Source organism: Panthera onca, chromosome C2, assembly GCF_046562875.1.
Source record: "Panthera onca isolate mPanOnc1 chromosome C2, mPanOnc1 haplotype 2, whole genome shotgun sequence".
Lineage (NCBI taxonomy): Eukaryota > Metazoa > Chordata > Mammalia > Carnivora > Felidae > Panthera > Panthera onca.
The window spans coordinates 88,690,151-88,815,165 of record NC_138347.1 but is presented as its reverse complement, the minus strand read 5'-3'; the positions used below and the strand labels follow the sequence as shown (position 1 = coordinate 88,815,165).

Here is a 125,015-nt window from a genome sequence, read left to right as displayed (position 1 = left end):
GAACTGACTTTTATTTAAAATGACATAAACATTCCCTCTTGATGAGTAACTCTTCCTAAATTATTATTGAACCTTTAAATTTTTCTTATTATTGGATTATATAAAGAAATATCATTTTATAGTTTTAAGAAGCATTTGTGTGAGAGATGACTTTAAGACTACTTTTAGGTACAGTAAATTTCCATTTACTTGGACTAATCAGGGAGGAGAAGCTAGTTTGAATTTCATGAAAAGTCTGAAGTTATTTTTATTATTTTCAAAAATAGTGATAAATAAAACAGGCTAACTCCAGCCTTTATTAATGAGACATGGCAAAGAATTTGTAGTTAGCATACTGGTTGCTTTAAAATATAATTAATATCCAAACCAGATCTGAGAAAAAATGTTACAAATACTTAAGAGAACAAACAGGATTCCTACTCCTAAATTTTCAAACCTGTTTTCCAAATAATAAAAAATTGTATTCTAAGAGCCATTTCAAATTATCACAAGTTTCAAGTTTGTAAAGCACAACTAAGGACTTTGAACCACATTTCAAACTTTGTAGGTGGAAAGTTGAAGCAGTTATTGTTTAAATAGTAGCTTCATGTGTTTTATCATCTTTTGAGATTTAATGCCTGCACATTCTTAATTATGATTACAATTACTGGCTCAGTTAAAGTTGAATGCATGATTACATGGGAGTATTTCAGGTAATAAGTTAGATATTTTAACTCAGTAATTGCCAGTGATTAATTCTGTTTTTCCAGATTATTTTTGTTTGAATTTGAAAAGTTGCCTTATTATTTCCTTGAACTGTAATTGCCTCTAAATTATGCACAAGGCTCTAAGTTCTGAGTTAATTATATCCTAGTGAGCTCTCTTAAATCAAACTCAGAAATTTCAAGGTGCACACATCATAAGAACCTATTAAATCCTTTAACATGTATCTAGGAAAAGAACCACCATGCATGATTGATGACAGAGGTTTTTGGACTCCTTTCAATTCTGTGATGCCAATCATTAAAGGCACTGAAATTCATCTCTATTGAAGAATTTATAGGAATTCACAAAATTAAGATTATGCTGCTGAATTTTGGCCAATGCCTTTTATTCCAGCTTCTTTAGGAAATACAAGCTCCTGCTCTGAATTATGAGAAAAACGTAGGCAAAGAAAGTGTCAGGTTACTGGCACAAAAATAGACAAATAGACCAATGGAATAGAATAGAAACCCCAGAACTAGACCCACAAATGTATGGCCAACTAATCTTTGACAAAGCAGGAAAGAATATCCAATGGAAAAAAGACAGTCTCTTTAACAAATGGTGCTGGGAGAACTGGACAGCAACATGCAGAACATTGAAACTAGACCACTTGCTCACACCATTCACAAAAATAAACTCAAAATGGATAAAGGACCTGAATGTGAGACAGGAAACCATCAAAACCCTAGAGGATCAAGCAGGAAAAGAACTCTCTGACCTCAGCCGCAGCAATTTCTTACTTGACACATCCCCAAAGGCAAGGGAATTAAAAGCAAAAATGAACTACTGGGACCTTATGAAGATAAAAAGCTTCTGCACAGCAAAGGAAACAACCAACAAAACTAAAAGGCAACCAACGGAATGGGAAAAGATATTTGCAAATGACATATCAGACAAAGGGCTAGTATCCAAAATCTATAAAGAGCTCACCAAACTCCACACCCGAAAAACAAATAACCCAGTGAAGAAATGGGCAGAAAACATGAATAGACACTTCTCTAAAGAAGACATCCGGATGGCCAACAGGCACATGAAAAGATGCTCAACGTCGCTCCTCATCAGGGAAATACAAATCAAAACCACACTCAGATATCACCTCACGCCAGTCAGAGTGGCCAAAATGAACAAATCAGGAGACTATAGATGCTGGAGAGGATGTGGAGAAACGGCATGTGTTGGTGGATGTTGGAGGGATCCACATCCAACGGGATGTTGGAGGATGTGTTGGTGGGAATGCAAACTGGTGCAGCCACTCTGGAAAACAGTGTGGAGGTTCCTCAAAAAATTAAAAATAAACCTACCCTATGACCCAGCAATAACACTGCTAGGAATTTACCCAAGGGATACAGGAGTGCTGATGCATAGGGGCACTTGTACCCCAATGTTTATAGCAGCACTCTCAACAATAGCCAAATTATGGAAAGAGCCTAAATGTCCATCAACTGATGAATGGATAAAAAAAATTGTGGTTTATATACCACATTGTGACTCCACAATGGAGTACTACGTGGCAATGAGAAAGAATGAAATATGGCCCTTTGTAGCAACATGGATAGAACTGGAGAGTGTTATGCTAAGTGAAATAAGCCATACAGAGAAAGACAGATACCATATGGTTTCACTCTTATGTGGATCCTGAGAAACTTAACAGAAACCCATTGGGGAGGGGAAGGGGAAAAAAAAAAAGAGGTTAGAGTGGAAGACAGCCAAAGCATAGGAGACTCTTAAAAAACTGAGAACAAACTGAGGGTTGATGGGGGGTGGGAGGGAGGGGAGGGTGGGTGATGGGTATTGAGGAGGGCACCTTTTGGGATGAGCACTGGGTGTTATATGGAAACCAATTTGACAATAAACTTCATATATTGAAAAAAAATAAAATAAAATAAAGAAAGTGTCAGGTTACAACCATTTTATTTAACCTGTATTTATTATATACCCAAAAATGAAAAACAAAATAGAAAAATAAACAGTAGAGTGAGAAATCTGGAAGGCAATGTTTGGCTATGTCTTGATGATGTTACAATTGATTCTTAAATAAGTGGCTGTAATGAAATAGTCCTTCAGTTACCTGCTCATTTGTTTATTTTAAAAGTGACATGGAGTTCTGACTCAAGAGAGTAAATGTAGAAACTCATTCATTTTTCATTTCTCTAATACTGTATAGAAATAAAACCTTTTTTTTTTCTTAAGTATATGCCCTAAACAATGAAATGATCCATGAGATAGGGTTAAGGGGCAAAAACGGAGAAAGATAAATACATTTCTGGAAGACTGAAAGCAGTTGGAAACATGTTGATGTGTTGAAAGTTATTCTAAAGTAAAAAGAGCCATATTTCATAATATGTACAACAAAACTTCAGTGTTGTCAGGGGTCTAACTTCCTGTGTAAAGGGAAGAGAGACTAAGGGCTGGAAAACATGGCCCTAATTAATTATATCTTTTTGGACAGCTACGCCAGGTGTCCCCCATGCATATCCTGAATTCATCTATAAATGAAACAGAACAAAGAAACAAACTGATATAATACTTACAGCTAACAGCACTGGAGGTAGAAAAATAAAACCTTTCATGCAGAAAACATTTTTAAAGACTTTTTTTTGAGGTTCAGCTGAATTATTGATCAAGGGTGAGAGCAAGAGTTATTTTTAGGCATGTAAAAATTCATAAACTTTTCATTCACTCTCTCTGAGAAAGGTATTTGAGGATGTACATCAGAAAAATGGGATAAACCAAGTAAAAGAGAAAAGAACTAGCCTTGTAATGGAATGATCATGATGCTAGAAGAGATTTGAAATAGATGTGGAAAAAAAATTGAAAATTAAAAGAAAATGTGATGGAAAGAAATGAAGTGGTGAGGAATTTGGGCAGATTAGCAGAAATTATTTTTAAAAATCAAGGGGAGGGGGCACCTGGGTGGCTCAGTTGATTAAGCATCTGACTCTATATCAGCTCAGGCCATGATCTCATCATGGTCATGGGATCAAGCCCTGAAATTGACTCCACACTGAGCATGGAGCCTCCTTGGGAATCCTCTCTCTCCCACTCTCTCTGCCCATGCTTCACTGTTGTGCTCTCCCTATCTCTGTCTCTCTCAAAATAAATAAATAAACTTTTTTAAAAAAGTCAAGGGGAAATTCTAAATTGGGAAAAATCACTGAAATTAGTAATGAAATGGATGTGTTTAGCAGAATGGAAATAACAAAGGAGAGAATTAGTGATAGAGTTAGTAATCCTGCATATATCCGAAGAAAATGTCCAGACTAAAGCAGAGAAATCAAAGGATAGGGCATAAGACTCTGTATAATTAAAAAAAAAAATAATGTTTACTTTTGAGAGAGAGAGAGAGAAGTCAGAGAGAGAAGAGAGAGAGAGACGGAGTATGAGCTGGGGAGGGGCAGAGAGAGAGGGAGACGGAATCCGAAGCAGGCTCCAGGCTCTAAGCTATCAGCAAAGAGCCCAATGCAGGGCTTGAACCCACAAACTGTGAGTTCAGTTCAGAACTGTCAGTTCAAGACCTGAGCCAAAGTTGGACGCTTAAGTGACTGAGCCACCCAGGCACCCCGTGATTTTTTTTTTTAACCTAACATATGTGTAAATAGGGTCAAAGAAGTAGAAGGGAAAGAAAATAGTGTAAAAACAATATTTGAAAGATAATGGCTGGGAATTTTCCAAAAACTTTTCAAAGATAAATCATAGATTCAAGAAATTCTGTAACACTAAGTAAAATTTCAAAACGAAAAAAAAAAAACAACAAAACATGTAAGCTGATGAAATCATAGTAGTGAAAAACAAATGCATAAAGAAAACTGGAAATTAGCCAGAGGAAAATGACATATTACATTCAAAGAAACAATAAAAATGAGAGGTGACCTTGAGCACAAATGATGAAGTCAAAGGAGAATGGAATGAGACCTTCAATGTATTGGGGGGAAAGAAGGATTAGAATCCCTCTGGCTGGGAATTCTGTAATCATTGAAAATATTGTTCAAAAATGAGAGAAAATAAAGATTTAGATCATAAAAAAAAGGAAATACTGATATCATTCAGCAGCAACAGCAGAACCATATTAAAGAAAATACTAAGGAGAATTCTTCATACGGAGATGAAGAATGAATTCTTCATTACGGAGATTCTGGAAGTAAACAAGAATAATAGGAAAAGTCAATATGTGGGTAAATATATATGGTGATTTATAAAATCAACAATATTTATGGGGATATTTATTATATATGATATGTTATACTATATGTAATATTTGATATGTATAATATCAAAGATTAAAGCATAAAAATTAGGATGTAAAAGCAGTCATAATACTCTAAGATCTTTGAAAATTGTGACAGTACTAATTTTTATGTAGACTTTAATAAGTTAGAGATATATGTGGACATTTCCAGGAACACAATATTAGAATACAAAAGCTACATAATTAGCAATCTAATATGCACAAGGAGATAGGAACAGAAAGAATTTAAAGCTGCTTTTGGGATGTGGAACAGCAGTAGAGGAGAGATGTTATGGGATACTGCTACTTTCACTATATAAGCCCTTTTGACCTATTTAATTTTTAATATATTAATATTTTTATTAAAATTATTTAAAAATTATCTATCTTTGTGGAGCTGAAAGTGGCATGGCTTTGATCAGGTAGCTCTGAGTCCAAATCCTGCTTTACCACTAATTAATTGGTGACATTTGCTGTGTTACTTAAACTTCTGAACAGAATATTGTGTTTAGAAAGGCTATTTATAATAAATATTCAGAATCTGTGAGTATTTCTCACATATATCTCATATTTTTTCACGAACAATATAATTTTTAAGTTTTTTTAATGTTTATTTTTGGGAGAGAGACAGAGGATGAGTGGGGGAGGGGCAGAGAGAGAAGGAGACATAGAATCTGAAGCAGCCTCCAGGCTCTGAGCGGTCAGCACAAGCCCGACACGGGGCTCAAGCCCACGAACCAAACCACGAGATCACGACCTGAGCTGAAGCTGGACACCCAACCAACTGAGCCACCCGAGCTCCCTTCATGAACAATATTTTATATATGACTTATTTGTCAATAAAACCAACTTTGTAATATTGTTTTAAATGTCAAAAGAGGGGTCCCTCTGTGACTCAGTGGGTTAAGCATCTGACTCTTGTTTTCAGCTCAGGTCATCACCTCACAGTTCATGAAATTGAGCCCCTGTCAGGCTCTGCACTGACAGTGTGGAGCCTGTCTGGGATTCTCTCTCTCCCTCTCTCTGATCCTCCCCCATTTGCATTGTCTCTGTCTCTCTCAAAAATAAATAAATAAACTTAAATGTCAAAAGAATATCCCATTATGTACAAGTCACAGTTTGTTCTTTCAATGTCCTAATTTTAGAGACGAATTTAGTTTTCACATTTTTTTGCAATTATAAGCAATGCTATGAGAAGCATTCTGAAAACTAAATTTTGGTGAATCTCAAAAGAATATTACTTTAGGATTAAGTACTAGAGATGGAATCCCAAGGTCACATAACATGTGCATCAGTAAGGAGTTTACTTCATATTGCCAAATTGCCCCCAAGAAATTTTGTAAAACTTTTCCCTTCACTGCTTATGTATAAAACAGAAGTGCCTATATTTCTATAATCTGAACACACTGACTATTATATTTCTTTATACATTTTGCCAATTCACGTGTTGAAAAATATTTTCTCCTATCTTCAGTTTATGTTTGTATATTTGTGCATTTCTGCACTTTGTTACTTTTTAACTTATTTTATATTTTAATACACAGTCTTCATTTATCAATCTTCTCTTTCATATTCATGACTGTTCTCAATAATACACACAAAAATAATATTAAATGTGCCAGGCTTTCATTAATTTATTCACTTACTCTGTTAGCCATGTGGTCTGACAGGAAGATGTAGTTAGTGATGGTGTGGGGTGGTTGTGGTATTTTCTGAAAATGAATTACATTTCTCTAATTATTGCATGAGTGCATAGTGAAAGGTTAAGCAGCCTAAATAATAAAAATCTAATATGAAATATATACTTGGATTATACTTTTCTAGATCTTGTCCATTAGAAAATGTGTTTCTGTTATTTTACACTCGAAAGATTTATTGTGTGTAAAACTCTTGGGATCACAAACATTTTCACTCAGTCCTCATGGTGATGATCCATTGCCTTCTGGCATTTAGTACAGTGTTAGTTTATATCCTATGAAAAGCGGATGATGAGACAGAATGAAGAGAACAAGGGCTTTACTGTGGAACAGGCTCTGAAGATAAAAGGAAAGAAGCAGTGGTAGGCGGGGAATGTATAGACCAGGATATGGGTCAGAAGCCTGTGAAAGGAAAGAAGGAGGGAAACCTAGCTGAGGAGAGAGAGCCTCTCTTGTGAGGCATCTGTTGAAGTCTTGGCCAACTCAGAAGGAAGCTATAGAACAAACAATTCCCCTTATGGAGTCCCAAGCTGAGTAGAAATGGTCTTTTCTTTTCTCATTCTGTGACTTGTCTTCTCATTGTCTTAACAGGGTCTTTGGCACAGCAATACTTTTTATTTTGATAAAGATTTTTATGGTGTTATATCCAAGAACTCTTTGTCTAAGCTAACGGCCTCAAAGATTTTCTATTATGTTTTCTTATAGAACTTCGATTTATTTATCCTTTCTTTCACATTTAGGTCTCTGATCCCTTTTTAGTTAATTTTTACGTGAGGTGTGCAATATGCTGAGGTTCGTTTTTGTTGTTTCTTTTTGGCACATGGACGTTCAGTTGTTCTAGCAATCAGCCAACTTTTCCCCAACTGTCCTATACCAAATTCCTAGAGGCGTAGGTCTGTTTCTAGATGCTTCTCCAATTTCATCATCCTATTTGTCTATCTTTATGCCAGTTAAACACCATCTTAATTATTATAACTTTATAATGTTTTGATATGGTAGGCTGAGACACCTGCCTCATATTTTTTTCTTCAAAAAACAATTTTTTTAAGTTCTTTTAGAACCTTTACTTTTCTCTTTGAATTTTAGAACCATTTTGTTACATTCCATAAAAATGTCCTCTAGAAGTTTTTGTTAGTCTTGACCCAAAGATGTCACTGTTTCTAATTATTTGTCACCACATAATTGGTGTTCATGGGGAAATTTTCCTGAAATGGAACAGAACTGCTTGGATGTCTTTTCCATGTAACTTAAGCATAGCATTATAAAGTAATAGTTGGAAAAAATAGATGAATTATAATTCAATTAGTAGAATTGAATTAATAGATAATGTGAAGAAATTGATATCACTATGATAATGAGTTTGCCCATTCATAAATTTTATGTATTTTCCATTTATTCAGATCTGTTTTATGACCTTCAAAAGTTTAAGAATACTTTCCTAAAAGGTCTTAACACCTTTTGGTAGATTTATTTCTAGATACCTTATAGTTCTATTTGCTTTTATAAGTCAAATCATTTTTTTTTATTATTATTTTAATAATAATAGAAAGAAAGAGAGAGAATGCACACATGAGCAGGGGAGAGGGGCAGAGAAAGAAAGAATCCCAAGTACACCTGTGTGTGGAGCCTGTTGTGGGGCTGGATCCCACATGGCTGGGATCATGACCTGAGCCTAAGTCAAGAGTCGGATGCTCAACTGACTGAGCTATCCAGGCACCCTGAGTCAAATCGTTTTTAAAGTGTTGTTTTCTAAATGATCATTGCTAGTGTATATAAATTTAATTTTTTTATCTTGTATTCAACAATACTGGAAACTATTCTGATTCTAATTATGTACTCCAGGTTTCTTTTGATTTTCTTCGTTGATAATCTTTTTTTCATGAACATCCATACTTTCTCTTCCTCTCCTTTTATCTCTTATTTCTCTTATCTTTCTCCTGTTCCTCCTCCTGTTCTTCCTTCTCCTGTTGTCAGATATTCCAGTGAGATGTTACATAATAGTGACAGTGAGTGCCCCAGTTTTGTCCTTGACATTAGTGGGAAAGTTTTCTAAAGTTTCAAAATAAGGTATTTTCTTTACTCTGTATTTGATTGATGCCCTTTAATAGGTTAAGAAAATTCTTATCTGTTACTTGTTAAGAGTTTGTTGGTTTATTATAAAAAATGTGAAATGTCAAAATGGGATATTTCTAAATCATATGCAAAACATGATTTAATCATATTTAAATTTAAATGCAGCATTTAATCATTTATTGTGATTACTGATAAACTTACTTCTATACTGTGTTTTTCCATTTTCTTTTTTTTTTTTTTTTTTTTTTTAACGTTTATTTATTTTTGAGACAGAGAGAGACAGAGCATGAACGGGGGAGGGGCAGAGAGAGATGGAGACACAGAATCGGAAGCAGGCTCCAGGCTCCGAGCCATCAGCCCAGAGCCCGACGCGGGGCTCGAACTCACGGACCGCGAGATCGTGACCTGAGCTGAAGTCGGACGCTTAACCGACTGAGCCACCCAGGCGCCCCTCCATTTTCTTTTTAACAAGATTTTTTTCTTTGTCAGTGATAATTCCAGACCTCATCCTGGACCTACTGTATTAATAACTGTTTAAAGGGTAAGGGATGGAGCAGGAGTCTGCATTAAGGAAGAAAACCTTTCCAGGTCAAGTTGATGATAAGATAGTTTTCAAAACTACATCTGCAGAATAAAGTGCAAGCTCCTTGCTCCTTAAGAAAGAAAACAATCCCATCATAAAGACTTTTCCTTATTTCTCTAAGCCATATCTCTTGACTTTGCCTCTCATGTTTTGTGTCCCTGTGATGCTGAACTTCCTTGGGTTATGTCGTACTCTTAATCTATATGCTTTTCCTTTTTTGGTGTTCTGCAGATATGGCTGATATCTACTCAATAACTGTCACTCAGTTGTGTTAGCTTGGGTTAGGCTGAAGATACAATTGGTCATGTGTCTCTCTGTCACATCACAGGGCATTAAAAATCTCTGTTCGGGGACTCCGTCAGTTCTTTGAGGTTGGGACTTGTGTCTTACTCACCAGAAAGTTCCCAGTGCCTAGAGCAGTGCAGACACATGGTCACTTCACAACAAAAGCTTCCGAAATGGAACTAATCTTTTAATACAGAATGCTCAAAATTGAAATAATTTTTTCCCCTTGAACCCTCATCTATAATACCTGGGGTATGTTTCAAACTCTGACTATGACATTGGGTCTTTTCCAGTGCTCTTCAATAATGCCCAATATTCTTTGATGTGCCGGCACCAGCACCAGGGCCTACTTCAGAGAGAGTGTAAAGCACATTTCTCAAGTCAGTTAACTATTTCATTACAACAAAGCCCTTTGAGTGGAAACACATTCACAAGTCAACACATAGCTTCTTCACAGATGAGGAAATGCCAGAATGTATGTCTGTGTTTCTATAGAGAGAGCCACTGGACAACTGTGGGGTTTTATTTTTTCCTGTTACATCCTACCAACATCCATTGACAAGCATTTTGAAAATTAGCCATATCTGAAAGAAGTGACTTTTGAAAAGTAGGAAAAGGACAAGTTTGAGGGAAGGATTTTAAAATGTATTAAAAATTATCAATATTTTGTGACAGATACCCAATTTCTATTAGGAAAAAAAATACAACAACGTCCTTATTATTTCCTGGATCTTAGTCTCAGTTACTGAGCCTTCTGGCTCCATTCCTACCATGGTCTGAGGCTCTGATAAGCAAGTCATATAATTCTTTTTGTCCCAGGGAATAAGCTTTTTTTAGACCCTCACCTACAACATTATATGAACATGGTCATGATTAGTCTTGTTTGATTAGTTCATTAAGTCCTAGCAAGTCACTAATATAGCACAGCTGCTCTTTGAAAGGATTCCTATTATCTGGTCAAGCACTTTTAAGAAGCACACAGGTCTAAAGTTAAATAAATAGCTATTCTAAGTGATAAAAAGATTTTCCAGAGCAGAAGAAAGAAAGATTCTCTCATACTCACTGTCAGCCCTGCTCTCTGGAGCAGCTTTGACCTCTGCCTGCTCTTACCCAATGATAAAAATTCCTTGAAGTTATACAGACCTTTGCAATTTACAGATTGTTCTAACATACATTTTCTTGGATAATCCACTGAACAACTCTTTGATGGAGGAGGTTTTCATCATTTCCATTTTGTGCAGGTATAACTAAGGCCCCAAGAAGATAACTTGGCTCACTTTACTGAAAAGCTTTCATGCTAAGATGGAAACTCAGACCAAGTGCCCCAAGTACCACTGAAAATAGCAAGTCATGCTGTGGTAGTGATAGCAAACTCTAAGGAGCGTTTACATTTTAGATACTGAAATACAGTATACTAGAAATCATTGGTGGGGGTGGAATCATGCATCTTGCAAATCTTTCTTGCCTGGCGATTCATTATGGAATTTTCACAGTCTGTCAACGGTGTAACAGTTGGAGGCACACAACACACTTCTATCAAACTTAATTCACAAGAAGGAGAACCATATGATACTAAGGGCCTTTCCCCTTAATGGAGACCCTGTGGCCAGGATAAGAGGCTTCTGTTACTCTGTACCTTAACAGGAAAAATAGATTTACTTGGAGTTTCTGATCTTACCTAAAAACAAAAACAAAAACAAAAACAAAACAAAACAAAACTTGTATTTCCCCTAAAGACAACATTCCCTTCTGTGCACCAGCTCTATCTCACATTTATTTTACTGGCAACGCATGCAACTTCTGATGGGAATATTTATTTCTAGAATTAGTTTGACCAAATTGTAAGTGCCTCCAATGGAACAGCTTGTACTAATAAATAGATCTCTCTCTCACTTCAAAACCTACTACTACAAGATTTTAAAAGAGCATTTATCAGAAACCCCTAGACAATCTTCCGGCTTCAATTGAACCAATTAATTTTATGCAATGAAAAATCTAAAGGAAGTCTCTTGACTGCCTCCCTGACACATTTTATCCTGCGATACTTCATTTTTAGCAAGAAGTGATTGAGAGCAATAGATAGACATGACTGTTTTTTTTTTTTTTAAATGGTATGTGGGACTCCAATCTACATTTTTAAAACAAAAATTTGTTAGCAGTACTCTTCTGCCTAACACCCACTTGCACTTTGAAGCCTTACCTCATTGTGTCATAACAATGAAGTGTTAGTTCTTAATTTGGAAGATCTGATAATGAAATCAGGTTATCTGGAGAGAGGAATTCGAGATATATATTACAAAGCAGTGTCTTTGGACGTTTTATTAACATGCCTTTGCCATAACCATCTTATTTGATTGGGTGGGCAGGTTTTAAAACGTAGGATAAAATGTAGATTCCCTTGTTGTTTGTTTGTTTGCTTGTTTGTTTTGTTCTTACCTTATGATATTGACCCACAAAGCACATAAGACCATTTTTTTCAAGATTTTTTTTTTCTAACTACAAAAATGCGTTTCTTCAAGTGAAACATTTTATTCCTGGTTATGGTAAGTGCCAGATGATGTGAAGGGTACTTACTCATCCCCCTTAGATTTTTGCCCCCTAAGAATGGAGTACCTGTTATTATTTCTATTATTATGTTATTATACAATTGTTACTCAGCAAGTTTTCCATTTTGCTTCCAGCTCTTTCGAACTTATAGTATAAAATCTATAGAACATTTAAAATCAAAACCTTGAGGGCAACAGGATACTGTCTAAATATTCAACCCTATAAAAATATTTAGCCAGACTTGCCAACACAGAAAAGGCAAAAGTGAGAAAAGAAGGAAAAAAGAATCAGTATCAGGAATAAAGAAGGGGACATCACTACATTTCTTATAGGAATTAATAGGATTATAAAGGAATATTATGAATTTTATACCAGTAAATTTGATAGCTAAGATAAAATAGGCAAATTCCTTGAAAAACATAAATTACCAAAAATTTCTCAAGAAGAAACTGTAGCCTAAAGTAGCTCTATATCTATTTAAAAAATTGAATTCAGAGTTAAACCTTTCCAATCAGAAACCTTCAGTCCTAGATGGCTCCAATGGAAAATTCTACCAAACATTTAAGGAAGCAATATCACAAAGAGGCTATATAATTTATATTAAATATATAATTTTATAATATATAATATTTTAATAAACAATGTATAATATATAACTATATTAGATAATTTATTATAGATAGCATACAGTTGGAAAGAAATATTTTTGTATTCAACTTGATAATACCTGCTTTTTCATTGTGGTTTCCAAGATTTTTTTTAAGTTTTTATTTTCATTCCAGTTAGTTAACATACAGTGTTAAATTAGTTTTTAGGTGTATAATATAGTAATTCAACACTTCCATATATCACCCTGTGTTTATCACAAGTGCACTCCTTAATCCCCATCACCTATTGAACCCATCGCCCCACTCGCCACCCCTGTGATAACCATCAATTTGTTCTTATAGATAACAGTCTCTTTATTTCTCTATTTTTTACTCTTTGGTTGTTTTGTTTCATAAATCCCACATATGAGTAAAATCATATGGCATTTGTCTTTCTCTGACTGACGTATTTTGCTTAGCATTATACTCTAGCTCCATCCATGTCATTGCAAATGGCAAGATTTTATTCTTTTTATGGCAGAATAATATTCCATTGTGTATATATGCACAACCTCTTCTTTATCCATTTATCAATTGATGGCCACTTGGGCAGTTTCCATATCTTGGCTATGGTGAATAAACATTGGAGTACATGTATCCCTTTGAATCTGTATTTTTGTATCCTTTGGGTAAATACCCAGTATTGTGATTGTTGCATCCTAAGTTAGTTCTATTTTGAACTTTTTGAGGAACCTCCATACTGTTTTCCACAGTGGTTGCACCAGTTTGCATTCCCCCAGCAGTGCATGAGTGTTCCTTATTCTACACATCCTCTCCAACACCTGTTATTTATTGTGTTATTGATTTTAGCCATTCTGACAGGTGTGAGGTGATATCTAATTGTAGGTCTGATTTGCATTTTCCTGATAATGAGTGATGTTGAGCATCTTTTCATGTGTCTGTTAGCCATCTGATGGCTTCATTGGAGAAGTATCTGTTCACATCTTCTGCCCATTTTTTAATTGGATTTTTTATTTTTGGATGTTGAGTTTTATAAGTTCTTTATATATTTTAGACACTAACCAGAAGTTTTTATTTAATGTAATCATGTGTTATTGGATTTAAATCTACCACCTTGATAATTGTTTTCTGTTGTTTCATCTGTTCTTTGTTTTTTCTCTTTTTCTGTTTTGTTTTGGCTTTAGTTTTTTTTTTAATTCCATTTTGCCTTCACTTATAACAAGGCTGATAAACTATATATACATATATATGTATTATATATAATATATATTATATAAATATATAGATACATATAAATATATAAAATAAATACATTTTATAAAATATATATAATATAATTATATATATTTATATAATTTATATATGATTATATATTTATATAAATATTTATACATAATTATATATATTAAATACATAAATAAATATTATAAATATATATATATATATTTATGATTGCTCCAGGGTTTATAATATACATCTTTATCTTATCATTCTCTACATTTAAATAATATTGTATACTTCATGTAAGTATAAAAACCTTAAAGTAGTATAATTCTATTTTCTTCTATCTTACATGTTATAATTGATATACTTTTACCTCTTAAAATGTTAAAAAAAAACTATAATGTTTCTAATTTTGCTTTAGGCAATCAATGATCTTCTGAAGTGAATAAGGAAAATACTTTATGCTCATTTTAATCATTTTTAATAATCCTCCTTACCTTGTGTAACTCTAGTTTTTCATCTAGCACCAAACCTTCTGCCTGAAGAATTTCCTTTAATACTTCTGGCACAGATCTTCTGCCAAAGAATTCTCTCTGCAATTGTTGGTATGAAAAGAAAAATTATTGTTTTGTCTTCATTTTTGAAAAATATTTTTGTTGGGGATACAATTCTGGGTTGACAATTTCTATGTCTTTAAACACTTTAAAAAGATGGTATTTCGTTGCTTTCCTGCTTGCTGTATCCTTATTCTTGTTTCTTTGCATGTAATGTTTCTCTTTTCTGTTTGCCTTCAAGGTAAAGTCTTTTTTTGTCTTTTTTTTCTTTCTCTCTCTCTCTCTCTCTCTCTTTTTGGTTTTAAGCTGTGTGACTAAGATATATATAGGTGTAGGTGTGTGTGTCCTCTGAGTTTTTTAGACCTGTGGCTGGTTTTCTTCATTTAATTTTGAAAAATTCTCAAAACTTACCTCTTTAAATATGTCTTCTGCCTCATTTTGTTTATATTCTCCTTTTGAGACCCCAATTACATTTATATTAGGCCACTTAACATTGTCCCATGGCTCGTGGATATATTGTTTTCTTCTTTCCTTCTTTTCTATTGTGTTTTATTTTGGATAATTTTTATTTACTCATCTTCTAATTCACTGGTTATTTCTTCAGTAGTATCTCATCTGCTGATAAGCATTAAGTGAAGGCAATCTTCATCTTTGATAGTATTTTCTTTTTTACTAACACATATTTGACTTTTAAAAAATAGTTTCTTTCTCTCTACCATAATTCTCATTTGTTCCTATATGTAATTCACATTTTCCAGTAGCTACTTTAGCATGTTAATCATTGCTATTTTATATTATTTTTTAAATTTAATTTATTTATTTTGAGAGAGAGTGTGTGTCTGTGTGAGAGGGGGATGGGCATAGAGAGAGGGAGAGAGAGAATCTCAAGCAGGCCTTGCACTGTCAGCTCAGAGCTGGATGTGGGGCTCAATCTCACAAAGCATGAAATCATGACCTTAGCTGAAATCAAGAGTCAGAAGCTTAATTGACTGAGCCACCCATGTGCCCCTAATCATTGTTATTAAACAAACAAACAAACAAACAAACAAACAAACTTGATTGTTTTAACATCTGGGGTCATTTCTCTGGTTTTGTTAATCTACTATTGTCAGTGGACCTTCTTCCTCCCCACCCCTGCCCCCCCCCACTTGCTTCGTTATATATCTTGTAGTTTTTAACTCAATGACATTGTGTGGAAAAGAAGTAAAGAATCTGATGTGTGTAGCGTTTATGCTAGTAAGTGGTAAAGCCCCCACCTCTTTATTTACCTCCTCTTCAGTAAAGCCCTTAGTGTGAGGAGTAGATTTTATTATGTCAATAGTTGAGCTGGCGTTGGCTTTTTCTTGGTATGGGTGTTTTTGGTGTAGCACAGGCTTTAGGTCTTCCAGTGTTTGGCTTCCATCTTCTTGTGCTTACTGTGGTGTCTGAAGAGTTGTAGGAATTTTTTTCAGGTCTCAAATTCTACTCTCAGATTTTGGTAGTACCTGCAGAGCTGTGCCACAGCGATTGTTTCCCTCCTAGCTCTTGGCCAGTGGTACATTGTTTGCACTTGTCACTTAGTACCAAATTTGTCATGGGTATAGAGCAGATTTGGGTATAGAGCATGCTTTGTCAGGGGTCAGTTTTAGGCAGAATTTGTGTGCCTGGGCTTCAGGGGTGGGGTTTTTTCTCCATTCTGGATTTTCTTTCCTGTGGCAGCCAAACTCTGGGTGGTCATAGGGAGAGAGATTTCTTGCCTTTTCTCTAAGAATAGCAGATCTCTTTTTGTCAAGAGGGCAGGATAGTAGGTTCAAGTAAAAGGAGTTTTGCTTCTACCTCTAGATCAACAAGAATGGATCTCTGGCTGTGTCCTCAGAATTAGAGACTGCCCTTCCCCTTCCAGACTCAGATGGGTTTTACTTCTACTCGTACACCAGGAGCAAGGCACCTTTACCCATGCTTTGGCGATGAGAGTGTTATTTCCCTTTCCCATGACATTAAGACTTCTGTTTTATAAAAGGGAACAGTTTAGAAAAGTAGCACAGATTTAACTTGGTCCCTAGGAGCTGCCAAATCACCTCCTTTGTGCCTGTGCTGCTGAATGGAGTTCTACCTTGTCACTTGTCCTGTGTCCAGTTTTTCTAGGCACTGATGGAAGTCTGTTGAAAAGATGTGACTGAGTGTGAACTCCTCTTGTGTCTGGCTCCACCAGTTACTCTGAACTAAGATACCACACTTGGTGTTTAAAAATTTGTTAGACTTTAGCTCGTTTCTTTTTATTCTCTTTGTTTTATGTTCTATGCTCTGGCAAAGATGACTAAGTTTGTTTATCCTGGTTCATTTTAGCTGAGGTTTGTCCTTGTTTGGAATTCAGTTTACTTGATTGCATTGTGACCTCAGCTCTCAGATGGGCTTAAGAAAATGATCATTTTGTATATTATATGGCTTTTATCCAAATTAGAGAAGGACCTCTGCTTTGCATCTTTCAACATTTTGAAGAAAGGTAACCTTTTGGCTAACGCCATGACAGTGGGAGGTATGTAACAAGCTTTTGAAACCATGTTTTCACCACTATTTCCCTTGACCCCTCAAGCCCCTCTCTCTCATCAAGCTTGTTTTCCCCTTCTATTTTAATACCTTGCCAGAAGCTATGGTACCACTTCTAGGTGGTGTATGGTAAATGTAGAAGAAGCCTCTGTGCCCTTGCACAGGCTATGTGCCCCAAAAGACACTGGGTTTGTACTCACTTAAATCTTTCTATTAAAAATTTAAAAGTATCATGTTTCTTTCTCTTTTTAACAATATGATAAATAGCCAGAGTACCAATCAAATGATAAATTAGGCAAGTGTGAAAAAAGAACATATGGAAGAAAGTAAGAAAGATTGAGGCTGACTCAGACTCACTTAGATGAGGAAGAAAAATTTGGGAAGTGAAATTTCATCAGATTAGGCAACTTCCTCTTTCTGTCATCACCTTGGCGAGTATCAGAGAAAGGGTTGGTTTGGTAGGATTTGTCTCCAGCCACAAAATATAACATTTTTGAAGAATAGGATGTCTGATATCCAAGTCCACAAACATGGTGATAAATAAGGGTGACATTTAGCCCTCTTAATAACATAAATAATAGTCACAAACATGGAGCCAGATTTTCTGCCACAAAAATATAAGTTTGGGTTTTACATGGACTTGTTAATTCTTTCCAACTAGACACAGAGAACATTTGGCCTTTCCAAGCAATATGTTAAAAATGAGAATCTTATGTCTACCAAACCTGTTTGAATTAGGTACCTGATTTCCCTGCTAGACCATTTGGCATCTCCCCCACAGTTTTTTAATCTTACAGTGAGAGATTTAGGTAAATGTTAAGCTTATCCTGCAAGCAGAAATTTTGAATTGCAGGGGCACCTGGGTGGCTCAGTCAGGTAAGTGTCTGACTCTTCGTTTGGGCTCAGATCATGATCTCATGGTTTGTGGATTCAAACCCTGCATTGGGCTCTGCCAATGTGGAGCCTGCTTGGGATTTCCTCTCTCCCTCTCTCTCTCTTTGCCTCTCTCAATAAGTTAATTAAAACAAATTAAAAAATAATAAAAATATTTTGAATTTCAGCAATAAGCCTAAAGGGGCCATGCAGAGGGGAAAAAGAGCAGTGCTAACATGTACCGTCAAACTTCAGGTCACTCTTCATGCTGGCTGGTGCAACCCCTCAGCTTTTTCTGCTGCCATGCTCTATTACTGCCCCATCAGATGGACTATCCACCTACAACCTCTTCCATTTGAAATATCGAGCCTTTGTTATCATCACATATTCTATATTCTCACTTAATATATGCCTGTGTTATAGCAAAATTACTTGCATACAAGAATCGTCAATCCAAGGTATGAGCAAATTTTTTCTTAGCAAAGTATTTTCTAATCATCAAAATGTTCCAGATAAGTGGTTCCTTTTCTAGGAATCTTCTGACTGTAAGCTTATATGAAGAGTTCTGTGTTTTAAAGTAGGAGGGACTTATTGATCACCTAGTGAATCCACTGGCTGAGCGTCTTTAGGAAGGCTTATTCAAGTTTTATTTTGATATCTCTTGTTATAAACTTACCTAAACCAATTTACATATACAAATATTTAGGCTCCTTTGAGTAGAAATAAATAGACAATAGTTATACATATGAGAGGGTTAGATGCTGCTGTTATAACACCTTCCTAAGTGAAGAAAACAAATTTCCTAGGTAATTAAAAATAAAATTCTTTTGGGGAACCTAGCTGGCTCAGTCAGAAGAGCATGCAACTCTTGATCTTGGGAGCATGAGTTCGAGCCCCACGTTGGGTGTAGAGATTACTCAAAGAAAATAAATAAACTTAAAAAAATAAAATTTATCTGCAAATATAGACATTTATTAGCAAGCATACACAAAATAGTACTATAAGTTCTACCAATTGTTGGCTTTATTTTTCTTAGTATCCTAACACTATATCTGGGGTGCAAGATTGACTGAAGACAAATACAACAAATGTTGTATTATAGAAGTAGTACTCAGATGATGCCCAGTCAGATTTGGATAACCAACACTCCACTAATCTGGCGCCGAGACAGAGGTTTCTGTAGGAATCAAATCTAGGGTGTTATTCTTAAAGGTGAATGTTAGATCCTTAAACTATAGTATTGTGACAGAGTAAATGTTTCTAAAGTATTTTAGCTTCTATTTTAAAAATCATTAATTTCAACAGTAATAATTTCTACTATTATTTTGCTAATATGTAAATGCTATGGTGTTGAGCAGCCAATGAAGACACCCAAAGCACTCCTAGCAGCCATTTCTGGTATGTGCCCCTTTTATTATGCCTTAAACTTAACTCGTCTTCATTTCAAGTTATTTATCCCTCGGTTTCAACAAATGTCTGTCAGTGACAAAACAAAAGGTGATGGATGGTGCATAAAGGGAAGGTTGATGGATATCAGTCTGGGCAAAGGGGGATGAAGGCCAATGTTCAGAGTAAGGATTTCACTGATTTTCTGTGAGAAATTTGCACCTTTAATATTTTCCCCAATGTATTAGTGATTTTCCAAACAGCCCATAGAAATCATAAATACATATTTTCCTTGATATGAGGGAACACTCTATATAAGCATAAAATATGTTAAAATTCTACTTGAAGGTGGAAGGATATAAAGTATTGTTCAATTGTATAATCTTCTACAGACGAAGATCCTTGAATCAATCTCAAAGAAACAAAACAAAACAAAACAAAACAACCAGACCTGGGGATGTTTTGGTTTTATTTTAAAGAAAGAGACCATATAAGATCCTATTATAGAGTTGGTGAAAAGAGCCCCATTTAATTTTTTTCCTGTCCTCCATAAAAATTTAAATCAATTTCCTATATGATCTACATCTGTAAGGATATACAGAAGTTGAATAAAAAGCACTCAAAGAAAGATTTAATTGTGTTCATTACACTAAACTTATATGAACCAGAATGTGGCTCAATCTATTTTGAAAGGATTTTTAGCATTAAAGGTTAAAACAAAAAGAAGCCTCTAGTTAACCTTCAATTAGCCATAGCTGCCTGGCACTTTCTTATTAATCAAGATTTTACTCCTTCTTGCGTTATATTTATGACATTCAATTTTATTTGGTTTCTTCAATATATTTCTCAGAGGTGAAATAGCTCTATTTTATGGATGAAAATCAAATCAAAACGTGGAAGGCTTTCCGTGTGACCTTCATAAAGTCATCTCCCTGAGGTTCTTTTCTTATTTTTAAAGAGACAATAATGAGGTCAACTCTACTGTGTTGCAGAAGAATAGAATGAAATTGTGCAGAGAAGCAGGTAGTGTTGAAAAGACTAACGGTTTTGGAGCTAAGCAGACATAGTGTCTATCAACTATGAGCTGTGTGACATTGGGCAAGGTATTAACATCTCTGAGCCTTTATTTCCCTATCAATAAAATAAAACTGTCAATCCTAATTGGGGCATTGCAATGTTAGATGAGTTAATGTATCTAAAGGACTTGGTATACAAAAGGCAAAAAAAAAATAAAGATAATTCTTATTGACTGAACAGTGCATCCCCCCAAATGCATATGTTCAATCTCAACCCTCATTGTGATAGTATCTGAAGGTGGGAGGCTATTAGGTCATGAGGGCAGGGCCCTCATGAATGAGATCAGTGCCTTTATAATAAATTCTGGAGAGCTCCCTTACCCCTTCCACCATGTGAGATCAGGGAGAAAAGATTTGGTTTTGGGATCTGACTCTCACCAAACACTGGATCCTCCAGCACCATGATTTTGGACTCCCAGTCTCCAGAACTGTGAGAAGTAAATTTCTGTTGTTTACAAACCACCTGGTATTTGGTATTTTGTTATAACAGCCCTAGAAGACTAGATAGTAGCTTTTTTTTTTTTTCCAAATAAGAGAAGACCTGGAATATGACTAAAAGAAGTAGGAAAATCAGTGTTAGACCTTGTTTGTTTTACTTCCATTTTGTGTCTCTTCTGGAAAAGTGTCTTTCTCTGTACTCAATGTCCATATCTATAAATATGTACCCTAAGACTAGTTTTCCATTTGAAAAATTCTTCATCATTTTAATTCTATTAAGGGTAAAGTTTGGCTTCTGCAAGATCTCACCCCATATGGGAGGTGTATTGCTGTGGAGGGTGGTACGTGCTCTATTATCAGGACATTAAATATCTTTTTTAAAGTTCTCAATCAAAATGTGTGAAAGCCACCTGTCCAAAAACAAGAATACAGAATATGACTGCATGATAAGTAAATTAACATGATGTTCTCAACTTGAAATGTGCTGTAGAATTATAGTAGTCATCATTTTGCTTTGAAAATATTTAAGAGAATGAAAAGAAAAATAAAAGATTGAGATTGCCTTCTGTGAATTGATTTGGACCACACACTTTATCATGGAGGGCTGAATATTGCTTATTAATAAATCATTTCATAATACTGCATCAGGAATTATATATGAATTTGGCATCTCACTGACAAACTAAGCTTTTATAGACTCCAAAAGTAGATAAAGAATTGCTAATGACGATAATGAAGAGGTGTGAATTCCACCAGCAATTCAGGATTCTATTTCAGCTAAGGAAACAAACCATCAAAATCAAAATTAATTTTCCCCCTTTGGCATTTTTCTCAACCATATGTGATTTTAAAATTATTATGGTGACTTCTATCACTTGATTGAAAATATACAGGATGTATTTATCTAAGATAAATATGATTTTACTTGTATGTTTTCTGAAATAATAGCACACAATATGCATCAGAAAATAAGGCAATTATATAATAATATAACTGTTTATGAATTGTATTTGGTTCTGCCAGGATTTATGAAAGATATATGTTTAACAGATGTAAATGTTTATATTAGATCATATGTAACATAATTATTCATCTGTCTTTCAAAGAAGCGTGGAACTCCTGTTCATCCTCAGGAGAGTTATTTCCATATTGCCTTAGGTGTTTAGTATAGACTTCACTTTGAATCCTCTGTCAGTCACTGGCATTAATAAAGGCAACGGTATTCCCAAATAACCTAAGTTTGTTTTAATTTACAGGGAAGATGATGGGATGGTTAGGTGGATGGATGGAAAAGGTGATGGATGAATGGATGGATGGATGGATAGATGGATGATAGATAGATAGGTACAGATATATGTGAATATGTAAAAATGGTGTAGTCTAAATATTGAATTAAACTTTTAAAAATTGTAATGAATTGGGATACAACTAGGCTTTAAATACAGAATGATAATTAAGTTCAGAACAACAATACTTACTAGGTTATAAATACACTTTATATGTGTATCTTCACTGATTCTTGGTGCTATGTGAAAAAGACCAAACTATACATTTTACAGAAGGGAAACCACATGCTGACTTTAACAGCCCTGCTGACTCACAAACCATGGAAGTATCAGAATCGGGAATCCATTTCTGTGGAATGGCTTCAAGTCCAGGCAACACCCCACTACACTAGCAGAATTCTTCACTGATGTTTAGTTTGTCCTTAAAATCCCCCAATTCCAGGATGAGATACTTTTGGCCATAGTTAAGCCTTGATTATGAAATGATTGATAATTCCACAAACTTCTAAATAAAAACCACAGAGCAAAAATAATTTTATTCTTTTCCTATTTTACATACACATATACTGTCAGCAAATGTTCCCAAACTTCGGTGGTGTTCAGAGTCAGCTATGGGTATTTGGAAGATAGAGATTTCTGGACAGTACTCAGACCTATGTGTTGCCCAGAAATCTCTATTTTGTTAAAGATCCACGGCTGATGTGATGCTCAGCTAAGTTTGGGAACTGCTTCTTTAGAAAAATGCTTTAGGGTAGTTTTGGTGGAAAACCTATCAGAAAAATCAAATAAGAGACCATACATGTTTTATTAACATGTCATAGTCCACATGTCTGAAAAAAATCTGGGTTTTGTGTAACCAGAGTTAATATAAATTCAGGGACCATTTTTTTTTTCAAGAAAAGAAAGCATATTTATGAAGAAAAAATAAGTTTTAAAAATAATATTTAGGAAAAATTTTAAAAGTAATCACAAAAAAATATACATTTTTAAAAAGCTTTAATCTCTGACAAACTTCATTACTAATTAACTGCCTGACACAATGCCGTGTTTAACAATGTCCTGAAAATTAGCCCACATTAGTTCATAATCATCTCCCTTGCCCTTTTTAAATCAGAATATGTAATATGTGGATGTACCATACTGTGTTCAACAACTATCTTATGAATGGGTATTTAGGTTGTTTCCAATATTTTTCAATGACAATTGACGATCTTGTGTACATTTATTTTCATATTATTGGAGGTCTATCTTCGGGAAAAATTCTGGGCAACAGGTGCACTGGGTCAAAATATAAACACATGTAGTTACCTTAGACATTGCTTTCATCCCGTAATAGTTGTGCCAATATTCTTTCCCACCAGCAATATGTAAAAGTGCCTATGTCTCTGTAGCCTTGCAAAAGAATATTGCTCTTCTTTTTAGTTTTGACCAATTTGACAAGTGAGACATGGTATTTCAGTGTAGTCTTAATTTGCATTCCTCACTTCTCAGGAGTAGAACTGAACATTTATTTAAATGTTCAAAGGGTATTTTTATAGATTTACTGTGAATTGATATCTATTTTTAAGGTTTATTTATTTATTTTGAGAGAGGGAGAGAGAGAGAGAGAGAGAGGCAAAGAAAGAGGGGGAGAGGGAATCCCAAGCAGGTTCCATGCCATCAGCACAGTGTCCCACACGGGGCTCGATCTCACAAACCGTGAGATCATGGCCTGAGCCAAAATCAAGAGCTGGACACTTAACCAACTACGCCACCCAGGCACCCTGGTATCTTCTTAAATAGAGAACTAAAATATTCTGGGTTTTTTTCCCTTCAGGTATGATAAATACACCAAGAAGTCTTACATACTGATTTCTAACTCCATAAAATACATTTTATAGTTACAATAGTGTAATTATGTAATTAAACTATGAATAATGGTTTGTTATTTTCTTACTGAATGATATATCTTAAAGGTATATATCTGAACTTTCATAATTCACAAAGCCAGTCCTAGGAAAGAAAAAAACAATTCCATTAATAGCCATTGTCAATTCTTAATTAAGAGTATTTGCCAAATAGTCAGTCCTAAGTAGTTACATTTATTTCACTATTAAAAAAAATGTTTTACCTGTTTGCCCATTCTAGTATCACCACTTAAAATAACTTATGCAAAATCTAGAAATGTTCCACTGTTTTATGCAATATTGTGATAATAGGGCCACAAAATAAATGTGCCACAAAACATCATTCCAGTGTTCTGTATTATCACTTACTTGTCTTTATTTAAAACTATTTACTATTGATCATTTATTCAAATAGTTTCAGCTCTAATAATTGCATGTTTACTTTTGTGATTGCAAATGTTTTATGTTTACTGGTGTGTGTGTGTGTGTGTGTTTATGTGTGCATGTGCATTAACAAATGTTTCAGTGGCAAACACATTGGTCAAAATTGAAGCTTGGCTGTGAAATACTGTGTCTTTAAAATTAAAATAGGGCAATTTTTATAGTCTCTTTGTCTATTTGAATGAACCATGAAGTCAAACAAACTTTTCTGCAAGACTTATCAACAGAAAATTATAATGAATGATTTGAATCAAATTGTGTTTTTCTAGAAAATGTTACACTATTAGAAGGACACGATGGTAATTTTCTAAGATAATTTTTTAACAAACATAGTAAAGTTTCCAAATTTTATATTTTTATTTAATTTCCTGATTTTATGAATATAATTTTTTTATTGGGCAAGCCAGAGTTGCATTTGTTGCTTCTGAGTTGAGAATTTTATATGAGTAATCCATTTTTTTATTCTATTTTGATCATCAGTTAAAATCTTCATTTATTGAAGAAATTGATCCATTCAAATTTCCTTGCTTATTGTCATTGTTTTTATCCATAATTTTTTAAATAAAAAATAAAGATTTTATGATATCCTGTTCAAATATGTTATGTAGTTCATGTTTATAAGATATACTTTAATTTTTACTGTTTCTATTCTTAAGAAGTTAAACAGATCATTTCTTTAGGATTCTAAATTTTTCCTTTACAGGATTTTTCTTTCCTCAACTCCACGGTATTTTCTATTTCAACCATGATTGGATGTATTATTCAAATTGGCCTGAAGGATTAGAAAGTAATAATACAGTTTCATTTCAAGTGTATAGAATATGAATAAATTTTCTTCAAAATGTAAATTAAAGCAAATGCAAGAAATTTAAAATCTGAAAGGATTTTAATGTACTCAAAATAATTCTTTTCAATAAAATATTTAAAATATCTATTAAAATTAGAGTCAAAATATAAATCATATTTAATATATATTATTAGAATTTTAAGTCAAACCTGTTTTAACACTTGAATTTTAAAATTGAATAAATTATAAAATTTAATATTTTAAAACACTTTTATAAAGTTACAACTATTAGTAATCCTACTTGCCAATGTAAAGAATCAGTATCTCCATTTATATATGCACACATAGACAAATTTAGAATAACAAAGTTTCTAATATTCCCAAATTAGTGGCTTTTAAGCCACTCTGTGCACCTGTTGCAAATATCATGGTGATTTATCAGTAGTTTCAGAAACATGATTTGGAACATAAAGAGGCTGAAAAATTGACATTTGTCACTAACTGGAAATTGACCTCTTCATCACAGGAGAACCTCTTGCATGCATGCCTCTGAGAAGAGGGATGGGTTTGTCTTGCCTTCTACCTGAGTGCTGCCACCAGGGACTCTTCCTGGTGCTCTGGAGTAGGATCTGTCCCCTGCTCCCCTGTGTCTGCAGCACAGTAATTATTCATGGAATTCAGGCCTGATGGCTTTTGGTTTTGACACCATGGGGAAGAGATATAGAGAAGCACTTCCCCGGGGCCTGAGCAGCCTTAGTGCCAGGAGGGGTTAGACGCTGGTATCTGTCTGTTGTGCTTTGTGATCCCAGGGCTCCCTCAGGTGTGGGCTTCAGAGTAGAGCCTCTCTCACCTGGACCTAAGCCCAGTAATGGAGAACAAAGGGAAGAGAACATTAAGAAAACTATTTTGACTCTGTATACTTGTCAACTGCATACACTTGTCACACGAAGTCTGGAATAATCATTCCTCTGTCTCCGTGGAAGCTGCCTTTAAAAGCAGAGTAAGATTGTCCCTTTGTCCACCTTCTCTTACTAAACTATGTTCTTTTGGCAGATACGTGTACCTTTACTTTGAATATATGGGAGGAAGATTCACATCCAATAATCAATGTTTCTTTTTATACATAATTAACATTGTAGTTTGGAAACACTTATTTTATAATATATTTTTTAGTTCCGCCAAGCTCTTTATATAACCTTGATCTAAAAAGTTTATTAATTAGGCAATTTGTTTTACTTAGGGATTAAAAACAAAGAATACAATGATGTCTTATGTCTTTCAAAAGGTTCCCTGGCCCTTTAAATAAAAGCTAAACTACTTTATTATTTTAAAATCCCTAAAAAGAGAAAACCTAAAAAAAATTAAAAACCTTCTCTGCTTAAAGTACATTGAAGTATCAACAACCTGAAAAAGAAAGATTAAAGCCAGTTAATTATTCTGTTAGGTGCTTTGCACAGTGAGTTCATTGGTTTGGGTTCAAAATCCTGGCTGGAGCTCATCTCTTTCAAGTTTTTCTCTCCTTTCTAGAACTTCAAACTCCTCATTAAACGGTTTTCACTTTTGGTTATATTTACAAATGAGTCGGTGCTTAAGAGAATCGACTGATCTTAATTGGGAATCAGATCTCCACGAGATCTGTCATTTTTACATTCTTACATACTGCCGACTCACTGGGTGGCTCAGTCACCAATACATATAATTACTTAAAATTTCTAATAATGTTCCTAATTTGAAAAAGTGAAGAATTACTCAGAATCCATATGCGTGCTGAACATCAGTCTTCACATGCCCAGGCTCCCGCTGACACAGTGAGGGCAGGGGGTTGAGACAGAAACGGAAGCTGAAGTTAATATTGCTGTCAAGCCAGTAGACAGAGATCAGGCAGAAGTAGTTTTCCCAACTGGAGCAGAGGCGGGTCATCACTATTTTCTCTGCCATGGCAGAGGCTAGCAGACTGATCCTAAGTTGCACCGAATCTCTGTGGGATCCTGTGATCCCCAAAGTTCAGGGCAATGCTCTTTATTCTAAGAGACTGAAGGGATCATTTCATGGTATTATGCCTGTCATTGACTTGAGCTGTCACAAAGCTAAGAGTCTGTGACCTATTACTGCTATAGCAATAGTCTGCAGCAAACCCACTGACTTCCCTCCAATGTCAATTCCCAGGAATGCGAGCCAAGGAGGGGCTAAGCAGGTGACCAATGTTCCAGAGTTACTTTTTTAAGAAGCAGCGTGAAAGTGAAGGGTAGCAGAATATGCTCAAATATGCCCCGAAATATGCTATGTTGGGTGTAAGGATTATGATGAGGTGAAGGTAATTGAGAAGAAGCAGATGTAAGAAAAGCTCTTGGCCCTACCCCTTCTATTTGCCTCAAAAGCAGGACACACATTTGTAAAAGTGTCTCCATTTCCCTCTCTACTAGAAAGGACAGAAGTTAATCAGTGAAGACAACTCTGAGGTCCTTATTAGCCCAGAGGAATCTACATAATGAACCTTACTAAAAGTAGCCTTTATCTGCCATTAGTTTTCCAGTCTATTTATTCTGCCACAATTTGCCACCCCTGGAAGCTCCAAGTCCTTTTTCTTGGTCTTCCCACTTCCCTGAAAATGTGTTGCTTTGTTAAGATGCCATATAAGCCCATGTTCTAAACACCCATATAAGCTACTTCTCACTAAGTGCCCCCATGCATATGTGAGATGCACATGTTAGTAAACTTGTTTGTTTTTCTTTTATCAATCTGTCTTTTGTCAGTCTAATCCACAGAGTCATCACTGAAAACCTAACATGATAGAGGAAAAAGATTTTTTTTTTCCCCAAAAGAATCAAAAGGTTAATGCATTTGGATTTAGAAGACTTAAATCCAGGAACGTGGATCCAGTTCCTGGCTCTGCCTTCGTTATGTGGTCATAAGTCAGCCATCATGAGCCTCAGTTTTCCTCGTCTATAAGAAAAAAAGCAATAGCTTTTGACCTACTTGACAGGACTATTATGAAAGGTGAGATCATGCACATAATACTTCATAAACTTGAAGTGATAAGATTAAGTATTTTTGCCCCCTGTCTGGAAGTTCCTTGAGGGCAGAGGTTGTGGTTTATTTGATGTAAAGTTAAGTTTATTGTTATGAGTAACTTTATCTTTGGCAATTCTTAATCATACTCTCTGGGACCATTGCACCTCTTTCCACTCATCTTTGTGCTGGCTCTTCCTATCTTTCAAAACCTGCTTTGAGAAATCTACAACTCCAGCCTCTTGTATCTTGATCAGAATAGAGGCATACTCAGGCTTGAGACAACTGGAGTTTCAATGCACAGGCCACTAGGGAAGGAAAGATATGGCTGACCCCTGTCCAAGGAAAGCTACAGAGTTTTAAATGGTAGACAAGAATTAGAATGAGTGTCCAGTGATTCAAAGGTGCTAACAAATTAGCCTTACTTCAAATTAATATTCATTGGAGAAGGTTCTAGGTAATAGAGTGTCCAAAGGATAGTGTGACGGTAATAACATGTTTCCAGGCAATCCATCAACCAGAAATGGTAACCAGGTAACAAAGAATCAAAAATTTTTCATGAGCCATAAAATTGGGCCAGAGTTTCATTTGTGGTATACAAAGTTAACTGCACTTTGTTTTACTTTATTTTTAACTTAATATGTGGTACAATTGTTTCTTGTCAACATGTTCTTCAGTTTCTAAATTATAAAGGTAGCTATTTTATCTACTTTTAAAGTATTAATGATTATTTCTTTTTATCAATAACTGTTTTCAAATTTAAGGATACTTTTTGCCTTGAATTGTATGTTTTATAAATTAGTATCTCCCTCCATTTTCTTCTTGTCTGTGTTTTGTCGATAAATATCCTTTCTTCGCTTTTTGTCACATTAACTCTTATACGTTGTTTTGTTAAGAGGCAGATATTTTGCTTCTACTTTTGCCCACGATGAAGAGTACTGTCTTTTGGGGGTGGCTCTACCTACTCACAATTACTATTTTGTTTAAATGTTGTCAATTTCCTTTATTGTTTTCTTTTTATATATGAACTATTTATATATGAACATTGTTTGCTTTTACTTTCTACTGTGATTTTGAATATAAGCTCTATGTTTTGTAATTCTGATAGAAGTCACCTCTGGGTATTACAAATATTCCATATATGTTTTTTAAAGTTTAATTATTTTGAGAGAGAGAGAGCGAGAGATAGAGAGAGTCAGCATGAGCAGGGGAGGGGCAGAGAGAGAGGGAGAGAGAGAATCCTAAGCCGGCTCCGTGATGTCAGTGCAGAGCCCATTGTGGGGCTCAATCCCATGAATTGTGAGATCATGACCTGAGCTGAAATCAAGAGTCAGATGCTTGAACAACTGAGCCACCCAGGCATCCCACAAATATTCTATATTTTTATAATAATCAAACTCAAGGATAAAATGGTAGATTAAAATATTATATAATTAAAATGGGGAGTTTATTCCACTTTAATTTCTTCTTACTCTCTCTCATTTCTCTGCCATGATTCCCTTGTTTCACTTTTTCATGTGTATTATACAACTGAACTCAGGTAATTATTGGTAAACCATGAGTCTTACATTAACTATCTTTTATTGTAAGCGATCCCTTGATATGTATCATTATATATTAAAGCTTTAATTAGACTTAGTTCTGTCTTTAACATGTTTGAGTGCTCATCACTATCTTTTTAAACATACTCATACTCTTAGATGTTTATGTTGGTCATCTTTTAGTAAGTTGGAATACACACCATCGAAGGATTTTTCTTTCAACAAAGGTTGGTAAGTGATCTATTTCTGAGTCTTTCTATATTTGAATGTATCTCTTTTGCCTTCATCAATGAAGAAAAACTTAGCTTCATATGAAATTCTTTGCCAAAAGATGTTTTCTCTCTCGAATGTGAGTACACATAATTTTATGTTCTTCTACATTTATTTTGCTGAAGATAAATGCAAAGTTTTCTTCCTTTTTAATGATAAACAGTTTTGAAATGTATTTTTATTTTTCTATCCATTTATTCAACAAAACTTTATTGAGCAACTAGTATGGGTCAGGCTTTTATCTTGTCCCCAGGCTTTTATTTTGACATGGTGGGGAATAAAGTAGACAAGCATTTCTGTCCTCATAGGATTACATTTTTTCTTTTAAATGCTTTTGTGATTTTAAATTTTATGATTATATTTAAGTTTTTGTTCTTAGATGTATTTTGTTTGATCTTTTCATAAATTCTGCCTGACCTGAAGCTAAGGTAGCTTTCTTAAAACAGTAAAAGCAAATGTATTTTCAACTCCAGACTGTTATTTCTACTTATGCCTCAATTTTTCAATATTTTTGCCCCCTGGGGAAACCTATGATTCTCAGCTGCATCTTTATTCTCCATTATGAATGTCATCTTTCCTCTAAAAATTTGTATAAACTTTTAATTTGCTTTTACATTCTGAGAGCTGTGCACAATTAGTTACTTTACACAACTTATTAGCTTTCTGAATGTCAGTTTTGCTATTCAGTATTTCATTTCCAGGTTCGATTTTTGCTGTTATTGGGTTTGGTTCTTTATTCCCACCCTGAGCCTTCTTTCATGTATTCTATTGCCTTTCTTCCCTGCTGATTCATTTAAATGTCCCTTTAAATTCTGTTATTGCACTAAAATATATGTATAGAACAGTAAATGTATCAAAAAATACACCTTGATGGATTTTTACTATGTACAAACAACTGTGTAACCAGCTCCAAGTTCAAGGTTCAGAAATAACATCACCAGCTCCAGAAATAACCTTCATGCTCCTTTCCAGTTACTATTGCCCTCAGAAGTCACTCTATGGTCTTTTCTTTCATATTTCCCCCTTATTTCTTCTTCTTCTTCTTTTTTAAATAGATGTCATGTCTACTTGAATCTCAGGGAGATTGTGAAATATTATTCTAAAATTTTCTCCAGGTTCCTGTAGTAGATTATCTTCAGAGACATGTTCTTTTACTCAATTTTTGTGATGCTTCCTTTTTCCTTTTGTTAGTGTTTTGTCATACCCCCACCACCTTTTTTTCCCCCTCCTAAAATGAGGAAACATCTACTCAAACTCACAGTTGGCTAAAACCACTTATCTGGATTTCCTGTTGGCGCTTCATATTTGTAAGTCGCCTGCCGATTGAATCCATTTCTCAGGTCTTCAGCTGATTATCAACAGAACTTAGATTGTCATCAATTGCTGCCCTATAAGGGTGAGATCTTCCATTATCCCCACTGCCTCATTCTGTGGTGTTTTGAACAAGGTAAGGACTGAAACTAAAATCTCCACTTTCACCCTGCCAAAGTTCAGTTTTCAAAACTCCTACCTGCTGTGGTCTCCTTGTTGGGTCCAAACCCATCAGAGTGTATTCTGCCCCCTCTGCCTTCACTTTCTGTATAACCACGTCTATGTCACCAAACTGCAGTCTTGACATTATATAGAACAGTTTGGGTACTGACATAATAGTACTCTGAACACTTCTAAATGTGACAGCCACAAAGTATTGGGAAGACCAGTGAATTTAGAATCATCCAGGGCCTTCCTTCTCCCAAGGTAGTCTCCTGACCAGGAGCATTAGCATTCACCGGGGATTTCTTTGAACTCAGGTCTCACCCAGACCTACTAATCAGAATCTGCAATTTTACAAGATGCCTTAGATTCCTGTGCACATTAAAGTTTGATTAGCACTGATTTAGAAACTTGAAAAATATTGGTATCTAGTCTTACCCCCCAGATACTAAGTGTTTTTAGAGTGAAGCCATGTACCAGTATTATATTGCTGCTGTAACAGATTACTGCAAACTTACTGGCTTACAACAACATTCATTTATTATTTTATAGTTCTGTAGATCAGAGGTCTAATGAGCTCACCTGGTTACTCCACTTCATGTTCTCAAGGCCCATATGAAGTTACAGGCAGGGTTGTGTTCCTTTCTGGAGGCTGTAGGGGACAGAGCTTCTGAGTTCATTCAGGTTGTTGGCAGAATTCCTTTCTTTGCCACAGAGGAACTGGGATCCCTGTTTCTTTGCCATGGAGGAACTGGGCTCCATGTTTCTTTGCCATGGAGGAACGGGGTCCCTGTTTCTTTGCTGGCTGTGGCTGGGGATCATACCCAACTTGTAGGGGCCTCCTGCATCCCTTGACTCCTGGCTTCTTTGACTTCAAAGTGAGTAGCCATGGGGTTTGAGTTCTTCCAGTGCTTGGGATCTCTGTGATCTCTGCTTCTGCCCCATCTCGCCTGCTTTTCTTTCTGCAGTGTTATCTCTGATTCTTCTGCCTGTCTTATCTGCTTCTAGGGCCCATGCAATTTCACTGGCACACCTAGGTCACACTGGATCATCTTCCTATTTTAAAATTAGTTGACTAGTGTTAGCCTTAATTCCATCTACAGAAACTTTCACAGCCACACTTAGATTAGTGTTTGATCAGATAACCAGGGCCTGGGAATATTGAAGAGGGGTGGGTGGCATCTTTAGAATTCTGCCTACTTCAGGCCATTTCCAGGGCCTTTTAATATGTGGCCAGGGTTGAGAATCACTGATAACAATCCTCTGATCTAGGGAGAGAGCAAAAGGTATTTTCCCACCTTCTTCTAGGTATGCAAGAGTGCTGTGATTTATGAAGTAAAAAAAAAATTATCTATTGTTCAGTTGATTGATAGCTATATCAGCCTACTCATTTTTTCTCTGCAATTGACACTGGCCTTATTTTTGGAAGGAATAACTCTAGTGGTTATCTATAGGTGTCTGCATTTGGACACCGTCATGGACTAACTATGTGTGGGTGTGTGCCTAGAGAGAATTGGAGAGAGGCAGTTACCAGGCTAGCCTGATACCAAAGTAGGCCATAAATCTCCACTAATTGAAACTGAGATTTTACTACTTTAATTTTTATTTTCCATCTTTCAAGCAGGAAAATCAGGACTTAAAGAGACTAAAGGTTTTTGCAAAGGCACATGTCTATCATGAAAGGAGTTACCTGGGCTGCTGAAACATCAACCCTTAACATTCACCTTCTGGGGTATTGAGCTTTACTTTGTGTAATCTACTTTTATTTCTTTTGAATCTCTAGTACATGATTTTAACTTGAAGGGGGAAATATGTGATCGAGAATAAAATATGCGATTTTGACAGAGGTGGTTAAATTTCTGTGAGGAAAAGGGGTGTTTGGGGGTGGTGAAGCCCTATGTGCACTTTATCAAGTAGTTATTAGCAAACAGGGAAAGGTTAGGTTTGAATCTAGTGCAAAAGTTCAGGGTAGATTGAGATTTGAAATTTCATAACCTAGGGTCAATATTGAGCTATTCTAAGTCCTAGAGACAGAACTTTGAGAGAACTATGTGTATTTTTACTTTCAAAGACCCTTGATAGAAAAATTAAGCCATCTTTTATGGTTCCCTTCTCCACAGGTAAGCCCTGTTTAAATAATGGATGTCTTTGTCTTTGTTTTTGCTGAACTATAAACTGGCATATTTAATTAGCACTAATTCTTAATTATCAGGGTAATAGGAAAAGGGGAAAATTAAAGCATTTAGAATCCCTTGATAATCATTTTAGCCACAGGAAAAAAAAAATCAAACTGTTCCCTCCATTCCTGGTTCTTAAAGCTAGACTTATTCACATGCACAGCCTGCTTATAACTTACAAATGCTGGATCTTGACTTTGGAATAACTCAGAAACCTCTGATTCTTTACTTGTGATTTCTTTTCATTCACTCTTGTCTCTATGACCATGAAATTTGACTTGATAATTTACTCTTAGATTCCAACCTCTGGTCTCACAAAGTTAAATGATCTTTCTGACCCTCTCTCTCGCCACCTAGGACCTTGGCACTATTGCACAGTTTTTACTTGTTTCTTTCTAAGCCTTTATTGTATTATTTAATTATTTATATTTTATTTTATCTTAGTTACTTTATTTATTATTTATTATTTCTAAAGATTATTTGTTTCTCAGGCTTTTATTCTCTTGGTGAGGACTTTAGACTCCACTTCTGATTACAACAAACAATCCCAGAATGGTAGCCTGGCTTGGCGAATTTCAGCTACTCTTTAAAAGGAAAAGGTGAGAACGTACTTGGTCATTACTAGGTCACTAAGATCACTAGAATTAAAAAAAGAGATCTAGGTTTTGTCACTTTTCTCTATTGTTGTATACTCCTTCATTATTTCACTCATAATGATCAAAATGAGTTCGGTTTAGAAAACAACAGTATAGATAGTAGCCACATTGTGTAATTGGCTATATTCTTTTTCATATTCATAGAGATATAACCTAGGTTAACATGAGTACCAAAGCCTAAAATCACAATTTTAGGACTAAAATGGATTTTAGTGATTCAGTAATGTAGATTAGTATTTGTTGCGTGAGAGTTTCTTGAGGATTCACCCCCCTGAGAAGCTAACACAGGAAGTTAGGCAGTGGAAAGACAGATGGGTAAATGAGGGCGGTGCTAGCCTCTCCATTTCAATACTAGCATCTCATTTTGCCTAAGTGCCAACCAAGATTTGTGTTTGAACAAAGGCTAATGTGAATTAAAAATATTAACAACTACGGATCTGGTTCATTCATTCTCCATTTAAGGAAATAGAGGCCCAGAGAAGTCAAGGGAATGAAATCATAAAAATGCCAGAGACTCTCAGCTCCTATGCCAGCACTGACCCACAAACTGTATTCTGTTGAGTGGTTTCCCCAAGCAATTAAATGTCAGTCATAATCCTCATGCTTCCTTAGATAGCCTAGTAAATTATATGTGGATTTCATACTTATAAATTGTTAAATAAATTTTCTAATTTTATGTTTATATAGGAAGCCTGGTGTATTTTTTGTTCTCAGAAATTGATAGACCTTTCACTGTTTTTCATTCCATAAAAATTCAGGTGCAGGGTGAAGAGAATACTGAGATAAATAAAATATGTTCCTAGACCTTTAGAAGTTCATTGTTTAATGATAGAACCTATTTTGGGAGGTAAAAATTATGGAACTCTGGCATCATAGACACTCAAGATTGAAGGTAGTTTAATATAATTTGTTTTAATAGAGTTTAATCAATTTAATGTAATGTGAACAACAGATATTGTTGCATGAATGAATGAATAATGTTAACATGCAGTGTTTCCATTTAATTATCTTAGAATTGATGACAATTTTTATGCTTGTCTACGGCAGCCATAGACATGAAATTATAAATATATTAGGAGGTAGATGCCAGGATTTTATCTATTTCCATTATTGGAAACTATGTCATATTTTCTTTTCTCTATTTCCTTCATAGATTTATGAAAAATAGCCTTTGGTTACCTCTAAATTGCATCTGCAACTTCCAAATATATAAAGGCCAAAACTTGAGTTAATTACTATCGTTAATCTACGTAGTTAATTCCTAAGTATAGTGAATTCACTTTGTAAAAATTTTGTATGTGTTCACATATATTCTTGTAGATATTGCTATTTCACAAATTCATTCACTAATTGAACAAAGATTTTTTGCTATTTCCCAGAGACTGTGCTAGGAATTAGTTTCTCTACCCTCAAGGAACTTGCAGCAAGCAGCAGTTTCTTTTGTCTTATGTTTTCTTCTACAGATAGAAACAGTGAATTGTGCATTGGAAAAAGATGGTGTCAACAAATTATAAATGCATAAATACATAATGAAAGGAAACTTTCATTATAAAGCAAACATATCATTCCAGAATAAAATACACAATGGATGTCTTTTGAATTAGAAAAGAAAATATGTTCTTTTGCAGTACAAACATAGGGCTAAACCCTACAAATGAATATGAGAGCCATAAAGATCTATTAAGAAGCAACTGTTTTATAAAATGAAATCATACGTTGGATACACTTATCAGCCACCCAGCTAAAGGTAGGAGCAATAGAATCTCTATAACTCAAAATAAAATCAACACGTTTCCCCTCTAAGTGAAGGTGGCAAAGGGAGCATTATGGACTCGTTTGCAAACTTATACATAGTAATTTCTGGTTTGATATTTGCTCTTTCTTACCTCCCTAATGTAGCATCATCTAGATTGCCTCAAGGTAATCATGCACGGGAGACCACTTTTGGGGGAGTTATTGGGTCTCCAGTGAAGGGAATCAAAACTGATCAAAGGAAAAGAAGGGATGCCTTGAATTGTTTTGTAATGACATTCATTTCTCAGTGAACTTCTACCACATCATCCAATTTTTAAAAAAAGAATAAAATTCAGCACAATGTGCAACTCTCTCAGTGAATGCGGGGGTTGGGGGGGGGTGTAGAAATTAGGTGTTATCAAGCAGGCTTTCAACATTTTGTCGCCCAACCAAAGATTTAGGACATGACAGTTGGAATAACTTTGAGCCTTGGTGCCCTACACAGCTATTAAACACTAGTTAGTGTGTAGATATGTCCTCAGCTGGCAGATGAAAAGGTCTAAAGTTCAGATTGTTTCAAGAAGTCATAATGAAGCCAGGAGAGCCATGTTCTTTGTGAGAGAAATGTCAGCGCTTGAAAAGTCTCTTAAACTGTAAAGGACACTTCATTACATAGAAGAACTGACTTAATATACTTTGCAAATGACTTCATAACATTCAATTTTGAGAATCATTTCCATTCTTTTATTCACAGTACATGGGGAAATTAGCTGAAATATTTATCTTTGCTTCTCTCTAAGTTTTATAGCACTAGTCAAAAACTAATTAGACTCTGGCAATTAGATCCTGCATATATGCTTCCCCCCCCCCCCCGCCCCCACTCCTCCAGGAGTTTTCCTTGTTATGCAGTTATGCAACTTCCTCTGTTGCAGAGAGTGGTCTATTTAGCTTAAAGGGTTTTAGTTTAGATTTTGTTTGTTTTTTTAAACATCAAGCTTATTTATTCTTTTCATGTATATCCGACAGGTGGTTAGGAAAAGAAGAAATGAAGGGAGCCAATCACCAAAAGCAGTAAGCATCTAATGAAACATGATCCATAAAGGAGAAAGAAAGATTTCTCATCATATTTGATCACTAGACAGGCAGGAGTCTCCCAGAGATGTCTCCCAAACAAGGCAAGGACTGTTATAGAACAAGTTCAAGTATAGTATTAATCTTTAAATTCAGGAAAGTGGTTTTCTCCCCCTCCCCTGCAGAGTTTCAAAATGTGTATATCTGCAAGACCTGCTCTCCTAGGAGTTCTCCCTATTGGAATGACTTGCTCTGGTGGTTGGCTTCCTCTTTTGTATGACTGATGGGTTCGAAAATTGGGGGAACTTTCTGGAATAGGAAGCTCAGTAGTGCATGCGTTAGCTGAATATTGCTCCTAGCCCAAGAGAAAGATACTTTCTTTCCTTTGAAGCTTTTTTGCCCCCTGGGATTCCCTCTGGCCATGTGAGAGGCAAGATCATAAGGGTCAAGATTAGGATACGAATCTGTCATAAATCTAACAAAGGGCTGTGTTTTTTTTGTTAGTGGTTTTTCATTTGATTTTGGTTTTCTTTCGGTTTTAGACTGAAGGCCAAATATTTTCGCTGTAGCTTGCAAGTGATTTGGTCCATCTCACCAGAGCTGGGGGTTCCACAGGAGAGTTTGTGGCCACAGCCACAGGAAGACTGATATTTTGCGGAAGTAGGTCTTCTATGCAAATTTTCCTTGAGAATCTGGCAGTAGGAGAATAACTGCTAACCATTGGACATCAGGAATGCCAAACATCTCTAACCTTTTCCTCAGAAACTTGAACAGTACTGATTTTCCCCACCTCAAAATAAATGGAAATAATGAAAAAACGTATTACCATAAACCACAGTAGGCACATGCTTGATTACTCTTAGTCAGTCTATATCAATGAGATAAGGGCACTTGATTTTAAACACATGTAAATGCATGTAAGAATTAGAGCTACAATTTATGATGAAATGTATTAGGGAAGACAGAAAAGACATTGACCCTGTTCTTTACACATTTACAACCTAGTGGCAGACATAACTGAATGTAAGACTAGAGGAAGTCTGAGAAGTCAGAGCTGGAAACATCCTCAAGTTTAGACATTGGCAAATTTTAATTTATGCATTTAATCGTTAATCAAATAATTCAGTGCCTTCTATTTCAAGGCATTGCATTGATCCTATGGATGATGTAAAGATATATCACACCTGATTCAAGGATACTTATCTATGAAGGGAATAAAATATTTATAAAATAAATACAAATAAAATAACTAATAATAGGAATAATAATATGAATAATAAATACGAATAAAATAACATGACTACATAGGGGAAATACAGATCAAAAACTTTGGAAATAAGAAAGCATTTGAAGTAAACCTTGAAAGCAGGGTCAGATAGAAAAAGGGCATTTAGTTAAAAAGAATATGTATAGAACTTATTTGTAAATGAATAACATTAGAGATTGTCAGCAAATTTTGATATTTAGAAAGTTCTGTTTGGTTCTGTGTGGTAGGCAGAATTCTAAGATGACCACCAAAATTCCTGCTCCCTGGGTTCATGTTCTATTTTATCCTTTCCCTTTAGCATGGATGGAGTCTGTAAATATTATAGGTTGTATCCTGTGAATAGGTTATATTAGGTCATTAGGTCATATGAAAAAGATGAATGGATTTTTGCAGCTGTAATTAAGGTCCCTAATTAGTTCACTTTGAGTTAAAAGTCAAAAGGGAGCTTATGCTGGGTGGGTCCAACCTAATCAGAGAGCCCTTTGAAGAAGGTCCAGTAGTCAAAAACTCAAAGCAGTACAGAAGCTTTCCTGCTGACCCTGAAGAAGCACACCATCATGAGCTCTACAACTGCAGGGAAATAAATTCTGTAGCTGCCCAGGGAGCTTGGAGAAGGATCCTGAGACTCAATTGAGCTGCACCTCTGGCTGCTGCCTCAATTGCAATCTGTGAGACCCTGGGGAGAGGACCTAGTGAAGCCCTTCCCAGACTTCTGACCCACAGAAACTGTGAGATCATGAATGATATTGCAATCTGCTAATTTGTATTAAATTGTAACATAGCACAAAAAAACCTCAATACTCTCCAATACAGGTTATATCATGACCTTCAAACTGAAGTACATGTGCTCCTAGGGGAGACAAAAGCTTTCCGGGGGTTCAGAGGCACGGACAGTTTCAATGGAATCAAGCCCCAGACCTCCCCCCTCTCCCTTCCCTACTTTTACATATCTTTCTCCAAACTGATCTGTGTGAAAATGTTCTGGTTTTCCTTTCTCACTCCATCTTTAACAATTACCTTTCTTCTGTTTTGGCAAAGAAAGGTCAGCTCTCACCCATCTTGGATCTTACTCTGGTATATTGCCCCTGGCTGAGAATACTGTGAGGTGGCAAACAGAAAACAAAACAAATGCTTGAAATAGTGGGGTCTGCAAAGCCTCCTGCTGTGACGCCATTGTGGTAGGGCTCCATATCTTTCTCTGTCTTACATTTATTAAGGTTATGGCAGAGCTAGGCATTAGAAATAGGATATTATGGCCTGGAGTCAAGATGATAGGAATTCATAAATATTGTAGGATTGGCTAGAGTTGATGATGGCACATTATGTTTAATGAGCTACCTTCTTCCATCCCCTAAATGTTGTCAAGTACTGCATTTCTCCTGAAGATCAGTCCTGGTGGGTAAGAAGTGCTGAAGATTGTGCCATCTTTTTTCATTCAGGAAACAAACTCATGACAATGCTCAATATATCTGTCTACCTTGGAATTAGAATAATCAAGATTTATAGAAGGCATGCTGGTGAATGTCAATCTCTTCAGAGTGCCCTCAGCATGGTCACCAATCTCAGTCTTGAGAGCTTGGTGAGTAGTTACATGTCCCTCCTTGTCTGCTGCTCCTCAGGGGAATATTTTTGGATGATTTCAAGGAAAGGGAGAAAATGAAATGTCACTTCCAACAGATTATTACACATTTGATAAAAAGGAATGCATATGGCAGGCAAATTAGTATTTCATATTTCATTGAAACATTATTCAGATTCATAGAAGGGTGGTGCCATCTACTTTTGCCAAAAATATTAGATTATTGTAACTTTAATATTTAATGCTTAGTCCCTTATGGTCACAGAAAAAGCTACATATCTAGATAGATGGATAGTTGTTGCAGGGATATATAATGAGATGATCAGTAAAAGACTTTCAAGCATAAAACTACATTAGAATAAAGTTCTGAGGAAGAAGTATGGAAATACAAGTTTAAGCACAAAAGTGAGTGACATAAAAATACTGACTGTTGGGGCACAGAGCCTGCTTTGGATCCTCTGTCTCCCTCTCTCTTTGACCCTCTCTCTTTGACCCGCCCATGCGCACACGCACGCGCTCTCTCTCTTTCTCTCTCTCAAAAATAAATAAAACATTTAAAAAATCTGTTAAAGAAGATCATATTTAAGAGCATTTTAAATAGGTTTTGGTGGTTATCAAGTTACTATATTATTTAGATTTCACTGGATACATATAAAGTAATATAATAATCATACTCTATAATATAATAAATGTTATTATAATGTTTATTAAAGACATAAATACTTAAAATTATGTTTTTATAACTATTTAAACTTATAATAACATTTTTTTCAATACCAACTTAAAAGTCTATGAGAAGATACATGGTTTTACAATATTCTTTTAGATCTGTGAACAAAGAGTTTCAAGACCAAATGTGAGAGGACAATGTCGGAAAGGTATTCTAGTGCTTAATTAAATCCACTGGGATAAAGCAAATAAATTTATTTGGTAAGAAATAGGGAGCCAGTAACATGGGAAACAATGATATTTTTTATTTAGGATGTCCTGGGTCTCTCAGAGGTGCCGTATACTCTGCAAGACTCTGTGATCAGAGCTGTGCTTTAGGATAGTCTGCGTGACATGTAAACCAAACTTCAGATTCTAAGCAAAGGTTTCACCGTTCAATTTTGGGGAGATAATAAATTTCTGAATTATTTTCTATCAAGTATATGTTTGATAAAACCTATGAGTGGATCCAACCCTTCTGAGCACTACTGAAGGCAATTTAAGGTCTAGCACCATTTCAGGCCAACTTACCAAGGAAGCCAGAGGAGGTAGTGAGCACCTGTTTACCCCAGCTGTGAGTTCCTGGACACCTGAGCAGATAGGTAATATAGGCCAGACATGTAGATAAGCAGCTGATATTTCTGCTATACTGCCTTGATCGTAGTCAAAGTAATTTTTTTTAACATTTATTTATTTTTGAGACAGAGAGAGACAGAGCACGAAGGGGGGAGGGTCAGAGAGAGAGGGAGAAACAGAATCTGAAACAGGCTCCAGACTCTGAGCTGTCAGCACAAAGCCTGATGTGGGGCTTGAACTCACAGACTGCGAGATCATGACCTGAGCTGAAGTTGGACGCTTAACCGACTGAGCCACCCAGGCGCCCCGATGATAGTTAAAAAAACAAAAACAATAACACCAAAACCCAAGAGATCAGTAGTACTTAGAACTGAATACTTATATTAACCTTTTTAAACAGACATCAAATTCTGACCCTTCATGATGTCATTCTTTGTGGCACAAACCCCTACTACACTTTTCCCAAGATCTCTCATCAGGAGTTTACTAGGCCAAGTATTTTGCTGTCTTGTATTGCTTGTTTATTCTATTTGCATATGTTTTTTCTCATTATAATATCACAAATATACAGGCATCATAATGGATAAGGACCCCCATGTTATATCTCAGGAGGATAACATGAGCAGGTCACCCTCAGTTGAACTTGCTGCTTCATTAGTAAAATCTGTGTTTAACTCACCCCATGTTGGTTATTACAAACATTCTGTGGGGTAACCTTCCTTATTCTGACCATCTCTCCTATAGGTCTTATTAATTTTCCACGTAACCTAGAATTCACTCTTTACGAAGTCTCTATTGGCTAAAACCCTCCCTCCTCTATCCATCAGTAAATTCATCCTCTGATGTCTGATAAATGATTTATTAGAATGTGATCTACTCATCACTTTAAGGAGAGCTGGTCCAGGAGGCAGAGGGGATTTGGAAAGGCCTGTCAGTGAAGGCAAGTAGAAGAATTTGAGTTTTTTCCATCAAAATGAGATAAATGAGTACAGTTCCCTTAGGTAACATTAGGGTATGTTGCTACTCCCTGAGGACCTAGAACCGAAGCATGCATCTAGAGATTGCAAAAATAACCTGAGATCTTCTGAGGAAAAAAAAATGCTATTTTAATATGCAGTGGTATCCTCCTCCCCAAATTCTATTTATGCTTTCATATTATAAAAGGGTAAAACACGACTTCAAATTTGGGCAAAAGAGCTTTTACTTATGTAGGGCAGGGCTCTTTCCTACATTGGGCACTTTATCATCTGACAGACTGGTTATTCTCTGGCAGGCCCTCATTTGTTTCCTAATTTAACATGAGTCTAATCAAATATTGGTGTGTATCTATAAAAAGATCTCATCAAAGGTTTGTAACTTGGTCACATTCAGCTTAATAAAACAGAATTCTGTTAGCATAATTGGTTTGTTTCCTCACAATTAGATAGTCTTCCAGAAATTTTCAATGTCATTTGTTGTTCATCTTTCTATTTAAAGATGCATTGATTGTCTTGTTTGGAGCTGTTTGCCTAGATATCTAGAAAACAAAGTGAAAGAATCAGGTTATTATCATCACAATCGATGAACCACTATTTATTGTTGTTGGTACTGTTTTCTGACATCAAGATCCTAAAAGGGCCACCACACATAATATAGTTATAAGATATAACTATACTGCATATATATGGGTGCCTTAGAAGAGGTATGCTATTTTTCACACAAAGGCAGTCAAAAATAACACAAGAAGTAAATGTAACTTTTAGCAGAATGATTTTTATATACACCCATATTTATATAACCTTTATTTTTCCTTGATACTAAATAAGAGATTGCATACTATATTTTAATACATCTTTAAGGAGATACATTTTTTTCCCTGTAGCAAGGGAGTTCGATACAAGGACGTTTTATTCTTTTTTTAAATATAATTTATTGTCAAATTGGGTTCCATACAACACCCAGTGGTCATCCCAACAAGTGCCCTCCTCAATGCCCATCACCCACTTTCCCCTCTCCCCTCACCCCCATCCACCCTCAGTTTATTCTCTGTATTTAAGTGTCTCTTATGGTTTGCATTAAGGAGGTAAATTTGAATTATTCTCGTACTAGTTCACTAAAATCTTACAGCATAATCTTTATTAGAAAAGCTAGTTACACTTGATATACTTTGTCACACCAAAATTCTATTTGCTCTCATAAAATGGATTTGTATTCCTGTTTCATATTTAATTTTGTGAATATTGTAAACCAAAGTTCTGCACTTTAATTGACTATTCATAATAGCTGATTGACTAAATAAATTTCCCCCTAAAATCCATCCCACTAATTACTTACTTTCCTGTTCATATAACAAGCGTACACATTTATGCTGCTGTAAGGTGAATACAAAAAGATTTATTTATTTTCTACTCACCTGATAAAAATTTGCTACAAATATAATTGGGTGGAGATTACAGTAAATTATGTTTTATTTTCTAAATTCTAAAATTTAAATTGTCATCTGAAGAAACTTTTGAGTGGAAATGCTTGGAATAGATTTACTTATAGACTTTACTATGGGAAATAGCCCAGGACTTTTTTGAAATGTTGAATAATAAATTAAATCTTTACAATTGATCAGTAACAATTAATTAATTGATAATGACTTAAGAAAAATTTTCTTTAGTCTATACAAGAAATTTTATAAATGGAAGAAAAAATTGTCAAATTCCAAGATAATGTACTATAGAGAAACAAAATATATTAGAATGAAATTTTATTATAGTGCATGTACAGTTGAAATTATCCATAATTCTTGGATATATGAGTTGAAATTGGGTGTATCCAATGCAAAGAAAATCTCGAACTCAAAGACAGTATGATAGGAAACATAATAGTTTTGGTACTGCTGTTATCATTCTTTTCACTAGGTCTTAGAAGTTTCTGCAGGGCTTTATCAGGATGGAAGAGGAAAAGAGTAATTGCTATTTGTCACAGGAAATAAAAGATTACTTAACCCTTTCTTAAAAAAAGAAGAAGAGCATGCTGCTCTTAGAGAAGATCCTCTCTAAGAAGATATAAAACAACACTTTCCCATTGAGGTCAGAAGTATATTTTGTTTATGTGCCTATGTTCACTATGTATTTATTCTCTCAAACTAGTAAATTATAAGAGCACTCAGTCTACATAAGATAAAGTTAGAAGAAGATATGCTTTGTATTTTACCTCCTTCTGTACTATTTGAAAATTTAACAACAAACAAATATTATCTTGAAAACCAGTAGAAACAAATATAGTAACATTTGTAAAAAATAAAAAAAAAGGAGTAATTGCTGCTTGATGGAAAAATGGAAGACCTTTAAGCACAGGCTAGCTGCACTTTCCTCCCTCCTTCTGTGCTACATTGAAATAGGATAGCATTTAGGATTTTCCCTAGAGATAGCAAATGGTTCCTACACAGAGAGCAAACACTCCTTTTGCAGTAGTATTCATTGTAAACAAGGGCAGAAAGTACACACACATATTACAAATCACACATGGGTAGTGTTTTGTTTTACAGAACAACGTAAAGGAATTGATCTTTATTAATTTGTTTTTAAATTAAGCAGAAAATATCACTGATGAATGCTCTGTTTTATAGTGATTAGTACCACTGTGCAGATAAGCACAAACCTAAGTACATTATTTTGATCTTTGTTGGGGGTAAAAAAATATCACCGATGAATACATGTTCTAAATTATAAAATAGCAATCTCCTTCTTTCTCTGTGGATTGACATCTACGAGTTATCATTGTCAACTGAAGATGTAACAGTGATTTTTTTTATTTTCCTCTGCAATTATTTGAATGAATGGTATTTGCAGTTGGGGTAGCTTGTGGAAAGATTAAACATGAATATTGTAAAAGAGCTACTTTTCTTATGTATAGTGTATTTTAATATTTCTTAATCTGTTTTTGTCATGTACCTGTTATGTGAATTGTCAACACTCTTGGTGTATGAATGCTTGATTTTAAGGGCTTATGTTCTGGATATAGATTCTAATTTTTTGGAAATAGGCAGATAATTAAATATGCCATGTCATTTTTATAAAGTTCCTTTTGGGGCACCTGGGTGGCTCAGTTGGTTGAGCATTCTACTTCAGCTCAGGTCATGATCCCACTGCTCCTGAGTTCAAGCCCCGCCTCAGGCTCTGTGCTGATAGCTCCCAGCCTGGAGCCTGCTTCGGATTCTGTGTCTCCCTCTCTCTCTCTGCCCCTCCCTCACTTGTACATTTTCTCTCTCTCTCTCTCTCTCTCTCTGTCTGTCTCAAAAAGAAATATTTAAAAAATTAAAAAATAAATTAAAGTTTCTTTTAAGGAAGATGGATCCTTAAATACAACCCGAAGGTCATAGCTGAGTGAGCTGCTAATAGAGCTCCTTCATGTGAACACTTGGATCATCTTTAGATATTCAGAAGTATTCCTGGGGTTGAGTTCAAAAGATGCAGCCAAAGAAAGAGGAGTATTAGAGTGGGGAGAATTTGGCATTAGAAGCAGTCTGGGAGTGATGGAATGGGCCACAGGGACAAAATGAGGGGGCTAGAGGAGGGGAACAACCACCCCACAGAAGCCCGTGTGCTCCCTGGGCTCAGGGAGCCAATGAAAATGTCCCAGTTATAGGCCAAATGGAAAGGGTTCTGGAGCGGGAAAATCTAGTGTTCGATTTTCAGTTCTTGGCCTTGTATACATTATGAAGTAATGACCAACATCCAGCACCATATTTTTGTTGAAACAGTGAAGAAAAGTATTACACACCGGAGATAGCCATACTCCTCTCAAAGTAATTCTACAAAAGGAAGTGCCAAGGTCAGAGACGTCCATGGAAAACGTGCTCCCTAGAAACATGCAGACACCTTTGGAGGGACATTCATCTTCCCTCAAGGCACCAATAAGAAAAGGGCTCGAGGCAATCATCCTTCCTTCTGAAAAGTCTGGGTAGCTGTAGCTGGCACTGTGTTTCGTAAATATTTAAAATCACAAGAAATTATGACATAGGCCGGTTTATGAAGTTTAAATTCTGCTCTCCATCGTGGCTCCAAAAATCGGTCATATAAGACTTCCAAAACCAATATCTTGGCATCTCATGCTAGCACTTTTATTAGACTATGCCTTTCTTCATCTGTTTGCTAAAGAACTATTATGTACTTTGTGTATACCAGCCTATGCTGCATTAGGCCCTAGAAATGCAAACACAAATAAGATTGTCGCTATCCTCATAAAGTTCATAGCCAATTTGGGAAAAAAAAAAAAAACAAAAAACAAACAAGTGCATAATTACAATGCGATATGAGAGGATAAGAATAAAATTATATAAAAACTGTGGTAGGATTCTAAAGGGAATAGAAGGTAATTATTGCTGGGACCATTGGCAAAATGCTCAGAATAAAGATAAAATTTAATGGAGACTTCAAGTTCAAGGTGAGGGACTGAGCACATACTCTAATCTCTTCTAAATCTCATTGAAGTAACATAAGGAAACATAGTAATCCTGAAGAACTGGGAAGGATGCCATCAATAGGTCAGAAACTGAAAAAAATTAGAAAAGAAAAACAGATCTGTCAGGATTGACACTGGGAAGAGCTATAGTGGTTGAAAGACCACTACAAATTGAATGTCGTTTTCCCTAAAAGAACACTAAGAGACTAAGAATAGAGTAAGAAAAGCCTGATGTTAAGCATAGGAAAACTGGCAAGTAAATCACTGAAAGATTTCCAGTCATCCACTCACATTTTCCGGAATGCCTAGATTAGTTTCTGCCTCCAGATTACAGCTAGCAAATATAGATCTCCAAACAGAGTTTGCAAAAATGGGTTTCCAGCCAGGGCATTAGGGCTGGAGAAATAAACAGGACCAGTAACTCTTGCCTTCTAGAATTCATGTCAAGAAAGCATCACGGGCATGAAAGGAAGCTCGTCTGTCTGTATGTTCCATCTCCCTCCCACCATATGGCTCATGCAATTTTGAGTCACATTTACTGAAAGAAGAGTGGTTTTTCACAAGTGCCGAGGAAACATAAGCTATCAAACTGATTAATTCCAGACGTTCATAAGTAAAATGAAGAGATAACCAAGAATCACTGGAAGGAAAAGAAGGCAGTAATGGGAACAAACAGAAGATCTAATCTCTGAAGCAACAGTTACTTCAGGAAGAAAAATAAATTTTTCAAATAAATCTATTTGATATTCTTAGAGTGTTTTTTATGGAGATACCACATCCATAGAGCAATAGTAGGTTGTTGGAAAAAGAAAGAGGGAATTGAAGAATAAACAAACTTTAGGGAAATTAAAAGCATATTAGCATTTAAAGAAGTCAATGGAAAAGTTGAATTGCAAAACAGACATGACTGACAGCTAAGCCATTAATCTGGAAGCTAATGTATTGAGTACAAACGCAATAACAAAAATGATTAAATTATGAGAAAAGAAGGGACAGATCCAAAATATCTGATACCACTTTAACAGAAGTTTGAGAAGAAAATGCAATTTTAAAAGTTTATTAGAATAAGCTTCTGTTAAACTGAAGAAATTCAGGTCTTTCTTCAGACTAAAGAGCCCTTCAAACATTTTAAGGTAATATTGTGAATGAGGAGAAAAGAGACACAATTTTAATAAATCTTGGTAAACCTTGTGGATTCCCAAATGCAAAAAAAAAAAAAAAAATCTAAGCGAAAGATCCTTACAAGTTATTAGTTGTTAAGCTGGGTTGCTAAATGATTATGGAGCAGTGTATACAAGTTAATAAAAGGATTTGATTATATAATACTATACCAAAACATAACTATACAATTAAACCAATATGCCACTTAGGTGCATGCTAGAAAAAAATTATTTAAGGTAATGCTGAAGCAAAATTAAAAAAAAATGAATTCAAGGGGAAAGACCTTAAACATAGGAAGCCATGGCGAGAGACATATTCAGTAAAACTAATTGAGTGTAGGCAATTGCTGATAATATGGCTATGAAATTTAAAATGATTGTTAAAGAGCTCCTGAAATATGCTAGGGAGAGTAGACAGTAAAATTACAATCAGTGGGGAGTTAGAGTTCTACATGAATTTAACAAAATGTGGGAGAATGGGGAAAAAGAGCTTGTTGGAGCTCCTGTTATAGAAGATGGTAAGAGGCTATGCATATGATTGGTTTTGCGATTAAGTGAAAACATTTTAAATATATTGTTATAAATTTAAGATACAATATATAATTCTACAAAAATAAGGTAGAACTGCCCTATCCCTGAATAAAACCAAAAAGGTAAAAGAAAACTTGATCATAATAGGAAAAGTTCAGAAGGAAAAAGAGTAGCCATACGTTGATAATAAAACAAAGCAGAAAAAATTCAGAGCAACCTTACCTATGATTGTAGAGGGAAAATTTTAAATAAAATGTTAAAAACATATATGAGGAATGAATTTAAATTAATAATACAATATAATAAACCATGCTTTTTATTTCAGGAATACAAAGTCGACTCAACAGTAGGGAAATGTATTAATATAATCTCTCCCCTAATAGAATAAAGGAGTATAGAATCATTTATGTTACCTTCTTGGATCACAAAGACTTTTATGTTTGTACTCCTGCAAAGAAACCACTAGAAATTTACACTAAAAATACCTTTCACAATAGCATCAAAACTATAACTCTAAGCGCAAGAAATATTTATGACCTATAGGAACAAAATTGTAAAACTCTACAAAAAGATGTTACAGAAAGATCTTAATTAAAGCTAAATATGCTATTTCTTAAAAGAAAGATTCAATATTGTAAAGATATTATTTTCCCCAAATTACCATATAAACTCAATGCCATTTCAGTCAAAATTACAATGGGACCTTTTCTGAACTTTACAAATTGATCCTAAAGTTTTTTTTTCTGGAAGTGTAAATATTTATAATGACCAAGACAAACTTGGAATTCATCAATCTGTTTATTTTAAAAATGTATATAATAGCAACCTCCCCCAAAGATTGATGAGCAAATTATGAAATATGTGGGAAAAGAGTATTAATCATTTATTGAGACATGTTTTGAATCCTATAAGATAATGGAAAATGGTGATGATTTTAGTGTCTGTATTTGATAATGACAAACATAAAAGTATGAATACATGAGGACAAAAATTGTCTGATGACATGAAAAATAGCGTGTTAGAGATGAAGAGAACACGTCTTACTCTTAAAATGTCTAATAGAGTTGATTTATCATCTTTCAATAAAACAGCAAGTGGAGCCCTAAATAATGTATAAACTCAGGAAACATTAATCAAGCGTTTATTTTTCTTTTAAAGTCATATAGTCGAGAATGCTTTATTTTCAGTTAGGAGAAATAAAGTGATAAAAACAACCGTGAGCTCATTCTCCCTTGCAGCCATCCCACGTCCTTAGCCATGAATCATGGAGGCCTCCCCTGCTTCCTTGGGGGTAATCTACAGAGCTAAGGCTCTGTCACTCTTCTATTGTGGATGGAAATCAGAAAGGCTGAAGTTCTCAAAGAAATGCTGCAGGTATTTATGATTTAATATTTTACCTAATGCCTCTGCTTGAAGATTTACTTTTAAGTCTGATTCGTGAGGCTGACCGATCCTTTCAGGATGGTTCTAATTACAATTCTTTTTCCATGTAATGAACCAAATCTTCGCCTCTGTAATTTCTGCCCGTTGGAACTGGTTTTATCCTTTTGAAACACAGAGAAGTATTATTTCATGTGGCAGACCTTCAGATGTTTGGAGCTACTTTGATACTATCCTTTGTCTTCTTATCTCCAGTCCCAACATTCTTAACCCCTCCAACCCTTTCTCATGTAATGCAGCTGATCTCAGCATTTTCTTTACCTCCCTTGATAGAACCTTAGTTTAGCCAAGGCAAATCAAATATGCTCTCCAGATGTAGAGCAGCCATGATAGAGGCCAGTAAGAATGTTGGGAGTTCTACATGTAATTTAAAACTGTATTTCTTTTTTTAGAGCAGTTTTTGGTTCATGTTGAGCTGGCTGTTTGTAAACACATGTTGATTTACTCACATGAGCTACTTAAATTATACTTCATCTATTCTTCAATTAAGTAAATTATTATTTAAGTTTCAAGGGTCAATCTTCAATACATCTTTAATTTAAACTTATTAATTTTTAGTCTGTTGAAACAATTGTAAATATTGATTGCCACTCAACACGTTACCTAGTTAACTCGTTTTTAATCATCTGCCAATTTAAATAGCATGTAACTTATATCTTCTTTCAATTTGGTAACCAAAATATTGAGACAATCAGGATCTCATTGCCATATCCCTAGAGAGGACCAGGTTGACATGGTAGTCATGGCTGTTTAGCTAGCTGTGACCTGGTTGACTATACTCTTGTTCAATTCACACTTTATTTTCATAGTCTCAGGAATGTCATGAAAGACTTTATTAAATTTCTCCTGCAGGAAAAATGCTTCATCAATAGGAAGGTTTTCTGATTGCTAGGTTTTGTTTGTTTGTTTTTTTTTGAAAGAAACATAATTCTTTTTTAAAATTACAATCTTATGTGGAAAAATAATTTATAGAACATAAAAATGTGTAGCTGCTGTAGTTGAAATATGCATGAAAAATGGGACATTTATACTCATCAACCCCCATTCCTGTCATGCTCTTCCTCAGCCATGGCTGCCCACACACCTCAGGGCTCCAAGGAAGACATTTGAGGACACAGATGACATCCTACTATGACTACTAGGAAAACCAGCTTCACCATGAAGGAAATGAGACTAATTCAGTATGGTGTAAACAAGAACAATACATGTTCATGCTTTGGGGTTCACCCTTCTATTTGAAGTACTCCTTAGAATCTATTTAATATTTTTATTTGATAATATGTCTAAGAGAAATACTTCCAAGCTTACTGATCTATATATTCTCCTTTTATAATAGAGGAATTAGAGTCAATGCAGAGGCCAGATCCTGGTGTTTGTTATATCCTCTTACAACTCTCACCTAAATACATATGTGAGAGATTTTGATAAAGATCTATTAAGAGACCAAAATTGCAATAGCACAGGAAGCCAAAAATAAGAAAAGGCCATATGTTGTTGTGTGAAGGGGATTTTTAATGACTTGGAATACACATTCTAGTGTAGATTTAGTCCATTTACTGCACCAGCACTGCATAAACAGCTGCATCCCGTGTCTGCTCCTAACTTTGCGACTGAAGGATTATGTTAACCAGAAAATCTGAGAGCCAGCTAAACCCTGATGCCCAACAACTTTAGTAAAGATTATCTATCTACCTACCTACCTACCTATCTACTTACCTACCTACCTACCTACCTACCTATCTATTTCCATCTATCCACCCGTATTATTAATAATAATACAGGAACACATTGCTGCATGTCCAGGTCTAAAAACAAGAATTCACCAGTACTCAATAGGCAAAGTATCTGGATAGGAGTAGTACATGCACTCTGTAAGTCTGTAAAATAAAGCATCACTATAGAAGTATCAAGGATGAGGAAACAGGGTAGTATTGAATAGCATGACATGGGGTTTATGGAAAATTTTTCAATATAAAGTCAAAGAAGAATTAGCCTGGAGATTCAGAGAAAGAACAACTTCTAAAATATTATTCTATAAGAATACGTGGGAAGTAATTGAGAATATTTGCCTTACTCTCCTCATAAAAGTCTAATATCCTAATGAAAGTCTAATGATATGACTATCATGAAATAGTAGAAATAAGAAGCTAGTACTAATTAGTATGTCTTTGGCTGCAAGTAACGGTTCTGATGTTGGATGGCTTAAATAAGAAACATTATTTTCTCACATGATTTGAGTATGAGGGCCAAGTTGATTCTCATGCAGGTTCATTGCAGAGGTCAAGTTGTCATCAGGGCCTCTGTGTTCCTCCGACCCAGTTTGTTTTTGTTTTGTTTTCAGGCTGGTTTACCTCAAAGTCTAAAGACGTCTGCAGCACTCCATGTGTCACATCTGTGCTAACGTGCACATGATAAAAAGTGATGAATCTTCCTAAGTCTCTTTCTTAGGAGGAAAAGTATTATGCGGAAGCTCCCAGTCAGCTTCTCTTCACATTGACTCGAATTGAATTATATGAATGTTCCTCAGGCAATTACTGAAATGTGAAATAAAACAACTCTGACTGGCTTAGACAAATTTTCTGGGGAGATTATCACAACCATTACAGGGCTATATAGAGAGAAAAACATAGGATGAGTAGTAGGTTATAGAAGGGAACGAGCTGAAGAGAAAAATTAGAATCCACACTGGAAAAAGTAAAGAGCGGGAATGAAATTGGGAACATTGGATTGGCAATAATAAGTTACAGAAGCTCTCCCCTGTGTGCTGAATAAAAGGACCCAGATATTTTAAACAGTTAAAAAAGACATGGAAGGAAGAGAATAGAGACTAAAAATTATGCTTATTATGATAAATGAAGGAAAAAAATGGATAAAAGACTATCAAAGACTTCAGGAAGAACATTTTCATGGGTGAAAACTGACTTGAGCCTACAGATGAAATATGATCCCATATGTTGCAGGTGAAATGAATAGTAAGAGACCATACTTTTACATTGTTAAATCCTACAAGTATATAGTCAGGGAAATAAAAAAAAATACATAATAAGAGACAAAAATTGTGCTAGTCTCAGACTTTTATTTTGTGGTACTAAATTGTAAATGACAATGCCTGTAGAATTTTTAGACGAAAAATGTAATTTAAGAACTTGATGTATAGTACTCTAGCCAATCTAGTTTCAAAACAAAAGAATAGCTGTATTCAAGAACTCTGAAAATATATTCCTTATTTTCATTTCTTTGCAATTGATAATATACTTAGGTGGACAACTCAAGTTAGAGAAAAGTGTGGTATCAAATTTTTTTTGAAGTTAAGCAGTAGCAACTCAAGATTCAAATACTCATCTAAGAGGTCATTCAAATGTAAACATGACAGAAAATTTTTCTTAGGTATTAAAAGCCCCCTGAAACCCACAAGACGTATGTAATCTTTCAGAAAGAGACATTCCTCAGTCACTTAACCTAAGAATAGTACTGTGGTAATATGGAAGGACTGGTTGTTAGATAGTAAGAAACATAAGTGGATGAAGCATAAACAGCTGTGGTAGTATGACTATTCAACTGAATGCAAAATACAAAACTATTGAACGTGGTGTTTTATATAGTAGAACAGTATGTACTAATAAGTCAGTTTCACAACTCCCATTCAGAAAAATAAAAATCAACAAAAGTAAGAGTGGGTAGGTCGTAATTTCTATGTGTCCTTGAGAAATAGAGAAATACAAGTTTAAAAATATTTTAGAGGTGTTATCACTGGTAAAACTAAGAACAAAAAAATAACTTCGCAAAACTACTATGAAATAAAACAAAAAGTAGACTTCTGCAAAAATAAAAATAAAAACCAACTGACGTATATGGCAGCAAACAAAAATAGGTGGTATAAAACAAGTTAAGAGATAGAATATCATTTCATAACAGTTATAAAGGTTAAAAAAAGGTTCTCTGTGTTACTTACAACAGATGTCTGTAAGAAGACAAACCAAGGATATACCAGAATATCAGGAATAAAAACAAGAGATTCAGCTATTGACATCAGACAAAATATCCAAATAAAAAAGTTAATGAAGATTAGATGCTTTTTACATTAATAACCTTTTTTACCCTAAATAAGAATAAAAATTTCTAGTATCATATACAGACATCAAAAAATGGTGATTAATACAAAGAGATAATAATTAATGGTAGGGGAAATATAAATGGCTAATAAAAATATCAAAACTCTTCTTCCTCACTGAGATTCAAAGGAATGCAAACCAAAATAACAAGATATTGCTTTTACTCTTAGTTTGCAAAATCTTATGTAATCGTGAAACTCAATATTTTGAGGATTCCATGGAAAGGTATTCTCATATATGTACATTGAATCAAACTCTGGAAAGCAGTTAAATAATACACACAGAGACATTTTATATAGTCATTTTACTCCCAATTATAATAAAAGAATGAATGCTAAAGCAAAAATCTAAAAAAAGTAACATATTTATATGTAATGATGTTCATCACACTTCACAAGTCTAAAATTGGAAACAAGTACCACTGAAGAAGAAAAACACTAAATATATTACATATAATTCAGTAACTACATATTATAAATGTTAATATAATTTAATAACTATACAATATCACATATATATGATATCATGATTTATATATGATGTGATATAATATAGTTATTAAGAGATGTTTTTGAAGCATTGTTGCATTGAAAAATATTTGTGATTTAATGCTGAGGTTCATAAAGAAAATATGCCTAAAAGGTATAATTACAAGTAAAATTGTAGGTTGTTTCTGCTTTCTATGACCTTTATGTATCTTATCAATTTCCTATTTCCAACATGTATTATTTTAATAAAGAGAAAGCAAGATGTCAATAATTGAAAGAAAAAAAATTGCTTTTCTTCCACTTACAATTTCTTCCATTTTTAGGTGTTCTTGAACATTGTGGTGGTTTTATAATCAAATCTCTAGCTCTTTCACTCCCTGAGATGTAAGTTTTCTGAGACTGGAGGATTAAAATGGCTCTATATTTTCACACTACCTCCTTGCCTATCTTGGTTTTCAATTTCCTCCTAACTACGTTTGCTCTCCTCTTGCCACTTTGGAGATCATTTCCTGGTTGAAGAAGATGAAAACTAAATAGGAGTTGGTTGATTAGTCTTGTTTGCTTTTTGTCGTCTGTTAGCGTTGTGTGTGCCATCTGTTACCAGCAGATTGCCTTCCTTCATCTCCTTCTTGCACAGAACTTAGCAAAAAGGAAAACAGTCCACCATTTTGTCTTCAGAAAGTTTTTCCAAAGTTGAACTCACTTTGCTTATTCAACCTCCTTAGAGATCTAAACTGTTCTTCCGATTTAATATTTAGTTTTATGTCCCTTCCTTCTCTTTAAAAATTCTTATTTTGCTTTAAAATGTGACCTCATCAAAGAGTATCCTTTGCAACTACAGAAGTTTTATATCTGTGGCCCTTGAAACCAGGTCAGTCCGCTTGCTAACTGCTTCTCTCTTTTTGGATACCTTCTCCTTCTTTGCCAACAGCTTCGGGTGTTACGCTCTTTTCCTTGACTCAGTGTTGACCAGGGTTCACAAACTCAAAACCTGCAGTGACCAGCTGGTAAAAGGTGAAGAATTGGAGAGCCCAGGGGCCCACCTACAAAGAGGGCAGCAATTACTCATCTATCTTCAACTGATCTCCACAATGGACTGATGACTCACTGTGGTAAAATCCTCTGATTTTTAAAAAGCTGAAAATGTAAGTGTTTGTGTGTGTGTGAGAGAGAAAAAGAACTAGAGTGAGAGACAGAGATCTCCAGAATTTTTATTGTAAGACATTAATAAAATTTTTATTCAGGTCAATACCCCAATGTAAATCACAAATAACAAAATTTAGTGAGATGAATTCAGTCTGAGACCTCTAGTTTTCATTCTTTTTTCTATATCCACTTTCATTTCTCAAGCTTCTCCAAAGAAGCAGAACCAGTAGTATGTATAGAAAAAAATAAGGAATTGGCCCACATAATTATGGAAGCTGAGAGGTCCACCAATCTGCCATCTGCAAACTGGCGACCCAGAAAAGCAAGCGGTAGTAATTCAGTGCAAGTACAAATCCCTGAGAACCAGAAGATTCACTGGTGAAAATTCCAATATGAGGAGAACTGGAGGAAATCAGATGAGATGTCCCAGCTAAGCAGTGAGACAAGAAAGAGAGTGAATTCCTCCATTCTCTGCCTTGCCTTTTGTTTCATTCAAGCCCTGAGTTGATTGGATGGTGCTCACCCACATGGAGGAGGACAATCTACTTTGCAGACTCAACCAATAATCTCATCCAGAGATTCAAACAATAATCTGTTCAAATAATGTCTGAGGACACAATTTGATTGTGTTCGAACAATAATCTCATCCAGAATTACTCTCCATAGATACACCCAGAAACAATGTTTAATCTGGGTGCCTCAGAGCCAGTCAAATTGACACATAAAAGTAACCATCACACCTATAATTAGTTTATTTTTCCGTTTCATCCCCTCTCAGGTTTGGCATTTGGATTTCAACTTTCTTAATAAGTATCTTCCATAGCTCTAACTCCTGCTGTCACCAACTTTATAAGGTAGATGTGTGTATGAGTGTGTCTTGTGTGTCTATGAGATGTGTCTGTGTTTGTGTGTGGTTACAGATGTGTGTGAAATAAAAGAATATTTTTCATTTTGCTTGTTTCCCAGCAGAGTCCTCCACTGTCTCCTGGGATCTTTGTGTTTGTGTGTGTGTGTGTGTGTTTGTTTGAAGTTTATTTATTTTGAGAGAGACAGAGACAGAGCGCAGTTGGGGAGGGCAGATAGAGGGACAGAGAGAATCCCAAGCAGGCTCCATGTTGCCAGCACAGAACGTGCTATTAGGCTCAATCCCGGGAAGCTGTGAGATCACGACCTGAGCCGAAACCAAGAGTCCAAGAGTCAGACACATAGCTGACTGAGCCACCCAGGTGCCACAGTCTTGGGATCTTGGTGATCACATAGTAAGAATTTAATTTTATTGAATTTTAAAATCTCCATGATTGTCAGTCACACCATATGGCTGAGGACACAAAACAGACTTTGAAAACATGAGGTCCCAGGTGTTCAGTCATCATGCGCCCTTTAGCTTCATCCCACATCCCACTCTTTATATATATATATATATATATATATATATATATATACACACACACACACACACACACACACTTTTATTTATATTTGAGAGACATAGAGAGAGCATGAGTAGGGGAGGGGCAGAGAGACAGGGAGACACAGAATCTGAAGCAGGCTCCAGGCTCTGAGCTGCCAGCACAGAACCCACAAACCGTGAGATCGACACCTGAGTGGAAGTCAGACGGTCAACCGACTGAGCCACCCAGGCGCCCCTAGCTTCTTCCCACTCTTGTTACCTCCTCTGCTCCAGAGTCTTCATCTTTTAGCTTTATCCCATGCCTCTACCCTAACCTTGCACCTGAGACTTGTTGACTGAATTTGATTCCCTCATTTTGACATTTGGTCTCTCTCGAATAAGTGACTTTAAATAACCTTCTGATGCTTCCTTCTCTTGACTACTGCAGGTTACTATACTCACCCTGCTTCCAGGGGTGGGTGACCTGGATGGTGTCAGAAGTGAGCATCCTCTGACACTCAGTGACATGGGATTACCCCCTGACAACTTCATTACCCATCCTCTGTGCATTGGAGAATGCACCTTCTCAACAGATTTTTCAAAAGTAACTTTGGGGTGCTTGGGTGGCTCAATTGGTTAAGCGTCTGTCTTTGGCTCAGGTCATGATCTCGCAGTTTGTGAGTTTGAGCCCCGCGCGTCGGGCTCTGTGCTGACAGCTCCGAGCCTGGAGCCTACTTCGGATTCTGTGTCTCCATCCCTTTCTGTCCCTCCCCCACTTACACTCTGTCTCCCTCTCTCTGTCTGTCTCTCTCTGTCTCTCAAAAATAAATAAACATTAAAAAAATTAAAAGTAACTTCCCTGAAATTTAAGCTACACATCAGTTAATATCATTACTATTACTATATACATTTATTGCATATTTTTATTGTGCACTTTCCTGAATACTTTACAAGTAGTAGTCATTCATTCAGTTGTCTCAGCAACCCCACGAAATCAACTATTTTGATCATTCCTATTTGCAAAAGAGGAAACTGAGCCATAGAGTGATTAAGCACATGCTTAAATCTATCCAGCTAGTGTTAGAGGTAGAATTTAAACCCAGCAAGTTGAGCTTTAGAGGTATACCCTTAATAACTGCACAGTATTATTTTTCTTTTACATTGTTATGAACTTAAAGATGACATAATCATTTTTCTCTCCAGGTTCCCACAAGTTCTCATTGTTGATCAGAATTAGGTGCCAATAGCAAGTCCTCTCATTCTGCCTTTATTCCTTTGCCTTTGAGCCATGAAGCTATCAGCAGGGCATGTCGAGAACTTTTTGATACTCTACCTCTAACAAAATAAGGCTTCCAGCAGCTGTATTGATAGTTGAAGCTACTTTATCTTCCTCAGCACCAGTTTTGTGATTTATTGATCACTTACTTTTTATGTCTAAGCTCTGAAGTGTGCTTCTAAAATAGCATCGATACCTTTTCCCCCTCATTTTTAGCCAGATCATACACTTTCACTTCATAAATTGTAAATTTCTATCTAGGTTAATACTGTGTTTACACATAATGCTATTTCCCTTACCCTGTACTTCTAAGTGTCTCTGACTGACCTCATATGCTCACTTGGGACTTAAATGAACATTTCTTTCTCTGTGATCTGGAAACCTTCATCTCTGGGTCCACCGTGAATCCTAAGCTGCATGCGCAAGTGGCCCCTAGCCATCTCCACCCTTGGGCACCTCAATTATGACATGTTCGTGCCTGAACTCATAGTTTCTCCTCATTACTACTCCTTCTTTTATCCAAGTTTACTATCTACCCAATTGTCCAAGCTAGAAATATAGGCCCCATTTCTCTGGTCACCTTCACAAGAAAACACATTACAATGGTTGTTGGTAATCATCACACCCATTTCACTTGTCGCACTCTGTTCTTTGCTCGGATGGGCTTCTGGCCCCACCACTGAAACTGATACTACACCAGTGAGTGTCACCCACCACTGGCTGGAGAATCCAATGGTCGTTTTCCTGCCCTTACTGCACTGTGCCTCCTGGGTACGTTTGGTGCAGTCATTCACTTCTTCTCTTCTTGGTTTTCATGAGGCCACCCTCTTCTGGATTTCTAATTCTCTTATTGGTCCCATGCTCTCAGGCTTTTCTCTGTCCTTTTTGTGTGAGCCTCTAAATACTGAAAGTTCCTGGGGTGCCCAGGTGGGTCAGTCTTTTAAGTGTCTGACTCTTGATTTTGGCTCAGGTCATGATCTCACAGTTCATGATTCCAGCCCCACAGTGGGCTCTGTGGTGACAATGTGGAGTCTGCTTAGGATGCTCTTGCTGCCTTTCTTTCTCTGCCCCTCCTTGGTAGGCATTCTCTCTCTCTCTCTCTCTCAAATAAATATTTTTTACAATGTTTCTGAAACTGAGCCCTTCCCTATATTTAGTGTTTAATTGTTGCTGTACAAAACTACCACAAATTTAGTGACTTAAGATAGCAAACTTTATTATGTTACTACTCGGAAGTCTGACAGTTCTTCTTGGACTAAACTCAAGGTGCTGTCAGGGTTACGTTCCTTTCTTAATGCTGTTGCAGAAAACCATTTTCCTGTATTTTCCACTTTCTAGAGCTGCCTGCATTCTGGCTCACTGATGTCTTCCCTATCTTTACAGCAGGCAATGTTAATCTATCACCAAATCTGCTTACAGAGTCACATCTTCTACCGACTACACCCAAGAAAAGTTCTCCACCTGGAAGGCCTCTTGTAATTATGTTGGATTTACCTAGGTAATCAAGGAATATCTCTCCATCTCAAGGTCTTTAATTTACTCACATCTGCAAAGTCCCCTCATGTCATGTAAGGTAACATATTCTCAGTTTCTGTGGGTTAGGACTTGCAAATGTTTCGGGGCCTGTTTTTCTGCCTATGACATTAGCCTCCTTCACTTTCCTCTATGGAGGAGATCTTTTGAATCCCACAGTTTCAAATGCCATCTGTGTGAGGATGACACCCACCTAAATCTCCAGTCCTGATGTTACCAAAATTTCAACATACATGTCTAAATACTTACTTAATTTACACTCTTCACAATCTTTCTTCCCCAAATCTTCATTATTTCCACAAATGGCACCATCACACCCCCAGAAGATGAAGAACTAAATTTAGTGGCCATGTCTAGATTCTTTCTCTCTTTTATCCCCAAATGTAAGCATCAGAAGCCCTCTAATACATACCCTAACTTATCTAACTCACCATCTCTTCTTCTGCCACCCTCGACCAAGCCACAGTGTCCATAGCCTCCTAAGTCCACGTGCTACTTCTCTCTTGATCCCCTTACATTCATCTAACATTAAAAAAAAAAAAAAACCTCAAAAGAACCACAGTAAACAAACAAAAAAAAATCCCTCAAAAGAACCACAGTAAAAAAAAAAAACAAAAACAAAAACAAAAACAAAACAAAACACAGTGAGATTTTAAAATAGTCAATTGGGTTATGTTATTTCCCTGTTTAACACCCTCCAGGGGCTTCTCTTTACATTTAGAAGAGATATGCTCTCCAGCTCCTCATGAACTACCACTTTGACTTCATCTTCTACCATTCTTTTTCCCTTTCACTAAGTTTCAGCCTGACCACTAGTCTTCAGTCTGTTCCGGGAACATGCCAAATGTGTTTGCAGCCTCAAGACCTCTCTGTTGTCTGGAACCCTCATGCTCGGATCCTCAGATTGTTGGTTGACTGTCATCATCAGGAGTTGGCCCCAGGCCTTTTCCGGCCACATCATCCAATGTCAATTTCTCCACTTCTACTCCCCTTCTCTATCCCCTGACTCTCTTCTGATTCCTTCCTAGTACTAATCACTATCTAAAATTATCTTGTTTATTTATGTTAACTTCACCAGAATGAAATTTACATAGAATGAAATGCACATATTCTTTGTACACAGTGTGATGAGCCTTTTCATCACCCCAGAGAGCTCACAAATGCTCCTTGGCAGTCAAGTTCCCCTGCTCACCCTAGGTAGCCTCTGATCTGATCTCCTATAGCCACCGATCTCATCAGTTTTCCTATTCCAGAGCATCTCCATCAAGTAGATATGTAATCACTTAGGTAATTTAAAAATTTCTAGAAGCTTGTATAGCTTTGTCTTAGAACTCTGTACAACTTTACATAATTCTACAATGTCTGTCTCCTTTTGCTCAGTATGATGTGTTGGAATTTCATCCTGGTTGTATCAGTAGTTCATTTCTCTTCCATTGGTGAGTAGTATTTGATTTTATGAAAATACCATTTTTTTAAATCCATTCTTCCATGCTTGTGGCATTATTTCCAGATTTTAGCTGTTTTGAGAAAAGCTATGAACCTTCCTGCACAAGTCTTTTTTTTTTAGACATATGTTTTTATTTCTTTTAGGTGATGCAGTAAGTTAGTATTTAACTTTGCCAGAAACTGCCCAGTTGCTTCCCGAAGTGTTGGCACCATTATATCCTATCTTTATATAAGAGTTCTACTTGCTCCACATCCTCACTAATACTTGGTATTATGGTCTTTTTTATTTTAGCCATCCTGGTTGTATCTTATAGGGCAGGGGTTTTTATTTGTGTTTTATGGATGCCTAATGATGTTGAATATTTTTTCAAGTGCTACTGGTCATCTGTATATCTTCCTTTGTGGCAGAATCTTCCCTTTTAAAACATTGAGTTTTTTTTTTTAAATTATGGAATTGTAAGGCTTTCTTACATATTATGCAAAGGAGACTTTGTCATACAGACATGTTGCAAATATTTTCTCCCTTCCTGTTACTTGGTTCTTAATTTTCTTAATAATGTCCTTTGAAGAACAGAAGATTTTGATTGTGGTGAAGTTTAGTTTACATTTTTTTTTCTTTTATAGTTACTGTTTTTTTGTGTCCTCTCTACAAAATGTGTGCCTACTCATGGTATCAAAGAGTTTCTCCAATGTTTTCTTCTAGTAATTTTATAATTGTAGCTTTTATGTTTATAGTAGCTTCTTAAAGCACTCTGATAATCTTTTTTTTTTTCCTCTCTCTCTCTTATTCTCCTCTCTTCTTTTAGTCCATTCTTTGCTGTCATTACTCTCTCATCTATTCACATAAAAGTTAGAGCAGTCTGTCCAATCTCAGTTTCTGACCTTATTTCTCTTCTTCTCTAATGCCAGTGAACAAAATAAAGGTTAGTAGTGACAAACCCTGAAAATGATGTTTCCCCTATTGAAAAGCAGAAGACGGAATGGCAGGAGGGAAGGGTTATATATGCTTCTGTTTTTTTTTTTTTTTCTTTTACCTCTTTCATACAAGATATTACAAGTCCGTTTCAGAAAGAGTAGTGGTTAGACTGCAGCAGGCACAGAAAGGTGTGAGCAGATGGTGAAAAGCTTGTTGATGAAAGAAGGGGATATAGACCAGAGCAGAAGAGACATTTACCCCAGCTTATGACCAATAACCCCAAGAAAGAAGGAGAGAAGTTCTCTTCAGAAACATACTCTATATTATTTGTAGCTTGTTTTTATATACAATTCATTTTGCCCATGGCCAAGGCAGACCAACCTGATGAGCTAAAAAAAAAAAAAAAGGGAAAAAAAAAGAAAAAAAGAAAAGAAAAGCAATATCATAATGATGGTATGAGTCTCTTTTGTTCTATCTTCCTTTTTTTAAAGGTTTATTTATTTATTTTGAGGGGGTAGGGAAGGGGCAGGGAGAGAGAGAATTTTAGTCAGGCTCCATGTTGTGAGAGCGGAGCCTGACGTGGGGCTCAATGTAGGGCTTGATCCCATGAACTGTGAGATCATGACCTGAACCGAAATCAAGAGTCAGGCACTTAACCCACTGAGCCACCCAGGTGCCCCTGTTTTACCTTCTTGTTTGACAGGATCTCCATCTACCCTCCAACTCTCTCCATTTATCTTGTAGAACCCCTAGAAGTCATTCCATTCGTTGGGTTCACAGGCCCAGTTCTCAGGAACATACTGTTTTCCTCTTCTGCTATGCTAGCTCTGCCTTTGTTACGTGATGTCTGTTGCCTTTGGATCCTTTTGAAACTGCTACCATTATTATTCACACCACTTTCCACTGTGACTTGCCAAAATAATGCTGTGCCAACACCATGTTGTTCAGAAGCTGTTCCACTCTGCCAAAAAAATATTGCTGTGCAACTGATGCATCAGTTCTCCTGATGTAGCAAGATCAGCCAGCATTTTCTGCTAGACAAGGAAGAACTCCACTTCCTAGCCTGGGTGTCACATTTCTGTATATGGGTTCTAAAACAACTCATCCTATACTGCCTGTGAAGGAAACAGTTTTTTTCCATTGGACTTGCAGCTTTTACTCCCAAGACAGAACTCCTTCACTCAGAATTTGTAGATCATCATTTTTGTTGTTGTTGGTTTTGTTTTGTTTTGTTTTTATTCCTGATATTCCAGGTTGGGAGAATAAGCTGAGGGACAGATGATGTCCTGTATTCATAATTATTCTTCCAGAATATGGCACTGTGAATGAACCACATGCATGTGTCTCAGTCTGTCTTTCTTTACAAAGAGTTCTTTAACAGAAAGCAAAGGGCTCATACTCCTACCCCTTTCCATTCATAGCTAGTCTAGCTCATATCTAAACTGTTTAAAAAGCTGCATGCAATTCTCATTCTATCATGTGGGATCAGTTGCTATCACTTAATTAATCCCTTTTATTTTCTTGTAAAGTACTGAGTAAGCAGATGATTTATGGTACTGTTTTGAGTAGATACTTGGATCAGATGAACTCTACGTGACAACTGTAGACAATACTCTGTTTTTACTAGGAAAATGGTACCTACTAAAGAATAATGCTATCAGCTTTTTCTTTCCTTTCTTCTTACATTTTTTTTTTTCTTTTCTGAATAAGTTGTTTGTGGAATGCAGCAGAATTCCACATTAGCCTTGTCAGCCATATGAATGGTTAACATGGTTGCCCTCAATATGGAGTCATCTACCACCCTGTGAGTTGCATTTTCCTTGGTTGGTGATGGATAACACCCATATGTTCCAATCTGTGGGTCATCACTATTGTCTTTGGTGATGCTGAAGGAAGTTAGTGTTTCTTTTGAGGTTGAACACCACCCCCTATGTTATGTTTCTCAATCTCTTTTTTTGTTATCAATTTTCCCTTCCTGCACCACTGCCCCACCCCACCAGGAGCCTTTTTAGGATTTTTTTCCTAACCACTTCCTTCATCCCCTGTGGTATTTTAATACCTTTCATCTATTTATGCACCATGGCCCTCCAACCATTGTGATAACTAAGGTTTTTTTCAGCTCCTCCTAAGATTCAATCTTTACTGTTGTGGCAATCAGTATCAGTCCCTATGTAGAATGCATGTTCTGGGGAAATAAAGTATGGCATGGTTGCTGGACAACTCTGATAGTGCTATCTTTTTCTTTTCCTTCTCTTCTCTTCCCTTCTCTTCTCTTCTCTTCTCTCTTCTCTTCTTTCTCTTCTCTTCTCCCCTCCTCTCCTCTCCTCCCCTCCCTACCCCTCTCCTCTCCTCCCCTCCCCACCCCTCCTCTCCTCTCCTCTCCTCTCCTCTCTTCCCTTCTCCTCTCCTCTCTCTTCCCTTCCTCTCCTCTCCTCTCTCTTCCTTTCCTTTCCTTTCCTTTCCTTTCCTTTCCTCTCCTTTCCTTTCCTTTCCTTTCCTTTCCTTTCCTGTCCTTTCCCTTCCTGGAGGGAGGCAGTTTGGTAGAATAGAAGGATTAGAGACTTGGGAGTCAGAGAAGTGGAGTCCTGGTTCTTCCATGACCAGCTACCTGGTATGATCTTAGGAAAACATCCCTGAACCTTATTTCATAAACAGTAAAGTGTACTTTGTTCATAAGACTGGGGATTAAATTTTTAAATTTCTTCATGCAATGCCTCTCATATAAGCTTAATTCTCTGGTTATTATTTTAGTTTATATTGGTCAACTCATCAATTTATTGATTCCAATTACCTTCTATCTTCTTCTCTCCTCTCATATTCTTCCTGAATTATTTCATGCACTCTCTCTTATATTTATCTCCATTAAATGCTGCAACTTTTGCAGACATTTTTGAAATGTGTTAATTTTCCCTTCTGGATGGAAAAACAGTTTATATTTATGACTCTCCCAACCCAGATCACATCTGATAGGAAACAAACAGAACATAGGTAAGTTAAGGAAACAGTTCCAAAGGTGTTCATATTTCCTGGGCCTCAAATTGAAAAATCCCTTTTTGGGTTTCCATTAGAAATTTTGAAGCCTGCTCAGTAAACTATAACTGTATAGTTATAGTATATTTTTTTTCAATATACTATTTTTCAACATAGTATATTTTTCAATATACTACTTCAAATAACTATTTGAAGTAACTATTCACCAGAGGTTCTTGGGAACTTTCTTTTAAACCTTAAGCCTTCTTAATCCTTGCTACTCAGACTATGATTCCCAGACCAGTAGCTCCAATATCCCCTGGGAATTTGGTAGAAATGTAGAGTCTCAAGTCATACCCAAGAACGACTGAATCAGGATCTTCATTTCAATAAGATCCCTAGCTGATCGGTATGCACAGTGAAGTTTGAGAAATGTTTTGCATAATCACTTTTCTTCCTCCAACTGCATCCAATGACTGTTAATCTTTCAATAACACATAATTAACACTATTTGCAAATATTTTTATTACCTGTTCATACCTATTAACACTATTAACTAAGTACTAAGCCCAGCCTTCTTCAGTAAACATAGTATTACTCGCTGACCACACCCATGGAATAATCCTAAACTTTAGTATGTTTATGACTCACATGGAAAGTCTGCCAAAAATGCAGGAGACTACTCATGGAGACTAGGATTCATTAGTTCTGAGATGATATCCAAGAATCTGCCTTTTCTGCAATCACTGGTTTTCCTTATGTAAGTGGTCCATGGTCCATAGTTTATGAAAATTGGTATTACACTATAACATTAAAAACTCATACTTTATTATCCCTTTAATCACATCACTTCATAAGAATGTCTTGTCACCAAGGACTATACATTAAGTATGCAGAGAGTCCAGGCAACATACACAAAACCAGCCTTTGTGGAACATCTACTGGTCTCTGACGTTCTTCTCATCCTCTGTGTTTGATGTTCTAAATCTGCTCTGGAAAAGAACAAGTGAGAATGGCTGTTGCAAAAAATGTATTGCAGTGTATTATGGTAATGAAGGGGGACAATTTCCATTTTTCATTCCCTCTTTAGTCAATGAGCGCTGCAAGGATCACTAACATTTATTATGTATTTGTAACTCTTTTTACAGGTGTGAGGAAAAGGGGGGAAAGGTTTTAAAAAAATTTTTTTAACATTTATTTATTTTTGAGAGACAGAGAGAGGCAGAGCATGAGCAGGGGAGGGGGAGAGAGAGAGACACACACACACAGAATCCGAAGGAGGCTCCAGGCTCTGAGCTGTTTGTTAACACAGAGCCCATCGCAGGGCCCGAACTCACGAACCACAAGACTATGACCTGAGCCCAAGTCTGACGCTTAACCGAGTGAGCCAACCAGGTGCCCCAGGGGGGTAAGGTTTTTTGAAAAAGCAGGTGCATCACAATGTTTTGAGAAGAATTTTAAAGTAATTACCAACCTAGCAATATATAATATTTTGCATATGTTGGGTACTACATAGTTAATTCACAGCCATAGCATCCTGCTTATTCTTTCCACTAGAATTAAGGTAATAGGTAAAATGCATCAGAATTCTTTCAGAAGTTGATGTACAAAGAAAACACATTAGTAGAAGCACAATTCATAATTTTAAAGATAGCAGATAATCTTTCCCATTTTGCTTGAGAAATGGATGCTGAATAATCATCACCTTACACAAGTCTCCTTCTGAAAGACTAAATGTAATTAACAGTGGCTGTTACTTGGAGATAGAAATAGAAATATAACAGCAAAGGTTTGAAGCATGTATTATATGTAAGGATTAAATGATCCTTTATATATTCAATACTACATAAAAGACTTTTATGTTGAATAGGTGAGCCCATCAGGTAAGAGATCTTAGTCGATGGGGATATTTGACATTGAACCATATTGGAATTAGCTCTTGGGGTCAGATATTGCAAATTTGACTTAAGATTTAGAGCTACCTTTGGGGATTCTTACATAACATCTTCTTTAGTACTAGGCTTATTCCAAAATTATGGAAATAAATGGACTTTTGAGTATCAATCTAACTATCTACCTGTCTATCTATCTGGAGGAAATGAGTGTACTTAAAGGTCCCTTACCCATTTAAATCCAATTTGATTCACAAAATTCTATGGAGTCATTTCTGGAAGCTATTTTGAAGGTAATGTGGTAGCAAATAATGAATATATTATGAAACCACAGGAAATAGAATAAGACAGAGTAAAAGAGCTGGGGGTCAGGAGGAAGCAGATGGGCTATTTAAGGACAAATCTAGGAAGAAGACTATAAGCCCTGAGAAGGTATTTGTTCCATCATTAGTTGTTAATCAAAAGCATGTTAAAAATATCTTCTTAATCATCCCTTTCCTATGACCTATTCTCTTCAGGAAAACTTGCTTACTTTTTCTACAAAGGGATGGTTATAAAAAGTAAGTTTATTGGCAATACATCCAAGCCACTATGACTGGTTTTCCTTAATCCTTGAAATGTGATTGGTAAAAATCAAGTAGACTTGAGGAAATGATTAGATTGACCATTTCCTTAGGTACAACTTTATTATAAATTTTGGATCAGCTTTAAAGGGATTAGATTTACTTTGGCTAAGCAGCAAGACAGTGGTGGTTTTTTTGTTTGTTTGTTTGCTTGTTTGTTTTGTTTTTTTCTTTCCCCAGCGTACATGTTTTTCCTTGTCCACATCTTTCCCACACAGAACAATTACTCATAACAGCCTTTTGGATTCTCAAGAAATTCTGATGTATACCTTCCAAGAAACTCCTTAAGGCCTAACAGTGGGGAATGTAACATTGAGTTTTTTCACTGCCTCCCAGCTGCCCTTGTACCCCAGGTATCACAGATTCCTAATGGACCCAAGTAGATTGTGCTGACCCAGCTTCATTCAAACTGTGGGGATGAGAAATCTCCATGATCACCCCATGATCAATCCAATTACAGATATGAACATCAGCTGGATCAATGCAGATGCTAAAGCAAACTTTTTTGTTTTGAAACATATAGGTTAGGCGTGGATTTAAGGAAGCCTGGATATGAGAATTTAAAGTTGGGTTTTTAGTTAGATCAGGTTTGTTTAGAAGGTTCTTAGAATTAGAGTGATCTACTGAATGAATTTAAAAATAAAAGTAGGATAAGATTGGATACTATACAAAAAGAAACAGAGCAGTGAGACTGAGATTCAGAGAAACTAGAACACTTTGTTGTCACACGGGAAGCAACTTTGCAAAAATAGTTTCTCCTACAGTTACTGGCCTTTTTTTCAAAATCAGAGGCAAAGTTTTCTTTGGATTTTAAGACAAAGGATTGTTTAGGGTTAAGGCTGCAGTGAGTCCTTTGGGAAATAGGAAAACTTACCTTTACAAATGAGGAAAGATGGCTCTGCGATATCTAGATATCCATCTGTAGTTAGGTATTGGTTTGCTATAGGGAATACTTTAAGACAGAGACATGTTGAAATGAGCAGTGGTTCAATCTAAGGTATGGGACCTACAGGTGAAGGTGATGTAACAATTTGGAAGAGATAAAAGAGAAGCCATACTAAGATCAGTAAAAGCAACTGAAGCTGTAGAAGAGCCCATGGGTTATAAAGAAATTAAAAATGAGAAACCTATTACAAGTTAAGTGCATTGCTAGGCTATACAGCTCTATTAGGTATACGAATGCTATTAAATGCATGGGGAAATTTTATGTAATATGGAAATATTGCATGCTATGATTTAAATCTAATATTACCCCCCATATTCAATTGGTAGTTTTCTGCAGGAAAGATCAGGAGTAAATGGTTAACCCCTTAGTCCTCAGCAAGCTGGAGCCATTGACAAAAATAGTTGGGTACCTTTCATGAAAATTAAGGAACCAGGTAAAACCCCAGAATAACAAACATAAGCCTCATCAATAAGGACCCCTCTAATAAGATAGGAAGCATACTCTATTCATTTTTACTATGTTTGGTACCTAGTGCAATGCATGGCACATAGTTTTTGTTTTGTTTTGTTTCAGTTTGGCAATGTTTTTTGTGTGTGTATGCCCTTGGATGGATCAGAATATGTTTTGGTTTTTTTTTTTTTGTTAATGCTAAACTAAAATCTTAGCACAATATCCTTTCAAACATTCTTTGTGTTCTTCCTCTTCCCCCCAACCCCCCCCAAAAAAAAATCTAAACTGGGAAAAACATAAATAAAAGAAAAAGAAAAAAAAAATTAGAGTAACAAATAAAAAGATGAGAGAAACCCCAAATAAGAATAAGTGCCTGGAAAGGAAAAAAAAAGCCATTGGAATAATAGCAGGAACATTACATACCTAATTAAACATATTTAAAATTGGAGCAATGGATTAAATTGGAACATTGATGTTCGGCAAAAGGAATTCATTTGCATGCAGAGATTGGAGTTGTCATCAATGGCTGTTGTAGTTTTAGTAAGTCTTTAAATTTCCATCTTTTCCCTTTGTACTTTTCCATTACGCACAGCACATCATAACCAGATCAGTGGGGCAGCCAAGAGAGCAGAATTTATATTTCAAAATGAAAGTTGATAGTTAATAGTCTAGCAGCATAATGAGCCACATTTCTGGTCGAGAGTCCAAGCTTATACAGATTGTTCAAGTCTAAACAGGGACCCTCCCAAGCCTGATGATTTCCTTAGTAATCCCAGATGGTCGATGTGAGGCCCTGTAAAGCAATCCTAGCTATCACTGCTGCTGGGAACAAGAGGAGGCAGCCATTAGGGTTGCCTCTGGGGGTAGTGAGGGAGGCACTGTAACCCCAATTTAATTTTCAACATGATTCCACTCATGGAGGAGTTGGGTACATTTAAATCACCTTTTCCTCTTATTAACAGTGGTAAGCCAAATCCATGTTTTAAAACTAAATATTTTGCCTTAGCAGTTTGTGTGTTCTTGAGCAATGCATGATCTAGAGAAGAGAAATATAGTAGTTGAGAGGTGAAATTCCTTGTAATGACAATAGCTTATGTTTATTCAGTGCTTTCTGTGAGCAAGGCATTAGGTAAAGCCCCTTTCATGTATTATGCCACTTAATCCTAACAAAATCCTAATGAGTTAAATACCATTCTAATCCTCATATTAATGATAAAGACACTGAGGTTTATAAAGGTTAAATAACTTGCTCAAGTGGCACAGCAGAGATCTGAACCCAAATCTTGTCTGATGCCAAATCCCATGCTTTTTACCATAGTGTATGGGCTTTTCTCTGAAATTTAAAGGAGCAAGAGAGACCTAAAAGTTGTTACTAGGATCTCCTTAGGCAATACTTTAATGCCTTGGGTTAATATACCATGATTCTTGTAGAACTCAGTGAAGCTAAGACTCATTTTGTAGAATCCCTTCTGTTACCATATGGGAAGGAAGAGATCCAGAATGAGTGCTCTTCAATGGTAATGATTGTCCTGGCCTTTCAGCACTTCACCCACATTGTTAGGCTCAAGTCAGATGTCATTTTCTTTGAGGAAACTTCCAGAAACACCGTCACCTGTAGTCAGTTGTAAGCACTCTTTCTTTCCCACACAGCCCCACCACACCTTGTGCATATCAACTCTTCTTTACTCTCTCTACAGATTTCTAGAGGGCAACATCTACATCCCATTTTGCAGCTTAATTTCCAGAGCACAGTGCCAGGCTCAGGAGAGATTGTCCAATTGAGCTAAATCTACTGAAGACATTCTGCTTCTATTTTCACAAATTTAGATGTTTTTATTTTCAATTTTAAAATGCCTAAGAAATGAGAGGAAAGAGCAAAGGCCAAGGTAATGGATCGATTTGTATGAAATACCTTGAGCCCTGACCAGGTCCCTTACCCAGGTAAGCCATTCGTCACGTGGTTCCCAGGTGCGAGTACTCCAAAGATTATGTTCAAATTCACAGTAGGGTGGAGGAATATCAGAGGCATAAGGTTTGCTGCAGCTGATGGGCCTGCACCTCATCTATCATATTAATTCATTTAATTAATTAAATTAACTCAAGCAGTCATTTAAGATATATCGTGTGTATATTGAACAACATACAGGATAGAGATCAGAAGACTGAGGTGGTTTTTAGAGACGGGAATTACAAAGATAAATATGATGGCAATACCTCTGTTTTCAAAGTCTCGATTTTCTATTAAAGAAAACATGCAGGATTCTGCTCTAAGAGTTTATTTTGTTCCATCACAAAAGCAATTTTTATTTATATAACACTTGACAGTTTACAAAGTACTATCACACTCATTTATTGTTTCATTTTGTTTTAAAGCTAGGTCCCCAACCAGCATCCTGCTGATGGTGAAAACCAAACATACTTTGTTATTTTTTGCATCTAGTTCATGGAATTAGAGGCATCCAATGGAAAATCGTGGTAATTTAAGATCATGATGATGGCATAGAGAAGAGGCTGATCTTTTGTTATAGACATTAAAGGTGCACTTCCTAGACTAGACTTCTATGCTGTGTTAAATTAGTCCCTGGGTCCATTTTTAGCTCTTAGCCTTAGGGAAAAAATAAAAATAAGCCCTACCTTAAAAAACACCAGCATTGAAACTACACCAACTCTTTCATGCTAGATCACAGCTTCTTTTTTTTTTTTTTTTTTTTTTAATTTTTTTTTTTCCAACGTTTTTTATTTATTTTTGGGACAGAGAGAGACAGAGCATGAATGGGGGAGGGGCAGAGAGAGAGGGAGACACAGAATCGGAAACAGGCTCCAGGCTCCGAGCCATCAGCCCAGAGCCTGACGCGGGGCTCAAACTCACAGACCGCGAGATCGTGACCTGGCTGAAGTCGGACGCTTAACCGACTGCGCCACCCAGGCGCCCCTAGATCACAGCTTCTTATTGTGATGCTATCTTTCCATTGACCTGCTGTATTTCAGCCCATTCCTGCACTATTGTAGCCAACTGCCGTCAATAAAGTTAAGAAAATAAGGCAGAAGATTTGTATTGTTTGTTGTTTTTAAGAAAAGAAAAGCAGAAGACAAATAGCTTTGACAACCAGAAAAAAAGCTTTTACAGATAAATGGCATGCTTATATGCATTATTTTTATTTTATTTATGTTAGAGAAAGAGAGAGAGAGAGAGAGAGAGAGGACAGGAGTGGGGTAGAGGGGCAGAGGAAAAAGAGAGAGTCTTAAGCAGGCTCCATGCTCAGCGTGGAGACCGATGTGAGCCTTGATCCCATGACCCTATGATTATGACCTAAGCTGAAATCAAGAGTCAGATGCTCAACCTACTGAGCCACCCAGGTGTCCTACATGCATTATTTTTTTGCATCATAAAAGGTGCCAGATAAGTTTCCCTCTAACTGATAAAAGTCAATTGTATTTGAGGGAATGACACAAGGCTTCAAGGATCAGTTGAGTAAATTTTATTAAGCCCCAAAGGGGTAATAGGAGAATCACGTTTACCATCTTGGGACTAGCTACAACAGCCTCTCCCCAAGAAGAAAGCATAATGTAATTCATTGAACAGAGACAATAAAGATAAGTTCCTCAACCAGTTGGACCCTGACAGGCTCACACCCCAGTGATAGTCCTGTCAGTGCAATCATATCCCACCTAATGATAATGCAGTCTTAAATATAAGGATGGCTCCAGGCCCAGTCATTTCTCTTTTGAAATGACAATTTACTCATCAATCTTGGGGAAAAAAAGAAAGGTTTTAGAAGAAAACTAGAAAGTCAAGGCATATGCTTGCTCAACAGTGAGTATTCTCCTCCACAGTAGAAATGTCCTGTCAATAGTTAGCACCAAAATATTCCCCACTACCCAAGTCCTAGTAAAGAAGGAGAAATACTGACAAAAAAAAAAAAAAAGTGTTTCATTACGTTTCATTAAAACAGGGAAAGTTAAAAGTGAAGACCCAGGTTTTTGATCTGTTTGTTTTCTCTTTCCCAGACTAAGGAAATGAAAGAAACTGAAATGCTGTTATTTGAACAGATGAGTGGGCCTGTGTTTTCATCTTCTTAACATGGTCTTTTGCAGCTCAGTGTTTTAAATTGTGTTCAGATTCAAATTATCAATTTTTCTTAGTATGGTTCAAGCCTATGAACTCTTTATCTAGCCTTAGATCCTGAAGATTTTCTCTTATTTTTTTTTCCTAAAAGTTTTACAGTTTAAGACTTTACATTTAAGTCCATGATTCATTGTGAGTTAATTTTTATACAAGGTTTGAGGCATTAGTGGGTTCTTTTTGTTTTTGTTTTTTTGCATATAGATGTTCAATTTTTGTAATGTCATTTATTGAAAAGACCATGTTTCCTCCATTGAATTTTGTAACTCTGTAAGGCCATAACTTTTAACATCAAGAATACATAAATTGAGCTAAACTTCCTTATGCCTAAGCAGAGAAATAGTTCAAGCTTAGAGAGTACTAATTCTGTGCCTAGGCATTGTTCTCAGCTCTTTACATATCTTTACTCACTTCACTGTCTCAACTCACAACTCACTTAATTGCCTTAAGAATTCTTTGAGGTAGATGTTACTATTGCTCCTATTTTACAGATCAGGAAAACTGAAACTTTGCCAGGTTAAATTATTTGCTCAAAATCATGAAGCTGGTAAAGTGGGAAGCCAGGATATGAATCCAGGTAATGAACCTCTGGAGACTGTGCTGTTATCCTTTGTGAGAACTGCATTATTGACAGTGTATCAGATGTTTAGGAAAATATTGAACATTTTGCCATTTTTCTCACTGTTATCCCAAGGCATTTCAACTAATATAGGAAGGAAAGACTCTCCTCACTTTCCTCTTCTTAGGTTTCATGTGTTTGATGTTTTATTCATATCAAAACTAGCATGTCCATGAAAATACATCTTAAGAGTCAAAAAGGATCAATTATTTTCTAAATTTGGAGCCTGTTTCACAAGCTGAAGCTCTTAGTGTTGACACCTTGACCTTTCTCTTACCTACCTGCCAACCAACCCTTCCCTATAGGATCTAAAAAAATAAATAAATAAAAATAAACACAGGAATCTCCTGGGGAATCCCAGTGTTATTGCCCTTAGTAACAGAGCTTAGGTTGTTGACTAGAATCGACTCTTTTTCTTTTCTCTTCTTTTCTCTTTCTTTCTTTCTTTCTTTCTTCTTTCTTTCTCTTTCTTTTTTTAACATTTGTCCTTTTAAGTTTGCTTCCTGGCTCCTTAGGATAAACACAGCAAGTATTTATTTAAAAAATGAAGTCAATACTAGCAATCCTGTCAGAGAAAAATGATAGAAAAATGGTAATTCAATATTCCCAAATGGTAAATATTTTGTTTCAAATAGAGGAAGGAGATGGAATTTTAAAATATAAACAACAATGGATTATGCAAAAATTTATATCCTCAGTAAAAAACAAGGTATTTTGTTTTTTATTGTAAGGACATTTTAGAATCTTTATTTCAAAAAGCAGTTCTGAAGTTGTGTAATCTCACACAGTGAAAGAGCCAGAAGTTCCTTCTCAAATGTAAAATCAAACTGAGTTGGGTTATAGGAAAGCTGTTAAACTGAGTTTGAAGAATTTCTTATTATTCTGTTTACCTATTCATGAAGTAACTTCTCATGTTTTTGTCTTAAGTGAGAAGCCCTGTCCTACAATAGGGACTTGTGGTATTTTGCTTTATTAAGAACAAGAAATGGGATAAAATCCGTGTGGAATGATTTTGAAGTCCCAATATTAAAACTAGTTGGTGTAATCTTGAAGTCACAAGATGTTTTAAAGTTGTCATCCTGATTTTCAAATATGTTTCAAACTAGATTGCCAAGCCTTCTGAGATGTTTCTGTCACTAAAATTGGAGAGATTTGGCATGTTGTATATCTGAGAAGATTGTTTAGAAATTGCAGGGTACTATGTCTACAATTGGCGAAGCTGAAGGAGTTTATGGATTATAAACCACATAATTAGGTTATTCTGAACTCTTGAATAAGTGATATAAAATATAGCACTTGGGGATCTTGAGCCTGCTTCCTGCTTGCTCCTCCTTTTCCCATCCCACTCTCTGCAGCACTGTTAGTGCTTTTTTTCTTCTTTGTTCCTTTTCCCGCTTTACATATGTGTAAAATTTGTACCATATGTTAAAATAATGCTAATATTTAAAAAATAAAATAATGGTAATATTTAATTAAATTCTAGACTTATTTATATTTATACATAAGGAAAATTCCGAATTACAAGTCCATGTAATGTAAGGGTTCTTGGTGAAGCAGAAAGGTGGGATAAACATTGTATTTTATACATTAAAGGACTCCCAGACCTGTAAAGAAAGCAAAGTCAACATTGTTCTTGTTGGCTTAGACTATAGGAAATTTAGGGCATTAGGAAAAGGCTAGCTTTTTTAAAAAAATTAGTTTCTCTCTGTTTTCCTTCTCTTCAGATAGAGAGGCTCGGTATTATAGCAAGACATTTAACTGTGTAGGTCATTTGTGTTTTGAATTTCATTATGAAAATCAAAAAGGGCAAAAGTAAAATAGAGTGTAGTAAGTACATGGAATCATCAGTGTCTGAGATAGTGGTGAGACAACTTCAAGATAAAGAGTAAATCAGACAATTTCCCTTTTTTCTATAACCACATACAATTATGACCTTCCAAATGGCTTACTTGCTTTGGTAAAGTCTATTCTTTACAAGATCCCCTGAGTGATCCTTTTGAAATGTAAACCAGATCATGTCAACCCAAAACCCTCCAATGACTTTTCATCTCAGAATAAAATCCAGAGTTCTGTCAATGACCTTACAAGGTCCTATGCAATTTGTATCTCCTGTTCCAGGGACCTCTTTTCTCTTCTTAGCATCTTCAAATTTGCTCATCCAGCTGCCTAAACTGCTTTCCCCCTAAGATGTTCCAATGGTTTCTTCTCTCACCTCCTTTGGGTCTTTGGTTAGCGACTCCTTTCTCAGGATATCTTCCTTGGCCACTTTACCCAGCCACTCTCCACCCTGACTCCTACTATTTCTTATTTCCATTGGCTTTATTTTTATCCTTAGCACTTCTAAAAATCTAACACTAGATACGTTACATGTTTATTTTGTCTTCCATTTGTTTGTTTCGTCTTTCTAATTCCTACTAAAATTCAAAACTAAGTGTAGGAATCTCTATCTGATTAGTGAAGTAATGCATTTCAAACACACAAAACATAATCTGACACATAGTATGGTCTTAGTAGATATTTGTTGATAAATGCTTACTGGATGAATAAGTCATCTGTCAACAGAAGCTGAAAGAAATCTGCCATTTTCCCCTTGATATTTATAAAGAACCATAGTCTGAGTGAAGCAGAACAAGCAAAGTCACTGGTTGGATACCTGAAATTTTTTTTTTTCAATTTATTTATGTAGTTTCCTGCTTTGGTATATACTTATAGGAAAAGCATGGTGAGACTTCCACAAGATGATGGTGTAGGAAATCCTGAATCACCTTCTTCTACAGACATACCAAATCTATAATTGTTGATAGTTTTGTTTTTTTTTTTTAAGAGCAAGAGAGTGTGTGTGTGAGTGGGGGCCAAAGGCAGAGGGAGAGGGAGAGAGACAATCTTAAGCAGGCTCCACACTCAGTGCAGAGCCTGATGTGGGGCTTGATCCCACCACCCTGGAATCAGGACCTGAGCCAAAATCAAGATTCAGACACTCAACCGAGCCACCCAGGAACCCTGACATACCAGATCTGTAGCTAAGTATGGATTATTTCTCTATGGTAAAGATCTGAAATCTAGATGACTTCTTCTCCACACAAAGGATATAAAAACCACATAGAGATGGCTGGGAGAGTCAGAGACATTCTCACCAAAACCCCTATGTCTGGTGCAGCAATACATAATAGTGAAGGATCTCACCAGTCTTCACTTCTGGAAGAGAAAAGCATTGGTGTCCCACATCAGGCTCCTCAACCTTGGGGATTTGTACTGGAGAGAGAAGCCCCCAAAAGTCTGGCTTAGAAAATCAATTGGGCTGGTGTCTAAAGTATCCAAAATGCTACAGGAAACAGATTCTCTTTTTAGAGAGCTCATGTAGAATCTCATTTGCTCTGAGATTTGGTGAAAAAAATAGTAGTTTAAAAAGCACCTGGACTGTATGTGAAAGAGATTTATTTTCTTATGTAAAAGCATCTGCTGGAGGGGGTAGGGAACACTTGAAACTCTCCCTGGAGATGGAGGTGCTGGCAGAAGCCAATTTTGCACTCTCCACCTACACTGCTAGCACCCGTGGGTGAACTTGGATGTGAAATCCCCTCCCCCAACTGCCTTACTAAGACAGAAGAGGCAAGGAGATACAGCTCTATATGTCTGCCTTGCTGAAGCTGGGGAGCATTGTGGTTGCAGTACTCCACACTCCTTGACTGGGGTAGGTTGGGGTAGGCAAGTGTGAACAACCATTTTCTTGCTCCCGGCTAAAGCCAGTATGTGCACACAGACAAGGCACTCTCCCACTGCATTTCTGAAGCTCATGGGCATGGGCAATAAAGACATTTTCCTGCTGCTTTTCTGATGCTGGTGAGTATGCTCTCTCCCCTACAGTCTCCAACTGACTAGCTAAAGCTAACAGGCATGGACAGTCCACAAAGTGGATGCTCTTTGATTACCTGGTTCTGGTGGCCAAAAGGGGCTGGTGTTCCACAGGAATATAATAGAAAGATAGTTCTTGTCAGGCTACTACCACCGGGGCACTGCACAAATAGCAGACTGAAACCCAGTATTCCTGTGAAAAAGGCCTATTATCTTGGGGCTTTAACCTGAGGGACAAGCTTTAGACTCTCATGTCTCTATAGGCCAATGAGGCACTTCCAGGGAAAGGAAGGAGGGAGACATCATCCTTGTGCACCGCTTTGGCTTTAATATAGCCAATGAGACCTCCCAAAAAGGAGCTTATGCACTCATGTGGAGCCCCAATACTTCCAAATATCACTCAGGAAACATCTCTAGATCCTCTGGTCTGGAGGCCAGGAGGGATTACAATTGTAGCTCCACAGTACTGTATATATCACATACTTTAAAAGCTGCTTCCTGAGGGTCTGGCTTACAATAAGCCCAGAACTACATGTTAAATGAGATTTCTCTCCTTGGAACCTTGACAGGTCTTGGCATGCCTTCAACAACTGGGACATATCAAGAATAAAACAGGCAGTTTCAACAATCACAAAGGTTTGAGAGATAACTAAGAGGGCAATATTGAATGAAAAGTATCATTACCTACTCAAGGCCACTCCTTCAAGACTAAAAAAGGTAGCTGTTTGGCCTAACACACACAAACAAATACAAAGAGTCAAGCAAAATGAAGAAACAGAGAAATATGTTCCAAGTGAAAGAATAAAACAAACCTCAGAAAAGAAAAAAGGTAAGTAATCTACCTTGGAATTCTAATAAAGATTTCAAAGTAATGGTCATAAAGATGGTCACTGAACTCAGGAAAAGAATGGATGAGCACAGTGAAAACTTCAATGGAGAGATAAATTATTAGAAAGTACCAAACAAAAGTCACAGAGCCAAAGAATACAATACAATAACTCAACTGAAAAATACACTAAAGGGGTTTAACAGCAAACTGGGTGAAACAGAAGTATAGATCAGCAAGCTGGAAGACTAAGCAGTGGAACTCATCCAGAGAAACAGAAAGAAAAAGAAATAAGAAAAATCTAAGGAACTTCTAGTCTAGTACTAACATTTGCACTTTAGGGGTCCCAGAAGGAGAAGGTGAGAGATAGGGGCAGGCACCTTATTTGAAGAAAGAATGGCTGAAAACTTCCCTAACCCATGGAAGGAAACAGAAATATCCAGGTTCAGGAAGTGCAGAGAATTCCAATTAAGATGAGCCCAAAGAGATCCACACCAGGACACATTATAATTAAAATGTCAAAAGTTAGATAAAGAGAGAATTTTAAAAGCAGCAAGAGAAAACAAATTGCTGAATACAAAGGAAACTCCAGAAAGCTATCAGAAGATTTCTCAGTAGAAAATTTGCAGGCACGGAGGAAGTAGGATGGCATATTAAAAATGTTGAAAAGAAAAGCATTCAGCTAAGAATACCTGACCTGGCAAGATTATCATTTAGAATTGAAGGAAAGATAAAGAGTTTTCCAGGCAAACAAAAGCTAAAGGAATTCATCACTATTAGAGTAGCCTTACAAGAAATGTTAAAGAGACTTCTTTATGCTGAAAAGAAATAGCACCAATTAATGATAAGGAAACATGCAAAAGTAAAAATGTCACTCAAAAGGTAAATATATACTTAAGATAATGGTTTAATCACTTATAAAGCTACTAGGAAGTTTCAAAGACAAAAGTGGTAAAATTAACGAAAACTACAATAATTAGTTAAGGGATACATAAAATAAAAAGATGTAAAATGTGACTTCAAGAACCTAAAATGTAGTGGGAGAGTAGTAAAATTGTAGAGTTTTGGAATGTGTTCAAATTTAAGTTGCTATAAACTTAAAATAGACTGTTATATACATAGAGGGTGTTATATGTGAACCTCACAGTAACCACTAAGCAAAAACTTATAGTAAATACTCAGAAGAAAATGAGAAAGGAATTTAAATATAACAGTGAAAAAGGGCATCAAACCACAAGGGAACGGATAGAGAGAAGTAAAAAGAACAGAGAAGAACTACACAATTGGCCAGGAAACAAGTAACAAATGTCAGTAAGTGCATACCTATCAATAATTACTTTAAATATAAATGGACTAAATTCTCCGATCAAAAGACGTAAGATAGCTGAAGGGACTAAAATAAAAATAAAAAACTCCAAGATACATCTATATACTGCCTACAAGAGACTCACTTCAGAAGTAAGAACACACACAAAATAAAAGTAAAGGGATGAAAAGAGTTATTCTTTGAAAATGAAAATGAAAAGAAAGCTGGTGTAGCTATACTCATATCAGACAAAACAGACTTTAAGACAAAGACTGTAATAAAAGACAGTGAGGATATTACATAATGATAAAGGGGTCAGTCTGGGAAGAAGATATAACATTTATAAATATATATGCATCCAACAAAGAAGAACCAAAAATGATAATAATAATAAGAGACTTAACACCCCACTTCCATCAATGGATATTGATGTAGATCATCCAGACAGAAAATCAATAAGGAAGCATTAGCTTGAAATGACACATTAGACCAGATGGACTTAATAGAGATGTACAGAACATTCCATCCAAAAGCAGGAGAATAAATATTCTTCTCAAGTGCACATGGAACATTCTCTAAGACATATCACATGTTAGGCCACAAAACAAGTCTCAATAAATTCAAAAAGCTTGAAATCATATCAAGCATCTTTTCTGACCACAATGGTATGGAACTAAAAATCAATTACAAGAATAAAACTGGAAAAACTACAAATACATGGAAATTAAACAACATGTTACTGAGTAACTACTGGTTCAGAGAAGAAATCAAAGTAATTTAAGAATGCCTGGAGATGAATGAAAACAGAAATGCAACATACCAAAATCTATGGGATACAGCAAAAGTGGTTCTAAGAGGGAAGTTTATAGCAATATAGGCCTACTGGTAAGTAGAAACAAGAGAAATATCAAGTAAATAATTTAACCTAAAGGAACTAAAAAAAGAAGTGAAACTGAAAGTAAACAAGTAGGGCTACATCAAACTAAAAAGGTTCTGCACAGCAAAGGAAACCATGAACAAAATGAAAAAACAACTAGTGAATGGGAGAAGATATTTACAAATAATATATCCAATAAGGGGCTAATATCCAAAATATATAAAGAACTCACACAACTCAGTAACAAAAAAACCAAACACTCTGCTTAAAAAATGACCAAAGGATCTGAATAGACATTTTTGCAAAGAAGACATACAGATGGGCAACAGACACATGAAAAACTGCTCAAAATTACTAATCATCACTAATCATCAGGGAAATGCAAATAAAAACCATAATGAGGTATCACCTCACATCTGTCAGAATGACTATTCTCAAAAAGACAAGAAATAACAAATATTGTAAAGGATGTGTAGAAAAGGAGAACCTTGTGCATTTTTGTTAATGTAAACTAGTGCAGCCTTTATGAAAAATAGTAAGGAGTTTCCTCAAAAAATTAAAGATAGAACTATCATGTGATCCAGAACTTCTACTACTGAATAACTATCCAAAGAAAATGAAAACACTAATTCAAAAAGACAAGTATTTTCATGTTCATTGAAGAATTCTTTATAATAGTCAAGATATGGAAACAACCTCAGTGTCCACGGATAGATGAATGGATATCTGATCATATATATGTGTGTGTATACACACACACACACACACACACACACAATGGAATTATTCAGCCATTAAAAAGAGTGCAATCTTGCCATATCTGGCAATGTGGATGGGCCCTGAGGATATTATGCTAAGTGAAGTAAGGTAGATGGAGAAAGACAAATACCCAATTTAACTTATATGTGGATTTTAAAAGACAAAAACAAGCAAGCAAACAAAACTTGTATCTCTTAGATACAAGAACTGATTGGTTGTTACCAGAGGGGAAGTGATTGGGAGAGTGAAATGGGTGAAGAGGATCAAGAAGTACAGACTTCCGGTTATAAAATAAATGTCATGGGAATGTGTAACATTGAGAATATAATCAATAACATTGTATTAATTTTGTATGGTCACAGATACTAGACTTTTTATGGTGACCATTTTGCAATGCACACAAGTGTAGAATCAGTATGTTGTGCTCTTGAAACTAATATAGTATTGTATGTGAATTAAATCCCAATAAAAACAAAATTGTGAGAGAAGCCTAGAGGTTTACCTAAATTATTAACTAATTTAAATCTCCATTTCTATTTTGCTGCAGGAGGAAATCCACTTGTAGTGTCTCAGCTCATGGACCAATGTCATATTAACTGAATAAAACAATTTGGCTTGGAGGGAGTTTGATACATGCTGGATGAGAAAAAGTGTCTAAGCAGCTTTGAGGTTGGTCAAACTTGGATTTGAGTCCCAACTCCAGCAATGATTTTTAATGTACACTTGGTGAAGTTGCCGAACCTTTCTTGAATTAGATTTTCTCTTCCTGTATAAATGGGGTTCTATGGGGTATTGTATTAGTTTCTTCTGGCTTTTGTAACAAATTAGTACAAACTCCACTCCTTAGTAAACCCAGAAATTTATTCTCTCAGAGTTCGGAAGCCAGAAGGCCAAAGTCAGTATTACTGGGCTAAAACCAAGGTGTGGGCAGGATGATGCACCCCATGGAGACTCTCGGGTAGAATTTTCTTTTGCATCTTCCAGTTTCTTGTGGCTATTGGCATCCCCATTGCTTGTGACCACATCTCTCTAATCTTTGCTTTCTCTTCTTTTGTCCATATGATCTCTTTGGCATCTTTCTTATAAAGACACTTGTGATTGCTTTTAGTACTCATCCAGATTTTCAAAATAATTTCAGGGCCCCTGGCTGGCTCAGTTGGAAGGGCATATAACTCTTGATCTAAGGGTTGTAAGTTTGAGCCCCATGTTGGGTGTAGAGATTACTTTTTTAAAAATCTTAAAAAAATAATCTCACCATCTGAAGATCCTTAATTTAGTCATATCTGCAAAGACCCTATTTCCTAATCAGGTAACATTTACATTTTCCATAGATTAGGATGTGTATATGTTTGGGTGGGGAACATTTTTCAGCCCACTAAAGGTATCCTCTTTGGGTTGATATTACAATGTCTGGCATATTTTATGAATTCAATAACCTTCCCTTTCCCATTACTTTTCCCTCTCTTCCTCCAAATTTCCATAATTATCCTCTGCAGTACCACCTTCCACCTCTAAGCAAGATAAAACTATAAAACAGGCTATGCCTGCCCTTGACATCCCTATGCCTTTCAGTCTTTCCTTTCATAATTAGTCAAAAACATTTCTTTAGGAATCACTAAATGCAATGCCTCAGACTTTAGGTGGCATAGAAGAAGCAGAAGCAGAAGCAGAAGCATTCCTTATCCACAATAACTTATACTCTGGGGTGGGAGATAGGTAATTAAACAAGCACTTGTAAAGTAAGGAGGAAGAATTTATGGCTTACACAGAAGTATCTGCAATGCACAGTAAGTTAATAAAGGAATCAATGATTGCTACTGAGAGGTAGAGGCCAGAGAAAGTATCTTGGAGCCAATGAAATTTGAACTGGGCCATGAAGATAAGAAGGATGCCAATGGGTTAACAATGTTGAAAGAGTTTTCCAGATAGGGGAAAGACACACAGGAGAAAGAGCTCTCTCTTATTTCTCTGGAAAATCACCATCTTCTCACTTCCCTCTGGCTGCCTTAAACATTCCCCCTGGGTCAACCTATCAAAACCTGCTTTCTCCTCAGTTCACAATGTGGGAAAATATCCTCTCCTCTAAATCTCCCTCCAATTAGCTGCTTCAATCTAGGTGTTGAAAGGAAAATAATAAGATTAATCTAATTCGCTATATGGTGTGCGTGGCTGATAGCTTCTAAAATCCCCTAGAACAAAAAGAAGAGTTTCTTAACACCAATAAATTTCTTTTGGGATTTTATGCCATGTGTAAAATTATATCCAGGAAGAGTGTGTTCCTAAATCACTTCTATTAAGGAAGATTACTCTAAATGAAGAAAGCGATAAGCATAGGAAATATTCCAAATGGTAAAAGTGCCTAATTAAGCAGCAAAGATTTTGAGCTATCGAAGACCACTTCATTATTTTTTATTCTCCATCATGCCAATGTTGTCAGAAGAATTCTGCCTCCCAATCTCATCCCTGCCCTACTCTCCAAAAAGAGGAAAGAAAAAAATCATTTTTAATTTTCTCTTTGCATGTTTTAAGAGGCAACTTGGGAAGCAATGGACAGAAACAAATCAGGCAACCCTCCCCCCCCCTTTTTTTTTCTCCAGCTAATTCAGAATGAATTGGATTTACACAAGCAACCGTGCTTAAGCAAAACCGTTCCTATGGTTACACAGAAGGCTTTCTAAATGTGGCACAAGATGCAGGCAGCCAAAATGACTTGACTGTTTATGTTAAATATGAAGTCTATTCCCTATTGAAATTTAATGATCTACTAGCTGCATTTTAGCAGCTTGCACCCTGATAAAATTAACATTTCGAATACATTTGGAGAGATAAATTGCTTTAGCAATTGGCGAGTATTCACTCATTTTTATTTGATCACATCAGTGATTCAGATGAAAGCATTTCCCCCTGCACTATTAGAAATTGGGTCTACAAATTATCCTCATCTCTGGGCCTGCAAGTCCCCAAACACATTTTATTATCTTTTTGCAGGTTTGTTGGTGCCAGATGTTAAACCTAACACTTGGTAAGAGAGCTCAGAAAAAAATATGTATTTTTTTTTTCTTTTACAGGAACCAGGCAGAGTAGGATCAACACTGTTTTCTTGTGGCACCTCTTGAGCCATTCAGTGGTTCTCAAATATCCAACAAGGTGAGTGAGCAGTTCAGGCAGGGTGAAGTCTGTTCCTCACCTCCCCCTGCTTCTCCTGAATGAAAAAGACAATCTGTCTGTTTTGAAAAGCTGACAGGAAATTGGAGCCTGGAAAGATATATTCACTGCATATTTTAGCTGACACCATTCAAATTTGCTACATAAGGGCGTTCCTTGATGTCTGTTAGTAGGAACCTCCCATTCAGAAAAAAACAGAAAATGAAAACAGCCTACAGGTTGCCAGCCTCATGTATTTACATATTTAGTTCAATTCAACTAATATTTATTAATCATCTTGTATAGACTAGGCACCATGTAAAAGACCGTGGTTATAGCAATAAAACACATAGTCCCTGAGCACAAATAGCTATTGGTCAAGTAGAGAGATAGGCAATAAATTATGTTATGCCATGTCTTTCTTCTCAGTAGCAGACTATGTGTTTCTCCAAATCATCTTCACTATCTCACACCAAACATAAGAATTTTACAAAAGATTTGAGTTATCAGAGAAGGATTATTATACACATATCACTTGGAGTACCTCGCTAATTCATTCCCCCTAAATCACTTCTCAGTATAGTCACCCACTGGGAAATCCCTTCTTCCTTCCCTCTTTCTCTACAGGCCCCCAATTCATTGGTATCTTTCTCTCTCTTGTGGGACCTCACTGTCAAAACACATTCAGGCTCAGAAAAGCTGTCAGCTTTTCTATCCAGAACCCAAATCTTCATTTTCCAGAGCCTAGGACCGTGAATGTCGAGACCTTAATAGGTGAATTATATGAAATTCAGCTGCAATGCACTTAAATCCTTGAAACAGAAATTTATCAAAACTTCTCTAGCCTTTCCTCATTAGAGGCAAAATATTTCATTCTAAATAGCACACTAGACAAGCTGGACATTTAATAGTAGTTTAATTATAATTTATCTCTTGAGATGAATGTACTTAACAAATTTGACACTTGAGAATTTTAATCTGTTTGAGGAAATTTATTTTGAATTGGCAAGTAGAAATACATTCATCACATATTGATTCCCTTGTCATGGTAATTCCCAAATTTAAGTTACCTCTTAGAGCTCTAATTGGTCATTCTAAAAGTGATTAATTACTATGATCATTGTTATTAATATATTTTTTGAAACTTTTAGTAAATTTTTCCTGTAGAACATTCATTGAATAAATAAAAGATGTAAACTTGCCCTTTTATTCTTGAAAAAATAGCTTTAATATCTATTCTTTCAGAATAAGTTGCAAGGTACTGGTATCCAAATATAAGAGACTTATTGAAATATGTGTCTGTAGGCTTGACAGATCATGTCCCAAAGTCTGACAGTGAAATGAGTTTTGAAAGTGATGCATACCTTTTGAGAGAGTAAATCCTAACAACTCAGTATAGTCCAGAGGAATTTTACTCTGCATTTTATACCTTGCTTTCCCCAAATCTCAATCCTCTAAGAATACAGGGGTTCCTGGAAAAGAATTGATAGTTTGTTAAAAGTAAAGTACTGAGAAGTCTCCCAAAAATCCAGCTTCCACACAATGAATTATTCACCAAAATTCTACATACTTTTTTACTGTTTATAACCAGTCCACAAATCCACTAGAATATTGTTTAGATAAAGATGAGAACTGAGCTAAATAGAAGTTTCTTTTTCCTGAGAAAATGGATTTTCATACAGAGCTCTGGAATCGTAGAACTTTGATATAAAACTGCAGAGTTGGATCTTTGTTATGTAGGAATGACGTATGTGGGGGATAAAGACTGAGAATGGTTTAGTAGAGGAGTGAAATGATCAAACTTGATTTTGGACAGATGAGGAGAATATTACAGAGCACGTCACTCCTTGACAACATGGGGTTATGAGCACGAATGTTATGCCAAGTCAGAGAGTTTCATGGCTTTAGCTACAGGAGACAGGTAGGTAATCAGATGCCAAGAAGAGCATACGTCTACAAAAAATTGTTTTTTCAAGAAATGATGAATCATTTTCTGGTCCGAAATTCATGATTTCAGATTCAAACAGGAATGTTTATTATGCAGTATCTTGGAGGACATATATTTGCTCTTTCCATCCTTGTTCTCTGCCCTTTTTATTTAAAAAAAAAAGTGGGGTGGGGGGAAGAAAAATGAATGCCAGATGAATTTTAAAATGATGACTCTAACATATTGATGCCTCAAGTGCAAATATGAGGAACTTTAATAATTGTTTCCAATATGCAATGAAGGAGATTTAAATAATGTTTTCATGGGGTAGAAACAGTTAATTTTCCAGGGCTGATTTCCAGAATTCAGGTCAACAATCCATGCATAACATAATGTAAGATGTATTTAAATACCCAAAAGTAATTTCATTAGGCAGTGAACCACAGTGTTGTTCCCGTTTGTTCTTACTCAGAACACACTCGCCAGTTCACTCTGCATCCATCACTTTTATTTTGTATCAGATACTCATTGTCTGAAGTAATAATGGATAAGTGATCCAAAGAACAGAGTATTGCTTTGAACTGCTGACACACTGAAGAATGCAGCATTATGCAGGATTGTACTGCTAGCCAAAATACCCATGTTTAGCTCTAGCTCTTTCCAGAAAGCATGCCCTTGTTCCCCCATTTCTGTATAATATGCATTCTTTTTAAAAAAAAAAACTTAATGTTTTATTTATTTTTGAGAGAAGGGGGTGGAGAGGTAGAGAGAGAGGGGGAGATACAGAATCTGAAGCAGGCTCCAGACTGAGCTGTCAGCACAGAGCCCAATGCAAGGCTCAAACTCATGGGCTGGGAGATTATGACCTGAGCCAAAGTCAGATGCTTAACTGACTGAGCCAACCAGGCGCCCCTCTGTATAATAGGTATTCTACAGTGAGTGATTAAAAATGGAAGTTTTTCTCATTTTGTTCGATAGAATGGGAAATGGTATATGATTTATTTAATTTTAATCATACTACTCTGTAGACACATTTTTAATGAACTGTGTTTGAAAGGCTGCTTTTTGTTTGTTTAGTGTAAAATATCTTGAAATAGTAACTAATATGAGACAAAAATGAGACAGTGCTTTTGTATTTTTATGTGAATTGTTTGGGATGCAAACTTACATTATGTAAAATTAAAGTCCTCGGGGGCGGGGGGATCTATCTCACCCAAACACCACTGACTAATCAACTAAAAATAGAATCAAAGACGCCCCTTCTACTTTGCAAGATCTGGATTTGTGGTTATTTTCTAATGACCCACATTCAGCACAACGGCACAAACCCAGGGGAAATCTGTATATGACATGAGACCAGTTGCATGAATGTTGTGGCAAGATGGACATAGTTTACTACAGAAAATGGAGAAGACATTTTTTCCTTGTTGCCACAGAGGTAAAAATGTGTGTGTGTGTGTGTGTGTGTGTGTGTGTATCTGTGAGTGTATGTCTGTGTCAGTATCTGTGCATATGCGCGTGTGTGTGTGTGTGTGTGTGTGTGTGTGTGTAGATAGATACAGATATGTGTAGGTATCATTTTTAAGAGATGCAGATTGTAGATGTAGCCTTGAGTTCAGGGAGGAGATAGTGAAGACCATGACTAGTATGGAGTTGTGTGAGCTCTTCCTTTGGCACACGGTGAGACACACATTTTGTTTTTTGCTGCCACTTGTTTGCATACAATATAGGGACTATGTCTGTGTCTTTGATGATTTGGGAACTTGAATTTTGCACAATAATATGGTACCCCATAGCCTAGATCCAAGTTTTACTTTGCAAGCTAAACAGAAGACCCTGAACGTGAGAGGAATGGGGAAAAGGCCAAATTACAACTGTTGCGTCAAGTGGGTGGAATGAAAAAGGATGTGCAGCATTGTAAAATTGCATGTGTAGCTGAAAACTATTGGCCTCTAGCCTTAAAGTCGTGGAAGATTACATAAAATGCATTGTTAACCTCATGGAATTATGCCTGACTTACTAAATATGAGTATTATAATTTGTCTTTCCAATCCTAAAAGTTCAATGTGTCCATTATTCCATTGTGGTTTCTTGAAAGTTCTTTCTAGTTGAGTTATAGACAATGGCTGCTGTTCTATATTTATACTTATGAAAAGTCAGAAACATTCCCCACCAATGCTTTGAAATTCCCTGGCTATCTTCTAGAAAAATATCATCATTTGCAATAACAAAAGTCATTAGGTTTCAATCATAAAAACTTATCTCTTGACTTCTGACATCAGTTATAATTTCAGTTGGATGTTTTGCTGCATGATAAGATGAAATGAATATAATTAATTTTAGTGTTGATAATGTTGGAATATTTGGAGGCATTTTCCTGTGAAACTAACTTCCTTTCAGCACCCAATAGCTACTATTTTCCATTATGGTAAAGAAAGTTCTGTTGGCCTTTATAATTAGAAGAAAATGACACTACTGCCTTCCCATCACAGGAGGATTCTTACTTGTTTCTCCATTAGTGTGAATAGATTTTCATTGATCCATTTGCACTCTGTTACTTTGTCTCTCTTGTGGTTGCAGGCACTGTTTCTGAAACTTTCACCAGGGTAGAAGGAGAAGTGTAGATAGCTGAGTACTACCACATGCTCTGCTGGAAAGTGACCTGGCTCTGACATTTTCCAGTTATCTGGATAAGTCACTTAACCGGTCAGGCCTCAGCTTTCTCCTCTGAACTGAGTTACTTGGAATAGATTATTCTATGTCCATATAGAATTTTTTAAAAATGTATGTGAACCATATTTTTGCCTCTCCCTTGCCCCAATTTTATTAAGAAAACCTTCATATATAAAGAGAGATAAAAGAATAATACAATGATCAGTTATACATCTCTTACCTATATTTAAAAATTGTTAATATTTTCCCATTTGTTTCTATTTTCATGAAACATTTAAAAGTAATTTGCAGACATCATGACACTTTACTCTTAAGTATTTCAGCATGAATCTCCTAAGTGTACCATTCTCCAACATCACTGTAATACCTTTATCACAACTAAAAAAAAAAAGAAAAAAAAAAAAAAGTAGCAACAATAATTACCTAATAGCTTTTCTTATGTAAATCAAATTCAAATGTCCCATCTGTCTCAAAATTGAATTTTCTATTCCCTTTTGCCCCACCTCCACTTAGGATCCAGTTTTTTTTTTTTTTTTTTCTTACATTACTTATAGTTGTTATTCATGACAACTTATAGTGTCATAGATTGCACGGGCTTTCACATGATGGTAGTTTTTCATTCAGTAGCAGTTGATTGAAAAAATACATAAATGACAAAAATGAATGAATGAATGAATGAATGAATGAATGAATAAGGATACCTAGTATCTGGTAGTTGTTTAATATTTCCTTGCTGAATACATGAATTTATTAATATTTTTAGGTGACATTGCATTTTACTAAACACAACTGCAGCTGAATATAGTTGCAAAAAAACAAGACATTTCTGGGTGAAAGGCATTTTTAAGTTCAGTCCACAGACTCTAGTAATCGCTAATGTGATTTTGATCACTTACTATGTACCTGGTGTGGAGCCAAGCACTGAGTATTAGCTCATTTAATCTTCATAACAAGCCCACAGGGTACCATTTTATAGATGGAGAAACTGGGCATGTTAAGTATTTTGCTAATGATTTCAGAGTCCATAAGAGAAATAATCTATATATAAACCTGAGCTTATCACAAATACTATAGTGCTTTGCAAGACAAGCTTGCTGCAGTTCACCCTCAGCCCCATCTAGCAGATAGCTTGGTATCTGTCTGTCCACTCAACTGCCCCAGAAGAACCACTATCAAACACTTAGCTTAATTATTGCTGTGGCTTTAAGGCAACTCATATCTCTGTGAGGAAGCCCTTTGAAATACAAAGGATCAGTGCACAGTTTTTTTGTTCAGAAAGATCTTTGAGCAAGGTCATGTCTGTTTCCTGAATGAACGGGGTTAGGATAGGAAAACTGGAGAGTTTCCCAGCTCAAAGAAAGCCAAGTTTTCACTGTGTCATTTCATTCTTCCCTTTGAAGTAAATTCCCAGAAAATCAGACACACCCATATCCAAACTTAAGTACAAAACACATCCTACAGCCAACTGGCCATAATTCAGGGAGTATGCCACCATTTTGGATTGCCTGTACTTTTCTTCCCTTTCATTAGTGAGGATAATCGCATGTTTCCTGTAACTTCAAAAAAAGTGCAGATTAATCCAGTACAGGCATATCACTGTAAAGGATCCTAAATTGTAAAGAGGATAAATCAGAAAAAGGAAGAGATCAACTTTACTAAACATCTGATCCCTTCACAGCTGCAATTCAGTTTGGTCTGTTCTTTCAACCTGCCATTATAGACTCTCCCTTATTTTTGTGGCTTCCTTTCCCATGAAGTAAATTTTTATTTAAAAATTTTTTTTAATGTTCATTTTTTTTTTTTGAGAGAGACACAGAGCATGAGTGGGGGAGAGGCCGAGAGAAGAGGGAGACACAGAATCCAAAGCAGGCTCTAGGCTCTGAGCTGTCAGCACAGAGCCAGACGCAAGTCTCAAACTCACGAACCACGAGATCATGACCTGAGCCAAAGTTGGGTGCTTAACTGACTGAGCCACCCAGGTGCTCCATGAATTCTTATTATTGATTCTGTAAGTTAGTGGTCTGCTCACTTAAAATAGATATCTTTATACTCTTAAGGAGAAAGTCCTTTCTAAAAATCCAAGTAGATAGATTGAAAAAAGAAAAAAATAGCCCCCAGGAAAATGTTTGGCCAGCAGTTGGCCTTCTTTGTGGAATTAACTTCAAACCTCCTAACACGTTTTTTAAAAACATGAATGAACTAAATTAAATGTCAACAAAAGTCAAAATTAATCATAATAGTGATCAATACTATGTATGAGAAAGACTTGTTCATATGGATATAAAAGCAGTCTGTGAGACACATATTTTTAGATGCCTTATAAACTAAACTTATGGAGAAGAAATCACACAAGGTTTGACCACAGATGAAATGTGGATCAGTCCCACAACTTTCTAGTCACCTAATTTGTAAGTGCCCTCAATGCCTCCCATTCTGGGCACTCAATAAATACTAAACAGGGCAGCAATTTCCTTTCCTGTCTAGTCAGGGTATCATTATTTCTGTACAGTCTCTGAGCTAGTGAGCACATAGAAAAACACAGTTCACCACAGCTTGAAATATGTCTTTCGCTCTCCCACCTCCTCTTTTCTGTGTGCCTTCAGTTGCTGTAAAACCTACTGGAAATCTAAGAATGTTAGCTTTCAGTTACCACTTATTAAACCCTAACCTTTCCTCTCCCAAATGCCAAGTTCTAGCAGATATAATCAGCGTATTTTATTCTGCCCTTTCAATCAGCCGTTTGGTGATGTTGATTTGCTGCTAAAGGAAGTTTATAAAAAAAAGAAACCCACTAGCTTTTGAACATGTCTCCTTTCCTTAAGGAGAATGTCATTTTACGTAACTGTGTGTCAGGATGTTGTCAACAGTTGCTTTCTCCATTTTGGAGGTCCTGGAGGAGAGCTCACTTGTAACTTTCACATCTCTTTTATTTATTAAAGCACAAAAATACAAATCATTAACATCCAAATATACTTATTACTTTGGCACTGAGCCTCCTTTCATGCTGCTGAACAGCCATCTCTGTCACTATACACCATGATGCAAGTCCTATGCTTGAACATTCCTTTGGTTTCTAGGATGCCACACCCACTTTCTTTCCTTTTCAGCCTCCTTCATTGACCCCCTCCTCTCTCCTCTAAATGTTTAGAGGACACTAAGTCCTCTAACACTAAGTGTTTTCGTGTTCAATTCTCCAGCTTCTCCTCTCTAGGGACATTTGCTCCTTGGGACTCCACATCTCTTCAGAACTACATATCCAAAACATCTCATTTTTTTCTTTCCATTTTGGAGTTCTGAGCTCCAGATTATTATACTCCTTATTCAACATCTTGACTGAAAATCTGTAAGGTTTTATAGACTTACTACAACAAAAAGAGAACTTTTTATGATTTCTCCAAAAGTACACTTCCACTTGGGGTGCCAGGGTGGCTCAGTCAGTTAAGTGTCCAACTCTTGAGTTTTGCTCAGGTTATGATCTTGGGGTCATGGGATGGAGCCCTGTGTCGGGCTCCACACTGGGTGTGGACCCTGCTTGGGTTTCTCTCTCCTCTCTCTCTCTCAAAATAAATAAACTTTTTTTTTTTTTTTAAAGTACATTTCCTCCAGGCTTCCCATTTCAATAAAATCTGCTACCATTCAACCAGTTGGTCAAGCCAATATCATAGGGGCATCCTTGGTTTCTTTATTTCCTTCCTTTTCCATATATAGTACAAGTGCTACCATCACTTTCTCTGAAATATATCCTGAAGTTGCTCCCTTCTGTCTCCAGTGATAGGACTCTCAACCAAACTACCATCATCTCTTGCCATTAACTACTGAAGAAACCTCAGGCTGGTTTCTAGCTTCAGTCTTTCCCCTCTACAGTCTGTACACCTGAATGATTTAAAGCATAGATGCATATAAGATGACGTAACTTCCTGGTCAAAACTCTAAAATAGCTTCCCATTAGAAGTCGAAGAAAACACAAACTTCCTGACCATGGCCTACAAAGTCCTCATGCTCTCCCACCCCCCATCCGTTGCCACTTTCCCTTCACTCACTGGGCTGCAGCCACCCTAGCCCACTTGCTTCCCTCCAAACACATAAAGGCCAACCCTGCCTCATGGCCTGGTACTTGCTTCTTTCTCTGCCTGGAACACTCTTTCCTCTGATTTCCACATGGCTCCTCCTTTACATCATCCTGGTCCTTACTGAAGTATCATCTCAGAGAAGTTTCCCCCTTTGAAACTGCCTCTCCCCCCACGTTGCCAGTTAATCTCAAACTCCACATGCTATTTTACTTTTCTTCATGGCACCATTACTGCTTGGACATATTTCATTATTTTTTAAGCAGCCCATTGCTTGCCTCCTCTACTAGAATGGAAGCTCAGTGAGGACAGTGACTTTGCCTATCTTGTTCAGACAAAATGTCCTGTGTCTCCAACATTTGGAATGGTGACTGACATATGATAGTCACTTAGTAATATCTGATGAATAAATGAGTAACCTGTCAGAAGTCCTCGGTAAATAAGATAATCTAATCCATCATGTGACTTGTTTTATTGTTCTTTATGAATTGTGCTATTTGTTTGTTTGTTTTTATATTAGTGGTCCACTAATTTCAAAAAGGATATACCCATATTCTTACAGAGAAACCCTTCCTAAAAGTCTGGGTGGATGTGATTTAACAATAGCAAAAAACCAAACTAAAACAAAAGCTGTTGGTATTGCTAAAAATTTGGATTTATATTGTCACTTAGTCACCTGAAAAGGCCTATTTTTTTTGTCCAAATCTCTAAATGATCATGGCCATGAGGCTTAAACATTAATGTTCATAGTAATCAGCTAGGGAAACTGGCTGGTAAATCTGGTATTCAGTTCTAAATCTTGATTTGTTGACAAGCCCCAGGTGATGTTGATGTAACTGCTCCTTAAACAGTTTTCAGAAATACCAGATTGTGGGTTTTGTGATTCCTTTCATAATTTTGAGAAAAATAGATCCGTACCTATGTGATTTACCTCAAATTGAGAACCAAATTTTGTCACTTAGGTGCCGGTGCTGGGTTCCCAAAGAGCACATCTTAGTCATGTGAGGCATCTGTCAACTATCGGGGAGCCCAGGTGAGAGGTAAGTTGAAAACAAAAACCTTTTGGAATTCTGTTGCAAGATCGCATGGGGAGTATAGGTAAGGAAGCAGAGACAGAGCCAAATAAACCAGAAGACCAAGAAGACAAGAACAGGAGGACAAAAGAAGGCTAGGAGGGGAGCAGAAATTTTCCTAAATGAGACTAGAGTTCTTCAGAAACTGCCTGGGGCAGGTGTGATTTGCACTGGGGACACCCATGCCTTTAAGACTGATTTGTGGGCAAGAGGAATGGGAGAGGAATGAGGTCTTAGTTATGATTTACAGTTCACTAGTCCCAGCAAATAGGCCAGTGTCACTCCCAGTTTTCAGGCCAACAAGGATAAGGACCTGGAACATGAAAGGATTTAACAATCAAGTTAAAGGTGAGTTCAGATTTCTAGATAAGACACACTTCAAACAGTGTTTATGCTATTTGGATATCATGCTCAGGAAACCAAGTTAGAAAGAAACGGGTTTCCTTCCATTGCCTGGCTAAATAGATAGGACACAAAAGGAAATCCTGATATAGAACTATTCCTGTCACAGGGAGGCATAGAATCCTGAGTGGAAAATGGAACAGACTTTCCATTTTTTATCCCCTCTCGCCTTTTATCCTTTAGCAGAATTTATTGCAGTGATTTGTTTAATTGTTGGTCCTCCCTGTGATGGTGTGATCCCTGGGAGAGCCACCGGGTCTCCTCTTCTCACCATTGTATCCGGTGTTGGTTACAAAGAATGTGCTCAATCCCTGCCAGTTACTGGAAGCAATGCCCAAGTGAATGTTTAAAAGAACACAAGACCCTCATAATAGCAAATAAACTATATTGAAGGAAAGATAGGTCCTGACTCACTTCACAGATACTAGATGAGATGCCCTTAAGTCTTGTTAAGGCCACCTACGCAATCATTTTAAAAGTCAAGATTATAATGATAAGCATTAGAATTGTGCTCTTCATATGCACAGTGCACTTTGCAAATGACAACTGCAAAATATCTTGCTACAGTCCTTAAAGCCCAGAAATAGTTATATTTGACGTCTATGCCAACAGAATGGATATATTTAATACACTGGTGGCTAAAAGCCATGTAAAAATTCTCTTTTTATTCCCCACCCCTCACCCTTCTCTCTACCCATGTAAGGGTAGACCTACCTAGGCACCGTGGTGCAAAACTCTACCATAACATCACTCCTGGAATTACCTGGCTTTGGTACATTTGTACATAACTGTTCTAATGTAACAGCGAGAATTTTTCCCCTCCTGTTTATTTCTCTGAAGCTGTAATAAGCAATCCTGTGTGACATTGCCTGTGGAGCGGTTGCCAGGCAGCAGAAAGAGATCTACAGCAGGAGGCGGGAGAGCTGGGGGAAGAGGGGAGAGCAGCAGCGAGAGGGGGAGGGAGAGAGGAGGAAGGGAGGAAGGCTGAGCCAGTGGGGGCTGGGTTCCCAAAGTGCTGAGCCAGAATTCCATGTCCTCGTCATCCTTCATGTTCCCTGAGCATAATGAGCCAATAAGCTGAACCTTAGAGGGGGAAATAAAGATGGAAAAGAAGCAGTTGAAAGTTTTCATTAAATAGGGTGTCAGCAATGTTTCTTATCTGGCGAAGAAAGGGTTTCTGATCGGGGTTTTTTTTTTTTTTTTTTTTTTTTTTTTCCTGTTGAACTTTGCTTCTTGGGAAATGCAGCTCTACAAATATCATAAAAGGGCCGGCTTCTCAGTGGGCCTGCTTTGCTGTAAAGCAACAAACAATTAGCACATAATATCTTCCAGCGCTGTGCATGGGGAACATACACATTATAACTTGAAAGGTTTCAACTTCTCTTGTGGCGTGGAAAGGTAAAACACAGAGAAATGGTACTCAGCCCTTTACAGAATATGCAGTATTGGGAGGCATCTTGGTGACCGTGAGCCACGAGGTTATTCAAGGCGTTTCAAGAAGCTGGCTCTGTCAGTGTGAGGCTTTGTGCAATTGGCGAAATTGGGAGCCACGGCTGAATCCCATCTCTTGGCTTTATAAGAATCTTGCTCTAATGAGATTAAAATGATTGGACTGGGCTCTGAGCAGAAGGGGTGGGGGCAGATGGCACGCAGGTCCCTCCACGCTGGCCTGGATGTCCCCCAGCACAACGCGTCTTGCCTTTTGCCAGCCTTCCAAGCTGTCTGTGACTCGTTGGACACTCTCCAGTGGTAACAGACAATGATTTTTATTTAGATGTTTGATTATTCTTGTTAATCAAATAGAACCAGAACAGAAGGTTTGTTCAAAACAAACAATGTATTTACAGATAGCTCTATTTGGTGGATGCACAACTTTAAGGCGCTGAAGTTACTAATCATTCTTCTCAGAAGATGCACACCCACCATCTGGGAGAGAAAATAGGACAAAACATGTTAAAGTGGCAAGATGATTGGAATGAACTTGAAATTAATGTAATAATGACCAAGTTTGTCTTTTCACTTTAGCAGTGGGAGCTAAGGATGGGAGGGGAAATGTAAAATGAGGATGATTGACTGAAAATTGTGAGGAGTAACAGATGGACCCTCTCCCCCATCTCCTGTAGCATATTCAGGCTTCTTTCTCCTGTCCAGTGGCCTGGCTTTTTAGTCCCAACTAAGGTCACGAATGAATCAATCAAGGATAGTCAGTGAGTTTCTGCTCATTTTAGGAAAAAGATAAAGTGTCAGAAGAAAAATACTCCTTAGCCTAAACCACACAGAGATAAAAAGGAGTTACAGACATGGGACGCATCAAAGAGACAGCCTGCCTAAAAGAAGGCACACAAACCAAATCCACCAAGAACCAGGGCTAGATGCAGGGACAATCCTACTCTGCTGTTTCAGAAGGCTAACACTTTTTCCTAAGGAACTGCAAAATATTTACAGACACTTGACAGTTCTCTAGGTAGCACAGTTGGAGTATGGACACTCAAGCTCTCTGGAATGTCTTATGATTGAGGTTTTGTCTATACTGCACAGCAGGAGAAACTAATCAGGGAAGCTGCTGGTTCGCCTGACCACACTGGTTAATGACCATCTCCAGAGAGCCTCCCTGGAAACGGGAGATGAAATATCACACTATTTCATGTGAAATTGCACTTTTAATCAAAGCAAAAGGGAAAAATACTCTAGAGTCAGTCTCATAGTTGGGCCACGATGGAAATTTCTACCAGAGTCTACAATCACTGTTTTTTACTCTTTATAGATTTTATCTCTTAAAGTTTAGTTTTTATTTTATCAAAGTTATGCATGACCTACAAAACGTTAATGGAACTTTTCCTAATCTCTCATAGTCGATAGCAAGGGATGAAAAAATCCACACATTCTAATGAGCGATGGACCTTCTATGCAGGACTTGTCAAGAAGCAGTCCAAACACAATATTGTGACCTTGAAACCACATGCACCTGCAGCCTAGACATAAGAGATTTCTCAGATAATGAAAGGCCATTTCTGTAATAGAGCTGACTGTCCCGTGTGAATGTTCTAACGTTGCCCCTTAATTTCCTTACTCTTCTCTATCCCAAACCATATCAAACCACGTAGGGAGATTCCATGGGACTTGTGTCGCCATGGGAATGGAACATGAGAGGATTCTTAGGGGAAATGGAGTTGTGTCTCTTGATGTTTGGGAAACCATGGGTTTCAAGAAGAGCACCATTTGGCATCATATTTGTCCAAAGTGAACAAAGGCATCATCCTGGACCATGAAGGAGGTAACACAAGAAGATGGAAAATGTAAGTGGTTAAATTTTTATTACTAAGACAAAGGTGTTGGTCCAGTTAAAATTCAAAGTGAAGTACTTTTGTTGGATTTAACTCAGTTGGAACCGATTAGACAGATTCCATTTTCTACGTGCCGATAATAATGCTTAGGGAAGGACTAAGGTATGGAAGAGATCAAACACAAGGCCTCCTTATAAACACACCTGTGCACAGCACTTACAATGTACACATAATAGTCAGCATATCTTTCCTCATGAGGTTTAGATTGTCGAAAAGGTGTTAACACAATTTACAATGGGGTGTGTTTTTTATTTGCAGTGCAAATAGGAAAGAACTTTTGATCCAAAACCTTCCCAATGCAGAAGCAAGACATAATTTTCAGGGGAGGAAAGATAAAGAAAAATAGAATCTGCATCTCCTTTTGAAGAATCCAGCTCTAGCTGCCAAGAATAACAGCACAAATTGATTCCTGTGAGGGGATAAGCACCTTTTCAATCCTGGGAGCTTTGTCATTTTTCAAAACTAGTGCATTTTTCATAGTTTGCCACAGTGATCTTCAAGTGGATAAATGGATATGGTCAAAAGCAAGTTAATTCCAATCTCATCCCTTTTTTAAGGATAACAGATATCCCCAAAGAGAAGTGGCAAAAGGCAATGGCAGATGAAGAAAATAGAGGCGCAGCCAGAAAATGAGCGGATTCAGAAACCAATTAAAATAAAGCACAGCTTTAAAAGATTCCTTAAGCCATTCACATGTTGCACTACTGGAAAGACAACGGTTGCTCTCAGCCATTCCTTCTTAAATGTTTTGTTTTTGTTTCCAGAAATAACAGGTTTAATTAAATGTGCAAGATACACTCAAGTGATCCAGACTAATGCACCCAGGGATTTTAAAGTCACTTAGAAGATTTTAGAAAGGATTTTGATTTGCCAGGCTCAGATACTAATGAAGAAAGCTGGTCTTCAGGGAAGGAGCATGAATGCCGTGTATGGCTCTGTTACTGCTGTCAAAGCCAGTTATTACATTATTGGGAAAGAATGGTTTTGAAAGTAGCAAACATTAAGTAAACTGGAAAGGAAATTAGCTTTATTAAACTCCTTATATGTGCCAAGGTACTTTCACATGCATTATTTCAATTAAATCTTAAAACAACCCTGAGGAAATGGATATTATTGCCCCATTTTTAAGATACAGAAGCCAAGGGTTTGAGAGAGCCAGGAATAGTAGGGCATGCAAACCCAGGGCATCTCCTGGCAAATCCACTTCCTTTGCCATTACACTGGCTTGTCCTCCATGCTAATGAGGATGCATGGTCACTAAATGCTGTCCCCCCCGCCCCCCCCCCCCCCCCCCGAGCGAGAGATCAAGGTGCCTAGTAATGCACTAAACACATGTTACACTTTTCATTCAAAACAACAATATCCCTGAACAGCCCAGGTAGAACACAATTGTATGTTAAGGATTACAATGCAACATAAAGCCTTCCACAGAATTTAACCGGAACGGTCACAAAATGTTGACAATGAGATTTACTGAACTTGAATACAAATGCTAGTTGCAGGAATACACGTACTGTGACCTTAAGAATTATTTTTGTATGAGAAGGGAAAAGACAGAGAGAGCTGCAAATCACTCAAGACCACCAAAATGTTGCTATTTATCTGTGATTAGAAATTTGAAAACAAACTGTATAAAAGTCTTAAGTTTTAAAAGGTATAAATGCATTAGGCATGTCACAATAATACTGTCTTTTTCTATAAGCCACAAAGATAATGAATGAAGCTTAGCACATACGGTAAGTAGGTCGAACTACCTTATGTTTTATTACTATACAGAATAACACCCTGGCAAGTCACATGGGTGTTTAACACTGGACTTTAAGTCACGAGACTTGGGCTCCAGTCCTTTTAACTATGAACATGAGAATTTTCAAGCGAATTGGTCTTTCTTGGCTCCAGTTTCCCAGATGTGATATAGAAATACCCTTTAACATGTACCAGCATTTATGAGGGTGCAGTAAGTGCATTCACAATATGTGTTTTTAAATGAATTTATAAAACAAGGAATTGGGTTTGATTTTTTTTCTGAGGTCCCATAATATTCTAACTTTTTATTAACTGGGATTTATTGAACATATCCAAATCCCAGATACTTCCAGAAGAAGCTATTCAAAACAAACTGCAAGAATAAATGAGCTTTTCTCAGAGTTCTCTGCCAAGGACACAAAGCATGTCCAACTTTTTCAGCTAAACAAATGTGACTGGAAATAGGATATGAAATGTGAAGAGAAAGGAAGATAGATTTACAAATAAGTTAAAGCATTTACATAAGACTTCCCATTAATAATGTGTTATGTTGTAGAAAGGATACTGAGACAGGAGCCAGCACATAGATGGGATTCATTTCTGGTTCTAGAACTAGATAGCACCATGCCTTTGACTGTCATTCATTCCCTCTGGTTCATAGTTTCCTGAGCTATAAAATTAATTGTAGCATCATACCACAGAGGTAAAATGAGGGATGGCCAAAATGTCATATAGCCAAGGAAAAGCAGACCTTTGAGAAAAATCCACATTGTGGAAAAAAAGCACCATATTCAACCAAACAGAAAAACTGATGTTCACGTCATCATATCAGTGTAGTGAGTAGAGGGAAATTTCCTTTATTACTATTGTTATTAGTGTTTCCCAATAACTGTATGTTTATCCATGACACAAAGATACACTAGAATGAAAAATATCAGGCTTCTTTGAAATTAGCAGTATCATATTCCAAACACTTTTTTCAGCCTGTTTACTTATATAAAAAGTCAGGGTCCAGAATAATTAGGTTGCAGGAAGCTGGGTAAAAAGAAAGCAGAATGAGACGGCAGATACAAATTTAAATATAATCCGACTACTACAAAAAGGAGTGGGTCTGAATGCAGTGGTGTTATAACACATAAAAAACAACCTAAACACAAAACATAGATATGTTTTTAAAATATGAAATATATATGAAAATATTTCATATACACACATATATACATATACATATACATATGTATATATGTACACACACATATATATATATATATATATGTATATGTGTGTATTACATATATATATATATATATATATATATATATATATATATATATATATGTAAATGTCTTTAAAAATTCTGAAAACTGGTCTCTACTGGGGAAGTTACCGGGACTGGAAATTGGGTGAAAGAAGTGATGTGAAAACGATGTCCACATTGACTACATATACCTGGCAGTGTATAGATTGTGCCCTGTGAGAATATGTGTATGCATTACACTGTCATCTAAAAATCATTTTAGAGACACTAATAAAAAGAGAAACAAAAAGAGCACGGGCTACAGAGTCAGATAGCACTGGGATTTATCCTAACCCTATTCCTTATTAGCTCTTTATATTTGAATAAGTTAATTAACTTTTCTCACTGACATTTTTCTTATCATAGAACAGAGATAAAAATAACTACCTTACAGTGTTGTGATAAGGATTAAAGAGAATGTATGTAAAACACCTGGAACATATTCAAAATTTAATAAATTGTAATCGTTATTATATGAAGAAGATAGATGATACAATCTTGGTTTTATTTTATGGATCAATGAAATAGATTCTCATTAGAACCCTTTATTGCCCGATACAAACGCCCCCTCCTCCTGCCCGTTTGGTTAAAAAGGCATTGGAGGCTTGGAAAGAACAGAATAGATGTTCCGTTCTTCCAGCAGCCACACAGCCCCCTCTCGCAGGTCATGGGATCTGCAGGTTGTAGCGGAAGCATGAGCATCGCGTGGGTCTTTGGTCCTGAGAAATCTGCATCCTTGGAGAGCAGCACAGAGAAGGAGTAACAACAGGAGTATAGACTTTGGGACGCTTTCTACAGCAGAATTCAGTATCTTGTTGCACACTTCACTCTCCTCGTGGCTTTTTTCCTCCTTTCCCCGCTCCCCTTGGAGATGATGTCGGCGGGAAAGAAGAGAGGCTGTGATCTGAGGCAGCTGGTCGTCCAACCAACGAGTCTCGAGTCTCGGCTATACTACCAAGATCAAACCGTGTAAAATGCCTTTCAATCCGGGAGGCTATCCTGGCAGGAAAAAGCAAAACACCACAACTGACACAAAGTGGTCGGGGCTACCTGACCTCCTGCAAACTGTTGGAATGATGACTCAGAAGAAAGGGTGGAAAGGAAGGAAAAATGTTTGGAATATCAAGGCCTGTATAATACATCAGGGGACAATAGGTATTTTTGCTTTTGGTTTTTAAAAACCAACTGATGAAAATGGCCCAAACACCCTGTACTTAAGGAAAGGAGGTGATGGAGGAGATGATGAGTGCCCTCTGGAACTCTACTCCTCCCTATTGGGAGTCACAGATGTACATTTTAGTCTAATTTCTTATAATTCCTGTTTATTCAGGGTCACCCTTAGCTCATATAGTATGTAAAGAAAAATGCACTTCTTCCTCTGGGCAGATGAACCTATGCCAGGGAGGATGCCTGTGAAAGCAGAATATGGGTTGGATTTCAGCTCCACTTGTCCCTTTGGTCAGGCACTCTTGTGCAGTGAACAACCTGCATAACACTATGCAGCAGCCCTAATCTCATATACCCAAAGTGCCAATCACTTGCCCCTCTGTTCTGGCACCTTTGTGCAGTGAACAACTAGCACAACACTATGCAATATCCTTTCTCTTATATACACAAAGTGCCAATCAACCTGGGACAAATGCTGTGTTTTCCTCATCTTCTTGCCTTTGTTTATCTGTTTTCCTTCCTCTGAGCTCAAAACTGGCCAGAACTATGGTGAATGTTTAGAAATTAATCCTCTCAACAATCCTATGAATTAGGTATTATTATCATGTATTTCTTCCAGATGAGAAAAACCAAGCTTCAAGAATCAAATCAGTCACCCAAGGTTGCACAGCTCATTACTAACATGGCTAAGTTTGAACTCAGCTTTGGATAGCTCAGGAGCCCATTTTTTTTAAGTTTATTTTTTACTTTGAGAGAGAGAGAGAGAGAGAGAGAGAGAGAGAGGATCCCAAGCAGGCTTCATACCCAGTGCAGAGCCTGACATGGGGCTCAAACCCACAAACCATGAGATCAAGACCTGAGCTGAAACCAAGAGTCAGATGCTTAACCAACTGAGCTACCCAGGTGCCCCTCATGAATCCATTTTTAACACCTTTGTCCCTTCCTAACCTCAAGGTTGAATTAACATTCAAGTTCTTTAAAGTGAAATAATTAAAATTTCAGCCATGTATTTGATTTAAATAGAAGGAAGCAACCTCTCTCTAAATATTAATTAAGAATTCCTTTGAGGGGCTACTGGGTGGCTTAGCTGGATGAGCACCTGACTCTTGATTTCGGCTTAGGTCACCATCCAGGATTGTGGGATTGAGCCCCATGTAGGTTCCACGCTAAGCATGGAACCTGCTTAAGATTCTCTGAGCCTCTCCTTCTGCTTCTCCCCTGCTCCTAACACATAGGTATTTTGTAGCTATTAAAAGGAATCTGTATAGCCTCCCTCAGTGATAGTTATGACAATGTGTACTGATTCAGAATTCAAATAATCCTCTCTGCCATCATCTGAGACTCTGAGTTGAACTGACCTCTAGTCCCCTAGTTACGTATTTTTGCACATCAACATGTTGACCCCGTATTGGTGAAGATAGAAATAACCCTCCATGTGAGCTGTTTCTTAACTCCAGGTCCAGGAAGGACAATACACTGTACAGTAAGCTGTTGTAGTTGGAGAAAAATCTCTTCCACACCTTAACTATTCGTCAAAACTTACTCTGACACTGAATTATTAAATAAACTATTGGGATATGAAAAGCCTTAGGGGGAAAAAAAGTCTAATTTCCAACTCAAGATCAAAGAGGCTCACTCAGCCAGAAAACAGTCAGATTGCTAGGAAGATGCTTTAAAGCAATTCTCCATCTGGTCCGCTTTTGAAAGATTAGCAAATTAATCACATGGAAGTATGAGCAAACAGAAAGTGTAAAGCCATCCACAACAAACACAAACAAACAAACACACAAAAGACATTTGCAACATGAAATAAAAAGCAAAATGAAGGGAATTGTAGGCCAAACTCTATAACCTAACATACTTTTTTTAACATAAAATGGAAATTTTTAGAAAATACAGGTTAATTTATGACACTAAAGAAAGGATTAGGAGAGAGATGGCGGTCACTAGTGCTGTTTGCCAAATATTTTCAGTTCTCCACGTATCTATGTATGTGATAGGACTGTTTGCAGACCCTTGTAGTCAGGGGGAGTTACAGAACTAGTGTGGACCAATGAATTCAGCTCAGAAGTGATATGTTATTTTAGGGCTAGAGCATTTAACTGACATACCTTGCAAAGCTCACATTTTCCTTTAGCACAAGACTGGCAATGTTTGCTGATTCATCACTCTGAGTCTCCCTGGGCTGCTAGGAACAGGACCCCACTATCAACCCAAGACGGTCATGGACAGTGGGCAAGGAATATATTTTGTTATTTTAAGCAGCTGGAATTTTGGTATTTGCTACTGTGGCATCCTAACTAATCAAACATTAAGATCAAACAATAATGAAAACAGCAACTGAAATGACTGAGATCACTGTTGAATGTAGTAGTTATTAGAAATATGATTTAGGGGTACCTGGGTGGCTCAGTCAGTTAAGCCTCCAACTTTGGCTCAGGTCATGATCTCACAGCTTGTGGGTTCAAATTCCGCATTGGGCTCTGTGCTGACAGCTCAGAGCCTGGAGCCTGCTTCGAATTCTGTGTCTCCCTCTTTCTCTGTCCTCCTCTGCTCACACTCTGTCTCTGTCTCTCTTCCTCTCACAAATAAATAAACATTAAAAATTAAAAAAAAGAAATATGATGTAAAAAAAAAAAACCTCAATAGAGCACATTAAAATGCAAGACCAAAGAGCAAATATGGAAGATGGCACTTGGAAACGTAATTTGTGAAAAATAAGAATTACTAGTAAAGACAAAAATATGGAGGGGCGCCTGGCTGACTGAGTCGGTTGAGCGTCTGACTTCGGCTCAGGTCATAATCTCCTGGTTCCTGAGTTCCAGCCCCACGTCTGGCTCTGTGCTGACAGCATAGAGCCTGGAGCCTGCTTTGAATTCTATTTCCCTCTCTCTTTGCTCCTCCCCCACTTATGCTCTGTCTCTCTCTCTCTTTCAAAAATAAATTTAAAAAAAAGACAAAAATGTGGAAAATAATAGATTTACTTGATCTTATTAAATATAAGAAATGAATACTTTGGATAAGAAAAAGCTCATCACATTTGAAGGGGAATTATTAAATGTGAAAAGCAACAATATAGCTTACTAGAGTAACACATTAACAAACCAAAAAAAAAAAAAAAGAAAAGTTGGGGTTAAAGCTAAAACTCTGAGATTGGGCAAAAGTTTATCAATAAAACAGAAACACATGTTAACATTTAAAACAATCTAAGTGTTTCAAAAAGGGGAATGATTAAATTATGGGGCTTCTCCTTTATGCAGTATTATGGATCCATTAAAATTATTTTAAAGATTAAGTAAAAACAGGGTAAAATATGTATCATGTAATGTAAAACTTAAAAAATTGAATCCCTAGATTTTTATTTCGCTGTAAATGTAACTTTTACAAATTTTGCATTTCAAATGGGCAGGAAAAGGAAATTTTAAAACTTGTTGCACCAGGGTAGTGGAATTAGAGATTATTATCATAATATTTATTATAACAATAAACTATCATAAGCATTTAAGTTAATGCATCAATAGTCAAGAGCATAAAGGCCTCTTGATTTCTTGAAGACTTTCCTTATTTATTTATTTTTTGCTTTTTTTTTTTATGAAATTTATTGTCAAATTGGTTTCCATACAACACCCAGTGCTCATCCCAACAGGTGCCCTCCTCAATGCCCATCACCCACTTTCCTGTCCCTCCCCCACCCCCCCATCGACCCTCAGTTTATTCTCAGTTTTTAAGAGTCTCTTATGGTTCGGCTCCCTCCCTCTCTAACTTTTTTTTTTCCTTCCCCTCCCCCATGGGTTTCTGTTAAGTTTCTCAGGATCCACATAAGAGTGAAAACATATGGTATCTGTCTTTCTTTGTATGACTTATTTCACTTAGCATAACACTCTCTAGTTCCATCCACATTGTGACAAAAGGCCATATATCATTCTTTCTCATTGCCAAGTAGTATCCCATTGTATATACAAACCACAACTTCTTTATCCATTCATCAGTTGATGGACATTTAGGCTCTTTCCATAATTTGGCTATTGTTGAGAGTGCTGCTATAAACATTGGGGCACAAGTGCCCCTATGCATCCGTACTCCTGTATCCCTTGGGTAAATTCCTAGCAGTGCTATTGCTGGGTCATAGGGTAGGTCTATTTTTAGTTTTTTGAGTAACCTCCCCACTGTTTTCCAGAGTGGCTGCACCAGTTTGCATTCCCACCAACAGTGCAAGAGGGTCCCTGTTTCTCCACATCCTCTCCAGCCTCTATAGTCTTCTGATTTGTTTATTTTAGCCACTCTGACTGGCATGAGGTGGTATCTCAGTGTGGTTTTGATTTGTATTTCCCTGATGAGGAGCGACGTTGAACATCTTTTCATGTGCCTGTTGGCCATCTGGATGTCTTCTTTAGAGAAGTGTCTATTCATGTCTCCTGCCCATTTCTTCACTGGATTATTTGTTTTTCAGGTGTGGAGTTTGGTGAGTTCTTTATAGATTTTGGATACTAGCCCTTTGTCCGATATGTCATTTGCAAATATCTTTTCTCATTCCGTTGGTTGCCTTTTAGTTTTGTTGAGTGTTTCCTTTGCAGTGCAGATGCTTTTTATCTTTATGAGGTCCCAATAGTTCATTTTTGCTTTTAATTCCCTTGCCTTTGGGGATGTGTCAAGTAAGAAATTGCTGCAGCTGAGGTCAGAGAGGTTTTTTTTTCCTGCTTTCTCCTCTAGGGTTTTGATGGTTTCCTGTCTCACATTCAGGTCCTTTATCCATTTTGAGTTTATTTTTGTGAATGGTGTGAGAAAGTGGTCTAGTTTCAATGTTCTGCATGTTGCTGTCCAGTTCTCCCAGCACCATTTGTTAAAGAGACTGTCTTTTTTCCTTTGGATGCCCTTTCCTGCTTTGTCAAAGATTTGTTGGCCATACTTTTGTGGGTCCAATTCTGGAATCTCTATTCCATTGGCCTATGTGTCTGTTTTTGTGCCAATGCCATGCTGTCCTCATGATTACAGCTTTGTAGTTGAGGCTAAAGTCTGGGATTGTGATGCCTCCTGCTTTGGTCTTCTTCAAAATTACTTTGGCTATTTGGGGCCTTTTGTGGTTCCATACAAATTTTAGGATTGCTTTTTCTAGCTTTGAGAAGAATGCTGGTGCAATTTTTATTGGGATTGCCTTGAATGTGTAGATAGCTTTGGGTAGTATTGACATTTTAACAATATTTATTCTTCCAATCTATGAGCATGGAATGTTTTTCTATTTCTTTATATCTTCTTCAATTTCCTTGAAGACTTGATTTAAATAAGACAGATTTTATGCCTGAGTACTCATCCTTAAGCAACTTCGTAAAGCCTAAAATTTCATAAGAAATTATCTCCAACTTTTCTCCCTCTAAGAGATATTTGATCTTTGACTATTATCATTTATTCTGAATTAAAGAAAATATGAATGTGGAAGGATTCAGTAAAATAAAATTAATCACCTTTAAAGAAAAATACTTAATTCAGATGGACACTATTCTAATCATTTTTGTAGTATTTCTATCATCATAATTAATCTAATATATTTTTTTCATTACACAGTGGGTTATTTCTTTTTTAACAAGATTATTAGTTTCTGTGTGTGTTGGTGGGGCCATGTTCCACTCTTGTGTTTGACCTATGTCAAAATTCTTTCTTATTGAAGAGTAAAGTTTATTGTTCATTGATGGAATCTGAAAAAAAGACGTCAGAAGCTAGATGAAGATGTACTTGTTGAACCTTTAGGTAGTGAAGTCATCTACAATTTCTGTATTTGCATTAGGAATTTAGGTAGAGTTATATATGTAAGGATGCTATATACATGCTACGATCACTGTTACTGATAGTATCTTTAATGAGTACTGAGCACACAAATCCAGCACTGGCCAGATAGAAAAATAAATATGCCTTGGTCTAGTAGCCATAATAGATTGCCAAGCCTGCTGGATTTACATCAAGATAGATCACTGACTTCAAAAGCAAGGCTAAATGGCTCCTATGTTCCCAACATAATGTGATGTACATTCAATATCATTTCACTCTTATTGAAAAAATGGTTATGAATAAATACATTACATGATGGAAGTAAATACACTAAAATTTAAATATGGATATTACTGGGAAGTGACTTCTACTTTATTCATTTATTTTACCAGATTTCTATAATATCTATAAAAGCATGAATTACTTTTATGATAAAAAAATTAAATTTAGGCTACCCAGAAAGTCAACCTAAAAAATGAAAGCTAGCTGTTTTATTTGTTCAATTTATTTTTTATAATTTTATTTAAGTATATATATGGTATAATTATAATTCCAGAATATGGGACTGGTCTTTGTAAATTTGTATACATCAAATACCTTTTTAGTATCTGCACCCCCACCCCACACTCCACCGAAGTCTGGCTGCGTGCAGTGTTTGGTGTTTCATTATAACAAAAGAATCCCGGTGAACAAAACCACGTAGGTAGAATCCTTCACTATGTTCTGTCTTAGCAAGTCTTATTTTGTTCAGGTATGCTGCACAAATATACTCACATTGGGTCTCTACCTCCTGTAGTCACCTTCAAGGACTTAGTAACTATGACCTCTTCCCCCGGTGAATATGGAAAATTCATTTCAGATCACACTCTGTCATTTTCAGTGATTTTAATGAATTATGAAAGTCTGATCTTATAAGATTCCTCCACCCACATCCTCCCCCAGTTCCCCACACTTTGCATTTCCCATTGCCTCTAGGCCTGAAGTTTCATTCATTTGAAAACTATTCTTGGAAAGATCTCCCCCCCCCAGCTGTTAATCTGTCATTAATGGACCATAAGTCATTCAGATATACTGCGCTCTTATGCAACCTCAACAGAGTGGAAAAAATCATTTACTTTACTGTCAATGTAAAAACTTTTATCTTTTTTGACAGTTTTATTCAGAAAACCTCAGCTTTATTTTAATTTGATTCTAATGATGGTTTTCAGAAAATGATTTGAGTAAGTAAAAAGTTTAGTGCAGTGATAGCAGTCATGATTTCTGTGGTGGTTTCTTTCTGGGGTATTTATTGAAAAGATGGATTCCAGACACAGTGCGTCATTTTTGGCACAGTGGATGGAAGTTAATTATTCAGAGCTAGTAATGTGGTAGTATTTACTCAGGAATTTAAATGAGGAAGGCCCATTTGTTTTATCTCCTCTCTCTTTCCTAGCTGGAACTTCCCTGAGCAAAACTTAGATTCACAGATATTCCCACAGCTCTGAACTGATAGCTATTGTTAATTGTAAGGATGAGGTTAAATGACCTTCACATTTTCTATTCATAAAAATAATGACCTGAAATGCATTCAGCATGCAGTGAAAATGAAATGGCTTTTTGCTCCTTTTAAAAAATTTATTTATTTATTTATTTTATTTTTTAAGTCTGTGAACTGCCATGTTGAAATCAAGGGTAGAGATATATGTAACAATCTGAGGTTGTTTTATTTTGGACATTTATGAGCTGAATTAAGCATAATTAGGGCTCTACCTATATTTTCAAACTCATTTTCATGTAGTAGAGAAATATTAATCACATCTGAGTTTACAAGTCTGTAATGAATTTATGCTTGGTTGTTAGTAGTTAAAAGACAGAAATTAAAGCCTATATTCTAAAAATAGTTTTATTTGGAAATATTTACATCAGCTTTTCACAAAGTAATATGACCAGTTAAAGTCTACATTAGCCTAGATAATGGAGTTATCTAATGGCAGTTCATTTGGTTATCAGTAATTTTGCTGTGGAATATCATCCTTCATGGAAATTATGGCAGTGATAGCTAAGGAAACAAGGCTATGCACATTTTCAGTCAAGAGATCTATGTATGAGCAATCTGAAAAATCCATCACTGTGCAACTGCTAAATTAATAACACTTTAAATGATTTTAAGACTCCATTGTGATTTCAAAGGGGCAGCTAGCTAAGGTTAGCTCACGAAATCAAATATGAAATTTAAGGTGGACGTTTTCTCTCAAAGCTTATTTTATCCAGAATTGCAAAGATGTAAAACAGGTAACAAAATACAAAATACATGTCAAAGAAGAATCGTCCTTTTGTTTGTTTTATTTATTTCTTTACCTGGATGGAGGCAAAGGTGGGTGGATAGCTGCCATGGAACAGGTGTAGAAAAGCCTCAAAGAGGAGGATCTTCAAATATTCCACAGCTGTGTTTCAAATACTTGCATAGTGTCTCTGGGGAAATTGACATATTCCAGTAAAAGATAACACTAACCATCATGTTCTATATTTTGCAATTTTGTTATTAGGTATTAAGTGAAAAGGAACAGAATTTTTTTCATCTTTCTTTCTTTTTTCCCAGATTGCATCTTTATGCGACATTCCTCAGACTTCTCTGAGGAAAAAACATGTTAGTGAGAGGATTATGTTCCCATTCCACCCTAATTATTTGAAACAGAAAAGTTCAAATCAAACAATGAAGCTTTTCTAAATCGGAAAATGTTTCCAGTCTAAAGATCTAAAGGCCCTAATAGTTTATAAGCTCTGCCTGCATAATTTAGGCAGGATGGTAAACACAGCTTCAAGAAATTTTAAGCCTTGCTTTCTAGACAGCATTAACTTTTATCCTCACTAGATGAAATCTTATAATACCTTACTGAATTGTTCCATTGTATTTAAACAACAACAACAAACCGTACAGATTTAGCAAATGTTAAAAAGGACATTAATTTCATTGTAGTTAAGAAAAGACAATTCACTACTTAACAGAAAGCTATACGTGGGACAACCATGTAATTCTTGTAGATATATATTTTGTTAATTAACACAAAGTGAAAGTTTGCTTTGCTAACACCTAATGGGTGGGGTGGTGTTCCTATCGGAGTAATCGGGAAAGAAGGTACTGATGTCTGCTATAATTTGTATGCTTCATTTTGTTCAACTGCTTACATTTAATCTCTTTTTGTCTATTTAGCTTGGGTATAGGCCATTCATCATTTCACCAAATGTCCCCCCTCTACAGGAGGGATGGGCTTTGCAAAGTCTGTCCTCTGGACTTCATTAGCAGATGTCAGATAGATTGAGAGGGAGGAGGGAGAATCATTCTTTCTCATGCACAGGCATGGTGATGTTGCCCAGCTGTAGTCCACTCAGACATGAGAGCAGACACACCAGTTCCCAGCTGAGTGTTTCCAGGGTCAGAGCCAGCAGACATATAAAAGAGAAATACTTATTACCCATCCAGTCCTTTGGGATTGATTCCATATTTACATGCACAACAATTTCAAGCAATCATATTGTTTTGATTCGTTCTCAGGGTACTTTTTAATGTTACTGAGGGGTCCTGAGAGCCTATTTGAATACTTACAGATTTTTTGGTTCCATTTGCCTTCATGATTTTTCAGAATTTGTTTTCAATTAGTTTGGAGAGTGAAAATCTGGATTGGAATGTATGCAAGTTTGAAGAGATCACTCGGCTATTTACTGTCTGTGCATATATTGTTTAAAACCACAAGATAAAAGTGCTTATTAGAAGATAAATAAACAGATTATTATTATTATTATTATTTTTTTTTTTTTTTTTTTTTAAGGCTTGAGGTGCCTGAGAGATAGCTGCCCTCCTCTCTCTCTCCTACCCCTCCCTCACTCTCCGTCCTCCCCCCACCTCCATCAGCCTCTTTTTTTTTTTTTTTTTTTTTAATTTTTTTTTTCAACGTTTTTAATTTATTTTTGGGACAGAGAGAGACAGAGCATGAACGGGGGAGGGGCAGAGAGAGAGGGAGACACAGAATCGGAAACAGGCTCCAGGCTCCGAGCCATCAGCCCAGAGCCTGACGCGGGGCTCGAACTCACGGACCGCGAGATCGTGACCTGGCTGAAGTCGGACGCTTAACCGACTGCGCCACCCAGGCGCCCCAAACAGATTATTTTCAATATATGAATAAAACTACTTGGATAAATGTCTTTGAGGTAATGCAATGTTCATTCTAGTCTTAATAATTCTGTTCCACCCTAAAGGACATTATTTTTTTTCTTTTTGCTGTTAGACCAACAGAAGATACATGATAAAAAAATTGTTACAATTTATTTAATAGGCACTATATATACATTATTTAATTTGATTCTAATAACAAGTATATTACACTGCTTTTTATCCCTATTTCACAGGTCAAGAGACTGAGTCTCAAATATTTGATGGAAGTCTACCTGGGTCTAAAGCTTGGGCTTCTAACCAAGCCAAACATAATGTTTGAATCTAAGGAAATATCCTGCCATCGGATGGAGCCACTCCATCTCTTCCTCTGTGAGTTCTCTTCATGCCTGGTGAAAGGTGTGGCACTTTTGTTTTCTTTTTCATTTTGCTCCTTAAATCGGTGACAACACTGCATAGCAATTAAGGCCCTGATGGTTGGAGTTTGGCTGAACTTGGGTTTGAGTTCTAGCAATGATTTCATGGATATGAAACCAGAAACACAGGCAACAAAAGTAAAAAATAGACCCATGGTTCCACATTAAATTAAAAAATTTCTGCACAGCAAAGAAAACAATCAACAGAGTGAAAAGGCAACCTATGAAATGGGAGAAAATATTTGCAAACCATATATCTAAAAAGGAGTAATATCCAAAATATACAAGGAACTCCTACAGCTCAATAGCAAAAAACCTAACAACCTGATTTATAAAATGAGCTAAGAACTTGAATAGACATTTCTCTAAAGAAAACATATATATAGTCAGTAGGAATAGGAAAAAATTAATTACTCAATGTCACTAATCAAATTAAAACTATGCAAATTAAAACTATGATGAGATTTCACTTCAGACCTGTCAGGATGGCTATTATCAAAAAAAAAAAAAAAAAAAAAAAAAGACAACAAGTGTTGGCAAGAATGTGGAGAAATTGAAATGCTTGTCCACTTTCGGTGAATGCAAAATGATGCAACAGCTATGGAAAAGAGTACAGAGGTGCCTCAAAAAACTAAAAATAGAACTACCATATACTATAGTATTCCCACTTCTGGGTATTTATCCAGAAGAATTGAAATCAGGATCTTGAAGAGATATTAGCATTCCATATTCATTGCAGCACTATTCATAAAATTCAAGGGGTGGAACCAACCTAAATCTCCATCACTGGATGAATGGATAAAGTGTGGTATATATATACAATGGAATATTTTTTCAACCCTAATAAAGATGGGAATTCACCATATTCAACAACACAGATGGCCTTAAAGACATTATGCTAAGTAAAATAAGCCAGTGACAGAAATACAAATACTACATGATTCCACTTATATGAGGTATCTTAAAAAGTCATATTCATAGAATTGAAGAGTGGAGAGGTGCCAAGCTGGCTTAGTTGGTGAAGCACGCAACTCTTGATCTCAGGATCATGTGTTCATGCCCCACATTGGATGTAGAGTTTACTTAAAAAAAGTAAAATAAAAAAAAAAAAAAGGATTGAAGAGTGGAATGGTGGTTCCTAGGGCCTGGGGGAGGGGAAAATGGGGAGCAACTGATCAATAGGTATAAAGTTTCAGTTAAGCAAGATGAGTAAGTGCTTGAGATCAAGTACTTATAGTACAATATAATACTGTGCCTATAGTCAACAATACTGTATTATATACTTATGGGTTAAGAGGGTAGATCTCATGTTATATGTTCATGGTAAGTGTTCTTACATTAAGATGAATTTTTTTTTTTAAGTCTTATTGTAGAGGGCACCTAGCTGGCTCAGTTGGAAGAGCATATGACTCTTGATCTCAGGGTTGTGGGTTCGAGCCCCATGTTGGGTATAGAGATTACATGAACAAATAAATAAATAAAAGTCTTATTGGAATTTTCATTGAGGAAGCATTAAATTTAATGGTTAACTTAAGAAAATTGATCATGTCAAAACTTTTGATTCAAGAAGGTATACCTTTCTATTTGTTCAAATATCTTGTGTCCTCAGTAGTATTTTAGAATGATTTCTTCAAACAAATCTTGCACATTTTCTTGTTCAGATGATTCTTATCTTTTTTTTAATTTTTAAAATGTTTTATTTATTTTTGAGAGAGAGAGAGAGAGAGAGCATGAATTGGGGATGGGCAGAGAGAGAGGGAGACAAAGAATCTGAAGCAGGCTCCAGGCTCAGAGCTATCAGCACAGAGCCAGACGCAGGGCTTGAACTCACAAATCTCAAGATCATGACGTGAGTTAGAGGCTTAATTGACTGAGCCACCAGGTGCCCGTATTCTTATATATTTTTATTGCAGTTTTGATATTTAAATAAGATCTTTCCTTCCATTATATCCTCTGTTTTTTAAAATACGCAGACTATTGATTTCTACATATTCATATGTGTCTAGCAGCTTAAATTTTTTTTAAGTTTCTTTTTTGAGTTTTTCAAACTCAAGGTTTTAATTGCATGCTCAAGAATCAAAAAGCTTGGTGATTGTTGGTCTGTATGATGAAGTCTAAACTCTATAGCGTGAAGGCCTTTTGTTGATACTTCCTGACTTCTCATGTGCCACTATGCCACCACAAACATACTGAATGCTTATCATTCAAAAATGCTTCAAAAATTGTTGAATACAAACAATTCTTGGATACTTTTGCCTTTGCTATAGTATCACTCTGCCTATAGTCTGCTCTTTTACTTCTACTGGTGCATTTGTAGGGAGAACACTTCATCTTTGTTTGGATTCAGTTTATGTGTCCCCTTTTCTGAGAACCCATTTAGATCCCTCAGACACAGTTAGGTTCTCTCTTCTTTCTGTTTTCATAGTGCTCAGTATAAGACTGATTTACTTCAGTCATCTTCTTACGTTACCTCAGAGTGTCAAAGAAATTTTGGAATTTATTTGTTTTCCCACCAAAATTAGATTCAAACCTCAATCTCTTCCATACTTCCATGTGCATTTCTCTCAAATCTTTTTCTGACCTAAACATTAGATTAATCTAATCTGATATAATTTAATCTAAATCTCTGAATTCTGTTGGTGGTATTCCTTTTTTGTGACTCAAGGTACTTACAAAACCCTTCTACCTATATTATTTGGGATGGAATCTTCTACCCTTTCTAACCAAGCCTCCACTTCTCTTCCTACCTCTCTCATGAATGTGGTCAGAGCTTAGGGCATTGTTGGACCCCAGTTACTACAAGTGTGGTTATTATGTCCTAAAGATGGACAATTTATGTGAGGTACTCTCTTTTATACTTACTTCTCCTGTGTGATATATCATACATAAGCAGGACATGGGTTCTTGAGGTAAGCCCGAGGATCTCTTTTTCTATGCTAGCTTTTCCACACTAACAACTGAATGGTGAGTTAAGCTTAGAGGCAGGCACAGCCCCTCAGATAGAAGAGGGAATCAGTAATCCTGCTTTAAGCTATATATAACAGTTCATTTTTAAAAATTTCTTTATTTATTTTGAGAGAGGGGAGGAGGGGCAGAGAGAGGGAGAGACAAAATCCCAAGCAGGCTGCATGCTGTCAGCAGAGCCCAACATGGGGCTCAAACTCACAAACCGTGAGATCATGACCTAAATCAAGATTGAGAGTTGAAGGCTTAACTGAATGAGCCATCCAGGCACCCCTATAACAGCTCATTTTAATAAAGACTCAGCATTTAGAATTTAGGGTACTGATTTTGGTGTGATAGACATAATTTTCCAAATTTAATGAATAAGTGTAATGAATCCAAGAAGCTAAACAAATCAAATTTGAGATAACACCAAGTAAAGCACAGCAAGGTAATTCATAATCAACTTTCTGAAGTACAATGACATGAAACAAAATCTTAAAAAATACACAGAGGAAAAAAAGACGTATTACATATATGGGGAGAATGATTCAAATGAGGGCTGAAATTTTATATAAAAACCATGGAGGCCAGGAGACTGTGGAATGACATCTTAAAGTGTTGAATGAAAAGAAAATCTGTCAACATTGAATTCTATATCCAGTGAAAATATCCCTCAAGTTTAAAAGCAAAGTAAATCATTTTCAGACAAACAAAAGCAGAGAGAATCTTAATAGCAGGTAAATATTGAAAGAAATGTTAAAGGAAAATTTTCAGGCAGAATAAAAGAGTAAATGGAAACTTGGATCTATAAATAGAAATGTGGAGTTCTGGAAATAATAAATATGTGATTAAACATAATATAGTTTATTTTTTTCTTCATTTTGAAAAGGATAATTAACTTTTTACAGCAAAAATAATATATTGTGGCTTTAAATACGTATAGAAGCCAAAATATGTGCAACAAATGCACCAAAAACACAAGGCACAGAATGGAAATATATTGTTTTAAGGATTATATATTATATATGAATATTTATATATTATATTTGAAGATAACATGTGATGAAGATATGTGTTGTAATCCTAGAGAAAACACACACACACACACACACACACACACAAGGCAAGGCAAAACAAAGAAGTATAATGAAATACAAATTAGGAAGTAAATGGGAATATTAAAATATATTCAACTAATGCAAAATACAGCTATTAAAGAAGGAAATAGCAAAGAACAGATGCACAAATAGAAAACAAATAACAAAATGGCAGGCTTACACCAATCATAGGAAAATTGTATCAAATGTAAATAGACTAGGGGTTCTTCTGGAATGGCTGAGTAGTTCCTAAAAGATGGTACCCTTTCATAGATAACCAATATTAGCTCTAGACAAAATACTATATAAACAAACAAACAAACCCAAAACAGTGCTTGAAGGCAATGAAGAGCTAACAACAAAAGCAGCCAGATTCTGGAGGCAAAGTACACATTTGAAAAAGGCAACAGCACAGGGTAACTTACTGGGTTTCACATCTTTTATCTGGAAAGCAGGTGAGATTTGGCACTACATGGGGTGACTGAGTTTTTAATTAAAAAGTGCATAGACTTTCTAGACTGAAGAACCAGAGGACAGAACCTGGAGAAATACTAGCTGCTTAAAAGAAATGATGTTTTCTATGATATTTAAAGTCAGAGACTGGGAGCCCTACCTTCTTTGTATAAGCTCTGCCCAAATCTCTGATTTATCTCTGAATATGCACGTGTGGGACAGACTCTAGTGAAGCCAGGGGTGGGGGGTAAGGGGGATGAACTAAGGTTTGAGATGCTATCAAGAGTTTGGAGTATAAAACCAACTTGGAATTTCCAGAACCCATTTTCCCCACAATATAGAATTCAAAAGGTCCAAAACACAATCCAGTTTTACCCATTTTATAAGAATGCTTCTGCTTCTGCCAACCCATTGTAAGATAAAATAGCAATCAAAGGAGACAGACCCTGACAGGGTGCAGCTCTTGGTATTAACATACACGGATTTCAAAGCACTACTATAATTAACCTCAGGAGGTTTAAAAAAAATGCTCAAGGGGCGCCTGGGTGGCTCAGACGGTTGTGAGTGTCCGACTTTGGCTCAGGTCATGATCTCACGGTTCGTGAGTTTGAGCCCCACGTTGGGCTCTGTGTTGACAGCTCTGAGCCTGGAGCCTGCTTCGGATTCTGTGTCTCCCTCTCTCTTTGCCCTCCCTGGCTTGCACTCTGTCTCTGTGTCTCTCAAAAATAAATAAACATTAAAAATTTTTTTAAAAAATGCTCAAGAGCATGGAAAGGGGACATCCCAGCAGAAAAAAAAAAAAAAAAGTATATAAAAAAGATCCAACTGAAAAGTTGTAGAATTGAAAAATACAATATGCTAAAAAAATGTTCACTGGATGGGATGATCCACAAAAAGGAGATGACAGCATAAAAAGACACTGAACTTAAAACAGAAATAGAAATTACATATTTTGAAGCCTAGAGAAAAAAAAAAAAAAAAACATGTAAAGAACAGACCTTCGTGGACCTCTGGAACGTTATCAAAGGACTAACATTTGGGACTGGAATTCCAGAAGCAGGGGGCAGTGAGAAGAGGACAGAAGAAATATTTGATGAAATAATGGCTGAAAATACCCCAATTTTGTAAAAGAGATAATTTATAAATTCAAGAAAACTAGCAGACCCTAACCAGGACAAACACACACACACAAGCATGACTAGAAACTTCACAGTCAAACTTCTAAAAACCCAAGATAAAGAAACAATTTTGTAGCAGCCAAAGAAAAATGACATATTATAGAGGATGCAATAATTAGACAAATAAAGACCAGAACACAGTGGGGAAACATCTTTCAAGTTCTAAAAGAGGAAAAAAACCAAAACCAAACAAAACCAGTCCTCTCCAAATTCTATATCCGACAAAATACCTACCAAGAAAGAGAGAAAAAAGACATTTTCAAAGAGGGGCGAACTTTTAAAAACTATCCTCAGTAGATGTACACTACAAACAATGGTAAAGGAATTTCTTCATTATGAAATAAAATACAGTTGACCCTTGAACGACATGGATTTGAACTGCGTGGGTCTACTTCAACACAGATTTTTTTTTTCTTCTTCTTTTCTTTCCCTCCCTCCTCCTCAGCCCTGCAAAAAGCTTTCGTATTTCCATTTGATTTGGGCTCCAGGGTGGTTAAAAAGCTGCTCAGTTGCTTCAGGGAGAGGCAAGGGCAGAAGCCCTGACGCCAGGGGGATGCCAGAGGGACCCCTCAAAGGCAGCCGGGCCCTGGCGGCTTCCAGCCATGCTTGAGGGTGAGCCTTCCCAAGAGATATTCATCCAGCCCAGCCCAGCCAGCCTGAAGCAGTTACTCAGGTGGTCGCCCCTCTTCTTTGTGAGTTTCACCTGCTCATCCAGGAAGTGGTTCTCCAGGAAGTCACTGAGTCTGCGCAGGCAGAACCCAGGGTGCGCAGGTATAAAAGGGCCTGGCTCTGGTTCGTCTCCAGGATCGGGGTAGTTTTTTATGGAGCCCAAGGTTTTCTCCCACTTATCTTGGGTCAGCTTCTGCGCGTCCTGGAAGAAGGCGAGAGTGCTGCTCTGGTTTTGCGTCTTCAGTCGCTCGGAGTTCTCCTGCTTCTCTTTGGCCAACTCCCAGAAGTGGCCCAGCCCTCCAGAGCCACGTGTCCGTGAAAACAGACGCCAGGAAAGAGGTAAATGTAAGTCCTGCAGATGCCCGTTGACCAGGTGGTTGATGGCCCTCTCCATCCCGGTGGAATAATTCTGACACATCTTGGAGCTCATGGTAGATTGGCAGTAAAGAGCTAAGATTAGAAAAATGGTGTTGATTGGTTCTGGAAGCAGAGGATGGTTGAGAAAATGGTTTCTAAGGTGGCGGCTGGAAAAAATGTTGGAGGGCCGTGGAGGCTGGAAGAAGGCGGTGGAGGTTGGCATCTCTGGTTCTGTTTTGTCTGAACATGGTTAAAAAAATTTTTTTTTAAATCTTTATTTTTGAGAGAGAGAGAGGGAGGGGTAGAGAGAGAGGGAGACACAGAATCTGAAACAGGCTCCAGGTTCTAAGCTGTCAACACAGAGCCCTAAGCAGGGCTCAGACTCACAGACCGTGAGATCTTGACCTGAGCTGAAGTCTGTCAGTTAACTGACTGGGCCGTCCAGGTGCCCCTGTTCTGTGTGAACATTGTTGAAGCAAAAGGCAAATCCAGGGACCACTGGGAGCAGTGCTTACATGTAGATTTTTTACAGTACTGTAAATATATTTTCTCTTTCTAATGATTTTCTTAATAACATTTTATTTTAAGAATATGGTATACATATACAAAATGTGTACATAAAGTAAAATATGTGTAATGGACTGTTTATGTTATTGATGACTTTCAGTCAACAGTCAACTATTAGTAGTTAAGCTATTAGGAGTCAAAAGTTATACATAATTTTCCATTGCTCCAGGGGTGTTGGTGTCCCTGACTCCCATGTTGTTTAAAGGTCAACTGTAATACCAAAGGAAAACTCAGATCTTCAGGAAAGGATTAAGATAGTCAGAAGTGGTAAATATCTGGAAAAATGTAAAAGCCTATTGCTTTTTATGTTAATTTCTAAAAATACTTAGTTCTGATTAAAGCAAAAGTATAACATGCAGGGTATATAGTGGTGTAGTGGTAATGCCTATGACACTATAATATAAGTGAATGTGAAGAGGAAAACGGATCTATGATGTTAGAAGGTTTATATATTTTCAAGAACTATTATTATATTTATTCTAAGTAGACTGTGAAAAGTCAAGTATACATATTATGATTCCTAGAATGCTCACCAAAATTAATGTAGAGAGGTGTAACTAGTCAATAGATAAAATTACTTTCCAAACATGTGAGTAAGCTAAATACTCCCAATTATAGGACAGAGATTATCAGGTAGAATAAAGAAGCTAATTTTTTAAGTACCATGCACATATTAATTTTAAGAAAGGTAGAATAGGTATATTAATATATCAGAAAATAAAGTTCAGGAAAAAGGAAACATTCTATAATGATAAAAAGAACAGTTCTTCAAGACGTCCTAACAATACTAAATGTGTATGTACCTAATAGAATTTCAAAATGATTGGGGGAAAATATTAACAGAACATGAAGGAAAAACCGATGTATCTACAGTTACAGTAGGAGATTCAAAACTCCTCTCTCAGTAAATGATAGAGCTAATTGAGAGAAAAATCAGTAAGAACATAAACAACTTGAAAAATTTTATTAACCAACCTGATGGTATTGACATTTATAGAGCACTGCATCTAACAACCTGCAGCATACTAATTGCTTTCAAACAAACGCACACAGAGCATTCACCAAGATGGGACATATTCTGAGCCATTTAAAAAGTTTCAATTTCAAAGATTGAAACTATACCGTGTATATTTTCTTACCACTGAGGAATTAAAGTAGAAATCAATAAAAAATGACATCTAGAAAAGCCTCAAATATTTAGAAATTAAGCAATCCAGGTCTAAGAAGCCTATGAGTGATAGAAGAAATAACAAAATACAGAATATTCTAAGATGAATGATAATGTCCAAAAATTATGATTTGTGGAAGGCAGTTAAAACAGTGCTTAGAGGGAAATTTATAGTTCTATGTGTTTAGTTTGGGGGGGAAAAAAAAGCAAGGTTTAAAAGCCAGTCATCTATCCTTCCAGCATGAGAAGTTAAAAAAAGAAGCAAGTTCAAATCGACATTAAGTAGAATAATGAAAATAAAAAGAGGAGAATACATTAATGAAATAGATACACAGTAAAGCAATAAATGAAATTAACTGTGGTTCTCTCAAAAGATTGTTAAAATTGATAATGTCCCTATCTACATCCACCAAGGAAAAAAAGAGTACACAATGCCCAATGCCAGTAATGAAATAAGGATGCTACTATAGATCTTACACATATTAAAACGATAAAAAGACATTTTAAAAACACTTGAGCCAATAAGCTCAACAATTTTGATGAAACAGAGAAATTTCTTGGCAGGATCTGGGGGTGTGTGTGGACAAACTGTTTTAAAAAAAAAAGATTTTGAATAGCCCAGGATCTATTAATGAAATATATTAGTAATTAAAAATAATTCTCCAAAGAAAGTACCAGGCCCACAATGCTTAATTTGTGAATTCTGTCAGAATTTAAACAACAGGATTGCCTGGTGCTTCAGTTGTTTAAGCATCAGACTCTTGATTTTGGCTCAGGTCATGATCTCACAGTCGTGGGATTGAGCCTGTGTCAGGCTCTGCGCTGACATCATGGAGCCTGCCTGGGATTCTCTGTCTCTCCCTCTCTCTCTCTGTCCCTACCCTGCTAGCACACATGCACACATACTCTCTGTCTCTCAAAAATGAATAAACATTTAAAAAAAAATTTAAGCAGCAAAAATACATATCCCATATAAACTCATTTACAAAATAGAAAGAAACACTTTACAACTCATTTAATAAGGTCAGCATTACCCCAATATCTAACACAGAAAAAATCGTTACAATAAAATAGATCTACAGGCTGAAATCCCTCATAAGCAAAATTCTTTAACAAAACAGTAGTAATACACACACACGCACACATGCATGAACACCCCAGTGGGGTCTATCCCATTTCTACAGTTCAGCATTCAAAAGTCAGTGTAATTTACAATCTTAATAGAACATTTCAGAACAATCTGGAAGATCTGTAAACACCAAAATATACGCATAGGAAACATTTGACAAAACCCAAAACTCATTTAGATCAAAATTCTCTCTAAACTAGGAAGAGAAAAAGACTTCATTTTGATGAAGAGCGTCTAAGAAAAACCTATAGTTAGCATCATACCTAATAAAGAATGACTGAACACTTTTCCCTGGAGAATGAGAATAAGGCCAGCATATCTGCTTCACCACTTCTATTCTACTTTGTAATTTAAGTTATAACCAGTGAAATAAACTAAGGAAAAAAAAGATGAAAGTCATGTAGATTGGAAGGAAAAATAAAGCTGTCTTTATTTACAGATAATAGAAATTTTAAGTAGTTCAAGCAGTCTTGAATTAGTGAATTAGGCAAAATTATATGATACAAGGTCAATTTATTTCTGTATGGTAGCATTGAATGAATGGAAATGATTAACAAATACAGTTTACATTAGCATTAGAAAACAAACTACTTAAGATGAACTTAATATTAAAGTACAAAGCTTGTATACCGAAAACTGGCAGACTGTGAGAGAAATAAAAGAAGACTTAAATAGAGATATATCATACTTATGTGTTTTGGAAAATTCACAATTAATGAGATGTCAGTTCTTCTCAAATTAAACTATAGTTTCAATGTAGTCTTAACCAAAATTTCATCCATTTTTTAAGATGTAAACCAACAAGTTACTTCTAAAATTTATGTGGAAATGAGAGTGCTTAGAATTTTAAAAATAATCTTGAAAAAGGAAACAACAATAAAGTTTGAGCTCTTACAAATGATTTGAAGACTTATAAAAAAGCTAAAAAGAGAGTATGCTTTTGACATAAGAATATATTGATGGAGTAGGTTAGAGTCCAAAAAATAATTTATACCTTCATTGTGAAGTTTCAATGAAGACTCCAGATTATTCTAATGGGGGAAAAATGTCTTTTCAATAAATGGTGCTGGGATAACAGGATCATGATATGGGGGGAAAAAACCTTGTCTCATGCTTCACTTCATATATAAAATTTAACTTGAGATGTATCTCAGAACCAACCATAAAATCTAATACTATAAAGTTACCAGAAGAAAACATTGAATAATATTTTCAGTACCTTGAGATACACACATATTTTTTAGGACATAAAAAATCAGGACATAATTTTAAAAAAACTGTTAAAGTTTACAATATCAAAATTGAACAATTCTTTTTTTTTTTTTTTAATGTTTATTTGTTTATTTTGAGAGAGAGAGAGAGAAAGAGGCAGAAAGAGGGGGAGATAATCCCAGCAGGCTCCATGCTGTCAGCGTAGAGCCTGACGTGGGGTTTGATCTCATGAACCAAGAGATCATGACCTGAGCTGGAATCAAGAGTCCCATGCTTAACTGACTGAGCCACCCAGGTGACCCTTGAACACCTCTTTTCAAATGACACAATTTAGTAAGTGTAGAGATAAGCCATAGACTGGCAGAAAATGTTTGCAATGCATGTATCTGACAACTTCTATCCAGACTATACTGCAAACTCCTACAATTCAATAAAAATAAAGGCAACCAGTCTGATCAAAACATAAACAAAATATCGCTTCTCGGCCTTTTGGCTAAGATCAAGTGTAAAACATAAACAAAATATTTGTGGTTGTCACCGTAAGAGGATGGAGAATATATTAATTGAAAGATGTACTAGGATTTTTCTGGGGTGTTAAAAAAAACACCTTGATCTAGATGTGGATTACAGGGTGCTGTTTTCAGAACTCTTCAAATGATATACTTAAGATCTATGACCCTCTCTTTTTGTAAATGGTACCTGAATATAAAAAAAAAAAAAATATGGTGTTACTTTAATTTCCAAATTTGCTACAACACCAATGTGGTAATGATTTCCTCCTTTGTATCAGGTAAGTTAAAAAATCACAGGTCCAGTAATTTATTTTAATAAAAATGCAGAACATTTAAAAAGACCATCAGTATTACAATATGTGTTCAAATCTAGAAAGCCTATTTGCTGGAGGATGTATGGGAAACGAAACTATCATCTGAGCTCAGGTTATGGTAAATAACTGTTTTGCTGTGATTAATAGAAGTGTTTACTTCTCATTTAAAAAGTAAAAAAAATATACACCCATTAATTTTTCACTTGCTAATGCAATAATCAGGTATGATTTTAAGACAAGGAAAAACAATTCTTCAGTCAACATGATGTAGCAAAAATAACAAGGACCAAAGTCAGGAAGTCTAAACTAGATTCTTGGCAGTGGCACTTTGGAATTGTGCATTGAACCCCAGAGAAGTCTCTAGCTCTCTGGTCTTCCCTTCTCTCATTTACAAAATGAAGTGATTGAACTGAATGACCTCCAAGTTCCTTCCTCCCTCTAACATTCTGTGATCTATGATCCATTCCTTGAACTCTGATCATAGGTGTTCTCTGTTTTGACATTTTAATATGTCATGGCACTTATGCTTATATTCATTCATTATATTGCTGTTTAAAGTTCAAATTCAGGAAGCTGTTTTAGGAATATCAGAAATATAAATTAATTTTAGTTGATATTTATGATCCTGTTAGCACATTATTTGTTGTTAAGGTCACATAAAGAACTAATCATTCCCACTTTGATTCCAGAGGCATAGTGTATATTACAATAACATAAATCATATTCATGTGAATGTGAGGTGAATTTCAAAAAGAGACAAATTCCATGCTTTGCTTAGTATTTCCATATTGCATGTTATGAATTTATTTCTTATTCATGGTACTAACATTAATTAC

The 125,015-nt window shown here is 36.3% G+C and overlaps 2 long non-coding RNA genes across 2 annotated transcripts; both read left to right on the top strand.

Annotated features, from left to right (window-relative positions):
* Nucleotides 1-33,160: 33,160 nt before the first annotated feature.
* Nucleotides 33,161-37,272, top strand: LOC132683393 (uncharacterized). Its single transcript, XR_009612213.3, has 5 exons — nucleotides 33,161-33,264; nucleotides 34,201-34,308; nucleotides 35,124-35,257; nucleotides 35,829-36,112; nucleotides 37,126-37,272. It is a non-coding gene; the product is annotated as an uncharacterized LOC132683393 (long non-coding RNA).
* Nucleotides 37,273-55,358: 18,086 nt separating this feature from the next.
* On the top strand, nucleotides 55,359-98,699 carry LOC132683392 (uncharacterized). The gene is made up of 7 exons (XR_009612212.3): nucleotides 55,359-55,576; nucleotides 78,216-78,475; nucleotides 81,962-82,083; nucleotides 84,483-84,561; nucleotides 94,188-94,265; nucleotides 97,805-97,996; nucleotides 98,303-98,699. It is a non-coding gene; the product is annotated as an uncharacterized LOC132683392 (long non-coding RNA).
* The last annotated feature ends 26,316 nt before the right edge of the window (nucleotides 98,700-125,015 follow it).